The 144179-nt window shown below is 43.2% G+C and overlaps 2 protein-coding genes and 1 pseudogene across 8 annotated transcripts; 1 reads left to right on the top strand and 2 right to left on the bottom strand.

Moving 5' to 3' along the window:
• Positions 1-37226: 37226 nt before the first annotated feature.
• Positions 37227-80449, bottom strand: LOC123456079 (calcium-binding mitochondrial carrier protein SCaMC-1). Its single transcript, XM_045138752.1, has 10 exons — positions 80267-80449; positions 66445-66571; positions 63228-63315; positions 59186-59297; positions 57270-57428; positions 51328-51474; positions 47165-47272; positions 45359-45526; positions 42330-42480; positions 37227-37722 (listed from the first exon to the last, which is right to left on the bottom strand). The coding sequence occupies exons 1-10, from the start codon at positions 80447-80449 to the stop codon at positions 37538-37540; spliced, it is 1428 nt and encodes a 475-aa protein (XP_044994687.1). The 3' UTR covers positions 37227-37537.
• Positions 80450-80930: 481 nt separating this feature from the next.
• On the bottom strand, positions 80931-123972 carry LOC101611480 (calcium-binding mitochondrial carrier protein SCaMC-1). Of its 7 annotated transcripts, XM_045138779.1 has the most exons (11): positions 123784-123888; positions 120787-120879; positions 113799-113925; positions 111442-111529; positions 104997-105108; positions 101613-101771; positions 96061-96213; positions 95227-95334; positions 92222-92389; positions 90172-90322; positions 88621-88959 (listed from the first exon to the last, which is right to left on the bottom strand). In XM_045138779.1, exons 3-11 carry the CDS (start codon positions 113836-113838, stop codon positions 88787-88789), a joined length of 1152 nt encoding a protein of 383 aa, XP_044994714.1. In that variant the 5' UTR covers positions 113839-113925; positions 120787-120879; positions 123784-123888; the 3' UTR covers positions 88621-88786. The 7 variants fall into 7 exon arrangements, with proteins under 7 accessions (XP_044994710.1, XP_044994711.1, XP_044994712.1 ...); XM_045138775.1 differs by lacking the exons at positions 88621-88959; positions 120787-120879 and adding an exon at positions 80931-81579 and having other exon boundaries at positions 123784-123972; XM_045138776.1 differs by lacking the exons at positions 88621-88959; positions 120787-120879 and adding an exon at positions 86858-87370 and having other exon boundaries at positions 123784-123972.
• A 15555-nt stretch (positions 123973-139527) lies between these two features.
• Positions 139528-140006, top strand: LOC101611200 (annotated as a pseudogene).
• The last annotated feature ends 4173 nt before the right edge of the window (positions 140007-144179 follow it).

Below are 144179 nucleotides of genomic sequence, written 5' to 3'. Positions count from 1 at the left end.
AAACTTCATCCGGGGCCGGCAGCTTTCCTCAGCAGCCATCTCATGGTCCCGGCATCTCCATTGGGTCTCCACTGCATCCCATGGTTCATCCTCAGGGCTCCATGGGGTCTCCATGCAGGCATCCAGCAAACGTGCTTCACACTGCCCATGGCCATTTCCAAAACACAAGATGGTGTGGCAAACTCAATGACCCTCTTTTTTCCTGCACTTCTTATACTCCACAATACCAGGTAGGGTGCCAGTTTGTTAATCAAGGGGGTAATAAAGCAAATTTTGAAGAACAGGACACTCCTTGAGCACTCAGGCCCCTTCAAAAGAGTCCACATTCTTCCTGGTGCCCCAGTGCAGGTCAGCTGGCCCAATCTCAAATGTTGTAATCTTTCAATTGCAGCCAAACAGGCAGCAGTTTTGGCCTAAGCATTTCTTTCTGTGCCATATCCCTCTGCTCACACCGGTCCGTTTCTATGCAAAGCAACCCTGCCCAAGTTCTCAGGACATGACCATAACAGCAAGCTTCCCACACAAACTATTAGCCCAGTCCAGGCAAAGCAGTTTTTTACCCTCACAAGCCAAACCTCACAGTCCATAGTGCTTACTGCATGCAGGTCTTTCAACTCTGACCAGAACAGTCCATCAGACTGTACTTACAGCACTGCAAGCCAGCTCTTAAGCCAAGGTTTCAAGTCCTTCCACGTTCCTCCTGAAAATCAGCTCCAAAAGGCCAAAGCCACACAGTCAGGTGTCTAGCAGCAATTGGCACCACTCCTTGATACCAACAATACTTTTGCAGTCAGGTTCGCGTTGCTGGTAGAAATCACCCAACCAAGAGCAGGTTGTTGGGAAAAAGAGGTTTAATTTGGTTTTCAAACTCAAAGGGAAGTTCCATGATGGTGGAGAAAATGATGGCATGAGCAGAGGTTAGACATCACTTCCTGGCCAACATCAAGTAGAACACAGGAACAGGAGAGTGTGCCAAACACTGGCAAGGGGCACTGGCTGTAACACCCATTAGCCCACCACCCACAATACACTGCCGCCAGGAGGCGTTCATCCCAAATCTTCATCAGCTGGGAAAGCAGAATTCAGAACACCTAAGTTTATGGGGGACACCTAAATCAAACCACCACATATGGTAACCAAACATTTCAAAAACTCGAAATTTAAGAAGCCAGTGAAGGAAAGGTCCTGGCTGTTACATTGACTTGAAAACAAGTTAGGCTCCGTTGGCCGCTCTGGATGCTGGAGCAGCCACGTGTTCCCCCGGCCTCTGCCTCTACAGCCGCAGCCAATGGTGGAGGGCAGTGGTCTTCCTTACTCTGTAAGAAAGGCTTTGTTTCTGGAAAGACAGGATTTGTGGGGAAGATAGACGTAAAATTACATCATCCTACATGCTCATCCTTCGCCATACATTTCCTTTTATTAACACTAACTGGAGCCCATGGGTTACATTAAATTTTCATTCTCCCTGTTGTAGGTTTTGACAAATGCTTTGTGATATGTTCACCTTTTTTAGTTTCGTATGGAGTGGTTTTACCACTCTGAAATTCCTCTATGCTTACATCTATTTATTCCTGAGCAGGTTGGGCGCTGCCCAGGAATGCAAACACAAATATGCTAAGGAAGTAATAGAACCAGGAAAGGAAAATTAAACACGGGGGCTGGAGGGGTGGCTTAATGGTTAAGGCATTTGCCTGCAAAGCCAAAGGACCCTGGTTTGATTTCCCAGGACCCGTATACACCAGATACACAAGGTGGCACATGCATCTGGAGTCTGTTTGCAGTGGCTGGAGGCACTGACCACTCCCATGTTCTCTCTCTCTCTCTCTTTCTCTATCTCTCTCAAATAAGTAAAACTTAAAAAATAAAAAATAATAAAAACTATACACTGACTTATCTCAATGGACAGTCAATAAATATAAGGAAATTACTCAAAAATTTAATTATCCATCCATGATCTAAAAAGAAAACTCTTAACAAACTAGAAACAGAGAGGGTGCAGCTCATTAAAGTGCCCCCAAAATAAGCAATAGCAATAGTAAACTTATACCTAAAAGAAGTGGTTCCCAGGTTTCACCGTCAGGTACTGTTTTTGGTACCAAATGAAAGTATTCTATTAGCACTTCTTCTATTTACCATGCTATAGAGATTTTAGCCTGTACAGTAAGAAAGATAATCAAAAATAAAATGAGGTAAGGACTTGTAAAGGAGAAATATGCTAAATGATTTGAAAATTATTGCTATCTACTAAATAAAAAAGTTATAAATTCTTAGGGTTATTAATAGTTTAGTAATTGATATTTATGAAGTTCATATGAAAATGTTCTTTGCTCTCCAGCCTCAACAAGCCATCAGAAATAATCTTAAAATATATGATTAAGATACTTAAAAAAAATTACAAGTTGGGCATAGTGGTACATGCTTTTGATCCCAATATTCCTGGGGAGTTAGAGGTAGGAGGATCACTGTGAGTTTGAGGCCAGCCCGAGACTACACAGTGAATTCCAGGTCAGCCTGAGCTACAGCAAGACCCTACTTCAAAAAAAAAAAAAAAATTACAAAGCTAGGGGAAAACAACTAACAAAAGAAATTAATATGTTTGATAAACTATTGAATTAAAAGATTGAATATGTATACATTAAATAGCATCATATTGAGGATTCATTTATATATTTTTCAGATTTCAGAAATGCGCAAACATGCAAAAGGAAAACAACCATAGGAAAAGAATAATTGACATCAGTTCCTAAGGGGCTTCTAAGCTGTTACTTTTTTAAAAATATTTATTTATTTGAGAGAAAGATAGAGAGAATGGGCACTGCAAAGGAACTCCAAATGCATGTGCTACCCTGTGCATCTGGCTTACATAGGTACTGGGTAATCAAACCTGGATCCTCAGATTTCTCAGGCAAGGGCCTTAATGGCTAAACCATCTCTCCAGCCCAGTTGTTGCTTTGTTTTTTCTTTTGCAATGTGAGACACATATGTAAATATCTATTGTGGTAAAATACCAAAAATTGTAATTAGTGACACTTAGAATATTCATCATATCATGAACTAAATTTCAATAATGTTGCATTTCCAAAGCTGAAGCATGGTTACAGAGAAATTCATTTTATTATTTTTCCCATTAAACTTTCTATGTCTAGTTTTATAGACTTTTGACTATATACTTCAAATTTGCTACTAGATTATGGCTGTTTAGAAAATTCATGATCATGGGCTGGAGAGATGGTTTAGCCTTTAAAGTACTTTCCTGCAAAGCCAAAGGACCCCTGTTCAATTCCCCAGGACCCACGTAAGCCAGATGCACAAGGTGATGCATGGGTCTGGAGTTCATTTGCAGCAGCTGAGGGCCCTGATGCATCCCTTCTCTCTGCCCCATCTCTAATAAATAAATAAATAAATAATATTTTAAAAATAAATAGCCTGATAGAGCCATACATAGCCCTCTGGGGTTCATGCTTATGCATGACTCTCCATCTGCCTCTCTTTCTCAAATAAATAACTAAATAAAAATAACATTAAAAAAAGAAAGAAAGAAAACTTTTGCCGGGTGTGGTGGTGCATGCCTTTAATCTCAGCACTCAGGAAGCAGAGGTAGGAGGATCACTGTGAGTCCAAGGTCAGCCTGTGACTACAGAGTGAATTCCAGATCAGCCTGAACTACATTGAGACCCTACCTTGAAAAACAAAAATGAAAAGAAAAGAAAACTCCTGCACAACATTGTCTTTTACAGATGTAATTACCAGGAGGTTAGACCCTGTAGCTTGTACTTCATCCCTTTTCCATTGTCTTGAAGAAGTACCTGGTATAGAAAAATGGGTGAATAAGGGCTGGAAGGATGGCTTAGCTGTTAAGGCATTTGCCTACAAAGCCAAAGGACCCAGGTTCAATTCCCCAGGACCCACGTTAGCCAGATGCACAAGAGGGAGCAAGTGTCTGGAGTTAGTTTGCTAGTTTGCAATGCATGGAAGACCTGGCACGCCCATTCTTGCTCACTCTCTCTTTCTCTCTCCCTCTTTCTCTGTCAAATAAATAAAAATAAAATATTTTTTAAGAAAAAATAGGTGAATAAGCCATGCCCCATTAATTCTCTAAAATGCCATGCATCCAAGCCAATACCAGCTTCTCTCATCCTCAGAACTATGTCTTTCACATCCGTGTGTCTCTAAGTCCTGCTGGTTCCCGTCGCGTCCAGCCCACTCTCGACTGGATTTCCTTTCTGCTCCAAGCGTTGACTCACTTCCTCATATATGCTTAATGAAGTTGTCAGGAAAACCCTCTCCACCAGTCAGCCTGAGCTGTATTTCACTTAATGCCTTATTAGCATGCCTCATTCCGTTGGCAGAAAACAATTAAAATATGAAATCTGAGAGACCAGCCAAGCATTATTCTTGCCCTTTAGCTTGTATCAACACCAAGTAAAAGCGGAGCATCCAATCCTTTTCCTGGACTGGCGTAGCAAGAGGACTGGAGGTTTCTCGGGGGTCTAAGAAGAGGAAACAGACCCGGTCAGCGAAGCAAACGTGCGTCTATGGCCTGTGCAGCAAGAGTGACAGCTCACCCGCAGCAGCCCTGATGTACTGACACTTCCTGCGTCTGTGACAAAACACCTGGCAGAAGCAAGTGAAGGGAGGGGAGATCCATGGTGACCCACAGTTTCAGAGTCAAGCCCATCACGGTGGGGAAGTGGGGCGGCTGACGTGACTCCCTCCGTAGCCTCGGGGACAGGCGCAGAGCAGCTGGTCGCGTCTCAGCCAACTAGAAAACAGAATGATATGAGTGCAAAGTGGACTGTCACCCTTAAAGGTGGACCCCAAGTGACCCACTTCCACCAGCCAGGCCTCACCTCCTACGGGTTTCACAGCCTCCCAATACAGTGCCACCATCTGAGGGCCACATGTTTAGACGCATGAACCTATAGGGCATATTTCACGTTCAAGCCATGGCAAGCCCCTCATAAAACACTCAAGCTAGGGCTGGAGAGATGGCTTAGCGGTTAAGCGCTTGCCTGTGAAGCCTAAGGACCCCGGTTCGAGGCTCGGTTCCCCAGGTCCCACGTTAGCCAGATGCACAAGGGGGCGCACGCGTCTGGAGTTCCTTTGCAGTGGCTGGAAGCCCTGGCGCGCCCATTCTCTCTCTCTCCCTCTATCTGTCTTTCTCTCTGTGTCTGTCGCTCTCAAATAAATAAATAAATAAATAAAGTATTTAAAAATTAAAATAAAAAAACAGTCTGATAGTGGCACCCATTAGTGGCATCCATACCCCTCTGGGGCTCATGCATGACTGGGGTAATGTATCTCGTGATGATTCTGAGACTGTAACTGTTCCAGTCAGCTCCACATTGCTGAGACAAACACCCAACCAGACACAGCTTATGGGAGGAAGTGGGGTTATTTCAGGCTTACTGAGCCCAGGGGACACCATCAATACTAGAACAAGCTGGCTCCCTTTCCTAGCTCCAAGCACAGAGACATCGCCAATAGCCAGCACCACAAAACACAAGCAGCCAGAGCTCAAACTGCCTTGAACATACCCAGTAGGGCAGGACTGAAGATCCATCCCACTGACAAATCCCTCTAGTGTGTGGGGCCAAACATTCAAACCACCACATCCCACCCCTGGCCCCCAGGAATCTATATTCATGACCATCTCACAATGAAAATTGCATTCAGTCCAACTTCACAGGTCTTCCTAAGTGTCACCAGCTTTAAGACTATTCCAAGGTCCAAAGTCTCCTCTGAGATTCAAGACCATCTCCTAACTGTGAGTCCTATAAAAATCAAAGCAAGCCTGGCATGGTGGTGCACGCCTTTAATCCCAGCACTCAGGAGGTAGAGGTAGGAGGATCACTGTGGGTTCGAGGCCACACTGAGACGACATAGTGAATTCCAGGTCAGCTTGGGCTAGAGTGAGACCCTACCTTGAAAAACAAACAAACAAACAAACAAAAAATCAAAGCAAATTACATACTTCCAACACAGAATCAACACTTCTATTGCAATAAGGCACAGCAAGGAGAGACTGGGCCAATACAAAAATCAATAGCCAGTAGGCAAACGCCAAACATCTGTAGTTCAAGTCCAAGAACAATTATGTGTCCGACACTATTTTTCTTCCTCTATAGGTAGCACAGAGTAGATACCCAACAAACTGTAACTATCCATATAAGGTTATCCCTGCCCATGCCTCACGCTGATACTGATCATCCCCTCACCGGCATCTGCTTTCTCAGAGGTGCTCCACGAGGCTAAAGACTTTGGGATTAGAATGTCCTACATGTCAATCTACCAATTAATTATACAGCTTTAAGCAAGCCATGTACTGTCTCTAAACCCAGTGGATGGATATCAGCCAACTTAGTACTCGGTAGACATTATTGCTTCTTTGATTCCTTAACTCAAATTCCTAGTATCTCAGTATACATTATCTTCTGTAGAACTTGGAATCAGAGTGTCTTTCAAAAGCAGCAATTTATACTAAGGAGATGAGTTAATAACAGAGTAAACTCAAAGGTTAGGCGACATGTCAGCCAAATCTGTAATGAGTGGGAATGTTGGGCTGATGAATTTGTCCAGGGTAATTTCTCTAGTCGCTCTCCTCACACCCACATGCTACAGAACGGTTTGATAAGTAGCTGATCCTGGCGTGGAGGGATTCAACACCTGCTGTGCTCGCTAAGACACCAACAGGAGGGATGTTCTTGTTTGACTAGCCTTTATTCTTTATTGTAGAGAAAGGGAGAGAGAGAAGATTGATACACCAGGGCCTCAGCCACTGAAGTCAAACTCCAGACTCTGGGTTCATGCCACCTTGTGCTTGCCTCATCTCTGTACACCTCTTGTCCAGCCTTCATTCTAAGTCTTAAGGGAACAGAAAATTGCCGTGAGCCATCCAGAAATTATTTTGTGATTTAATTCTCTTTGATTTTTTTTTATGGCTGTTTTCTACTTGTTTCTTGACTTAACAAATTAACATCATCCTCTAGGGCTGGAGAGATGGCTCAGCTGTTAGGGAACTTGCCTGAAAAGCCTAAGGACCCATGTTCAACTCTCCAGATCCCACATAAGCCAGACTCACAAAAGTGCACAAGATTGCACATGTCCACTAAGTGGTGGAAGGAAGCATCTGGAGTTCGATCAAAGTGGCTGAGGCCCTGGCCCGCCAATTCTCTCTCTCTCTCCCACTCTCTTTCTAAAATAAATGTAAATAAATCATCCTCTAACCCAGAATCATGATGAGTTTAATTTGTGTACCTCCCCCACCCCCTCCCCCTGGCATATAAGGAAATAACTAGGACTCACTTTGCCTGAATACCTCTGTGGAAGATGGCATGTGGCAGATGTCTTTGAGGGAGGCTGTCTGAAAGCAAGTTGCTTTAGCTGAATAATAATTGACTCTCAACATTTGTCATAAATTAACTGGGAAACTATGTGTTACTGACATCACCACTGCCTTACTCACATGTGTGTGTATGAGTGCACGCATACACACACACACACACACACACACTAGTCTATTCTCTTCGTGATGCTGGAATTCAGTTACCACAGCAAACCTAGAGCTTAGCACCATATCATCCACTTAATATGCACTTAGCAAATGCTTTTCTAAATTAATTAAGCATTAATTAAATAATTGATTAAATATCAATAACTAATTAAATGCTTTTCTAAATTAGCATACTTAAAGTGTCCTATCAATGGGAATTTTTTAATTTATTTTATGTATTTGAGAGCAGGGGCAGATAGAGAAAATGGGCACACCAAGGCCTTCAGCCACTGCAAATGAACTCCAGAAGCATGCATAACCTTGTGCATCTGACCTACGTGGGTCCTGGAGAATCGAACCTGGGTTCTTTGACTTTGCAGGTAAACGCCTTAACCTCTAAGCCATCCTTCCAGACCTCAAAGGAACTTTTTATGTCCATCTTTTCTTGGGAACAAATTCCATTATTTGTGGTTTTAGAGCTCAGTAGTTCAAAAATATTGGGCAGGGGAGGAATCAAGCAACTTCGTGGCACATAATATTGGGCTGAGTCTTATAGCTAAAATGTGCAACTACAATGGATTTGATGAGTTAATTCCAGGTGAGATAAACTCAAAGGCATCTGCGGTGGTTTGATTCAGGTGCCCCCCATAAACTCAGATGTTCTGAATGCTAGGTTCCCAGCTGATGGAGATTTGGAAATTAAAACGCCTCCTAGAGGGAGTGTACTGTTGGGGGCGGACTTATGGGTGTCATAGCCAGTTTCCCCTTGCTAGTGTTTGGCACATGCTCCTGTTGCTATGGTCCACCTTATGTTGGCCAGGGGGTGATGTCCACCCTCTGCTCATGCCATCGTTTTCCCCTGCCATGGTGGAGCTTCCCCTCGAGCCTGTAAGCCAAAATAAATCTTTTTCCCAGAAGCTGCTCTTGGTTGGGTGATCTCTACCAGAGATGAGAACCTGACTGCAATAGTTCCCAAGCAGGCTCCTGCACTGGATTTGTTACCAGTCCCCGGGTTTAGGGATCCCAGCAACTACGCAGACCCTGGAAAGCTGGATATTTGGGGCCAAGGGTTTTGTGAGGCACTCATTGCTTTATCACTTTGCAGTTGAAAAGTCTGAAAAAAGAAAAGAGCAACTCTACCCTATGCGATTTTCAGTCTAAAATATAACTCAGTATTCACTTGGTAAGGGGAGCGGAGAAGCCTTTCACCAGCTTGAGGAATAGCCTGTGTCATCTTGTCTTGAAATGGGCAGGAAGAGGGACTGTCTTTGTGGTCAGATTACCTCTTTGCAAGTGACAGAGCAGCTATGGTCCTGGCATATCCATTTTAGTCTCTACCCCTTAACTCCCATTGTACTGCTCTATGCCAGCTATGGGCAGACCCTTCTCCCATACGCCTGGCATCATGTGTGACAGCTTGGTGGCTCCAGAAAGCCATAGGCCAGTTCCGTTTCCCACTCGACTTCCTCTTTCTGCTTCCGCCAGTTGAGCCAACAAGAGGTCCCATAGATGAGCTCCTTGAGTCCAGTCTGCCTCCTATAAATCCCAGGAGATCTTCCTGGTCTGTTGTCCTGAAGTTGAGCCACGACCTCTGGGATACATATGACCCCAGGGTCTTGGTACAACCTGGGCAAAGCTCCTTCCTTCATCCCCAGCCTGGTCCTCAAGGGGTCACCCACACACCAAGGAGCTGGGAGAGCTGCTAGAAAGTACTAACACACTGCGGGATAGTGGAACGGGAGTAGAATTTGAAATCCTGCAAAATCTGGGATTGAACAGCTACTCAAGTCATGTGTTTCCTGAAGGCTCTTCGAGAAAGTGTGGAATCATTTAGTCTTTGTTTATTCAGATTTAAAATGGAGTGGGGACCACCTCTTAGAGCTTTCAGGATTAAAAATGGAATATATTTCCCATGGCTGCGAAGTTCAGAGGTCCTAGGAGGAACCCGACTACTGCTGATATGCTGAATGGATGGTTGTCAGACTGCCTTCTAAATATTTACGCATCTTCCCATAGATTAATGCTGCTGTCGGCCTCCATCACAGAAGTGCCTTGCTGCAGTGGGCAGATGTTAAATGCATAGTTGGCAAAAGTGCAGAGAATAGTGAATACTGCATGTTCAACCTTACACAGGACATCTATAGCACCGCTCCCAAGGATCATCAGAAGAAAGGGACTGGGGGCTAGAGGGATGGCTCAGAGGTTAAGGCGTTCGCCTGCAAAGCCAAAGGGCCCAGGTTCGGTTCCCCAGGACCCAAGTTAACCATATGCACAAAGGGGTGCACGTGTCTGAAGTCTCTCTCTTTCTCTCTCTCTTTCTCTCTCTCTCTCTCCCCCTCTCCCCTCCCCCATCTTTCTTTGTCGAATAAATAAATGAGTAAAAATAAGATTTTTTTTCTTTTTTTAATTTTTTAATTTTTATTAACATTTTCCATGATTATAAAAAAATATCCCATGGTAATTCCCTCCCTCCCCCCCCACACTTTCCCCTTTGAAATTCCATTCTCCATCATATTACCTCCCCATCACAATCATTGTACTTACATATATACAATATCAACCTATTAAGTACCTCCTCCCTTCCTTTCTCTTCCCTTTAAAAATAAGATTTTTATTTTAAAAAAAAGAAGAGAGGGATTGGGAAAAATGTTCAGAGCCAGAAGATGGGAGGAGTTCCATTGAATGCTGTGTTCTGAAAACATTACAGCCATTTCATTCATGAACTCACAGAAGCTATGGTTTTTTGAACACAATTGAGCCCATTAGCATTCCAACATGAATGACCAGAGGAGGGTTCCTGAGAGCAGATCCCTTCAAGAGTACCTATTGGCAGTTAATGTCACTGGGGGCAGGAGGCAAGTTCTTCAATGGTGTAACCATTGGTAGTCACTGAGACTCGAAGAAATAACCGCTCACCTGTGCTCAGGCAAATAACCCAACTTAACACAATAGGTCACAAAAAATGTCACATGAAAGTAGAAAAGTAATTAGTTCAGAAGAAGGGGGGTTAACAGTAGGAGGAATATGACAGAGGTCAATGGAGATAAATATGGTCAAAATACAACAAAAGTAAAATAATAATTATTAAGCAAAGGAAAGATGGTGGGAAGGAACACCCTCCCCACATCAAAGCAGTGAGATATGTGAAGTGATCTAGAACAGGTTGTGAGCAGACTCCAAGAAGCTTCACTTGTTAAGCCCTGAATGTGCTTCTAGGTGCTGACTGCCCTGATCCTTCCAGCAGGGGATAAACTCAACGTCATTGGCCTCGTTTTATAGATTTAACAAACATTAGACAAATCCCTCTGTATCTTAAATATCTAGCCCCATGTTTTTCACTACTAGGCACTCAAGTATATGTTGAATAAATGAATGAGAGACTATACATGAAGTTAAAGACCCCTATAGAAGATTCCATTAGAATCAGTTGCATTTTAGAACAATTATGTTCGTCTCTCAGACAATGGAATGATCCTAAGCCTTGGCCTCATCAATAGCCAAGTTCTCATTAACATGCACAACTGCTCTGTTGTTGAGCAAAGTTTTCTCTCCTCAGTTCATCTTCTCAAAGGAATTTAGCACAGAGACCCAGACATAAGCATTAGTTTATTCAGCAATGCAAAATGTGGTCCAGAGAAAAGACTGGGGTGGGACTGACATCTCCCCACAAAGCAGGATAGCAGTCCATTAGGTTCTGCATTATGGATTGCTTAAATATTTTATTTATAATTTATTTGACAGAGAGAGGGAGGGAGAAAGAATGGGAGCAGCCGGGCCTCTATCCACTGCAAACATACTCCAGACAGATGTGCCACCTTGTGCATCTGGCTTACATGAGTACTGGGGAATCAAACTAGGGTCCTTAGGGTTTGCAGGCAAGTACCTTAACTGCTAAGCCAGCTCTCCAGCCCTGTACTGTGGATTTTAAGAAGTTCCTTATGGTTCCTCTCCCTCATGAGTATCAATGTTAAGTCCCTCCCCCTAGGCACCACCCCACCTCACACAAGTTCTGGGGTCAAGATGTTCCTGCAGTTTTCGCCCTTCCTTGTTTGTTAGCATATTCCTTGGTGGGCATGTATGCTCATTTAGGAAAGTGCCTCAATTTCTGACCCAGTGGGAAAATCTCCTGCTATAGTCTCAAGAATGCAGATCAGGGCTGGAGAGATGGCTTAGCGGTTAAGCGCTTGCCTGTGAAGCCTAAGGACCCCGGTTCGAGGCTCGGTTCCCCAGGTCCCACTTTAGCCAGATGCCCAAGGGGGCACACGCGTCTGGAGTTCGTTTGCAGAGGCTGGAAGCCCTGGCGCGTCCATTCTCTCTCTCCCTCTATCTGTCTTTCTCTCTGTGTCTGTTGCTCTCAAATAAATAAATAAAAAATTTAAAAAAAAAAGAATGCAGATCAGCAAAGGGACACTCTAGCCACCAGGAGACACGCTACAGTGTCCTTGGTTACCTTGAGTCTAGCCCCTGCCCACCTGGTCAAGTAGGCTAAATGGAAGACAAATGGAAGAGCCTTTCCTCCCTCCTGCTGGTGTCTGCTTAGCTTCCTACTCTGACAGGTTGAGTGCCTTGGTCATAAATTATTTAATCTCAAACACATTTTTTTAAAACTGCTTCAAAAAGTGTATATATTATTTTGCCTCCCTATGCCTAAGTTTCCTTATCTACAAATGAGGAGACAGCAAGACCTGACCATGTTTTATAAAACAGACTTGAAACTGGAAAACATTAAAAGGAACAAAGGAAAGTATTTCGTACTGTCAAAAATCAAAAAATATATGTGTACTCTTAAAGCTTATGAACAAAAACAAAGAATAATAATCTAAATAAATAATGGGGGCTGGAGAGATGGCTTAGCAGTTAAGCACTTGTCTATGAAGCCTAAGAACCCCAGTTCGAGGCTCAATTCCCCAGGACCCACGTTAGCCAGATGCACAAGGGGCACACACGTCTGGAGTTCGTTTGCAGTGGCTGGAGGCCCTGCAGCACCCATTAATTCTCTCTCTCTCATTCCCTCTCTCCCTCTCTCCCTCTCTCTCTCTCTCTCTCTCTCTCTCTCTCTCTGCCTCTTTCTCTCTGTCTGTTGCTCTCAAATAAATAAATAAAAATGAATGAAAATTTTTCAAAATACATATATATAATAAATAATGGGATATATGTGCTCAGAACTGGCATTTAAATAAGACAGAAATTTAGAAAAATAAATAACTAATACATCCACTAGATATTCTACATATGTGTAAGATTCTGCAGAGAATAACAGACCGTACCATGCACACATTAAACCTGTCTATGTTCTAACCCACAAAGAAACTCTCAAGGAATTCCAAGTGGTATTCAGTTCACTGCTTGGGATACAATGGAATTAGAAAATCAAAAAATAATATAGCTCCTTCATGTTTATTTGAAAATAAGAAAAATTAATGCCTAGTAAACTAGGCTTTCTTTTAAATAAAGCTGGAAAAAATAACAGTGAAACAAGTCCTTTTAAAGAATAATAAAGATAAGAGCCAAAATTAATGAAATGGAATGCAAGCACTAGAAGTATCTTTTTAAAGAAAATGTTTGTCTTTCTTTTTTTTAATTTTTTTCCAAATTTTTATTAATAACTTCCATGATTATAAAAAATACCCCATGGTAATACCCTATCCCCCCACTTTCCCCTTTAAAATTTAATATTTATTTTATAAGAGAGAATATTGCACTCAAAGTCCAGACACGTGCGCCGTCTTGTGAGCATGCGGCACCATGTGCATCGGGCTTACACGGGCTCTGGGGACTTGAACCTGGGTACAAAGCATAATAATAATAACCCTAGGCTAACATACTTGAAAGCCTATTGGGACAAACATTTTCTGAGAAGATATAATTTACCAGTTAAGCCAAGAAGAAGGAGAAAATCTGAGTATCAGCAGGCATCAAAGCCGAGACCTGCCCTTTCCTTCCTGAGGCTTTCTCACACTGCAACACAGCGAGTCCTTACTCATGAAGCTCGGTAGCAGGCCGGAATTAGGATGAGGGAAATGAGAGAAGTGGAACAGTGTAGGATTCAGTTCTTCTCTTCATTGAAAATGGGGTCATTTGGGTCATTATCAATTTGGGCATTTTTTTTAATCTTTTTTTTTATTGACAACTTCCATAATTGTAAATATCCCATGGTGATTCCCTCCCTCCCCCCACTTTCCCCTTTAAAATTCCACTCTCCATCATTTCCCCTCCCCCTTTCGATCAGTCTCTCTCTTTTATTTTGATGTCATCATCTTTTCCTCCTATTATGAGGGTCTTGTGTAGGAAGTGTCAGGCACTGTGAGGTCATGGATATGCAGGCCCATTTTGTGTCTGAAGGAGCACATTGAAAGGAGTCCTACCCTTCCTTTGGCTCTTACATTCTCTCTGCCACCTCTTCCACAATGGACCCTGAGCCTTGGAAGGTGTGATAGAGATATTTCAGTGCTGAGCACTCCTCTGTCACTTCTCAGCACCATGGGATTTGGGCATTTTTAAAATTGCATTAAATATTCATCATGATTGTTGTTTATTAGTAGCCTCATATATTTACACCCAAAGTGAGTCCCTCGTTCATCTCTACCTGACTTTGGTCCTGCTATTTTCAATTGCAAGGTTTCTTCCTTGCAGCCAAAGTCATCCTCAGGGTCAAGCACAAATCGTCACTTCAGTAAGTGTTTAGAGCCGAGCGTGGTGGCGCACACCTTTAATCCCAGCACTTGGGAGGCAGAAGTAGGAGGATCACCATGAGTTCAAGGCCACTCTGAGACTACAGAGTGGGCACTCCAGGGCCTCCAGCCACTACAAACGAACTCCAGACACATGTGCCACTTTGTGCATCTGGCTTACGTGGGTCCCGTAGAATCGAACCGAGGTACTTTGGCTTTGCAGGCAAATGCCTTAACCGCTAAGCAATCTCTCCAACCCCGGATTGGTAAATATTCTTATTAAATCCAATAGTATTAAGTAACAATGAGGAGATATGAAAAGAAGAATTTCAAATCCTGCTGGAAGTAATATAAATAAATTCAAATATCCAGTATGGAGAACAGTTTGAGCATATTTATTAGAATTCGAATTGCCTGAATCTCACCCATAGTGGTGTGCGCATCTCTAAGACCTGTCTCTTACCACACCAGGTGTGAGCTTCCCTGTGTGTTTCTGTCTTCCTGATGAGCCATGTTTGACCTAACTTCAACCATGTAGACAAGGCCAACGCAGAAGGGAGGTTACTGGCTGTACCTCTCCACTACTCATCTTGAGATGATCACACGAAAGAATTTAGCTTTCACTTTCTTTAATCATAACCTTATGTTACGGTGCGAATCTGAAATGTCCCCCAAAGGCTATGTGTTAATGGTTTGGTCCCCAGAGGCAGGGACTATCTAGAGGACAGAGATTATCAAAGTCATGTCCTCAGTCCTTCTGACACAGGAATTTGGGGGTTACCAATATATACCAATGCACCAATAATTTGGGGTGGTCCATGATCCTTGTCCTATGAATTTGAAGAATTCACAGCGGATAAGGTTTAGAAAGGCTTTATTACAGTTTCAAGCTACAGGAGGACAAAGAGAAGGGGGCTGAACCCTAGAACATAAAAGAAGGAAGCGAGGCGAAGCTCTTGCCCAGGGAGACAAGCAGGGTTTCCAAAGCCCACCTTGAGGCTCAGGTCAGGAATTTCTATGTGAGCCCTATGCATGGGCAGCTGGTTTAGCCAAGTGTCTGGAGTGAGGGTCCCTGGAAAAGGACAATCTTCTCAGAATCTTAATTTTCTAGGAAAGGCTTTCTCAGAAAAGAAAATGGGAGTGGAAGGACTCCCTGAAGGGGAGAGATAAGGAAAGGCCAGATCCTTGTGACGTTTCTGACCTGTAGTAAAGTGTAATGACCTAGGGCTGGAGAGATTGCTTAGTGGTTAAGTGCTTGCCTGTGAAGCCTAAGGACCCCAGTTCGAGGCTCGATTCCCCAGGACCCACGTTAGCCAGATGCACAAGGGGGCGCACACATCTGAAGTTTGTTTGCAGTAGCTGGAAGCCCTGGCGCACCCATTCTCTCTCTCTGCCTCTTTCTCTCAATGTCTGTTGCTCTCAAGTAAGTAAATAAAAATAAACCAAAAAAATTAAAAGTGTAATGACCTATATTTTCCCCTATAGGCCCAAGGACGATTCCCCTGCTTTAGTTAAGAGAAAGCTATTTATTCACTTTGGGGTTCTGTCCCTAAGCTCTCTAGGCAATTCATATCTCCTATCACTTCTCTCTCCTCTTTTCTTTCCTCCTTTCCCCTCTCCTACCCCACTTGGATGCTCCCTTCCCTCACCAATATCTATAAGCCACTTTTCTGTACCACTTATCCCCCACCATGCAAAAGCAATAGAGCCAAATAGCCCCAGACTGAGACCTCTGAAACCATGAGCCAAATTAGAACTTCTCTCCTTTAGGTTGGCTTTCTCAAGCATTTGACACAAGGACAGAAAGCTGGCACATTTTGAGGCCTCTTTGCTAAAGCCAATTCCTTCTGCACGTCTGGAGTTCGTTTGCAGTGACTGGAGGCCCTGGCACACCCATTCTCTCTCTCTTTATCTGTCTCTCTCTCTCTTTCTCTCTCTCTCTCTCTCTCTCTCTCTCTCTCTGTCACTCTCAAATAAATAAATAAAATTTAAAAAAAAAAAGATGCAGAGAATAATCAGGGAGCATACACAAAAACTCACGCTAACAACTTTTACCAGGCAGGGATAAACGCAGGTTTGGGATAAATGGTCAAAGAACTTCTGCTGTGATTCCTTGTAAATAAGAGAATGTGACAATATAGCTTTTAAAATTTTCTTTGAAAACAGCTGAGGTCGTGTCACGAAAGCACATTCAATGGAGGGTAGCTGCTGCAAGTAACAAGCCTACGCAGGGACCTAGAAGCACACGTTATGGGTGGCGCCAGCCCCACAAGCCCGTCCCTTCTCTTGCTGGGGGCCGGCTACCAAAGGGCAGGGTCTCTCTGTGGACGCTCGTTTGTCTGTACAATAAAGACACGAACACCTTCTTCACATGGCTAGTGTGAGTAAAGGGAATTCCACACATAAGGTTCTTAGAAATAGTGTCCGGTCTTTGAAAAGCACTCAATATATATAAACAACCATCTCTGAGATTAGAATATGGATACAAAAGTTTTCTATTCTACTAGAAATATGTGAAAGGGAAAGTGTTAGCTGGCAAAGAAAAGAAAAAAAAGAACATTGCAAGTCCGTTTAACATACATATATTGAAGACCTGCTATCTCTAGACAGTGAGATACAAGCATAAATAAGACCTAGCTTTTAAAAAGTAGATTTATACTTATTTGAGAGTGGGGGCTTGGGTAGGTCAGGGCCTACCCATAGCTTCAAACAAACCCCAGATGCGCGTGCCATTTTGTGCATCTGGCTTTAGGTGGGTCCTGGGGATTCAAACCCGGGGGGGGAGGGGCTTGCAAAGCACCTTTAACTGCTGGCCTATCTCCCCAGCCTCAGATCTCGATTCTTAAGCTGAATACAGCGTAGTTGGGAAGGCAGATGAGGAAAACCCTCTACACACGAGGCGGAACTTCTCAACCGTGTGTTGTGGCTGGAATATAAAGTGCCCCCCATAGACTCATGTGTGCTGGGGACACTGCTTGCGAGTTTGTAGAACCCTTAGGAGACAGAGCCTTAATGGAGGGAGAGTAGCACTGTGAACAGGCCTTGAGGTCTTAAAGGCAGCCCAGCACTGCTTCCCATCTGCAGATGCCCAAGAGCCAGCTTCCTGCGCCTGCTCTGCAGCCTTCCCTGTCCTGAGCTCCCTTGAGTCTGCAGGCCACAACAAACCCTTCCCTTCCTTCAGTTGCTTGTGGCTAGGCATTTGCTCATAGCAATGAGAAAGTAACTATTCCTCTAAGCAATGAGAAGAATCATGCAAGGAAATTACAGACTCCCTCTCAGGCTGCTGAGAGGGGTTGGTCTGGAAAAGCTTCAAAGGGAAGAGGGCATCCGTTCATGGGAGAGAGAATTTTAAAAAAGGCTGTGGACCAGACAACACAAGAGAGCACAAAGAGATGATGCAAGGAACTGCTTCATTGAGAATCTAGATGTAAAAGTGGGGGGGGACCCTAAAGGCAGCAGAGACGGGCCTGGAAGGGTCTCGGAGGCCATGATGTAGCAGAACGTCGCCCTAGTGTGGATATGAAGAGGTAAGCGGGAAGACAGAAAAGGAAGAAGTGGGGCTGGAGAGATGGTGTAGCAGTTAAGCGCTTGCCTGTGAAGCCTAAGGACCCCGGTTCGAGGCTCGATTCCCCAGGACCCACATTAGCCAGATGCACAGCACGCGTCTGGAGTTCCTATGCCGTGGCTGGAGGCCCTGGGGCACCCATTCTCCCTCTCTCTCTCTCTCTCTCTCTCTCTCTCTCTGTGTGTGTGTGTGTGTCGCTCTCAAACAAATAAATAAGTAAAAATAAATTAAAAAAAAATATTTTTAAAAAGGAGGAGGAGGAAGACAAAGGGGGGCTACCACTGTGGGTACAGCGATGAGCACAGCAAGGAAACACAGACCCAGAAGGAGGCAACGCTGGTGGCAAAAGTCCAAGTAACGTGTGACGCACAGAGCAGGAGACTCTGGGCAGTGGGGTTGTGAGTGTGTGACTGACGTTCAGGAGGAGGGGCTGTGACACGGGCTGAAGGGGACAACTGGGCAGCGGGCTGTCCACGAGGCCAGTGCAGTAACTAACTCGTGATTCCTGAGCTGCCGGGTCAGAGAGTGTGAACGCTGGGTGCGATCGCCAGGGCCTGGAGGGTAACAGCGATGGGCAGAGTTAAGATGCTAAGAGCAGAGAGGTTAACTGCTGGCCTCTGGTCTTTCTAGGAACCTCCACCTCAGATCAAGTCCTATAACGTGCCCCACAATGCCCAACCTCACACCCCAACACCCATCCAAAGCGCATGGGCTGCAAGTGCTGTGGACAGAAAAGATGGAGAAGCGTCATCCTATGTTGCATCTGCGTGCTTAATCTTCAACGTTTTCAATTAAATCATGAGGAAATAATCACACAGACCATAATTTCACCATCCACAGGGAAACGATCAGTTTATTATCCTTGAGAAGTTTATTCCAAGACACCTAAAAACCTCAGAGAAGGAGCTAGTTTAATTCTGGTTCTCTTCTGCTAAGATTTCCTACTGTAGGGTAATAAATTCAAAATATGGAAAACATGTGTGGCTTTTATTAGGCCAGGAACATTAGCATGACTATTAATAAGTTGAAATGTGGCGTTCGAGTTACTTTATTTCTTATCTCTCCAACATCCTTTCTCAGATACGAAGCTCCTTTATCCTTAGATGTAATAGAAATGGAGCAAATATTTCAAAATAAAGTAGCTGAGTTTTACTCACAGCAAGCTGCATCTTGGGAAATTTCATTTTTGTATGCTCATGTTGGCCAACTTCCAACGCGTCAAATCATAGAATTTTACCGCTGAAGTAAGTCCTCTTGTGGAAGGAACCTCACCTGGTTGAGAGGCGAAGGGATGAAGGGTCAGAGCAGATCAGTGGCTGGTCACATAGTTGACAGCAGCAGTGTTTAAGACTCGTTAGTCTCTCCTCCATCTCACACATTCTTACTGTCAACTAGCCATCCTTTTAATCACCTGTGAATTTTAACTGTCCACACTCAAGGTCATCTCTGTTACTCTGTATGGTTTTAATTGCTTTTTTTTTAATTAGGTTTTCTCAACTTCATAGATCTGTCCACCCACACACACACACACACTCACCTTTGATCATATCTTTGTCAAGCTACCTCTTCCCCCTCTTCCGTTCATAGCCAAAATTTTTGAAAGCATCTCTCTTCTTACCATCCCTTCTTCCTTCCCTCCCTTTAAAAAAAAAAAATTGTTCTTTTTTTTTTTAACTTATTTATGTGAGAGTGACAGAGAGAGAGAGAGAGAATGGGTGCACCAGGGCTTCCAGGCACTGTAAACAAACTTCAGGCACTTGCGCCCCCTTGTGCATCTGGCTAACATGGATCCTGGGGAATCGAGCCTCGAACCAGGGTCCTTGGTCTTCACAGGCAAGCGCTTAACCACTAAGCCATCTCTCCAGCCCACTCTTCCCTCCCTTTATTCCTCAACCCACTGCCATCTGTAGTGTGCAGCCGCCTCTCCAATAAACTCTTCGTATGGAAGAATTAGCCTGGGCAAGCTGAAGGACCTGGTGTTTCATGTAGCTCTCTGCTAACACTCACACACTGAGTGAGACCAGCTCCTGAGTGTGTCTTTCCCTCTCAGCATCCCTTCCTGGTGCCTTGTGTTAATGAGCCAGCAAGGGCCTCAGCCATGGGTTGGCTAGTCTGGTGCCTAACTAAAGTGACATATAGTTCACAGGCATCCACACAACTTTTGTTGAGTTAATTACTTAAATTTTTTCAACTTATTTTTTTGAGAGCGTGAGCAAGAGAGAGAGGAAGAGAGAACTGGTGTGCCAGGGCCTCTATCCACTGCAATCGAATTTCAGACACGTGCACCACCTACTGTGCACATGTGACCCTGGGATCTGGGGAGTCAAACATGGGTCCTTAGGCTTCCCAGGCAAGTGCCTCAATCGCTAAGCCATCTCTCCAGCCTAAATTACTTTTGTTGGAACCTTGAACACGTGATGCAACTGTGTGTCCCCAATCAGCACTGAGGGCTTTCTGGGTTGACTTTGTTACAACCGTCCGCGCCTCTCACTTCTTCCTGTTCTATTTAAGTACTTCAAGCGGAAAAGATAAAAACCCGGCCTCATTTCTCATCCCTCAGGCTCCTCTTTATTAAGTTGAAACCAAAAATACTAAACCACAGAAAGGCGTTTGGGTTAGACCCCCTCCTCTCCTGCACAGTAAAGAGTCTAGACTTCTTTTCACTAGATTTGATTTATTCCTTCAGAATGGAATAAAAAGTAACTTTAGGGAAACAGTGCCTACAACCAGAGGTAATTCAGTGACTAATGAATGAGGTATTACATCACAGCTTAATTGGTTATTCTTGACTTAAAAAGCACAGCCTGTGTGTTCTACAATGTTGAATTTCCTTTCATTTTTTTTTTTCTCCAGTCTTGACATTGTACAGTAATTACTGCTACACGGCGCGCTTTGAAAACTGTGCCTTCCGCTCACCCTATTCCTGCCACTTACAAAAGCCATGCCCGCCCACCCTCGGCTTCCCCGGGTCATCACTCTGCCTCCGGGCACTGCCCGGCCCCAGATGCTTACCTGTCCCACTGTCTCCCACCTGGGTTTTCAGATCCCTCCACACTCTCATGTTTGGGGTAATATGCGGCCCCTATTATTGCTCAGTAATGTGAACTGATGATTCCCTTGGGACTGCTGGGCAGCTGAGCTCGGAGCTTCTCCAGGACAGAACTTCCAGAGCTGCGTTCTTACTGCTCACCCAGAGGCCGGCAGTGCCCTGCCTCAGGCCACAGAGCCCCACCCCTGGGAGTCCAACCTCAAGAAGCCCACCCTGGCAGAAGAGGGGGCTGGTGGGGTGTGGATGTCACCTCTTGTTCCCTTTTTAACTGGTCCTCCACACCTTCCAAACTCTCCCTCATCAGCTTTCCCAACCCTTTGCTTCATAGAGTTCTGGGCTCTGTGCCTACCCTTTTCTTTCGTTTATCTCTTAAAAAGAGGCCACTTGCCCCCAATAAGTGACAGATAGGCTATGTGCACCCCACCCCTGCCGTGCCTTCCCTCCTTCTAGACCACTCAGCCGACAGACTTGCGCTTATAAAAATCCCTGACTACATGTTGCCTCCATTATCGACATGTGTCCTTCAACGTTTTAGTGACTTCCTCTCCTCCATTAAAGATATGAGGTAGCTAGATCAACAGAAATTATCATTACTAGGGCTGAAGTTGTATCTCAGTAGTACAGTGCTGGACTGTAAATAAAGCCCTAGGCTCCCCATTGCCAGGCCTGTCCCCTCAACAAAGAAGACTCTCTCAGGCTGGAGAGATGGCTTAGCCATTAAAGTGTTTGCCTGCAAAGCCAAAGGACCCAGGTTCTAGTCCCCAGGACCCACGTTAGCCAGATACACAAAGTGGTGCATGCATCTGGAGTTCATTTGCAATGGCTAGAGGCCCTGGTGCACACATTCTCTCTCCCTCTTTGTCTCTGTCAAATAAATAGGTAAAAATAAAAAATATTTTAAAAAAAGACTCTCATCAGGGCTGGAGAGATGGCTTGGTGGTTAAAGGCACTTGCTTGCAAAGCCTGACTACCCAGGTTCGAATCCCCAGTACCCACATAAAGACAGACACACAAAGTGATACATGTGTCTGGAGTTTGTTTGAAGTGGCAAAAAAAAAAAGTCCTGTTGCACACCTATTCTCTCTCTGTCTCTTTCTGATCACAAATAAATAAATAAAAGTATTTAAATTTTTAAAAAGACAAGCATCACCCCCAAAATATGTCTCTGTCAGATTTATAACTGAAAAACTCTGCCTAGCCTAGTTCATCCCTCTAATTTACCTCCCTATCATTCCTAGCATCTGTGTTCTTCAAATGCTTTGGGACCGCGGGTCCATTGTCCACACAGTTCTATTGTGTCAGCCCCCTTGTGGACCCTTCTCGACCCCAGAGTTCCAATGCCCTTCCCCCTCTGCGCCTCCCCCAGCCTGGCCCGGGGTAAATTCTGGGCTGCTCTGCCTGGCTCCTGTTCTTGCTTCCCCCTGGGACAGTACCAGCAAGTGAGCTGCAGTACAAGGTCTCCCCGACTTCGTCTCTTCATTCCTCCTCCATGGAGTGAAACCAAGGGTCTCCCTCCATCCTCACCCCACCTGAGGGAGCTCCACTCCCCAGCCAGCCACTCGCTGTTGCCTGAGCTGCTCCCTCCTCCTCTCTCCAGCGCCATCTCCATCCTTCCCGTCTTTATTATGTCTACTTCTCAGGTGATCATCCGACCCTACACCTTTACATACCATCTGCATGCTGATGCCTGCCAAATGGAAGCTTTAGCCTGGGCCTCTCTCTGGATTTCCCCAACTGCCTACTTGAATTGATGACCTGAATACCTCATGCATATCTCATAATGTTATAAATCCAAAACTCGGTTCTCCAGGTCCCCCTGGTCTACCTACCTTGTTAGACTTGCCATCTCACCATTTTGATTAAAGGAAACTCGTTCATTCTTTCTCGGGTCTAACACTTAGAGCCATCCTTGACTCCTAATCGGGAGAGCACAAGAAAAAAAACCATTTTTGTTTTGTGCACAGTTCCTCCGTCCAAACCATGATGAAAGCACTTTGCAGTAGCTACACGTTGGAGTCACCTGGGAAGACTCTAAAATGTGCAGATGGCCAGTCCTACCCCTGGAGATCCTAACCCACTGGTCTGGATGGTGAACAGAGAGTCTTAACTCGTCTAGCGATGGACAAAGTGCTTACTGCGCATGCTTGGGCTCCTGAGTTAGGATCCCCAGGACCTATGCAAAAGCCAGACACCGCGGCAGGCATCAGCAATCCCAACACAGCTATGAAGGGAGGTGAAGACGAGGTAATCACCAGGAAGTGTGGGCAGCCAGCCTGGCAAATGCAGCACCAACGACGAAGTGAGAGACCCTGCTGCAAACAAGGAGGAAGGCGAGGACTGACATCCGAGGTTGTCCTTTGACCTCCACACATGTAGCATGCGCATGCTCAACAATGAATACACACACATGAGAGAGAGAGAGAGAGAGAGAGAGAGAAAGGGGGCTGGGGAGATGGCTCAGTGGTTAAGGTGCTTGCTTGCAAAGCCTAAGGACCCAAGTTCAATTCCCCAGTAAAGCCAGATGCACGAGTTGGCGCATGCATCTGAAGTTCATTTGCAGTGGCTAGAGGCCCTGTTGTGCCCATTTTCTCTCCTGTATCTGCCTCCCCCCCCCCTCTCTTTGATGAATAAATGAAAATAAAATGTTTTTTAAATGTATTCCAGGTTAATTTCCAAATACAGACTGAGTTGTCTAATTTTCCTACTAAATTCTTTCTTATATGCTTATTAGTTAGTAATGCTCATTGTTCTAGTAATGTCACAAGCAAATTTGTGTTCATCTGAACCCTAGTTTTTCTCTTTTTTGCTTGTGTGTATGCGTGTGGGTGTGGGGGTACGCACGTGTAATCACAGACGAGTGGGCCTCATACATATGCATGGGGAGGCCAGAGAACATGGGGTGTTCTCCTCATTGCTCTCTGGCCTATTTCCTTGAGACAAGGGCTCTTACCACACCTGGTACTGGAACCATTTTTTGGTTAGACTGGAAGACCAGGGAGTCACAGCAATCCTGTCTCGGCCGCTCGGAGCTGGGTTATGGACATACTGAGCCACAGCTTGCTTTTTACATGGCTGCCAAGGACTGGACTCAGGTCTCCATGCTTGTCCAAGTGCCATCTTCCTGGCTGGAATTTTCATTTTTTTATTATTATCATTATTATTATTATTATTAAAGGTAGGGTCTCACTCTAGGCCAGGCTATCCTGAAATTCACTATGTAGTCTCAGGGTTACCTCGAACGCATGGTGATTCTCCTACCTCTGCCTCCTGAGTGCTGGGATTAAAGGCTTGGGCCACCACATTCGGCTTTCATTTCTTTTAAAACATAACTAGAGGGCTGGAGAGATAGCTTAGAGGTTAAGGAATTTGCTTGTGAAGCCTAAGAACACAGGTTCAATTCCCAGAACCCACGTAAGCCAGATGCGCAAAGGTGATTCATGTTTCTAGAGTTCATTTCCAGTGGCTAGAGGCCCTGGTACTCCCGCCCACCCCACTTCACTGCCTCCCTCCCTCCCTCTCTTTCTCAAATAAATAAATATTTTAAAATATTTTTTGAAAGATATAACCAGAGCATCCCAGAAATCAATGAAAACAACTCAAAAAAATCTACCTTAAAAACCAGGAAGAGGATCGCTGTGAGTTCCAGGCCACCCTGAGACTACATAGTGAATTTCAGGTCAACCTGAGCTAGAGTGAGACCCTACCTCGAAAAACCAAAATTAAAAAAACTAAATTTTTTGGTGCATTTTATTTTTGCTTTTATTCGCTGTGCTTGTATAAGGAACATGAATCACCATGTCACCGTGACACTTCTAGATTATTTCCAGCAAATGAAAAAGTCAACGCCCCACACAAATATCCCAAAATATTTTCAAAGGTGAGCATTTACCTGTGACTAAATGAGCAGTCATTGCTAATTTGACTTTTTAAAATAAGGACATTTTCTGGTTTTGAAAAAAATGTCTTTGAAAGGGAGAACAAGCCCTTCTCTTCAGTGCTACACATAAAGGGCCTTCTTTGTCACCTCCTGTCCTGGAATGGTAACAGCTTGACCCTAATTTCACTCCTCTAAATGGAGTAACGGTGGTTTGGGCAGGAAATCTAAATCTGGACTCAGGGGTAGCCCAGTGATTTTCCAGGTCAAGGCAGAGGGAGAAAACGAAGTTGTGAAGCTTTTCTATTTCTCTCCCAGGTACCTCCTTCCCGGCGCTAGCTGGGAGAAGTCTGCCACCTAGTGGCGAATGGAGGCCGCCGGCGTTACTTGCAATGGTGGTTTGAGGCATCAAGAAATCCATCAACTGAAGCAGACTTAAAAGTCACTCACCATGATTGATGGTAGCTTGATATTGGAGAGTGGGCTACACCTATTAAACTATTTTTTTTAAAGAGTAAGGGCTATCTCATTTGTCCTGGTGCTAACTTACTCTCAGTTGGAGAATCTGCTTCTCTTTTTCAGATAGATGCAGATACTAAGGAGAGAGCCACCCCATCATAGCTCAAAAGGGCCCAGGCTGAAACTAAGGAAAATTGGTGAGACAAGCAAGGGTGCTGTTTTCCTGATGAACCGGATACCAGCACAAGGGGGGAAGGAGACCAACACAGAGAAAAATCAACTCCTACCAAATCAGAGAGCCAGAGACCCAGAGGCCCCCAACACCTCATCACTGAAGCAGACCAAAAATGAACCCAACATGGCTCAGGGAAACTGCAGAAGAGGGGGTGGAAAGAATGTCAGAGTCACATGTTGGGTCAGGATATACAGAGACATTTAGCGTACCAATAACTGTGGGCTAACTCCACAATGCACGACCCTTATACCTCAACAAGGAGGGGACAATGGGGAGGGGGTAGGTCACAGATGAGCCTAATTATGGTACCAAACTGACTGTACTTGCAGAATAGAAAACTAATAAAAAAAATTAATTAATTTAAAAAAAAAGTCACCCACTATGGCTCAAGGAGTGTTGCAGAAGAGGAGACAGAAAGATTGTAAGAGCCACAGGTTGCGCCATCATGCCCAGCGGCATCCCCCCCCAAAAAAATGACTACTGCTCCCACAACGTAACCCACAACCCCATGGGGAATACCTGCAACCCCACTGAGGAGGATCCCCAATGGAATAAAGGCAGGGACAAGGGAAAAAATATAATAATAAATAATAATAATAAATGCAACAAATTTAAAAAATAAAAAATCACATTGTGCAGCATAAATGTGTACAATTACTGTGTGTCAGCTAAAGTAAGAAAATTTAAAATTTAAAAATTAAAAAAAAAAATAGATCGTTCTACCAACAAAATGTTTCTGGTCATGGCCAAAGCCTCTGCTGATGTCAGGATAGACTAGAATATTAACCACCTCCCTACTCAAAGCCAAGGCACAAGTGTTCCTATTAATGACCATTAATAAGGTGCCACTTCTTAAAGTGTGTCCTGAGAGTGTTATTTAGCAGATCCTTATCAACAGTGATCACCAGGGTGTTTTGCGACCTGTTCCCACTATGCTGAGGAAACCTGAAGTCACACAGCGCTGTTGTAAATTTCCATGCAGGAAGCCATTCCCATCATTCACACCCGGGCAATAATTCACCTTAGTTTATGGCTGTCTGCTAAAAATGACTGACTTAGGTAAAATTGAGGAGGTAGGACCAAGAGCTCAAGGCCTGATTTCTTCTTTTTTATTTCATCTATCACATTATTCTGGTTTGTATTGTTTTAGATGATTATCAACTCATATTAAATTAGCACAGTTTTGGAATATTTGATTTATTTACTAGACAGAAAGAGGTAGATTGAGAGAGCCCAAACTAGCACATGTGGGTTTTTTTTTTCTTATCTAGTGCCACCCTTAACCCCGCTTTTTTTTTTTTTTTTTTTTTTTTTTTGAGGTAGGGTCTTGCTCTAGCTCAGGCTGACCTGGAATTTACTATGGAGTCTCAGGGTGGCCTTGAACTCAGGCCATCCTCCTTCCTCTGCCTCCTGAGTGCTGGGATTAAAGGCGTGTAAGACCATGCCAGGCTCCTACCCTCCTATTTATTTATTCATTTACAAACAGAGAGACTGGGACTGCCACGGTCTCTGCAAAATTACTCCAGATGCATGCGTCATTTTGTGAATCTAGCTTAACGCAGGTACTGGAGAACCAAACTCAGATCCAGACCTTGAAGGCAAGCGCCTTACCCGCTGAACCATCTCTCCAAACCCCTCCCCTGTTTTTGGAGCTATGGTCTCACTCTAGGCCAGGCTGATCTGCCGTTCGTTCTGTAGCTCAGGCTGGCTTTAAACTCAATGATCATTTCCCTGCCTCAGTCTCCCTTGTTCTGTATTCTAAGCGTGAACCATGGCTGGCACCTGTGGCTTCTTACATTTTTCTTTTTCTTAGAGACCGGATTTCATATAGCCCAGGTTGTCCTCGAGCTCGAAGCATTCCTGCCTAAACTCCCTGAATGACAGATTGCAGACTTGCTTCCAGCTCAACCCCTGCCAACTCTGGTTCCTGGCCCTTTAAAGAAGCCTGCGAACCAGGAGCAAGCAAGAGTGGAGATCAAAGAATATGTAAATGAGGACCCAGTGAAAGCTGGAGTCCTGGAGTCCTCTTGGGCTTGTACACTGGCCTCTCCCAGCAGCTTGAATGGTAGCACATATTTTGAAAGTAGTCCAGGGCTGGAGAGATGATGGCTTAGTGGTTAAGGCACTTGCCTGCAAAGCCTAAGGACCCAGGTGCAATTCTCCAGGACCCATGTAAGCCAGATACATAAGGTTGCTCATGCGTCTGGAGTTTGTTTGCAGTTACTACAGGCCCTGGTGCACCCATTCTATGTAAGGTCCAGGAGTGACCAAGGACCGTGGAGACCACTCTGAGGCAAAGATGAAAGTTTTTATTGGGGGAGGGGGCAACACAAGCTGCCAGGACTGACTCTCAAGAGCTGAGCAGTCAGTCTGGGGTTACAGATCGCGGGCTTTATAGGATTTTTCAATTGGGGGAAGGTGAGAAAGGGGAAGGAATTTTCTTGCCAGGGCAGCAAATCTCAGTTCTTTTACATTAGCCATATGGAGAGACCAGGAGTGACCTGGTGAGAAACAGGGAGACAGTAAATCCCTGATCTCAGGGTGAAACCAGAAGTGACCTGGTGAGAGATAAAGGGACAGTAAATCTATGATCTCACTAGAAGTGACCTGGTGAGAGATAAGGAGGCAGTAAATCTCTGACCTCAGGGTGAGACCAGAAGTGACCTGGTGAGAGATAAGTGCAGTAAATCCTGTTCTTGGGGCATCGTTCTTGAGGAATGTGGATGATCCATTTCTTCTATCTCCCTGTAGCCATCCTGTTTTTCTTTTGGTGTCTCCCTTTTGGGAAACCCATTTCAACCGAACATTCCAGCCTTTTGTTAGTGACAAGGGGCCCTGGTCTTTTCTTCTGTATCATCTTCACACAGACCGTAGGGGACGATGAGCTCTTATGGGAGAGGCTGGGTGATGCGGTCAATGGGTCTCCCCTGGGGGCAGGTGATGAGGAGTTGGCTCTTAGGTGGCCAGAGGCTGGTAAGAGATAGAGGAGGGAGAGGGAATTACGGATGGACATCCAGGGGGTGGTGGAGAAGGTTAGATCACACAGATCTTCCTGGAGCTTGCCATGAGCCTGTTTGATGCCCACAACTGTCTTGAGATGGGCATTTAGGGCAGTCGCTGGCAGACACCTGGTATAGAGAAGGTGAGGAAGATGGGCTCCGTGCACCCCGTGAGAAGACAGAAGGGAGAATAAAGAAGCTTGTTACTCTTGTCAAAACATCAAGTGTAAAGGGAGGATGAGCATTCAGAGGTGAGAGATAGAGGGCTTGGAGCAAGAGGGAGGAGGCACAGGGGCATTTTGGGATCAGGGGAAGAGTAGGAAAACAAGAGATTTTAAGTTTGAGAGTGTCCATTGGGGTGGCAGTGTCCTTATCCCTGGATGAACTAGGGTGAGGGCTAAGGAAGGAGGGGGCCTGAGGAATAGCAAGTGGGAGGGGCTGGGGCCAGGGTAGTGAAGCTAATCAGGGACAGGCAGGGGCAGAAGGCAAGAGTTAATGTTAGAGTCTAGTATTGTAAGTCAGCATCAGACAGGGGAATCCGTTAGTCTGACTCATTGCTTATATTGTACTTATATTTTTCTCCTTGGATGATTAAGACCATGTAGGCTATCAGAATAACTGTATACTTTGGAGGTCAATAATGGCTCTGTAGGAGAGACTTTAGGGACCGGTGAGGGGCTTTATGACTCTCAGCATTGTCATCTGCTAGGGTAAGTCAAGCCCGTGCTGACCAGGTGGCCCTCCCTCTTTTGGAAAGCCTGGAGGACTGATTTTCCTCTGATGTGACTCTCCTGTTGCAGATACACTGACCTGGAATTTATCTCTGGGTCTCTACATCCTCTCTGGTCAAGAGGACAGGTAACTTACCAGAAGCTAGAAGTCAGGACTGTCCCATCATCTCCTGTGGCCTTCTGACCTGGGAGCAGGAGCCAAAATATTGGTTATCCTTTTAACTCCAATGTTTCCAATTGATTTTGGCTTCTATATATGGTTATTAATCACTAGAGAGACTATACATATCTTATTAGCGAAGCAGATTAGTTTTAAAGGTTGCAGAGTAGATCTGGTTAGCGAATGGCACAATAGTTCAAAATCATTCTGATTAATATTTAAGTTAAGTTGTCAGGTGACAGTGTAAGCTATATCTGGGACATAGAAAGCATACACATTTTATTTTTTAAGTATTTCTCAGTTATAAGTATAGGTAGAACATTTTTTAAAATTTTGTTTATTTATTTGAGAGCAACAGACACAGAGAGAGAAAGAGACAGATAGAGAGAAAGAATGGGTGCGGCAGGGCCTCCAGCCACTGCAAACGAACTGCAGACGCGTGCGCCCCCTTGTGCATCTGGCTAATGTGGGTCCTGGGGAATCAAGCCTCTAACTGCGATCCTTAGGCTTCACAGGCAAGCGCTTAACCATCTAACTTAACTAAGCCATCTCTCCAGCCCCTAGGTAGAACATTTTAGTAGTCCTGAAAACAATATTTTTATCGATAATTATAAGGCAATTGATTTAATCTAGAAATTGCATGTCAGGAAGAAGACAAGACAGTATAAAAACTTAGCATCTGTGTTTGAAAACAACTTTGGTTAGTCTGTATACCAAAGTAAATATCAATTACCCCCCAAACTGGAAGTAAAACAGCGATTTAAGACTATTTTTCTAGGGCAGGAAACATGTTTTAAGTATTAATATCTCTATAAGCAATGAACTTAAGCTACCAGAAATGAGACAATTAACTCAGTGAAACCTTGACTGAGACTGATTAAACATAACTCAAGAGTAAAATAAAACTTGGTCACTGTTGAGTTACATTAGGGACAGTATGATGGACACAAAGTAATTTCTTTCTTTTTTTTCTTTTTCTTTTTTTGAGGTAGGGTCTCACTCTTGCCCAGGCTGACCTGGAATTCACTACGGAGTCTCAGGGTGGCCTCAAACTCACGGCGATCCTCCTACCTCTGCCTCCCGAGTGCTGGGATTAAAGGTGTGTGCCACCACGCCCAGCCTACAAAGTAATTTCTTAAATAAGTACTTTTTACCATTGAACAATTTTAAGGCTTAACTAAAGAAATATTTATGACTGTTACATGAGGCCTAGACAAACTATATTAACATTGTTTGTATACAGTGGAGTTTTCAAGACATGGAGAGCTTTTTCAGCTTTTCTAAGAACAAAATTACAATAAGTCACTTTTTAAAAGATTTAGATTATAATCCCAGTGATAATCTAGCAAAGCCAACATGAACAAGACAAGAACCATATTAAAATTACAGAGTTTTAGCCAGGCATGGTGATGCATGCTTATTGATTTAACATACCCAAAAGAATACAGGAACTGGATTAAACTGCCATAGTCTAATAAAAAAAGGAGACAAGTCCCATGGGAAAAAAAAAAAAACAGACGGAATAAGCATGCCAGGGCTACTTGCCACTGCAAATGATTTTCAAAACAATTTTCAAATGTATGTTCCACTATATGTATTTGGCTTTGCAAATAAGCATCTTTAAGTTAAAATTAAAGTATTAAGACTGATTGTTGGATAAATTAAGGAATTATATCTTCAACCACAACATAACTTTGTTTAGAAAAAAAAATTTTTTAACTGTTCACCATGAGGTAAATAGTTTTCAAGTGTGTGACAGAAAAATACTGTTTAATGTTTCAAATGTGGTCTATTTACCTTATAAAATAGGGGGGAAAAGAGCAAATAGTTCCTCTGAGACTTTTTTTTTTTTTGAGGCAGGGTTTTAGATATAATAACCTTAGGAAATAATTAAATATTAAGTCAATTTTAGCCTTAAGGTTTAGTTAAAAGGTTGACAAATAGAGGGACCTAGTTAACTTTGTTAGGTTCTCTAAATTCAGCCTTTTATAGTCATTATTATGACCAGGTTAACATCAATGAGTTAAAGTTAAGTTTACAACCTCAAAACCATTAGCATCCTGCTACCAGCCAGGGTCACACTTCCTTAGTCTGATGTAAACCCTAGGCTAATAGTCATTTTACATCTCAAAAAGTCTGTAATCTGATTAAGAACTTTGTCTAGCCAGCTGTGGTGGGGCACACCTTTAATCCCAGCCCTTGGAAGGCAGAGGTAGGAAGATTGCCATGAGTTCAAGGCCACCCTGAGACTGTATAGTGAGTTCCAGGTCAGCCTGGACTAGAGTGAGACCCTACCTTGAAAAAAAAAAAAAAAAAGAATTTTGTCTTTAACTTGTTTAAGCTTACTCATACCTTCATCTATGTACTTTTACCTTACAATCCTTGCAACCACTCTGGAACAATCTTTTTCATCAAACATTTAACATCCAACCTATAAAGTTTCTCTCCAGCTTATCTTTTTCAGGCACGTCCATCTCATAACTATCAACAAAAACTTTTATTGTCCTTACCGTGAGACTTTTAATATGGCCCAGAGCGCCAAGACACAGGCAGTGGTTAGAGAACTCATAGCAAGGTCGATTAGTGCAATGCTGATTTGTCCCTAGTGCCCTCAAACTCTCCCTGGCCTCTCTTTTCAGGCAAAAGGAGTCAAGCTCTTGCACTCCCTTCCCTCCACGATTTTCAACAGCAGGGAGCAGAAGCCGCAGCTCTCCATGAAAGGCTCTCTGTCTTTTGAAACCCCTGGGCTGCCTGCAGAGCGGGCGCCAGGGTTTTCTGGAGAGAGAGGAGCAGAGGGGGCTGTCAACGTCAAGGTGGAAAGGGGAAGGAGACGATGTCTACCCCACCCCTCACCTTTTCCGGATGGCAAGGCCAGGCGCCAGGCACAGATGCTCCACATCAGCCCATAATCATATGCCAAGCAAGGGAAAGGTTGCTGGAATCGGGGACCACGCAGGCTTGGACAAAGGGCCTCTTGGCAGTGACTGGTAGGGACCATGACTGCTGTCCAGAGAGGCTCAAAACAAAGTCACTGGCTCTTTCGGGGAGTGATATAGGAGTTTCCCAGGGCATTCAAGTTGATGGAAAGAAAGTGTCATGGAACACCTGCGGGTGACAGAGAGCTGGTGAGGGACACGACTCTGCATGGGACACTGATTATAGATGGTGTGGTTCAGACTAATCCAACCCAAGCCATGGCCAAGACAGCACCGCAGACTCTGTGTAAAAGGTGAGCATAGGGCTGGAGGGATAGCTCAGCAGTTAAGACTTTTGCCGACATAACCAAAGGACCCAGGTTCGATTCCCCAGGACCCACGTAAGCCAGATGCACAAGGTGGCGCATTCATCTGGAGTTCGTTTACAGTAGCTGGAGGCCCTAGCATGCCCATTCTCTCTCTCCCCCCTTCCCTCCTTCTCTCTGTCAAATAAATAAATAAAAATAAAATATTAAGAGGTGAACATAAACTCTTGAAAGACAAGGATGACTAGGGAATACCAGGCCAGTCTAGCCCCTCCTTCAAGAGTAAGAAAATACACATCACCCGCTTGTTACCATTATCTAACTCTAAGGAAGTGAATTCAAAACAAGGCCAAAACAAAAAAACACCCAAGGGATTGCTTTCAACATTGCAAACTTTGTGTGAAGAAAGATGGACCATGGGTGATCTTTCAAGGTAATCAGAAAGGGAAATGTGGACAGCTATAGCCTTGTTAGTTTCTAAAGTGTAAAGGCCTATATGACTCTTGGGGAAATACCTAGACTTGAGGGTGTAAGTTAATTAAAAAAAAAAAATAGGGGCAGGAGAGAAGTCTTAGCGGTTAAGGCGCTTGCCGGCAAAGCCAAATGACCCAGGTTCGATTTCCCAGTAGCCACGTAAGCCAGATGCACAAGGTGATACATGCGTCAGGAGTTCATTTGCAGCGGTTGGAGGCCCTGGCGTACCCATTCTATCTGCCTTTTCCTCCCTCTCTCTCTTTCTCAAATAAATTAATAAAAAATATTTTTAAAAATTAAAAATTCTCCTTGAAAGGGAAAGGCTCCCCACGGAATGAGCAGATGAGTTGGGAGTGATCCTGCCTACCATGGAAATGGCCAAGGGAAGTGGGCTGTTTCTCACAGTTTCCGACAATGGACCTGCAGAGGAGAGATGTGTGACCCTGCTTAGGGCGCATCACCAAGGACCCGCTATCACAGAACCAGAACGTGGGCACACGCGTGTGGCTAACCTGCCCTCCTGGAGCCTGTCTGGGTCCTCGCTGACTACGCTCCTCAGAGCTTACTCCCTGCCGGTCACCAGCACCCACCTGGCCTGCCCATCTTCCTTCCACCTGAGGTCACTGCACCTGTCTGGATGTTCATCCCAATACTGGAGAGTACCGTCCCACCATTCGGCCACATTGCAGCCCCCGTATCAGAACCCTGTATATTTTAACTGGCAGCCCTAACCCCACTATGGGCTTTACACACTTGGGATCATCTAACATAATGTTTTCGTTGTTGTTGTTTCTTTTTTTTTTTTTTTTTTTTTTTTTGAGAGAAAGAATGAGGCAGAGAGAGAGAATGGGCATGCCAGGGTCTCCAGCCACTGCAAAGGAACTCCAGACGCATGCACCACCTTGTGCATCTGGCTTACGTGGGTCCTGGGGAATTGAATGTGGGATCCTTTGGCTTTGCAGGAATAATGCCTTAGCTGCTAAGCCATCCCTCCCGCCCCAACATAATCTTTTAGTTTATGTCCTGTCTCTTCCCCAGTAAATAATCTTCACAACCAGAAGCATGGAGTCTTCTGCTCAATAGCATCTGGCACAGACTAGGTGCTTAATAAACACTCACTGAAAGAGCAAATGAGCGAGTGAGAGAATGCTGAAGGGTAAAGGACGCACAGCCTGAGCACAAGGTACTTCAGTCCCAGCAGGTGGCACTGTGAAGGCCGTGGCCCAGTGTCAGGGGCCCATGGACACCCTAGAACAGGACTCTCTGGGGTACTTCCGGCCACTCCACCTTCTCCTCACGCTTCCACACCTGGGACACCCATATGCATGAGGATCTCTGGATGCAGAGACAAGACGGTCAGCAAGAGCAAAGGCAAGGTGCTTTTCAAAACATCACAGACTGCTAATGGCCTCTGCAGTGGGGGTCCTACCAATGCTGGAACCCAATCTCTCTACAGTCATACTTTATATTTTTATTTCTATTTTTTTTTTAATTTTAGCAAGAGAGAATTGGTGCACCAGGACCTCAGCCACTGAAATCAAACTCCAGACGCTTGCACCACCTAGTGGGTACGTGTGACCTTGCGCTTGCCTCACCTTTGTGCATCTGGCTTGCATAGGATCTGGAGCATCGAACATGGGTCCTTAAGTCTTTGCAGGTAAGTGCCCTAAGGGCTAAGCCATCTCTCCAGCCCTATATTTCTAAACCAAATCTCAAACTTGTGTGTTACCTACATTATGAAATTTTTCTCAGTTCACAGTTAAGGTTGTGTTTTGTTTCTTGCAATTTCAAGGTAAGAACACTCCAAGATGTGTCAAGCACATCCTGCAGCCTTGGATTCTTGGCTCTGCAAAGTCCTGCAGGCTGTAACCCTGGCTGGTTAAGTATGGAGCGTCAACAGCAGACAGAGCAGCATCAAAAGCCAGAACACACGAGGCAGACACGCCCCACTGTTGTTCAATCCACTGCCGGTGCTTAAGCTTCATGACACAAGCACTTTTGCATTAATCATCTCTTTTCAAATTAGTAAGTCAATTTAAAAACAAACAGATCTTTAATCTAGATGAAAAGTAAATGTGCAGTAATATCAGAAATAAGCCAGCTTCAGTGTGGGGCTTTATTCCAAATGATTTTTTGCAAAAGATACAAGACACACAGACAAATCCCATTCATACCTTATAAATGTGCACAATTTGAATTCATAATGAACTATGAATATTTTCATTTTAACCAGCTTAAAATTCTAAAATGTAGCAAAATTACTCATTTCTATGATTTTTATAAGTAAAAAATAGAATGAATCATGTACCTGTAAGCAGTCATCTTATGTATTACTCCAAAGTACAAATGCCCATGAAGATAAGTTAGAATCCCTCATTTTCCTTATGAAGTATAAAAACACTGAATATCAGGCGTCAGTAACATCAACAAAACATTTCAGAATATATTTCATAAACCCACACCCATCTTCTTTCTTTACTTCACATAAAAGAGGTAGATCCCAAGAAAATAAATGCTTGACATATCACTAGATTCTCATGAAAATTTAGCAATTTTTAACAGAAATTATTAGAAATCCAGTGAGTTTAGCGACTTAAAAATGTTAATGTCAGCTAATACATTTTTCTAAATTCTAACAAAACAAATCAGAAAAGAGAATTGAGTACAAAAATGGCTCTAGTGAATTTTAAATGTTATCAATAATATGAATTATGTTTTCTATCATATTCCTAAAACTTGAGGCAAATGAAAATGTGGATATATATGTTTATAACTTGGGCCTTTCATTTAAATACTTAGGATTAATATATACTAGTACTAAAGTGAGCTGTTCGCTTAGCTTTGTGCTGTCAAGTTAAGCATGGCAGTTTCAACACATTCAACAGTGCGGGGGGCGAGGGACGAGCATATCATTCAGCCACGATGGACACTCGTGTCATGAGAAGAGAATTTTCAAGTTACTAAAAGGTCTCAAGAAGCCTTTCTGATGAAAACAGGCTCTGATGCACAAAGCAGGACACGAACAAAACTGAGATGCTCTGCAGAAAATGACACAAGCCAAAGTTTCCCCTGCTGCTTCTCAAAGCAATGCTAGAATAGAATCTTTCAAATAAGTGTTCTGGCATTGACAACAATATATGATGATCAGTCTCGGTGTCCACCGAAATAAATCTCTCATTGCTGCCCCATGCACATTTCGCTACTGTATCCATCCCGTCTCTACTTAAACAAAGATGAGGACAGAAACCCTATACTTACTTAGCAGTAAAGTGTATTTTGAATACAATCATTCTTCTATTAACAACTCATTAAAGGATTTTTTCCCCAATTTTTATTAACATTTTCCATGATTATAAAAATAACCCAGGGTAATAGCCTCCCCCCCCTTTCCCCTTTGAAATTCCATTCTCCGTCATATCCCCTCCCCATCTCAATCAGTCTCTCTTTTATTTTGATGCCATTATCTTTTCCTCCTCTTATGATGGTCTTGTGTAGGTAGTGTTAGGCACTGTGAGGTCATAGATATCCAGGCCATTTTATGTCTGGAGAAGCATGTTGTAAAGAGTCCTACCCTTCCTGTGGCTCTTACATTCTTTCAGCCACCTCTTCTGCATTAGACCCTGAGCCTTGGAAGGTGTGATTGAGATGTTACTCAGTACTCCAGTCACTTCTTTTCATTAAGGGATTTTTTAACATGCCTATACATACATTCAAATATATAAACTTTTTTTCTTTTCTTTCTTTCTTTCTTTTTTTTTTTTTTAAGTAGGGTCTCACTCTAGCCCAGGCTGACCTGGAATTCACTATGTAGTCTCAGGGTGGCCTCGAACTTATGGCGATCCTCCTACCTCTGCCTCCCAAGTGCTGGGATTAAAGGTGTGCACCATCACGTCTGGCTTAGATAAAACTATTTAAGTCTCGGGGTTTGTCAATGATCTTTGGATTTTTAAAAATATTTTTATTTATTTCCACACAGAAAAGAGTATGGGCACACCAAAGCCTCTTGCTACTGCAAATCAACTCCAGATGCATGTGCCACTTTGTACATCTGGCTTGATATGGGTGCTGGGGAACTGCACCGAGGCTGACAGGCTTTGCAAACAAGTGCCTTTAACCACTGAGCCATCTCCCCAGCCCCATTCTGATTTTTCAAAAAGACATTTAGGTCTGCGTTGGCGGTGTAGTGGTGAGCGTAGCTGCCTTCCAAAAAGACATTTAGGTATACAAGAATTGGTATAAACTTGAAGCAACCAGAATAAAGATTAGTGACTTATAATACTAACACACAAAACAAATTTAATTCAAGCAAGTACATTTTCAGGTTTAGAACTGAAGGGCCCAGACCTGCAGAAGGACTGATCAGTACAATTTTGTAGCCTCTTATAAACTTATTAAAACTGTGATTTTTTTTTAACATTGCAGATAAAACTGAGCCCGGATATTTAAAATGATCACTGGTGTGCTCTTCCTGTTTGGGGGAGGGGGGAAATGCAGCTTCTTTTGCCATAGACTTATTGCAGTTCTAGAAGTCACTGCAGAAGACGCTGAAATGCTCAATCATCATGCTAAATCAAGGAGGTCAACGTGTCATTTCTGGGTTACCCCTAATGTCTGTTTCATATGTTCATACACCACGTAACTGATGCCGACGGCAGGAAGCACCTTCATAAAGTTCGGAGTGATGCCTCTGTAAAGTCCTGATATCCCTTCTTTGGAAACTATGCGTTGAAAAAGGCCAACCATGTTCAGCTGTGGGGCTCCTTCTACCATGGCTAGAAAATTAAAAAACATTAAATTAAAATTAACGAAACCAGGTCAAGTAGTCAAGCATATGTCATTACTATTATGATAAACTACTGGGATTCAGGATGGTGTCTAGAATACAATGAAAACATAACATAAGGGCTGGAGAGATGGCTTAGCAGTTAAGAAGCTTGCCTGCAAAGCCAAAGGATCCCACATTCAATTCCCCAGGACCCACATAAGCCAGATGCACAAGGGGGCACATGTGTCTGGAATTTGTTTGCAGTGACTGGAGGCCCTGGTGTACCCATTCTCTGTCTCTGTCTCTCTTTCTCTTTCCCTCTCTGCCTCTTTCTCCCCTTCTCTATAAAATAAATAAATAAAAATTTTAAATGGGCTGGAGGGATGGCTAAATGGTTAAGGCATTTGCCTGGAAATCCAAAGGACCCAGGTTTGATTCCCCAAGACCCATGTTAGCCAGATGCACAAAGGGGTGCATGTATCTGGAGTTTGTTAGCAGTGGCTGGAGGTCCTGGCACACCTATTCTCTCACTCTCTTTCTCCCTCTTTCTCTGTTAAATAAATAAATATAGTTTTAAAAGAACAAAAAAATTAAAAGGATGAGTTCCAAGAGGCCCAAGAAAATATCTTCTCTGTGAAGCACTTACTAGTGAGTCCCTTGACCTGAATAATGACCGATCATTACTGAGGAATTGCTATGTGCTAGACTCTGAGTTAATTATTTTCCATGCTAGCCCTACAGGGGAAGTAGATCCATTTTATCCTGCATGAATGTCTGTGTGTTTGTGTGTGTGTGTGTGTGTGTGTGTGTCATACTCTGACATGGGTCCTCAACTTTTACCATGTTTTAAGCAGGTTCTCATACTGTTCAACACTGGTAAGGCCAGGCTGGTTGACCAGCAGGCCAGTGGGCCAAGTGGGCTTCTGGGGATTCTTTGTATCCCACTGTCTGCGCCTCCTATCTCACTGCAGGAGCCACTGCCTTTGGATTCCCCTGTCTGCAATTCTCATCTCACTGCAGGAGGGCAGGAACCACTGCCTTTGCTTTTATTTGGGTTGTGGGGACCTGAACTCCAGTCATCATGTGTGCACAGGGAGCTTGTTTATTCACGGAGTCACCTCCTGAACCCAATTTATCCATTTCATAAATGAAGAACAGAAGCTTGGAAAGATGGAGAAACTTGTCCTATAACCTTTAGCTAGCAAGCAGTAAAGCTAAGAAGCACTCATCTGCTGACATGCAAGCCTCACACCTTCTACCTCCTCTCTCGGCCACCACATCCTCCCTCCTTCCCCAGCACTGACGAGAGAGAGCAATGACAGTTTAGAGAATAAGGCAGGAGAGATGCGGAGAAGCTTAGAACGAGCATAGGGGACCAGGGCCTTGAAAATTATCTCAGTAGCTTCTAACATAAAATCAACTGGGAAAACCATTTTTAAAATTATGTCTTGCCGGGTGTGGCGGCATATGCCTTTAATCCTGGCACTTGGGAAGATCGCTGTATTTTGAGGCCAGCCTGAGACTACACAGTGAATTCTAGGTCAGCCTAGGCTAGAGCAAGAACCTGCCTCAAAAAAAAGGAGGGGGTAGCTACAGAGATTAAGGCAGTGGTTAAGGCACTTGCCTATGAAGCCTATGGACCTAGGTTCAATTTCCCAGTACCCTGTAAGACAGATGCACATGATGGCACATGCATCTGGAGATCGTTTGTAGTGGCTAGAGGCCCTGGTGTGCCTCGAACTCATGGCAATCCTCCTACCTCTGCCTCCTGAGTGCTGGGAATTAAAGGCGTGCACCAGCACATCCAGCTTTTCTTTCTCTCTCAGATATCTATCTATCTATCTATCTGTCTGTTTGTCTGTCTGTCTATCTATCTATCTACATACATACATACACATACACACAATTGGGGGACTGGAGAGATGGCTTAGCATTTAGGGCGTTTGCCTGCAAAGCCAAAGGATCCCGGTTCGACTCTCCAGGACCCACATAAGCCAGATGCACAAGCGGGCGCATGTGTCTGGAGTTCGTTTCAGTGGCTGGAGGCCCTGGCGTGCCCATTCTCTCTCTCTCTCTCTCTCTCTCAAGTAAATAAATAAAATATATTGTTTAAAAGTTATTTTAAGAAATATACAATGGGGAAAGAAACCCCTGCTTTGTTATCACAAAGACAAGGGCAGAAGCGCACACGGGGAGGGAGGACTGAGGGCTGAGAGGCGTGGTCCTCATACACCGGGTACTGGACATCAGCTCAGTGAAGGGGGTCGAGGGGGGGCTATCAATGAAATATGGTCAGATTACTAAAAGGCTTTGGCATTCCCACGGAGGACTACAGAATTTACTCCAGAGACACTGAAAGCTACAAAGGCGTCTGAACAGATATAAAATGATTGGGTCTTGGCTTGACAAATGACAGACCTGGCAACTGTGCCAACGTCTGGGCCGGAGCTGGCAGACGGGGGGTGTGGGGGCTCATTAAGAAACAGCGTCAGTCGGACTGGGTGGGCTGTGGAGTCTAGCTCCCCTGTCCACTAAATGCACAACCTTATGGACATTCTCGAGCCTGCTGTCGCCTCAGTAACTCATCTGCAAAAAGCAATTTATTTACATATTAGCATCATGCTCGCAGAATGGCTGTGGGAGCGAAGTGAGAGGACACACATCAGTGTTTATTTTACCACCAACTTAGCATGCCTCTCCACAGCCCTGTGGCTGCCTCTCGGCTCCTTGGATGTGCCACTCTACAGGCCTGCGCCCAGCTGGCTCCCTCCTGCTCCCCAGGCCCCCGCGGAGTTGGCTTAGAGCCGCTGTCCACGCTCCCGGATGGAGGGAGGGAGAGGTTCGATGAATGACGCTGTTTACTTGCTGGATGTAAGTCTTCCTTATCGGACTTGCTGAATATTCTAGCATCCAGCAGTCTGGTGCCCAGTGATGGCTCAAGAAGTATCTGTCAGTCAGCGACTACCTGTCTGCTCGGGTGAAGAAGGGATGTCTGCACTGGAGGAGAGGCTGAGGTGGAGCAACAGTTGTCCATGTGTATGATTAAAAGAAATGACAGCAGGGCTGGAGAGATGGCTTAGCGGTTAAGGCACTTATCTGCGAAGCCTAAAGACCCAGGTTCAACTCCCCAGAACCCACGTAAGCCAGATGCACATGGTAGCACATGCATCTGGAGTTTGTTTGCAGTGGCTAGAGGCCCTGGTGTGACCACTCTCCTCTCCTCTCCCCAATAAATAAATAAATTGTTTTAATTTTTGTTTTATTTATGAGAAAGAGAGAGAGAGAATGCGCACCAGGGCATTCAGCCACACTGCTAACGAACTCCAGAAGCATGTGCCACCTTGTGCATCTGGCTTATGTGGGTCCTGGAGAATCGAACCTGGGCCCTTTGGCTTTGCACGCAAGCACTTTATCTGCTAAGTCATCCCTCCAGCCCAAACAAAATATTTCTTTTAAAAAAGGATAGCAGATGACCAGGGCAGAAAGAAGAAAGAAAGATTGCATGCTTTAGTAGAGCAGGTAGCACGATGAAAGCCAGACAGCAGCAAGAACAGAATAGTTAAGGAGCTGGAGGAAGCACCAGACAGTACTGTGCAATCAAAGCCAGGGAAGGAGAGAGACCCAGAGAGGGGGATCAGCTCTGAGCTGTGGGGGTGCTAGCAGCAGTCATAAATAATCTAGTCACCACACACCTTCAAGATCTTAACAAATGCAACGGTCTTCACATATATTGCTGAAAATTCTTGTATTCCTATTCACAGAAGAAAACTGAAAACCTAAGAGATGTGGGGCAAATATCTGAACCCAGATCTGCGTAGATACCAAACCTGATATACTTACCACAGGTCCCGTGGGGCTGGAAAGGGGAGCGCCAAGGCTAAGAGCACTTCCTGTGCAAGCACTGAGGGCTGAGGAACTCAAGTTCTGTCACCAGGACTCACATAAGCAGTGGGCATGGCCCCGGGAATCTGTAAGCCCAGTCTGACAGGGGGAGCAGAGACCCAAGAATCACTACAGCTGGAGGGAGGAGGGATAGCAAACTCCATGGTCAATAAGCGACTCTGGTTCAGGAATGAGTGGAAGAGCTGGATGTAGTGGCCCACGCCTTTGTCCCCAACACTTGGGAGGCTGAAGTAGGAGGATCTCTGTGAGTTCGAGGCCAGCCTGAGACTACACAGTGAATTCCAGGTCAGCCTGAGCTACAGTGAAACCCTGCTCACAACAACAAAAGTAAAGAGAGTGATGGAGCAGGACGTTTAGGATTCTGTTCCAGGCACCATATGCAAGTACACCCCCACTGCAGACGAGCACATGGGGTCCCACATGGGCACATATGTGTGTACACACACACCCCAAACACATTCCACACATTCTAGAACTGTCTTCCTCTGTATATAAATCACACACAGACACGTAGGTGTCTGTGGGATTCAACTAACCCTAACCGCAGCCCACGAAAAGGAATTTCTGAAAAGGAATGCCAGGAGAGCAATCAGGAATAGAAAGAAATCTGCCGTCAAACCCTCCACAACCATTCCGGCAGAAATCGCAGTTCCAACAGCCCATGACCAGGGCAGTGTCTTCCCGAGTGCCAGCCTTGAACCCGAACCTCACCCTGAGCCTGCATGCGCGTCCTCACCAACGCCAGCGGGTAGCTGGCCAGCTGCCCACAGGTGCTGGATAAGGCACCACAGCCCAGCAGCACCATGACGCCGGGGTTGGCAGAGTCTTTTGCAAAATTATCCAGCCAGTAGGTCTTCAGGAGCTGAAGGACAGACAAAAGAAGGACAATGCATAAGTAAAACACGGGGCCCCTGTTTTCCCTGGAAGTAAGCATCCGTCTGCTGCGAGGTGAGGTTTCTCATTCTCCTCTAAGCAAACATTAAAGTCACTATTATATTAAAATGCTGTGGTACCTAGAGAACATCTCTTTTTAAATTTTTTAATTTATTTGAAACAAGGCAGACAGAAAGAAGCAGAGAGAGAGAGAGAATGGGCACACCAGGGCCTTTAGCTGCTACAAATAAACTCCAGAAGCATCGCCACCTTGTACATCTGACTTACGTGGGTCCTGGAGAATCGAACCCCGGTCCTTTGGCTTTGCAGGCAAGTGCCTTAACCGCTAAGCCATCCCTCCAGCCCCTAAAGAATATTTCTTATAGTGAATTTAAATTTTAAAAACAAATTTTTTGTTTTTGGCTTTTCGAGGTAGGGGTCTCACTCTAGCTCAGGTTGACCTGGAATTCACTATGTAGTCTCAGGGTGGCCTTGAATTCATAGTGATCCTCCTAATTAAAAAAAAAAAAAAAATCTGGGCTGGAGAGATGGCTTAGCAGTTAAACGCTTGCCTGTGAAGCTTAAGGAGCCCGGTTCGAGGCTCCATTCCCCAGGACCCACGTTGGCCAGATGCACAAGGGGACGCACGCGTCTGGAGTTCGTTTGTAGCGGCTGGAGGCCCTGGCGTGCCTATCCTCCTTCCCTCCCTCCCTCCCTCCCTCTCTGTCTGTCTCTCTCTCTCTCTCTCTCTCTCTCTCTGCCTTTCTCTCTCCATCTGTCACTCTCAAATAAAATAAACAAAAATTTTTAAAAAATAAAATAATAAAAAAAATCTTAAAATAAATGTAAAAATAAATTTGAGGGCTGGAGAGATGGCTTAGCAGTTAAGGCGCATGCCTGCGAAGCCTAAGGACCTAGGTTCGATTCTCCAGGTCCCACATAAAGCAGATGCACATGGTGGCGCATGCATCTGGAGTTCCTCTGCAATGGCTAGAAGCCCTGGTGCACCCATTCTCCCTCTCTCCCTCTCTCTCTGACTGTAATAAATAAAATAAAATATCTTTAAAAAAAAATTGAAAGGTACAATGCTAATTGTATCATGTTTTACATCCCTTACACATACATTATGTCATTTAGCCCTTATGTCAAGTCTGACAGGAAGGATTCTGACTGTACAGGGGGGGAGGATTCGTCTCACTGAGCTTCTCCACAAGCCCAGAGTCAGCTGGGTTGAGTGCCAGCCACAGCCACCTGGCACTCCCCGTCCTGGCATCTCATTAGAAGGTGAGGCCTGGCTGAGCTGTGCTGTTTGTGCCCAGCAACTCTTTGAGCATAACTTAGGTATAAAAATATATGCTACTGTGTAAAAATAATAACCTAGTTTAGTTTTTTTTAACTTTTTAGTTCTATAAAAGTATATTTCTCACAACTGGCCGGTTAGCTCGGTCGGTTAGAGCATGGTGCTAATAAAAGTATATTTCTCAATGGCTGGAATATATTCAAAGTGCCAAAATGCTTTCTAAAATTCCAAACCAAAAACACTATATTGGCAAAACTGTCCTTCAAATATAAAAGAAAATTGAGAGCTTCCCAGGTAAGCAAAGCTGAAAGCACTAGATAGTCCTCCAAGAAATGCTAAGAGATAAGCCGGGTATGGTGGCGCACGCCTTTAATCCCAGCACTCGGGAGGCAGAGGTAGGAGAATTGCCGTGAGTTCAAGGCCACCCTGAGACCCAATAGTGAATTCCAGGTCACCTTGGGCTAGAGCGAGAGCCTACCTTGAAAAAACAAAACAAAACAAAAATGCTAAAGGTATTCTTCAAATGAAAACAAAGATCAATAAGCAGCATTGGAAAGCCACACCTGAAATGGCTGAAAGATAAAGTCTAGGCTCTTTTACCATAACTAAAAATTAATAATGTGATATCCCAAAAGTCTTTAAATTGTATGCCTTAAGTGGGTGAAATGCATCATCTATGAATTGTATCTCAATAAATCTATTTCAAAAAGAAGGCAGTAAGAAAGTTCTCTAGAAAAGCTCTCCCTGCACATCCCACCCTCCCTTGAGCTGCTGCTGTTTGGGCCCCACCTGCCATGGGCCCTGGTTTACATCCGTCAGGGCACAAGGAACCACACGCTTCCCTTACACACTTGTCTATCTTCCCCAGACAACCTGGCTGCTAAAGGCCAGCCGTGAGATCCAACATCAAATGGTTTGTGTGTAGTGTGCTTCACAAATGTTTGTCAGGTTCAAAACTTAAATATGTTGGGCTGGAGAGATGGCTTAGCGGTTAAACGCTTGCCTGTGAAGCCTAAGGACCCTAGTTCGAGGCTCAATTCCCCAGGACCCACATTAGTCACATGCACAAGGGGATGCACGCATCTGGAATTTATTTGCAGTGGCTGGAAGCCCTGGCGCATCCATTCTCTCTCTCTCTCTCTCTGTCTCTCTCTCACACACACACACACACACACACACACACACACACACTCTTTCTCTCTCTGTCACTCTCAAATAAGAATAAACAACAAAAAAAATTTCAAATATGTTTCATAATGATCCAAAAAAGGGGACATTTTTGCTTATTTTTCTCTCCCTTCCCCAAGTTTCTTATGCTGTTTTCTCAGCTGTACAACTACCCTGAATTTGAGTCCCCTAGCTTCACTAACAAAGGTAATTCGCAAGGAAACCTATAACAGAAATGGCTTCCTGCATATGGGGTCCCTTACTCAAACTACTTTAGAGATCAAAGATAAACACTCTGTTCACAAACCGTCCTCTACTTACCCGCTACTTGACAGAAGGTCAGTTTCTGTTCATACCACAGCAGTCTGGGTAATATCAAAAACACACACTACAAGCTCACCTCATACACAGCAAGATCTATGCCTGCGTAAGGTATGATGCCCAATAAGTTAGGCACGTAGCCTTTGTAAAAAGCTCCAAAGCCTTCATGCTTTAAAATCTTCTTAGCACAGCCATATATTCCTGAGTATTGACCAGTTTTGGCTACAGCCAGTCTGGTTTTCAAAACCTGGGAATGACAGAATGCAACAAAACATGGCTCATATTTAACATTATAGAATTCAAAAGAATTAATTTCATGAAGCAAAAAATAAAAAAATAAAAAACACCTAGCAACTACTGCACTCAAGTGAATGTCCCAATACGTCGTCAGGTTCTCTCTCGTGTGTTACTTCCACTGAGGGGGTAAGACCCAAGTCAGGAAGGCGCAGCTATTGCAAAGGGGACCTGAAGGATGACAGTGACAACGGAAATTGGAACAAGATAGTACACTGATGTCGCAATAAAACTGACTTATGTGGAAGGTGAGAGAAATGTTGGCAGAAAAGATAATTCCAGTGTCACCAGCTTGGAGCATAGGAAGGAGGCAGCAGAGAGGTGATGTCATTAATCAAAGGGAAGAATAGAAAAAAAAGAATGGGTGCTGAGTTTGGATCCTCATTTGAGGGGTGTGTGGAGTAATAAAAGTAATAGGCACACTTACCACAAAGCAATGCAGGCTAAAGGTATATTTTGCTTATTTATTTTATTAGTTTATTTATTTATTTATTTATTTTTTATTTTTTATTTTTTTTTTGGTTTTGTGAGGTAGGGTCTCACTCTGGTCCAGGCTGACCTGGAATTAACTCTGTAGTCTCAGGGTGGCCTTGAACTCACGGCGATCCTCCTACCTCTGCCTCCCGAGTGCTGGGATTAAAGGCGAGTGCTGGGATTAAAGGCGTGCACCACCACGCCCGGCTAGTTTATTTTTATTTTTTGGCTTTTCAAGGTAGTGTCTCAATCTAGCCCAAGCTGACCTGGAATTCACTATGGAGTCTCAGGGTGGCCTTGAACTCACAGTGATCTTCTAACCTCTGCCTCCCAAGTGCTGGGATTAAAGGTGTGTGCCACCACGCCCAGTTTACTTTGCTTATTTTTATCTTATCTTGGAAACTCCCTATATCCATAAGGCTATCACAACTGTAAGATTTTTTTTTTTTTTTATTGCTTCGGCTCTAAAGCAGAAGTAGGCAAGCAGTTTCTACAAAGGCCAGGCAGGAAATATTTCAGTCTTCTAGAACTAAAATATTGGGTCTCTGTTGCATATTCTTTGCTTCTCTTTTGTTTTGTCTTCTACCTCTTTTCTTACCTTTTTTTTAAAATATAAAAGCCATTCTTGTCTAGGGGCTGTACAAAACGGACACAGGTACCAACCCGTGCTCTTACAGAGGAATGTCAGGTTGGCGTTTCCATGCCACAATGAAACCCTGGGCTTCCACCGTGGCATTCATGGTCCAGAAACTCTCTTGAGAAATGGGAGCTGTAATTCTCATCAGCACTATGACAGCCAGTCTGTCAGATGACCGCCAATGGCCCGTCTTCAGATAGGTTCATCTCTGTGTGGTCCCTCCCACACAGTTCCAGGTTTAGTGTGTGTGGCCAACAGACACATGGAAGGTGACAAAAGAGCAGTTCTCATCTCTTCCCATCTCTTCCTCTCCCTCACATCCCCCGGCCAACACTAGAGAATAGACGGCATGGATCCCTGAGCCACGAACATCCAGCTATGCTAATCCACAAAACCCAAGTCATGAATGATCGTCTGCAGCTGTTGATCCGAGAGTAACTCCTCACACAATCAGGCAGTCACACTGCGCACAGCACTCACCTCCATGGGGTAAATAAAGGTCTGTGCAGTTGCTCCAGCCATAGAACCAGAAAGAAATCTCTCAAAGGTTCCTATTTTTTGTCCTTCCTCAGTAAGCAACTTCTTGTACTGTATGAATAAGTTTTGAAATGCACATTAATAACTGCTATACACTGAGCTGTACCCCATTCCCAAATTCATCTGTTGAGCCCTTGCCACCTTACCACGGTATTGGGAGATGGAGCCTTTGGGCAATTATGGTTAGATGTGGTTGTGAAAGAGGAGCCCTCGTAACCAAAATGACATCTCTATAAGAGGAGACATAAAAGGGGCTACCCTCCACTGAACCATGCACCAAGGCCATCTGACTGCATAGGGGAAAGCCAAGAAGAGAGCCTCAAGAGAAACCAGATTGGCTGGCCTCTTGATCTTGAACTTCTCAGTATTCAGAATTGTGAAAAACACCTTTCTATTCTTTAAGCCACACAGCCAGTGGCATTTTGTCATGGCAGCCAGAGGAATGCTTTGGGACACTCTTCAGGACATGAAATGGCTGATGCATTCATAACTTCATAGCAGGTGCCACTACCCCATATGACCTACAATATTTTTTAAAACTTTTTTGTTTATTTTTATTTATTTGAGAGCGACAGAGAGAAAAAGAGGCAGACAGAGAGAGAGAGAGAGAGAATGGGCGTGCCAGGGCTTCCAGCCTCTGCAAACGAACTCCAGATGCGTGCGGCCCCTTGTGCATCTGGCTAACGTGGGTCCGGGGGAACTGAGCCTCGAACCGGGGTCCTTAGGCTTCACAGGCCAGCGCTTAACTGCTAAGCCATCTCTCCAGCCCATGACCTACAATATTAAGCCCATCAACATTTTTACATAGAAGTTGGAGGAAGACTAGAGACATCAAAATGGGAGAAGGGCTACTTGGAAAGAGGAGAGGCCCACTGGAATGGGGTAGGGGAGGAGGTAAAAAGAGGGTAATGGGGGGGGATTGTGATCACATTGCAGTGTGCTTATGTATTAAAATTCTCAATAAAATTTTAAAAGGGGATGGAGAGATGGCTTAGTGGTTTAGGCACCTGCCTGCGTGGAGCCTAAGAACCCAGGTTCAATTCCCCAGTACCTACGTAAGCCAGATGTACAAGGTGGCACATGCATCTGGACTTTGTTTGCAGTGGCTGGAGACACTGGCATCCTCATTCTCTACCTGCCTTTCTTTTTTTCTCTTTCTCTCTCTCTCTCCCTCTGTCAAATAAATAATTTTTTAAGTTCCAAAATGATAAAAATTTAAAAATGAGGTTCACACCTATTTTTAAAAATATAGAGAGAGGGCTGGGAAGATGGCTTAGCCATTAAGGTTCAATTTCCCTGGAACCATGTAAGCCAGATACACAAGGTGGTGCATGCATCTGGAGTTCGTTTGCAGCAACTGGAGGCCCTGGCATGCCCATTCTCTCTCTGTGTGTCTTTCACTCCCTCTGCTTCTGTCTCTCTCTCTCAAATAAAAATTTAAATATATATATAATACATCTATCAGCCTGCAGAAATCAAATTGCTAAATCCAGGGCTGGCTGGAGGGAAGCAGAGAAGGCCTGCTGGAAGCAGGCAGGGAAAGAACCTGGCAAACAGCAAACACTGTAAGGTATGCATTTGTTTGCAATAAACACAGACTTTCAAATATATCAAGCTTCCTCCAATTCAAACAACAGCACTGTTTTTGAATATATATCTCAATTCTTGACTTACCTATCCTAAACTCAAAGTATACAGTTCAGAAGAAAACTTTTTTTGTTGTTGTTTTTTTTAATATTTTTTATTTATTTATTTGAGAGCGACAGACACAGAGAGAAAGACAGATAGAGGGAGAGAGAGAATGGGCATGCCAGGGCTTCCAGCCTCTGCAAACGAACTCCAGACGCGTGTGCCCCCTTGTGCATCTGGCTAACGTGGGACCTGGGGAACTGAGCCTCGAACCGGGGTCCTTAGGCTTCACAGGCAAGCACTTAACGGCTAAGCCATCTCTCCAGCCCAAAGAAAACGTTTTTTTAAGTCATGATCTGAGTATTCAAACAGTCACATCAGGAAAACATCTTTCTCTAAAATGGTGCTCAACTAAAGTCCCATGGTTCAGCGGCCATTCGCTTTCTTTGTGTCTCTATTCCCCAAGCCAAGGAATGGACGCCATTAGACTTGGCCATTTCAAAGGTTCTTTGAGTCAGGCATGGCGGCGCAGGTCATTAATCCCAGCACTCGGGAGGCAGAGGTAGGAGGATCGCCAGGAGTTCGAGGACACCCCAAGACTACAGAGTGAATTCCAGGTCAGCCTAGGCTAGAGTGAGACCCTACCTCAAAAAAAAAAAAGAAAGAAAGAAAGAGAAAAAGAAAAAGAAAAAGAAAGAAAGAAAAAAAGAAATTCTGTTGTTCAAGGGCAAACAACCTCTAGAATAACCTAAAAATCTATTTAAGATGAAGCAAAAAGATGAAGGTAAATTTCAAGGCTATCATAGTCCATTATAAATGACAGATAAAAGTAACTTTGTAGGGCTGGAACGATGGCTTAGCAGTTAAGCACTTGCCTGTGAAGTCTAAGGACTCCAGTTAGAGGCTCGATTCCCCAGGACCCACATCAGCCAGATGCACAAGGGGGCGCACACATCTGGAGTTTGTTTGCAGTGGCTGGAGGCCCTGGCGCGCCCATTCTCATTCTCTCTCTCTATCTGCCTCTTTCTCTCTGTCGCTCTCAAATACATAAATAAAAATGAACAAAACATTAAAAAAAAATAATAACTTTGTGGATGCTCAGCCATCGTCCTGCTGATGAGTTAAGGAGAAGCCAGACTCAGAAGCCCGCTCCTGCATTTCCAGTCAGCACCGCCTTAGCAGAAGCGCTACCTCAGTCTAGTCAACAAGTCAACAGGGAATCTCAGCGGTCAATGCATTCGTTCACTGCCTCGTCCACCCGCACAACGCACACTTACTTAACTTAGCATTCAGCAATGTGAGGCTCTGCCTGGGTGCTGGAGGGCATGGAGAAGAAGCCAGACCCCGGCCTTTCCAGAGCTCCTGTTGTACTGTCAAATACCACAATGGCATTCAACTTCAGGTGTTCATTCCAGAGGTTATTAGACTGGGATGCATCCATAACATTTACGTGAACATATTGCTTTTAAAATTTTTTTTTTGTTCATTTTCATTTATTTATTTGAGAGTGACAGACATAGAGAGAAAGACAGATGGAGTGAGAGAGAGAGAATGGGCGCGCCAGGGCTTCCAGCCACCGCAAACGAACTCCAGACACGTGCGCCCCCTTGTGCATCTGGCTAACGTGGGACCTGGGGAACCGAGCCTCGAACTGGGGTCCTTAGGCTTCACAGGCAAGCGCTTAACCGCTAAGCCATCTCTCCAGCCCAACATATTGCTTTTATTAGGAATTCAAACTGAATAAGCTAAAAACCATACTTTTAAAAGCTACTAAGAAAAGAATAAAAAGTCTCTCTGTTTTTGTTTACATGTATTTTATTTATATGTATTCATGTGTCTGTGGAGGCCAGAGGACAGCCTCAGGTGTCATTTGTCGGGAAGTCTTCCAAATTTTAAAAAAAAATTTTTTTTGGTTTTATTTATTTATGACTGAGAGAAAGAAAGAATGAAGCAGAAAGAGAGGGAGAGAGAGAGAGAATGGGCATGCCAAGACCACCAGCTGTTGCAAACTAACTCCAAACGCACGCACCACCTTGCGCATTTGGAGTATGTGGGTCCTGGGGATTCGAACCTGGGTGCTTCAGCTTTGCAAGCAAGCACCTTAACCGCCAAGCCAGCCCGCCAGTCCTTCCAACTGGAGACAGGGTCTCTCATTGGTTTGGAGCTCACCAAGCAGGCTAGCCTGGCTGGCCAGCAAGCCCCAGGGATGTGTCAGTCTCCACCTCCACAGCACAGGGACTACGGCGCACCCCACCGTGCCTGGCATTTACACTTCCTCTTTGAAAATAATATTATGAAAGTTAAAATCCCAGAAGTTAATCAGGAGGAATCACTGAGTCCAATCTAGTCCCATCTCCTATAAGAAATTCCTCATGGAGTATATGCAAAAGAACCCCAAAGGCATTGTATGTTAAAATTTATTGAATCAGTTTGCTAATGTCTCTTGGTTAATAATTTCCATAGATAATAGCAATTACCTGTTCATATGACCAGAACTTAACAGCTGTCTCAGGAGCGATTTTAATAACATTTGTACCATTTCCTCTCCAAAGGGAACAGATGCCGCCTTCTCTTATCATCTGCTGAAAGCCCCCAAATAAGTTCATTGACTTTGAACCATGAACCTAAAGACAAAAGCAAAATGATATAAAATTATTGATATTATTCACAAATAAACTATATAGTCTCTTTTCTTTTTAATAATTTATTTCTTTGAGAGAGAGTCAGACACAGAAAGAGAATGGACATACCAGGGCCTCCAGCCACTGCAGACAACTCCAGACCCTACCTGGTGCCTCTAGCTTTACATGGGTCCTGGGGAATGAAACCTGGGTGCTTTGGCTTTGCAGGCAAGCACCTTAACTGTTAAGCCATCTTTCTAACCCTATAGTCTCTTTTCAATATTGACTTTGTAACTACAAGGAGATGTATTTAAAAGTAAAATATAGGGCTGAAGAGATGGCTCAGCTTTAGGCACTTGCCTACAAAGCATAACAACCCAGCTTCAATTCCCAGGCCCACATAAAGCCAGATTCACAAAGTCAAATATGCTACTGGAGTTTGTTTACAGTGGCTGGAGGCCCTGGCATACCCATTCTCATTCTCTCCCTCTCTTTCTCTCTCTCTCTCTCTCCCTCTCTCTCTCTCTAATCTCCCTTCTCTTTGCACTTGAAAATAAATAAAAAAATATTTTTTTAAAAAAGTAAAATAGGCTGGGCATAGTGGCACATGCCTTTAATCCCAGCACTCGGGAGGCCGAGGTAAGAGGATCATTGTGAGTTCAAGGCCACCCTGAGACTACATAGTGAATTCCAGGTCAGCCTGGACTAGAGTGAAACCCTACCTCAGGGAAAAAAAAAAAAAGTAAAATAGGCATGGAAAGATGGCTTAGCTGTTAAGGTAGTTGTCTGTGAAGTCAAAGAACCTAGATTCGAGTCCCCAGAACCCATGTAAGCCAAATGCACAAGATAGCACATGCATCTGGAGTTTGTTTGCAGTGGCTAGAGGCCCTGATATACCTGATATTCTCTCTTTCTCTATCCGCCTCTCCCCCCCTCAAATAAATAAATAAAATATTTTAAAAGTAAAATATGGAACGTTGAGAAAATTTATAGTGGTAGGAAGGACTGAGAGAGAAAGAAAGAAGAACGAAAGGAGAGTTAGAGGGAAGAAGGGAAAGAAGAGAGATAAAATAAAAATAAAAATTATTATACATAAGATAACATAAACCAGGTTCTGTATGAGGCTATGGAACCCCCTATGAGACACGAAAAAAATATATACTCCCAGCAGCAATATACTAATCCTCCCCACCAAGAAGTACAGACATGAACTATAAATGGATCTGAAGATGATAAGAGGCCATGTATAACAGAACCACAGATACTACAACACATATAACAGAGAACCAAAATTTAAAATCGTACTTTCTGTGGCATAACTCAAGGTCGTTCTAGACAATAATTCATGACATGTGTCACAATGAGCATGGATGAACTATTTGGCCTATACTACATACATGATAGCCATCTAAACATACCAGAACTTATGCCTAACTACATATAAAAATTGATTAGATCTAATAAGCCAAAAATAATTTGAAAAGATAAGCTATTATTTTGGTTGTCTTAAGTTACTTCAAACTAGTGACTACTGTGGTAACCAAAATGGAAGAGACTGTAAAAAAAAATAAAAAATAAATAATAAATAATAAAAAAAAAATGGAAGACACTGAAGAGTGAAGACCAGCCATCTGATGCCAGTAAAAATGTGAGGCACTAGAGGATGGGGTGGTCTGCAGAGCTCTGCTCACAGTCACCGGTCACCACCACGAGAGAGGCACATGAAGACGGCACAGCGCCTGGGCAGGAGAAGCTCTGGGCTCAGCTCTCCGCACTTCGTTGCTTTGCTGATCTAATCTTTACCTTTTCACTGTAATGAACTATGACCTTGAGCACATTTTTTAGTGTGTCTGTTGAGTTCCCTTTAATAGCATCAAATCTGGAGGTCACTTTAGAAGCTCAATTCAAATCCCCAGAAACCAAAGGAAAGAATGAATTTCATTAAGTAAGCTTCAGCTGGGCGTGGTGGCACACGCCTTTAATCCCACTACTCGGGAGGCAGAGGTTGGAGGATCATCGTGGGTTCGAGGCCAGCCAGAGACGACATAGTGAATTCCAGGTCACCCTGGGCTAGCATGAGATCCTACCTCGAAAAAACAAGAAATAAAATAAAATAAGTAAGCTTCACAATAAAATATGATAATGGTGAGTGCTTATTCAGGATTTCTCAAAATTAATTTGTTTTTGTTTCTAAAGGGAAAAAAAAGCACATACCAATTCCCTCCCCTTTCTCTATGAAGCATTTAGATCTCTAAATAAATTTTTGGATTGGATACATTCTGAATGAATGAATGATAGCTAAAAAAATATTGCCAGAAATATTTTTGTTCAAAATTTACCAAAAAAAAGGTCCTGGGGAGATGGCTTAGCAGCTAAAGGCACTTGTTTACAAAGCCTGTTTGGCCTGGGTTTGATTCCCCAGTACCCATGTAAAGGCAGGCTCACAAAGTAGTATATATGTCTGACGTTTGTTTATAGCAGCAAGAGACCCTGATCCACTCATTCAGTTTCATATTCACTCTCCCTCTTTCTCACTAATAAGGAAAAAGTTTAATGTAGAGTAAGTCCGGGCATGGTGGTTCACTCCTTTAATCCCAGCATTTGGGAGGCAGAGGCAGGAGGATTGCCCTGAGTTTGAGGCCACCCTGAGACTCCACAGTGAATGTCAGGTCAGCCTGGGCTAGAGTGAGACCCTACCTCAAAAAAAAAAGTTTTTTAAAATATAAAACAAAAAGAAGAACAAGGCAAACCAAAAATCAGTAGATGGGAAGAAATAATAAAGATTAGGGCAGAAATTAATGAAATAGAAACAAAAAAAAAAAATCCAAAGAGTTGGTTCTTTGAAAGGATAAACAAGATTGATAAACACTTAGCAAATCTGACCAAAAGAGAGAAGAGACACAATTTAATAAAGTCAGAGATGAAAAAGGAATATCACAACAGATTCCAGAGAAATTCAAAAAATCATAGGGACATACTATAAAAGCATATACTCCACAAAGTATGAAAATCTGAAAGAAATGGATGATTTCCTTGATTTATATGACTTGCCTAAATTAAATCAAGATGAGATTAATCACTTAAATAGACCTATAACAAGCATGGAGATCCGAACAGTTATCAATAATCTCCCAACTAAAAAAAGCCCAGGCCCAGATGGATTCACTGCTGAATTTTACCAGACCTTCAAGGAAGAGCTAACACCATTGCTTCTTAAGCTTTTCCAGGAAATAGAAAAAGAAGGAATTCTACCAAACTCCTTCTATGAAGCCAGCATCACCCTGATACCAAAACCAGGCAAAGATAGAACAAAAAAAGAAAATTACAGACCAATCTCCCTCATGAACACAGATGCAAAAATTCTCAACAAAATTTTGGCAAACAGAATACAAGAATATATCAAAAAGATCATTCACCCTGACCAAGTAGGCTTTACCCCAGAGATGCAGGGATGGTTCAATATACACAAATCTATAAATGTAATGCATTATGTAAATGGGTTGAAGGACAAAAATCACACAATCATCTCATTAGACACAGAGAAAGCGTTCAACAAAATCCAACATCCCTTCATGATAAAAGTCCTACAGATACTGGAAACAGAAGGAACATATCTCAATATAATAAAAGCTATTTATGCTGGGTGTGGTGGCGCATGCCTTTAATCCCAGCACTTGGGAGGCAGAGGTAGGAGGATTGCTATGAGTTTGAGGCCACCCTGAGACTCCATAGTGAATTTTAGGTCAGCCTGGGCTAGAGTGAGACCCTACCTCGAAAACCAAAAAAAAAAAAAAGCTATTTATGACAAGCCTACAGCCAACATATTACTAAATGGGGAAAAACTGGAAGCTTTTCCACTAAAATCAGGAACAAGACAAGGGTGTCCTCGGTCCCCACTTTTATTTAATATAGTTTTGGAAGTCTTAGCCATAGCAATAAGGCAAGAGGCACACATAAAAGGGATACAAATTGGAAAGGAAGAGATCAAGTTATCATTATTTGCAGATGACATGATTCTATACATAAAGGACCCTAAAAACTCTACCAGCAAACTGTTAGAGCTGATCAAAACCTATAGCCATGTAGCAGGATACAAAATAAATACACAAAAATCAGTATCATTCATATATGCTAACAACAAACACACAGAGGATGAAATCAGAGAATCACTCCCATTCACAATTGCATCAAAAAAAAAAGTACCTTGGAATAAACCTAACCAAGGAAGTAAAGAATCTCTACAATGAGAACTTTAAAACACTCAAGTGAGAAATTGCAGAAGACACTAGAAAGTGGAGAAACATCCCTTGTTCCTGCTCCTGGATTGGAAGAATCAATATTGTGAAAATGGCAATCTTACCAAAAGCAATCTACACATTTAATACAATCCCTATCAAAATTCCAAAGGCATTCTTCATGGAAATAGAAAAATCAATCCAAAAATTCATTTGAAATCACAAAAAAACTCAAATATCTAAAACAATACTGAGCAACAAAAATAAGGCTGGTGGTATCACCATAACTGATTTTAACCTATACTACAGAGCCATAGTAACAAAAACAGCATGGTACTGGCACAAAAACAGACATGTAGATCAGTGGAACAGAATAGAGGACCCAGATGTAAGTCCAGGTAGCTATAGCCACCTGATATTTGATAAAAGTGCCAAAAATACTCATTGGAGAAAAGACAGCCTCTTCAGCAAATGGTGTTGGGAAAACTGGATATATATATCTGTAGAAGGATGAAAATAGATTCTTCTCTCTCTCCATGCACAAGAATTAAATCCAGCCGTGTGTGGTGGTGCACGCCTTTAATCCCAGCACTCGGGAGGCAGAGGTAGGAGGATCGCCTTGAGTTCAAGGCCACCCTGAGACTACAGAGTTAATTCCAGGTCAGCCTGGACCAGAGTGAGACCCTACCTCGAAAAACAAAAAAAAAAGAATTAAGTCCAAATGGATTAAAGACCTTAACATCAGACCTGAAACTCTGAAACTGCTAGAGGAAAAAGTAGGGAAAACCCTCCAACATATTGGTTTTGGCAAAGACTTTCTGATTACAACCCCAGTTGCTCAGGCAATAAAACCACAGACTAATCACTGGGACCTCATGAAACTACAAAGATTTTGTACTGCAAAGGACACAGTGAAAAAAAGCAAAGAGGCAACCTACAGAATAGGAAAAAAATCTTTGCCAGCTATATATCTGATAGAGGATTAATATCTAGGATATACAAAGAACTCAAAAAGTTAAATAATAAGGAATCAAACAAGCCAATCAAAAAATGGGACTATGGACCATCTAAAACTGTAAAGCAAGTCTGACAATTGACATCTAAATTAGATGGGTACCTTGAAACGCAGTGACATAAGCCCTGGCATACTCATTCTCCCTCCCTCTTTCTTTTTTTTTCTTCTCTCTCCCTCCATATAAATATACATGTGTGTGTATTTGTATCTGCCTCTTTGTGTCTCAAATAAATAAATAAAAATACTTTAAAGAAATAATAAAAAGAAAAAAAACCGGGGCTATCGAGCTCAGCCTCATCCTTCCCTGACAGGGCCTCTCCCTCAACCCAAGTCTATCATAAAGCCCAAAGAAGAAAACGGATCTTAACAGTCATGCAGCCCACATTAGGTTTAATGCCACCTGACCTGACTTACATGGACTGAAAAATAAAAGATAATATTTAAGGTACAAAAACCTATGACTAAGAAACTTCAAAACTTGTTTCCCAACATTCCATATTTGCCATTGTTGTAATATTCTTACCACAAAGGGTCCCGGGGGAGCTTACCTGCATCATGACCTTCAGGCGGTCCAAAGGGGCCGTGCTGGTTCTGGAAACCGCACCAGCAACACCTCCTGCCAAAAGCTGCCTCCACCACTGGCCTGACCTTTTCTCATCTTCTGTGAATTCATCCGGAATGGTTAAACTATCCCCTATGTCAATACCCTGTAAAATGGAAAAAAAGAAAAGACTGTTATGTTTCTTCATTGGAAAGTGATAATCCCAAAAGTTCGGGAGGGAGATTATTTTCTTTTGTTTTTTTTAAGAGATGAATCTTGTTATATATGAATGCTAAGATCAACTTTCTTCCTTAGGATTTACAATGGACTGTTGAGGGTACCTTCACGTTGCTGGCACGAAGGCCCTGACCAAAAGCAGCTTGTGGGAGGAAAGGAGTTATTTTGGCTTACAGACTCAAAGGGAAGTTCCATGATGGCAGGTGAACATGTGGAATGGGCAGAGGGTGGACATCACCTCCTGGCAAACATCAGGTGGTCAACAGCAGCAGGAGAGTGTGCCAAACACTTGCAAGAGGAATGTGGCTAAAACACCCATAAATCAGCCCCCAACAACTCACATCCAACAAGGTTTTAATTCCCAAATTGCCATCAGCTTGGGATCAAGCATTTAGAACACACATAAGTTTATGGGGAACTAAATCAAACCACATTCCATCCCTGGCCCCAATAAACTGATAACCATACATGATGTAAAATGCAATGCATTCAGTTGAACTTAAAAAGTCTCCATAGTTTTTTTATCAATATTTTTAGAACTTTATCATTTAAATTATTTGTAGGCTATAGCTCAGTGGCAGAGCCTTGCTTATCATACATGATGCTCTGGGTTCAATTTGTCAGACCACAAAAAATGACTGTGACATCAAAAAAAATCGTATAGGGCTGAAGAGATGGCTTAGTGGTTAAGCGCTTGCCTGTGAAGCCTAAGGACCCCGGTTCGAGGCTCGGTTCCCCAGGTCCCACGTTAGCCAGATGCACAAGGGGGCACACGCATCTGGAGTTCGTTTGCAGAGGCTGGAAGCCCTGGCGCGCCCATTCTCTCTCTCTCCCTCTACCTGTCTTTCTCTCTGTGTCTGTCGCTCTCAAATAAATAAATAAATAATTTTTTAAAAATACTTTAAAAAAAAATCATATAGGCAAGCACCTAATGGGAAAGAGCCCACTGTGGTCGGTGGCAACATTCCTGGCTGTCAGTGTCCTGTTACCGGTGAACACGACTGTAATCCCACCTGTTATCAACCACCCCCAAGACTGCAGGATGTACATTGTACCTAGACAACGGAACTTGGCTTAGACTGGCGTTCTATATTCTTAGTTGAAAATTGGCACTTTTGTGTGTGTAACGTATGCATAGTGTGATATATGCATATGTGTGTGTGCAGATGTGTGTAGACTAAGTGCAGTATTGTGTGACATACGAACATATGTGTGCAGGCATGTAGGTGTAGAGTTTGTGCACTGTAGTGTGACATATGTACATGTGTGCAGAGTGGTGTGGTCTGTTATATGCACACGTGTGTGCGGATGTGTGTAGAGTATTGTAGTGTGCTGTGTTACATGTATGTGTGTGTGCTTACAGAGATGTAGTGTGGTATGCTGTATGTACATTTGTGTGCAGGTGTGTGTGGACTGGATGTGGTGTGGTGTGTCATAGGTACATGTGTGTGCAGATGCGCCTTACACGTTTTGAGAAGGGCTGTGTTTATGCCATCATGGATCCTGTAAGGCTTCTCTTTGGGTCTACACTTCATAGAGCAAACAGGAGTCGACAGGTTCAAGAGCTACTTGATGTTACTGTAACTGGGGCGCCCTTCCCCAGAAGTGTTACCGTGCTCCTGGGGGGCAGCCATACTGGCTTACAAAAAAGCTCCAAAGAAGTTCAAGTATGTAGGGCACACTCACCGTAGAATGCTTCCAGAAACGGACAATTTCCTCGATGTCTGTCACGGGATTGAATAAGAAGTAGTCCCTCCACTCATTCCAGTCCACTGTCATTGTCCCATCAGCATCGATGCTGGAAGTTTAGAAAAAACATTTTTTTTAATTGAAAGAATAAAATAAAACTGATGATGAATAAAGCCAACATCACTAGCCATTTTATGGATTTACAATTTCCTTTCTAACTTAACACTCTTATTAAATTAATAGTCACCATTCACAGCTGGGGGGGGGGCGGGTAGTTCAAGCGTATGTGAGGGCCTGGATTCCATCTCTAGCACCAACACAAATGCAAAAAAAGTCCTATTTACAGGCTAGAGATATAGCTCAGCTTAAAGGTTAAAGGTGCTTGCTTCTTGAGCCTGATGACCAGGGTTCAATTCCCCAACACCCATGTAAAGCCAGATGCACGAAGAAGTACATGTGTCTGGAGTTCATAAGCAGTGGCAAGAGGCCCTGGCATGCCCATTCATATTCATTCATTCATTCTCATCTCTCTCGTCTTATAAATAAATTAAAATATATAGTTTTTAAATCCTATTTAAAAGTACTGGTTGCTGCCGGGCGTGGCGGTGCACGCCTTTAATCCCAGCACTCGGGAGGCAGAGGTAGGAGGATCACCATGAGTTCAAGGCCACCCTGAGATGACAGAGTTGATTCCAGGTCAGCCTGGACCAGAGTGAGACCCTACCTCGAAAAACCAAAAAAAAAAAAAAAAAGTACTGGTTGCTGAAAATAGTATCAAACAGTTTATGGTCCTTATAGATCACTTTGTCTACAGAAAAATGGTTCCAAAAATTATAGACAGCCCATCAGAGACGGTCTTCAGCACTCTGTCAAACTCTAAGTCAATTAAACACAAAACCTGGACAATGAAATATTGCAAACTAAATTCAAAACACCTTTCTAAGATTATATACCATTATCAAGTTGGTTTATTCCAGAGATACAATGATGGTTTAACATATACAAGTTAATAAAGTAATGTAGCATATAAAGTCACATGATCATCTCAATAGATGCTGAAGAAGTCTTTGACAAAATGCAATATCCCTTCATGATAAAAGTTCTGAAAGAACTAGAAACAGAAGGATCATAGCTCAACATAATAAAGACCATGTACTACAAAGCCAGCATTATACTGAATGTGGGAAAACTGAAAGGATTTCCTCTAAATATCAGAAATAAGACAAGGTATCCAAGTATCCCAATCTTACACAATAGTACTTGAAGACTCGGCTAGAGCAGTAAGACAAGATAAGGAAATAAGAGGGATATAAACAGCCAGGGAAGAAGTCAAAGTAGCCCGTTTTCAGACTATATGACCCTACATTTAGAGGGCCCTGAATGCTCCACCAGAAACTCTTAGATCTGGAGGGATGGCTTAGCAGTTAAGACACTTACTTGCCTGCAAATCCAAAGCATCCAGGTTCAATTCCCCAGTACCTAACATAAGCCAGATGTACAAGGGGCGCATACATCTGCAGTTCGTTTGCAGTGGCTAGAGGCCCTAGCATGCCCATTCTCTCTCTCTCTCTCTCTCTCTCTCTCTCTCTCTCTCTCTCTCTCTCTGTCTCTGTCTCTGTCTCCTTACAAATAAATTATTAAATTAAAATTTAAAACGTCAAGCATAGCCAGGTATGGTGGCGCACGCCTTTAATCCCAGCACTCAGGAGGCAGAGGTAAGAGGATTACCGTAAATTCGAGGCCACCCTGAGACTCCACAGTGAATTTCAGGTCAGCATGGGCTAGAGTGAGACCCTACCTCGAAAAACCAAAAAGAAAAGAAAAACTTCAAACTGGATGTGGTGGCACACGCCTTTAATCCCAGTACTCGAGAGGCAGAGGTAGGAGGATTGCCATGAGTTTCGAGGCCACCCTGAGCCTACAGAGTGAATTCCAGGTCAGCCTGATCTAGAGTGAGACCTTACCTCAAAAGACAAAAACAAAAACAAAACAAAACAAAAACTTCAGGAAATTAGTAAGATACAAAATCAATAAAAACCAGAAGTTTGTCTATAGACCAATAACCAACATGCTAAGATAGAAACCATAAAAACTATCCCATTCACAATAGCACAGGGTAGGAGAGAGAAGAATACTGGAATATTCCTAAGTGACATACCACCACAATGAAAACCTTACTTGGGCTGGAGAGATGGCTTAGCAGTTAACACACTTGCCTGCAAAACCAAAGAACCCAGGTTCAATTCCCCAGGCCCCACGTAAGCCAGCTGTGCAAGGTGGTGCATGGGTCTGGAGTTCATTTGCAACAGCTGGAGGCCATGGTGCGCCCATTCTCTCTCTCCCTCCCTCTCTCTCCCTCCCTCTCTCTCTCTCTCTCTCTTCCTCTCAAATAAATAAATAAAAATTAAAACTAAAAAAAAAAAAAAACTTACTTAAAAGCCAGGTGTGGTGGCGCTCACCTTTAATCCCAGCACTTGGGAGGCAGAGGGAGGAGGATCACCATGAGTTCAAGGCCATCCTGAGACTCCATAGTGAAATCCAGGTAAGCCTGAGCTAACGTGAGACCCTACCTCAAAAAAAAAAAAAAAAAAACCCAAAAAAATAAAAAATAAAGCCTTACTTAAAATGCTGAAGAAATACATTGAAAAAGACACTAGAAAATGGAAAGGCCTCAGTCCTAATGCCTGTGGTTAAGAAAACAAATAATAAATATGGTTGGGAAAGAAAGCCTTATGGACTTCAGTAGAATGTAAACTAGTTCAGCCACTATGGAAATCAGTAAGGTGGTTCCCCTATGAGCTAAAAGTAGAACCAGCACGCAAGCCTCCTATGCCACGCCTGGGAAAATCTTCAAGGTAAATGAAGCCAGCATGCCACAGGAAGACCTGCACATCATATTTTTGTAGCTCTCTTCCCAAGAACCAAGACATGGAATCAGTTTAGATGCCCACCAGGAGATAAATGGGGCAATGAAGTATGCCCTCACACACACACACACAATGAAGAATGGAGTTAAAAGCCAGGCGTGATGGCGCACGCCTTTAATCCCAGCACTCAGGAGGCAGAGGTAGGGAGATCACCAAGAGTTCGAGGCCACCCTGAGACTCCAGAATGAATTCCCAGTCAGTCTGAGCTACAGTGAGACCCTATCTCAAAAAGACCAAAAGAAAAAGAAAAAAAAAAAGTGAATGAAATTGTCATATGCAGAAAAATGGAGATCATCATGTTAAGAAGAAATAAACCAGACTCAGAAAGGTTAATATCACCTGTTTTCTCTCTGTATGAATAATCTATATATTTTAAGCCAACAAAGTAGAAGAATGAATATTTGGGTACCATGGGATTTTTTTTTTATAATCATGGAAAATGTTAATAAAAATTTAAAAATTAAAAAAAAAGAAAATTAAAAAAATAAAAAATAAAATATTAAAAAAAAAAAAAGAATACTTGGGTAGTGGAGACCAGAAGGAAGACCATGAGGGGAGACTGAAGTATGTTGTATACATAGAGGAAAATAAAATAATGGAACTCATCTTATATAATTAACATATGCATATGTGTATGTGTGTGTTATATATATATATAACACACACACACACATATATATATAACACACACACATATATATACACACATACATATACATATATATATATATGTATATATATATATATATATATATATATATATAATTATTTAATTAACATTGCTTTTAATAAAAAGACAAGAAAGAACCCAGATGGGAAAAGGACTTATACTTGACTCCTACCTCTCGATGGAACACCCCGCCACTGTCCCAGTGCCCCTGTGGGCACGCAACAACAAACTAACCCAGTTTGTGCTTCCCTCTCCCAGTCCCACACTGTAGATTCTACAGGTCACGTACAAGAGAAGTGGGGCAAAGGAAAGAAAGAAATGTCAGGGTATGTAATGAGGAAGGCTGAGGCGCAGGGAGGGGCTTTAAATCCACACTTAGGTAAACACGGTTCTCCAACGCGGGACATGAAATTGAACTACCTGACAGCAGGGTGAACCTTACCTTTGTAGAATCAGCTCTGCTTGCTTTTCAGAAATAGTAAGCCCCAGCATCTCCAGAGACTGGACGATCTCTGCAGGCTCGATTTTTCCTGTAAATAAGTGAAAAGAGCACAGATTCAAGACTCAGGATTTAAGAAAGCTTTGAAATGATGAGGAGAAAATCATGCATTTAGATAAGCCATAGATTTGCTTACATGCGTATTACAGCAACAATATTAAAAACTGAACAAATACATTTAACAAGTAGGGGCTGGAGAGATGGCTCAGCTGCCAAGGCACTTGCCTGCAAAAACCTAACAACCCAGATTTGATTCCCCAGTACCCACATAAAGCCAGGTGCACAAAGGGGTGCGTGTATGTGGAGTCTGTTTACAGCAACTAGAGGCCCTGGCATGCCCACCTAGATTCTCTCTTTCTCTCTCTCTCTTGCAAATAAATAATTAAATTAAATTAAAAGTATACACACATTATTTGAATAGTCATAATATTCTTGTAGATAAATTCTTTCTGAAGAAGAGGCCAAGAGCTCAAGTGGGCTTAATAAGTGATGTAATTAAGAAATAAGAGGACTGGGCTAGAGAGGGGCAGAGGCCTTGGCATGCCAATTCTCTAAATAAATAAATAAAATAAAATAAAAAGGTTGCAGGGAGGAAGGACAGTTGACTGCAAGAACTAAATTTTGCTTGAGTACTGACTTAGGCTAGACTTGAGGGCATGTGATGCAGTTTGTTAGAGGTCACAAATGTTCTGATAGTACCAGCTTCCGTCACAAGCTCAGCTCTTCACTGTTGAGAACTGTACTGTTGAACCTCTCAAAGGACTCAGTTCTTCGTTTGAAGGAACTCGCTTTGTTAATATTCAGTACGAAACGGTCTACCAAACTATAGCTCTCAGGCCAAATGAGACCCGTTGGCTTGCTTTATAAACAAAGTGGTATTGCGACATAGCCATGCCCATTTGTGTGTATATTGACCGTAGCTAAGCAGATACAGCTAGCTCAGACTACATGGCCCACAAGACTGTTTACTATGTAGGTTTTTACCAAATATTGCCAAGCCCTGGAATGAATCATATTTTCTCTAACTTCTTTCTTGAATAACAAGTCTGTGAGCGGCCCTGATTATTCATAAGTAGAGAGGACCTTGGAGTGGGTTCTAATCTGAATAAATCTCCTCTTTCAACTTATGGTGGCCTCTGGACATGGGACCTTTGTAACTCCTCCCTCTCTCCTACCATAGCCTTTGCTCCTTACCATTCATAACCAGGACTCTGCCTCCAAGCTACCACTCCTAGACAGGACAAAAGTCCCAACCAGAAAGTGTGCATGTACATGTCTTTATGCTATGCTCTTCTCATTTTTAGGATCAGAGAATATCTTCTCTAAATTAATCTTTCAGGGTGGACAGATGGCTTAGCAGTTAGGATGCTTGCCGGGTCTAAGAACTCATGTTCAAATCTCCAGGTCCCTTGTAAGCCAGATACCCAGTGATACAAGTGCGCCATATCATACATGTGCACAAGGGGGCGCATGTCTGGAGTTCACGCACAGCAGCTAAAGGCCCTGGCACCCAATTCTCTCTCTCTCTCTCTGCCTCTTTCTCTCTCTCCCTCTCTGTTAAAGTATATGAAAAAGACAAAAAAACTAATCTTTCAAGAGTACTATCAAAAGATAATCTGAAGGCTTTTTTCATAATATACAATATTCTTATCTATATATAAATAAAAATAACCATATAAGAGGACAAATAAACATAATTATCTTTTTTTTTTTTTTGGCTTTTCAAAGAAGGTTCTCACTCTAGTTCAGGCTGACCTGGAATTCACTATGTAGTCTCAGGGTGGCCTCAAACTCTCAGCGGTCCACCTGCCTCTGCCTCCTGAGGGCTGGGATTAAAGGCGTGCGCCACCACGCCCGGCTCATACTTATCATTTTTAACCTATACCTTTTTCACTTGTGTTTGTGTGTGCTGTGTACATACATGTGTGAATTTATACTCTGTTGTGCAGGATATATGTGGAGGGATAAGTGTGCACATGTGTATGGATGCATGTTGAAGCAAGAAGTTAATATTGGGCTGGAGAGATGGCTTAGCAGTTAAGGCGCTTGCCTGAAAAGCCTAAGGACCCAGGTTCAATTCCCCAGTACCCTTGTAAGCCAGATGTACAAGGTGGCACATGTGTCTGCAGTTCATTTGTAGTGGCTAGATGCCCAGATGTGCCCATTCTCTCTCTACTTGCCTCTTTCTCTTTCTCTAATAAAATAAAAGATGTTTAGAAAAGAAAAAAAGTTAGCACCATGCATCTTCTTCAATCAGCATCTTATTTTATTTTTTATTTTTATTTATTTATTTATTTGACAGAGAAAGAGGGAGGGAGAGAGAAAGAGAGAGAATGGGTGCGCCAGGGCCTCCAGCCACTGCAAACAAACTCCAGATGCGTGCGCCCCTTGTGCATCTGGCTAATGTGGGTTCTGGGAAATCGAACCTGGGTCCTTTGGCTTTGCAGGCAAACACCTCAACTGCTAAGCCACCCCTTCAGCCCAGCATCTTATTTCTTAATATTTTATTTTTGTTTATTTATTTGAGAGCGAGAGGAAGAGGGAGGGAGAGAGGTAGGGAAAGGAACAGAGACAGAATGGGTGCACCAGGGCCTCCAGCCTGCACCGCCTTGTGCATCTGGCTTATGTGGGTTCTGGGAAATCAAACCTGGTCCCTTGGCTTTGCAAGCCAGTGCCTTAACCGCTAATCCATCTATCCAGCCTGAACATCTTATTTTTTTAAGACAAGGACGCTTGCTGAACTGGGAGCTCATGCATTGATCTACTTAGATCAGCAGCAGGCTCCAGGGATCCACCAATCCAGAGATTACAGGCACTCATTCTCATACCTGGCTCAGGTGCTGCGGACATATGTTCAGCTCCTCTTGCACAGCAAGCGCTTTACTGGCGGAGCCATCTCCCCCGATCTAACCTAGCATTAAGTTAAATCAGCAAACTATTTCATACGCATCATTTTATGGCAGTTTTAACTCAGTAAACAAAGCTGCAAGTTTTCTCTCCATTGAAAATGTGAACTATAAATAAAAATCACATTAATATAAGTATCAACACAAATAAAAAGTATTATCCAGAACAGATTAAATATATACTGTTTAGGCTAGAAAGCATGAAAGGTGATTTTTTTTTCAAAGAAGGCAATGAGTAGAAGAAAATGATGTACCGTCATTATTTTTGTCCAGACTCTTAAATGCCAACTTCATTTTCTTTTCATGGTCTTTAAGGTATTTCATAAATTCCTCAAAATCCAGCTTTCCATCTTTGTTGGTATCTCCAGTAGTAAAAATTTTCTACAAAAAAAATGGTCAGTATGGGTTAAAGTGCTATATTAGTTGTATATATACCTCAAACATATTGGCTATTTTCCTTTAAGACAATTTATGACTATCAACTATGATATAGACCTGTCATGAATGTAACTTTTATGCTGCAAAAAGATTACAGAGTGTGTTAAATCTTCAATTAGAAAAATGATATATTTCTTTCCCTAAAACATACCACCCTAAAACTTAGTGCAATCACATCCTAAGTTTATCTTTTGACTGTTCATAGTCATTTTATTCATAATAGTTGAGTTTCAAACCAACTAGATTGAACTAACATGTTTTTTAAAAGTTACAATTTACTTCATTATTAACAAATGAAAAAGGTCTTTCATCTTAATAAGCACTTAATGCATTCAACATAATTTATGATTAAAAACTTAAAAAACTAAAAATAGAGATGTACTTCCTTAGTCTTATTGGATAAAGGTTATCTATGAAGGACTCGAACCTCTTTTTAAATTTTTTATTGTTTATTTTTATTTATTTGAGAGCAACAGACACAGAGAGAAAAAGGCAGATAGAGACAGAGAATGGGTGCGCCAGGGCCTCCAGCCCTTGCAAACTAACTCCAGATGTGTGCGCCCCCTTGTGCATCTGGCTAATGTGGGTCCTGGGGAATTGAGCCTCGAACCAGGGTCCTTAGGCTTCTCAGGCAAGCTCTTAACCGCTAAGCCATCTCTCCAGCCCGACTTAAACCTTTTTCCTTATGTTAATTTGAGTGGAAGTGTCTTATACAGGTCTCAAATGAGCTTAATTAGAATACCATTTATTACTATTGACAGTCTAAAAAGAACTAATATATTTGTATTGTGCCACTGGAAAAAAACAGTTGCTATTTAATTTCTTTGTTAAATTAGATTGAGGAAAATATTAATCTGGAATTTCCTGATTAGTCAAAACATAAACAGAGATTTGTAATACAAGAGAAAATGTCAAAATGTTCTAGGATCCCATTAATATGATGAAGTTTTATCTAAAAGTTTATATTTGGGCCAATGGCAGAGGTACCAGTGAATAGCTATCACTTTGGTTTTCTAGGTTTTTATGAGTGTGACTGTACAGTGGCTTTTATAATCAATGATGGGTTTTATAATGACATTTTGGTTCAAGGGCATCATGTCCTTTGACCATATTCTCTCTTACCCTCTCCTGATCCCCTTCCCCTCCTGCTAATCCCCTTCCTTTTCCCAAATGATTCCCCCTTCTCTCTTCATGGGGTGTGGGTGTGTGTGTGTACACGTCATTCAGGTTGTACAAGTGAGAGAAAACATATGACGGTGATGCTTCAGGGTCTGGTTTATCTCACCTAATATGATGGAGATTATATATTTTCCCCCTTATTTCTGCAACCTTCCCTATGGTAAATAAGCAGACTTCTGGAGTGACAATCAGCTAATGATGGCAATTTAATAGTAATATGAGCGACGAAGGCTTCTCTTTTGAAGTGTCTTGCATATTCCCTCTGTGAAAATAAAGACCAACCACGATGAAAATAAAGGCTGTTTGTGCTGAGCTTGCCATAGCGAAGGACTCACCTACCTTTGTCTAGGTCTTGGCAGAAACCCAGAGGTGGGCAGAGAACAGGAATCTATGTAATGATTAAGTAAATGTACGTGTCATATTTTGAAAGAAGAAAGGCAAGGGGCCCAACATTCCCTTCAAGTGCCACCCCCACATGACTGGAATATTTAGAACTCGTTTTTAATATTTTTATTTTGTTAGTTGCAAGTAGAGAGAGAGAAGAGAGACAGACATAATGGGCGTGCCAGGGCCTCCCGCCACTGCAAATGAACTCCAGATGCATGTGCCACTTTGTGTATCTGGCTTTATGTGGGTACTGGGGAATGGAACTCGGGTCATTAGGCTTTGCAAGCAAGAGCCTTAACCACTGGGAAATCTCTCCAACCCGGACTTAGAACTCATTTTCCACCTTTAAGGTTCCACCTTTTAAAGTTTCCACTGCTATACAATAGTCCCATTGGCTGAATACAAAGCCTCTAACAAGTTCACTTTTGAGGAACATCTACACGAACTATAGCAAAAGATTAAGACATCACCATGCACTGCTTGGCTTACAGAATGAATTCAAAATACAACTGATAACAACTGGAAGTGAATGTCCAAGTTCAGCCTTGATAATCATGGTCTGATCATTAAGACACAATATGATGATGTCTCAGCACTCCAGGAAAGAAAGGCCACTCAGCTGTCCCATTTAGGAACAGAAACCAAACATAAGAATTCCCCAACCACCACCACCAAGCTCCCAAACACACTGTCCAATTAAGTTTCCCAAGGGAGCACTTCTGGCCCAGATACCCACGTAGGCTATAGGTGAGGTTATATAGGCTATAGGTGAACAGGCTGACCACCAAGATTAAAATTATAACCAGTACAAGAAGAATCCAAAATTGAGGGGAAAAAGCTGAGAAATATGCTGGAGAGCACTGGCTGTGCCGTGTTCTTTAAACGGAAGATGAACCACAGAAGGCCTTCAGAGGACCTGGGTCAACTCTGTCCCTCTCCAAAGCCACCAGATCCTGCATCCATCTGATCAGAGCTCCAGTGATGCACATGTGGTCCTCCTCCGGGCCCCCAGGTCCTGAAGTTCAAGGAGGTTCAAAGCTTCCTCTTCATCACAGTCCAGGCACCCAAAGGGACCTTCCCAGAGAGCTCTTCCATCTGCCGTGTCTCTCGCAGCCAGGGTGACCCACGCTGCAGCCCTGTGAATCCCCAAGGGGTGGAAGTTTCCTGGCGGTCAAGGGGATGGACCTAACTCTGCTCACTGCGAGGGGAGGAGACCCAAGACAAAGGGTTACAGCCAGAAGGACAAGGCACATCCTAACAGCCACAGAGGCCAGGGCAGGGCTGTGAGGACTCCTGGCAGCAGGAGGGAATGAAGCCACAAGTTCCACACACACCGACAGGTCAGCGGCCAGATGGCTGCATCGAGGCTCAAGAAGAACCAAGATAGGTCAAGTCTCACTCTATTCCCGGAAACTCCAGCACAAGCTTGTCTTAAAAGTTGTTTTGGGGCTGGAGAGATGGCTTAGCAGTTAAGCACTTGCCTGTGAAGCCTAAGGACCCCGGTTCAAGGCTCAGTTCCCCAGGTCCCACGTTAGCCAGATGCACAAGGGGGCGCACGCATCTGGAGTTCGTTTGCAGAGGCTAGAAGCCCTGGCGCACCCATTCTCTCTCTCTCCCTCTATCTGTCTTTTTCTCTGTGTCTGTCACTCTCAAATAAATAAATAAATAAATTTTTTTTAAAAAGTTGTTGTTTTAAGGACTGGAGAGATGGTGTAGCAGTTAAGGCACATGCCTGCAAAGCCTAAGGACCCACGTTTGAATCTCCACATCCCATGTAAGCCAGATGCACAAAGTGGTGCATGCCTCTGGAGTTCGTTTGCAGTGGCTGGAGGCCCTGGCACACCCATTCTCTCCTCTCTCTCTCTCTCTCTCTCCTCTTTCTCTCTGTCAAATAAATCAATAAAATATTTAAAAAAAAAAAAAAGCATTGTTGTTTTGAGCTGGGTGTGGTGGTGCATCCACCTTTAATCCCAGCACTCAGGAGGCAGAGGTTAGCGGATCGCCGTTGAGTTCGAGGCTAGCCTGGGCTAGAACAAGACTCTACCTCGAAAAACCAAAAGTCGTTGGTTTGCCTCCTTTTGCCTGATTGTTTTAGAAAGTGCTTAGGTGTGGGGCTGTTACACTACCAATAGCTGCCCTAGAGGTCCTCCAACCATTTTTGGAAGTTGATTTTTTTGGTTTTTTTTAATGGTGCTGGGGATGGAGCCCAGGCCCTAGCACATACTAGGCACCACCGATCCATGGATCCAGCCTACGGCAGCCATGTTTAGAACTCACAGGTCCTCCACAGCCATCCAGGGTTCCTTCTTCTGAGGCTGAAGCCCAGAGGCACACTGTCAGAAATGCTGAAAACTGAAAGCAAGCCTGCCCACGGGGACCTTTCCTTCTGTACTCCAGATTTTTATCTTGTCACTTCACTCAGTATCCCCCGTGACTCCTGGCAAAGCTCCTCTAACCCTGCACCTGTTAGAGGCAATCTAGGAGGCTAGCAGCAAGATGCACGGACCTAAAGCAGCTGGAGGTTTACAACAAACAAGACAGGAGAGACTCAAAAATAGCACTGTTCTTTTTAATCCCCACTTTCCAGAACTACAGATGGCCTGAATTCTTAACCGTGTATCTGTGGCCCCCATCCTGCCTCAACTTCACTGTGGGGGTGGTGCAGTTTCACAGCAAAACTTCCCACTTTTTATGTGACTTGGTTTTTTTTTTGTTATTTTTGTTTATTTATTTGAGAGAGACAGAGAGGGACAGAAAGAGGCAGATAGAGAGAGGGAGACAGAATGGGCACACCAGGGCCTCCAGCCACTGCAAACGAACTCCAGAAGCATGCGCCCCCTTGTGCATCTGGCTAATGTGGGTCCTGGGGAATCGAGCCTCGAACCGGGGTCCTTAGGCTTCTCCTTCGGCTTCACAGGCAAGCACTTATTATCCGCTAAGCCATCTCTCCAGCCCTGACTTGTTTTTAATAAATGGAATATTTGAAAACAGTAGGTGACAAAACACATTATAACATGTTTAAATTTGTCAAAAAATAAAAGTAAATTTTAAAAAGAAAGAGCGGGGAATGGTAGCATATGCCTTTAATCCCAGCACTCAGGAGACAGAGATAGGAGGATCACTGTGAGCTCAAGGCCACCCTGAGAATACAGAGTGAATTCCAGGTCAGCCTGGGCTAGGGTGATCAGAAAAAAAAAAAAAAAAAAAAAAAAAAGGAGGAGGAGGAAGAGGAAGAGGAGGAGAAAACAAAGAGAGAGGGAAAAAAAGAAAAGTTGAATGTTGCCCAACATGTTGGCACACACCTGTAATCCCAGCACTCAAGGAGGATCACAAATTCCAGGCCAACCTGGGCTACACAGTGTGATCTTATCTCAAAAATTAATAACAGGAGCTGGAGAGATGGCTCAGCGGTTCAGGCATTTGCCTGTGAAGCCTAAGGACTCAGGTTCAACTCCCCAGTACCTACATAAGCCAGACGCACAAGGTGGCACAGGTGTCTGAAGTTCATTTACAGCTGCTAGAGGCCTGGCACACCCATTCTCTCTGCCTCCTTCTCTCCCTCAAATAAATAATAAATAAACAAATAAATGTGGATATTAAAATTCATGAAGAGAATTTAAGGATGCCATTCTCCATCTGCCGTGGCTCTATTCCTCTCACTGTGTCAATCACTGGAAGCATGAGGAAGGCCATCACGTGTCCTGGACACACTCCCTTGATGAGGAGGTTGCACCATAACCATGGGTCACAGGGTACCATCACAGGCTGTGCAATCAACACTTCCCCTCAGAGCTGTTGAGCAGGAGAAGACGTCTAAGGTTGTTTCACAAGATGCGCTCTGACCCAGTTGAGAATGAATTTTTCCATGGCAGAAAATTGCATCACCCACAAAGGACAGGCTTCAGCGCACAGGTCTGGAGTTCATTTGCAGCAGCTGAAGGCCCTGGTATGTCCATTCTCTCCCTCCCCCCCCCCCCCTCTCTCTCTCTCTAAATAATTTTTAAAAAACTTTAGAAGTCTAGAGAAATAAACACAAATTTTCTCTCCTCCTAAATTCTGAATTTATTACAAAGCTTACAAATATGAGGAGGAGATCAAATTACATGGGAATCTATTAAGGATTTCCCCTCTGGTTAAATATTTGTCATAGATATAAGTTGTTATCTTCGAGCTTTCTATGAGAAGTCATCCTGTAGTTATTACTTATATACACTGAGGTAGTAAATAGTTTCTGTGGTTCTTGAGGCTATACAAGCCTCTAGCCCAGGCCTTAGAAATTTCCTCCCATAAATACAGACTGGGTCATCAACTGAAGCATCTTATTGGCTAGTTTCGCAGATATGATAGTTAACTTCATGTGCTATACTGGCTTGCCTGTATAAAGGATGTCCACAGATGGGCTGCAGAGATGGCTTAGCAGCTAAGCACTTGCCTGTGAAGCCTAAGGAACCCAGTTGGAGGCGCAATTCCCCAGGACCCACGTTAGCCAGATGCACAAGGAGGCGCACACATCTGGAGTTTGTTTGCAGTGGCTGGAAGCCCTGGCGCGCCCATTCTCTGTCTCTCTCTATCTGCCTCTTTCTTTCTCTGTCTGTTGCTCTTAAATAAATAAATAAAAATGAACAAAAAAATTTAAAAAAAAATAGACAGCATGAAATTATATACTAAAAAATTGATTCTTTAACCAGTATATCCACTTGGGAAACAGGCAATGTAAGATCTCAGTTAAAACCAGGCTTAAGCATAAATAAAAAAGGATGTCCACAGAGCTGATTAACTACCTCTAGGTGTGTCTATGAGGGTGTCTATGGAAGTAGAATTGGAACCAGCAGACTTTGAAAATGGCCATCCATTGACTAGAACAAAAAGGTGAAGGAGGTTAAGGAATTTCTTTTTCAGAAGAGGAGTGTTTATGAAGATTGAGATCTGGAATGGATGGAGAGATGGAAGAGTAGAGACCAAGAGTACAGTGAGGGCAAGGAGGCTATGCGGCAGAATTATCTCAGTCCACAGTAAGTGTAACATCAGAGCTCTGCCATTTCTACTCCACAAAATGTGCGCTATGAAGATAAACAGCAAAATGAAAATAGCAATTCTGATTTTTTGTTTGTTTGTTTTTTGCTTTTTGAGATAGGGCCTCACTCTAGCCCAGGCTGACCTGGAATTCACTATGTAGTCTCAGGGTGGCCTTGAACTCATGGCGATCCTCCGACCTCTGCCTCCCCAGTGCTGTGATTAAAGGCGTGCGCCACCACGGCCGGCTCTATTCTGACTTTACTTAGCATCTTTTTAAAAAATATTTTTACTTAGGGCTGGAGAGGTGGCTTAGCAATTAAGGTGCTTGCCTGCTAAACCTAAGGACCCAGGTTGGATTCCACAGGACTCACGCAAGCCAGATGCACAAGGGGGCACATGCATCTGGAGTTTGTTTGCAGTGGCTGGAGGCCCTGATGTGCTCTCCCTCATAAGTAAATAAAATAAAAATATTCTTTAAAAAATTATTTATTTGAGAGACAGAGAGAGAGAGTAAGTATGGGTGTGCCAGGGTCTCTTGCCACTGCAAATGAACTACAGATACATGTGCCACTTTGTGCATCTGGCCTTACATGGGTACTGGGGAATCAAACCCAGGTCGCCAGGCTTTGCAAGCAAGAGCCTTTAACTACCGAGCCACCTCTCCAGCCCTAGCATTATCTTGAAACTATCAATAAACTAAATAGCAATCAATAGAGAATTGAGAACATACACTAAAACCTGAAGCGGAATATCATACAGTGATCAAACATTATGCAAGCCGGGCGTGGTGGCGCACTCGGGAGGTAGAGGTAGGAGGACCACTGTGAGTTCGAGGCCACCCTGAGACTACATAGTGAATTCCAGGTCAGCCTGGACCAGAGTGAGACCCTACCATGAAAAACAAAAAACAAACAAACAAAATCATGCAAAGCAGTAAGTCCCACAGACCATTGATGGGGGAGGGAGTGTCTCCTTTAGAGGGATCCTAAACGAGGAGCACAGCTGATGGGCATCTCAGAGGCTCAGTCATAGTACCTTAGATGAACTGCATCCTTCCCGAGGCTGCTCCAGGCTCAGGAAACTCAAGATGGGCCACTTGCACCCACTACAGGACTCCCCTGGTTGGTGAAGTCAGGCTAATTCCTTATCAGCCTGGCCCAGAAGTTCCTGGTCCAAGAACTTCACTGTTGCCTGAAGCTTTTTCTATCCCATCCTTTCTTACTCCCTCCATGAATGAGGAGCAGCTGGAGTGTGGAGAACAGAGAGTACACTGAGTATGTGGGCGCAAAACCAAAACCGACAATTGTAATTGTTACAGCAACATCTAGAAGCAGCCTCGAGGAATCACAGGGAAGGAAAGCCTTGCCAGAGGGAGGAGTCACTCGCTGAGTATGAAAGAAATGGCCTGAAGTGAGAATGCTGCATAAGGGAAGGCATATGTCCTGTCCAGTTCCCATGGCCAAGAAAGCCCCTCATCATTTCATATATCATATGTCTCAGTCCATTTTCTGTAGCTATAACAAAACACCTGAGACAAGGTAATATGTAAAGAATAGAAGTTTATTTGGCTCAGGATTCTGGAAGTCCAAAAGCATGGAGTTGGCATCTGTTGGAGGCTTGCTTACTGTATCAGACAGTGAACCTACATGACAGCCGGAATCACAATGCAAGGGAGAGTCAGCATGGTACCTTAGGTCTCTCTTCCTCTTCTTATAAAGCCACTGATGCTGTTATGGGGGCCCCAACATCATGCCCATGTTCTGGTAAATAAGCCCATGCTCATGCAAGCAACTCTAATTAAACTCAGAGGATTAAAAATAAAATCAAAGCCGGCATGGTGGCACACACCTTTAATCCCAGCACTCAGGAGGCAGAGAGAGGTAGGAGGATCACTGAGAGTTTGAGGCTACCCTGAGATTACAAAGTGAATTCCAGGTCAGCCTGAGCTAGAGTGAGACCCTACCTCAGAAAACCAAAATAAAAATAAAATCAAAAAAGGGCTGCAGAGATTGCTCAGTGGTTAAGGAGCTTGCCTGAAAAACTTAATGATCAGAGTTTGATTCCCCAGATACATAAAGTGGCGCATGCATCTGGAGTTCGTTTGCAATGGTTAAAGGCCCTGGCATGCCCATTCTCTCTGTCTCTCTGTCTCTCCGTCTCTCCCTCCCCCCCACTTTCTGCTTGCAAATAAAAAAAATTTAAAAATCACAAGAAATTAGACAACAGGAGGAGGACACATGAGAAGGTAATGGAAGAATGAACATAATTCAAACAGATACATGTATAAAAACTGTCAAAAGTTGAGAGAGGCCAGGCGTGGTGGCACACACCTTTAATCCCAGCACTCCGCAAGGCAGAGGTAAGAGGGTCACCGTGAATTTGAGGCCACCATGAGCCTACATAGTGAATTCCAGGTCAGTCTGAGCTAGAGTGAGACCCTACCTAGAAAAACCAAAAGAGAAAAGTGGTCAGGACAGGAAACAGTGAGTCCTGATTGTGACCACCTGAAGCCACGGGGTAGATGGTCCCATTGTTTGTCCCACTGGCCTCCTTCAGAGTGAGAGGCCATGTTCTAAAGTTAACAAAGAAGTAACTATGCCTGGCAGGAGGAGAGGTCACTGGATGCCTGGGAAATGAGTATCTCAGCTGGAGAAGCAGGGATGATGGACAGGCTGCCCCGGCCACACCTTAGGCTGGCCCCCAGAAGCACTCAGGCCCAGGACACGCTTACCCTGGGCTGTTCCAACCAGTAACTAGATAGCCCTTGGAAACTAGTACTGGGCAGCCAATGTAGGCCTTTCCTAACAGAGACCATCTCCGTAGTGACTCCCCATCTCCTTTAGACCAAGAACTACACATTCTTCAGTCCGCAGTTCCTTCTAAACTAATCCTTCCATTTCACATGCTTCTTAAACTTGTCTCACGGGCTAAAGCCCCTTGACTTAGCACTGGTCTCTTCCCTGGTCCTTCACGGACATGTCTCTCAATAGACAGTTTTCACACCAATACCATCTCAGTTCCTGTCCTTCATGGGACCATAACTAGGGCAGTTGTACCAGGAGTGGTCCAAGACAAGAGGTAGGAACGTAAGGTTTCGGGACAGGTTCACTGAGGTTAAAGAGCACCTTAACCCTGAGTAGAGTATGAGGTGCCCAGTGGAAGCCCAAGTGCTGAAGATTTTACCAGGAGTGAGCCAGGAAACCCACCTGGCCGAGAGGAGGCTTGGGCTCACACAGGGAGCCAGGCATATGGAAAACATGGGGAGGAATGAGGCTAGAAAGTAGGCAAAACGATTTAATACTGGAAGGAATAAATCACCAGGAAATTCTAAAATGCTAAATTTGGGGCTGGACCGATGGCTTAGTGGATAAGGTGCTTGCCTGCGAAGCCTGTGGATCCATGTTTGACTCTCCAGGTCCCACGTAAGCCAGACACACAGGGATGCAAGCATTCAAGGTTGGCCATGTGCATAAGGTGGCACATGCATCTGGAGTTTGACTGCAGTGGCTGGAGGCCCTGGCATGCCCATACTCTATATATATCTGCCTCTTTCTCTCTTCTCTCTCTCTAATAAATAAATAAATAAATAAAATTTAAAATACTTTTTAGACACCTGAGAAGTAAGTGTGCTGGTATGTGAGATAGTGAACTTGCAAAGAATCACATGTGATCAACTCTTCTTTGGAAGGTGGTCCAGAAAGGCAAACCATAGAGGAGATAACATTTATCCAAAATTACAATGACTTTTTCTCTAATCTTAAAAACAATTTACAGCCTAGTGTGGTGGCACACGCCTTTAATCCCAGCACTCAGGAGGCCAAAGTAAGAAGATTGCCATGAGTTCAAGGCCACCCTGAGACTACAGAGTAAATTCCAGGTCAGCCTGGGCTAGAGTGAGACCCTACCTTGAAAAACAAAAAAAAAAAAAAAAACAATTTACATTCCTTTTCTAAATTTAAATAATACATAAGTGTAAAGAAGAAAGGAAAAGTCAATTCTTATCATGTAGAAATAACCTTTTCTGGAAGGGTGTACCAATTTTAAATAAAGAACAGTGGGGGGTGGGGAGGGAGGGAATTACCATGGGATTTTTTTTATAATCATGGAAAATGTTAATAAAAATTAAAAAAAAAAAAAAAGAACAGTGGTAGTGGGGGCTGGAGAGATGGTTCAGAAAAGCCTAAGGACCCAGTTTGATTGATTGTAAAGCCAGATGCACAAAGTGGTGCCTGCCTCGGGGGTTCATCTGCAGTGGCTGGAGGCCCTGCTGTGCCCATTCTCTATCTCTCTGTCTCTTGGTTTCACTCTGCTTGCAAATAAATTTTAAAAAAGAAAAAAGATGAGCTGGAGATATGGCTTAGCAGTTAAGGCGCTTGCCTGCAAAGCGTGAGAGCTCATGTTCAAAACTCCAGGTCCCACGCAGCCAGATGCACAGGGCACAAGCACGCAACATCACACATGCACGCAGGGGGCACGCGTGTCTGGAGTTCATCCGAGCAGGCTGAAGATCCTGGCATGCCCATTCTCTCTCTCTCCCTCTTTCTCTCAAAATAAATCAATAATAATAATAATAAAATAAACTTAAAAAAAAGAACAGTGAGAATCACTAGTAATGCTAGAAATAAATATATACTGTGATATTACATGTACAAACAAATGCACTGTGTAGATATACAAAATATGTGCATCTGTTAGTGACTGATACCAGTGTGTTTGTATACACACTGTTTTACACAATTTATTTTATGAAATAAAGTTTAGCAAATTAGACTTAGTCTCAAGTTTGGACTCTGTTGTTGGATTGTTTGTTTTATTGTGTTGTAGGGGTTTTTTGTTTGTTTGTTTGTTTTAGTTAAGATCTTGATACACAGCTCAGGCTAGCCTGGAATTCATAACAATCCTTCTACCTCAGTTTCCCAACTGTGCCACCACATTGACTATTCTCCTTTTTGTAGCTTAATCTTGCCAAGTATTTTTCTATTTTATTCATAACTTCAAGAGACAACCAAAAATATAAAACATAGCCAGACATGGTGGCACACGCCTTTAATCCCAGCACTTGGGGAGCAGAGGTAGGTGGATCACCAGAGTTCTAGGCCACCCTGAGATTACATAGTGAATTCCAGGTCAGCCTAGGCTAGAGTGAGACCCTACCTCGAAAAATACAAATAAATAAATAAAACGTGTTTGGGGAAGTAAAACACACTTAAATGACTCCTAAGTCAATGATGAAATCATGTTGGAAATTAGAAAATACTTGGAACTAAATAATAAAAATAAATAGCCCTAAAATACCTGTGAGATACAGCTACGAATGTGAAAAAAGAACTACTACACCTAAAAGTTAGAAAGTAGGGCATCTGATTCAGAAACAGCTACAGAAATGATACAGGGATTACTATATCTCAAAATTAGTAAGTCACGCATCTGATTCAGTAAGTTACAGGAAATGAGTCAACCCACGGAAAGAAACGGAAATTGATCAAAGAAAATACAGGACAGGGACAATCAGCAAGAAGTACCAAACGCTGATTCTTTCCTTAAAGTGTAAAACTGAGGCAAGAATGAAGAAGGGGAAAGGATGGAAAGCCAGTATGAAATACAGAACCTAACTATAGATATGAAAGTTGTATAAAATAGTAAATAAATCACATGAACCTTGGGCAGAATGGGTAGTTTGAAAAAGAAAAAAAATGCTGTAACTCACAGCGCAGAAAACTTAGGACCGCCCTTGAAAGAGGAGTTTAAAAATACAACCACACAACAGTTGGCCCGCAGTAACCCAATCACCATCCCTCTCAGAATAGGAAAAGCCACTCTGTCCTCTTGCATTTTAGCAGGGCTGGAGAAGTTCCAAATTCCATCTCCACCCTGCCTGGGGCTCAAGGGGCTCAAACGTCAGGCGCACAATTAAAATGACTCAGAGGGTAAGATTGCTGGGCGACAGGTCAGCGCTTCTGAGGATCAATGTGTGGACTTAGGGCCGTGGCTGCGAATGTCACAAACCATGGAATGTCGCCCACTTCCCCTCCTCAACAAGAAGTTGGGAGTTTGGCCGGTTCTTGAAATAACAAGCTCTCTTTGGGGTAACAAGGCCGCTTCGAATGGGGGATACAGAGAATTTGGGACCCACACAAGCCTGAGAGCTAAAACGACCGACTCTCTGCAAAGGTGCGCGGCAGGTGGAGGAGGAGCGGAGACGCTTTCTGCATGGAAAAAGCAGGGGAGGACTTGGGTTCCAAAGTTAGCAGTGCGCATAAGCCACAGAGAGTCCCCAACACTAAATGTATCTGGAAAAATGAATTTATCAGGCTGGAGGAGATGACTTAGCGGTTAAGGAGCTTGCCTGCAAGCCTAAGGACCCAGGTTCCATTCCCCAGGACCCACGAAAGCCAGATGCACAAGGTGGAGCATGCGTCTGGAGTTCATCTGCAGTGACTAGAGGTCCTGGCGTGCCCATTCTCTTTCCGTGTGTGTGTGTGTGTGTGTGTGTGTGTAATAAATATAAATAAATAAGACTAAATAAATAGGGCCGGGCATGGTGGCGCAAGCCTTCAATCCCAGCACTCTGCAGGCAGAGGTGGAGGGATCGCTGAGAGTTCGAAGCCACCCTGGACAGAATGAATTCCAAGTCAGCCTGAACTAGAGCAAAACCCTACCTCGAAAAATCAAAAATAAATAAATTTGCCGGGCGTGGTGGCGCACGCCTTTAATCCCAGCACTCAGGAGGCAGAGAGGTAGGAGGATCGCCGTGAGTTCGAGGCCACCCTGAGTTCCAGGTCAGCCTGGGCTAGAGTGAGACCCTACCTCGAAAACAAACCAGAAAAAAGTTGTAAAAATAAATAAATTTACCTGGAAAAAAAATTATATATATATATATATATATATATATATATATATATATATATATATATATATATATATCTCCACCTCCTTTGGGATCTAGACCCGGGATGGGGGCTGGGAAGCACAGTTTGCACCTCCTTCCTGGACCAGCCTTGGGGGCACCGCCCTCCTGGCCCCGGGCCGTGCCAGCGCGGGCAGCGAGGGACCCACCTCCTCGGCGTCGGGGCCCAGGGGGAGGCCCAGGCTCGCGAGGCCCTGCTGCAGCTCGCCGATGTCCACCACGCCGTCCCCGTTGCGGTCCAGCGTCCGGAAGAGCGTCTCGTAGCACGCGGGCGGCTCGGCGTCCCCGCAGGCCGCCTCGGACAGCACGAAGCCCCGCAGCCGGCGCAGCATGGTCACCGACGGGCGGCCCGGGCGGTCGAGCGCGGCTGGCGGCGGCCGGGACAGCGCGGAGACCCGGAGCCTTCGGGGCGGCGGCGGCGGCGGGGAGAGCGGGGGCCGGGGCTCCGGCGGGGGAGTGGCTCGGGGCGGAGCTGCCGGCCGCCGGGAGCCCGCGACAAAGCGAGGGCGCGGCCGGGTGGGGTGCTTGGGGAACTGGAGCGGGGGCGCTGCGGGGAGACCCGGGGAAACTGGGGACGGGCTCTGCGGGGACACCCGGGGTCGGGTGGGGGCGCTCTGCGGGGAGACCTGGGGGACCGGGCGGGGCGCTCTGCGGGGAGACCCGGGGAACCGGGCGGGGCGCTCTGCGGGGAGACCCGGGGAACCGGGCGGGGCTCTCTGCGGGGAGACCCGGGGAACCGGGCGGGGCGCTCTGCGGGGACACCCGGGGTCGGGTGGGGGCGCTCTGCGGGGAGACCCGGGGTCGGGTGGGGGCTCTGCGGGGAGACCCGGGGTCGGGTGGGGGCGCTCTGCGGGGAGACCTGGGCCTAGGATGGCTTGAGTTGCGGGGTGCTAAGCCTGGCGCCCCGAAGGCCTCGGGGGACGGGCACACACTACGCTACCCGTCCCTGGGGCTGTTTCTGCGCTCGCGAACCGAGTGAGTCCGGGATGGGACGGGAGGAGCTAAATCCGAAAACGTAGCAGAGAGAGGAAGGGAAGAGGGGAGGGCCTCGGTCGTCCGCGCATCTGGGAGGGCGGCGTGGGAAGGAGGGCGGGACTCCTGGGGACTGCGGACGGTCCCCTGCCGGGAAGTACCGCCCTCCGCGCCGAGCAGAAGAACCTCAGGCTCCTTCCTCTCCAGGTGGGTGTGGTTCTGAGATTTGGCCTTTGTGGCCAGGTAGGACAGAACTTCTGCCTAACGTCGGGCAGACTCCGGAGCTGCGGAGAACAGACCCGGGTCCTGGTGGCTCGTCTGTGCAGGTGTAGGTGGCTTCTTGGTAGCCGCTCCCCAGTGAACAAGAACACGAGCCGCCGCTCGTACTGTACGTGAAGGTCTCAGCTGCTGGACGGAGACTATGGTGTTTTTCTTGCACGCAGGAGTGAAGACGCCGCATTCCTGGAGGTTTCCATTCTGCTCAGAGATTCTGAAGCAAAATTAAACCCCTAGTTGTTCCAACAAAACCTGGGCTCTCAGAACCTTAATTTACCTCTTGTACCATTTTATATATTTAAAACCTATTGCAGGGCTGGAGAGATGGCTTAGCGCTTAAGGTGCTTTGTCTGCGAAGCCTAGGGACCCAGGTTCGATACCTCAGTACCCACAAAAGCCAGATGCACAAGATGGCACATGTGTTTGGAGTTCGTGTTGCAGTGGCTGGAGGCCCTGGCACACTTATTCTTTCTCTTTGTAAAAATAAGACACAATTCTCCCAAACGAGGGAGAGAGCAGATTCGATTATGGGGGTGGGGAGGTTAATGCACATCATTTTGAGAGGCATTTTGATGAAAATACCCACTCAACTAGTCTAGAGAACAATGGGGGCTTCTGTCTGGGGATTGTGAATTCAAATAAGTCAAATATTATTTCAAATAAATAATTTTTTTTGTTTTTCAAGGTAGGGTCTCGCTCTAGCCCAGGCTGATCTGAAATTCACTATGCAGTCTCAGGGTGGCCTTGAACTCATGGCGATCCTCCTACCTCTGCCTCCCAAAAGTGCTAGGATTAAAGGCATGCGTCACCACGCCCGGCAGGTAAAATATTTTTTAAAAACAAGCACTGCATACATTTGCAGCCAATGACTACCTATTTGTAGCAGTTGCTTTCTCACGGCTGGACAGACTACCCAACCAGGGCAACTTAAGGAAGGAATTAAAATCATCCTAAAATCATTTTATATGCTTGTATTATTTCCCACATCAAGTCTAGTTAAGAATTAGCCCCTTCCTGAAACCCTATTGCTCAAGACACACAGGCTGCCATCCCAGGTCACCCACCGTCACTGAGAGCCCACACAGGTACGGAGAGGAAGGCCAGGCCTCTCCAGGCAAACCCTCAAGGCCCTGGAAAGTGCTGTGGAAGCTACTGCGTGACAATGGCCACCACGATAAACAGGAGACCCTGCAAGCTAGCGTGCGCACGCGCACACACACACACGCACACACACACGTGCACGCGCGGATGCAAAAAAACACACTTGTGTAATAGTAGCACACAGCCTTGGTGGGTAAACAACTGCCCCCAATGGGAAACAAGGCCTGCTCAGTGGGAGAGAAATAACTGGCACGGCCTCTAGGCAGAAAACTCACAATCCCCAGACACAAGTCCCCGTGGTTCTCTAGACTAGTTGAGTGGATATCTTCATCAAAATGCCTCTCAAAGTGATGTGCATCCCGCTCCCCCCAGGAATCAAATCTGCTCTCTCCCTCAGTTGGGAGAATCTGTCTTATTTTTACAGATGGCAGGGAATACTCAGAGATCCAAGATCCATCAATTTGACAAGAAAAGAAAACCAACTGTTCATCACAATATTTACCGGGATCCAGAAAGAAACAGCTGCCTCCAGGAACATAGCAACAAACACTGAGGTCAACTGAAACACGTCGAAACAGAAATACAGAGGCTACAGAGATCTCAACACTAAAAACTAACTGCTAACACATCCAAGGGAAAAGGGGCAGAGAAGACTGGAAGAGCCCCTGGGTGGGTAGAAGTGCCCTGAGGCACAGCTTTCACCCCTGGAAACTACCAGAGGCCCTAATTACCCCATAGTGAACACCAAGGACCCTCCAGAGGAAGGCCCTCAGGGAAATGGGGACTGGGTGGTGAGGAGATACAAGACTATAATCTATGTAAAAAATTATATATACATATAGAATTTATTTTTAAATTCTAAAGAAAGAATTGAGAGCTCCTTCCTTTGGGACAGACTTCAAATTTCATCAACATTTATCCATCCTTGAAAGTTTCTTTTAACCTCCTGCTGTGTCTGTTTACTTGAAACTGCTTATCAATGCAGAAACAACTGATACATACGTCCTTGGATGGGTGAATTCCTAAACAACCTATACTTCATACATATACTGTACTTCATACAGTGAGACACTTCTCAGCAGTAAAGAGAGTTGCTGGCACAGTATGTGTCCTCTGGTAAACAAACTGTAGGGAAAGAAAGACCAGTGATTGAGTTCAGGGGACTTGGCTACAGAAGGGGAAGAGAGAGCTTAGTGGACAGAGATACTGGAACTGCCCTATACCTTGATTAGAGATGACTCACGGGTCCATTTTGTTCTACATAAAGCATTGCAGCTAAACATGAGAAAACGGAATGCAAAAGAATTCTTGTCTCAAAAGATCTTTGTAAAAGTCAGCATAACAATTTAGTTAGTTTTTAAACTCTAAGCTTTGCTGTGAACGGCGTGGATTAGCTGCCAGCAGCAGCCAGGACCCTTAGGAGGGTCTCTGAAACGCAAACTACAGATGCACCCAGGCCTGCTAAATAGGAACTGCGCCTAAACAAGAGCCCTGGATGGTCACTGCGGAAATTCATGTCTGAGAGACAGAAATGGTCAAAGGGTGGCTTGCACACTGGGACCCATCTGCAAGGATTTAGCAAAGCTTGGGGCTTTTACTTAAAAAAAAAAAAAGTTACATTCTTTGCTTGAGAAGAGGAACATTGGTGGCACACGCCTTTAATCCCAGCACTCGGGAGGCAGAGGTAGGAGGATCACCGTGAGTTCGAGGCCACCCTGAGACTCTGTAATGAATTCCAGGTCAGCCTGGGCTAGAGTGAGACCCTACCTCAAAATAAAATAAATTACAGTGCAATACAGGATTGTTTAAATGGAGAGAAACTATGACAATATTAATTATTTTAAATTAACTACTTTCCCACAGCTGTATCAGATGCATGAAGTACTATGAGAAGCAAAGAGGCATGGGCATTGAAGAGTGAGGCACGTAAGCCCGATGCACGAGGTGGCTCATGTTCTGGAGTTTGTTTGCAGGGGTTGGAGGCCCTGGTGCTCCTGCAGAGAAATTTCCAGTGAATCTTAGTTTTTAAGTGTTTTTTTACTTATGAGGGAGAGGGGCGTGCCAGGGCTGCGAACTGCAGGCGAGTGCGCCACTGCGTGCGTCGAGTACTGGGGAATTAAACCTGTGCTGCCACACTTTGCAAGCACAAGCCTTTAACCACTGAGCAATCTCTCCAGCCCCAATGTACAATTCTTTTTTAAAATGACCTTCATTTTTATTTTATTTTTGAGAGAGAGACAGAGGTCTAGAGAGGGAGGGAGAGAGGGACAAAGACAGAGAGAGAATGAATGTGCCAGGGCCTTACACCACTGCGAACGAATTCCAGACGCATTTGCATAAGCACCCAATGTAGATTTCGTATTTCAAAGTGTTTATCATTCGTTTTTTAAAATGGAATGTTTTCTCTCTTATTTCCCCTTGTCTTCTTGCTGCTACAATATTCAAAATCTGAATGTCCTTTGAAGTTTGCATATATTTTTGTAGTGTCTTCAAACTCCTGACCACTTGTATCTCTGCAGCAGGTGGCTGGTTTTGTATATTAGTAATAAGTTTCGAATTGAAAGTAGCAAATTTGTGGAGAATCCATCACTTAGGGCCATTATTTTCAAAGTATTTAATTTCTGAAGGAAAGGCAGCCGCTAACAGAAACCGTACAGTGTGGCATTGCCAGCATGTCGGCAGAGGGAGCTGTAACTCAGGCATGATGAATGGCTTTGGGACAAATGTAAAAGTTGAGATGAGAGTGAACGCAAGCCATATAAAAGGAAGATAGGTGGATCTTTATATTTTAGTCATCCATTGAGTTAAAGTTCATTAAAAATAAAATAAACTAGTGGGCTGGAGAGATGGCTTAGCAGTTAAGGTACTTGGCCTGAAAAGCCAAAGGACCCAGGTTCGATTCCCCAGGACCCATGTAAGCCAGATGCACAAGGTGGCACATGTATCTAGAGTTGTTTGCAATAGCTAGAGACCCCGGGTGCACCCATTCTTTCTCTCTATATATATCTCTCAAATAAATTAAAACAATATTTAATTTATATTCAATTTAAAACTAGCAAATGATAAAGAGCTAACTATAGCACTAATTCTGGGTATTACACAATTTTTCTGTTTTTGAAAACACTTATCCACATTCCCTTGCTATGTACCCCAACATAAAGTGGGTCAATGTAAGAAATATAATGCATTTCTAATTGTTTTATATATTTCAAAACTATTGCATCAGCTGAGCGTAGTGGCGCACGCCTTTAATCCTAGCACTCAAGAGGCAGAGGTAGGAGGATCACTGTTAGAGGCCACCCAGAGACTACATAGTGAGTTCCAGGTCAGCCTGAGACCCTACCTCAGAAAAAAAAAAAAAAAACTTACATCAGCCTTCTTCACCAACAACAAAGTCACAGTCACATTGAGTGTGGACCTTCACAGTCTCTCGGAATAGCCAACTAACTCAATCATATGTTTAAGTCATGAACTATATAGGTGACTGTCTACTGAACATAAGTTTTAAAATTTTGGGGGGGAAGGGGCTTTCGAGGTAGGGTTTCACTCTAGCCCAGGCTGACCTGGAATACACTATGGAGTCTCAGGGTGGCCTCAAACTCATGGCAATCCTCCTACCTCTGCCTCCCCGGTGCTGGGATTAAAGGCGTGCGCCACCACGCCGGGCTTAAAATTTATTTTTAAATGTGTCAAATGTAAATATTCTGAAAATCATCACTTAGCCAATTTATTTACTTACTTACTTACTTAGTTAAGGGGGGAGGAAAAGGCAGATAGACACAGATAGAGAGAATGGGCATGCCAAGGCCTCATGCCACTGTAAACGAATTGCAGGTGCATGCACCACCCTGGGCATCTGGCTTACATGAGTACTGGAGAATCCACCCTGGGTCCGTAAGCTTCACAGGCAAGGGCCTTAAACACTATGTCATCTCTCCAGCCCACTCTTTGCCGTTTTACGTGGTGACATTTGGTACATTTACATAATGGTACAACCATTCTCCAAAACTCTTCATTTGCAAAACTAAAACTCTGCACCCATTAAGTGCTAACTCCCCACTGCTAACCCCCACTCTGAGCCCCCTGGAAGCCACCCTTCGACTCTGTCTCTGAATCTGAATACTGTAAGTGACACATGTAAGTGAATCATATAGCAGTTGTCCTTCTGCAACAAGTTTATTTCATTTAGCATAATCATCTCAAGTTTCATCCACACCATAACATGTCTCAAAATTGCTTTCCTGGGGCTGGAGAGATGGCTTAGCGGTTAAGCGCTTGCCTGTGAAGCCTAAGGACCCCGGTTCGAGGCTCGGTTCCCCAGGTCCCACGTTAGCCAGATGCACAAGGGGGCGCACGCGTCTGGAGTTCGTTTGCAGAGGCTGGAAGCCCTGGCGCGCCCATTCTCTCTCTCTCCCTCTACCTGTCTTTCTCTCTGTGTCTGACGCTCTCAAATAAATAAATAAAAAATTTAAAAAAAAAATTGCTTTCCTAAGGAGGAATGAGTTTCCCTTGTACACATATACCACAGTTTATCTATTTGTTTGTGAGTAGACATTTGGATAGCTCCCACATTTTGGCTACGGTGAGTGATGCTGATAGGATATAAATGAGCAAGGAGCTACTGAGACCCGGCCTTGAAGTTCTTTTGGGAAACAGACCCGTACGTGCAACTGCCTACTGCTCATTTTGTAAGGGAATGCTAAGGAAGTGTTTTCCCCAGCTGTTGGGCCACACTCCAACAATACACAGGGTTCCAGTTTCCCCATATCCTCTTCAACCATTGGCATCTTCTGGGGTTGTCTTACCAGCAGCTATTAAGGTGGGTTTATTTTATTTAGGCTTTTATCTGCACTCCCCTTAGGATCCGTGATGTCGGCAGCTTTTCATGTTTATTTGTACATCTTCTGTGAATAAATGTTTACATAAGTCCTCTGCTTTTCTCTTTGGATAATATTCAAGTCCTTTGCTCATTTTATATCATACTCTATTATTTAATATAATCAAAATACATAGAACAATGAATGAAAATGTCATAATCAACTTCATTATTTTGTACACTTAATATCTGCTAATAAAGAAAATAAAGCCGGGCCTTTAATCCCAGTACCAGGGAGGCAGAGGTAGGAGGATTGCCATGAGTTTGAGGCCACCCTGAGACTCCATAGTGAATTCCAGGTCAGCCTGGGCTAGAGTGAGACCCTACCTCGAAAAACCAAAAAAAGAAAAAAAGAAAGAAAATAAATACAGAACTGGCAGTTAACAGAGTTTAGACAGTAAATATCTCATTTAAAAATTGAGATAGGACCATGGGGCAATATTTTCAAAGGTGACTGAAAGTCAATTTTATGACTCGAAATTTTCACCCACAATGCAAGTAAAAAAACATTATTGTATAAGAAAAGAGTTTTTGGAGACCACGGCTGTTCTGAGTCCCACATTGAGCGCTCCCCAGCTCCTCCCACTAGGAAGGGTTGCCAGCGTGCCTTCAGCCTGAAGCAGAAAGTTTCTGTGAGAGTACCTGGAAAGCTTAAGGCAGTGCCAAGGCTTTGGAGCAATGGATATAATTAAGAAGTGTTAGGTAACTTTTCTCTCAATGAATAGAGAAAGCAACACTGCAGCCTTGGGCAAATCATGCTCCCAGCTTGTAGAAGCAAAACACAGCACATACATGAGCTTCTCTTGGCCAAATAAGAGAGAAGCAGTGCAGAGTTGACTTGCACCTTTCCTACTAAAAAATGTCTGGAGGGATAAACAGTCTTCAGCTGCTGAAGAAGATGGAGGTGATCAGATATCTAGGAAATGAAAGAAATGTAAGAGACCAACCAGGGGAGTGAAAAAAAAAAAATGTCATTCAATCTACACTATGATAGAAGGAATTTTGAAACTGCCCATTTTGCTTAAATATGAGTCCCTAATGATTAACTGTGACATTTATTTTAAATACATTGATTTTTACTTTAGTATATAAAACATTTTCACCAGCTTCAAAAGGGGTTTTAGACAAAAGCCAGCATAAACTCCTATAACTGACCAAATTTACGTTTTATAATGTTACTCTATGATATATTTGAATCCAATCAAAAGCTAGTTTTAGGATTAAAGAGAGAATATAAGTAAATATAAAAAAGAATTCTGTGGATGTGGAGAATCTAAAACTATTAAAGAACTTTACCAAAATTATCATTTAATTTCTATATTTTATAATAAATAAAATACTTTTACAATTAGTTGACACTTCTTTCTTTTTAGGAAAAGGTAAGATCATCCTAAAGCCCAGATAGTATCTTATAATTAAGTGATTACAGTCTGATATTCCACTTCTACGTTAATCCAAAAAGTGGTTTCACTAGTTCATAAGCCACACAGCCGACACCTACTGCAGGAAGCACCTTTATGATGTTAGGAGTGATGCCCCGAAAAAATCCCCTTTTTCCTTCTTTTCTATATATTTCTTTCATGAGCTGAATCATATGTACTGTCTGTTCTTCCATGGCTATAAATTTAAAAAACAGTATAATTCAATATTTAACATGTACACATTAAGATAGCCCAATGATAATGAGAATTTATAGAGACTAAAGTAATTTGAGTATTCCCCACATATAGAATTATCCTGTGTTGTTCAATGTGGTGGCTATTATACATATGGCTATTTAAATTTAATTAAAGTTAAGGAAAACTAGAATTCCAACCCTTTAGTCACATTAGTATATTTCAAATGCCTGACAGCAATATAATATAATGTCTCTGATAATGAACAGCACAGCTATAAAATATTTGCACGTTGCAGAAAGTTCCATTGAACCATTCTGAAGTCCTTCACTTGGACAGACGAATGGATGGGGATATAATGAAAAGAGAAATTCTCTATCTCAACTGAATATAAATCAAACCCAAAACCTAACTAAAAAAGAGAGGGAAAGAGGATATAAAAGAATATAACTTAGCCAGGCGTGGTGGCACACGCCTTTAATCCTAGCACTCGGGAGGCAGAGGTAAAAGGATTGCCATGAGTTCAAGGCCACCCTGAGACTCCACAGTGAATTCCAGGTCAGTCTGGGCTAGAGTGAGACCCTACCTCAAAAAAAAAAAAAAAAAAAAAAATATATATATATATATATGTATATATATATATATATACAACCTAGCACATGACCCTTAGATCACTCAAGAAGTTAACAACAGGGCCGTGTGATATTTTTTTTTCTTCTTGAAAGTGATATACAGTATTTTCTTAAAATACAAATCCCTAATATTTCACACTCATAAACATATACCTTCCCTTCTGTTTAGTATCTCCTCCTAAGCAGACTGAAATTCAAAAGAACTGAGCTCAGTTCTACAAAATACTGATTTTCTGACACAGACTTTGACAATGACAGCAAAACCAAGGAGATCCTTGTGCTTCAATGGTGTATGATTGATCGAATTGGAAGAGAGCAAAACGTTTTAGTGTTCTTCCTCAAAGAGATCTCAGTAGTGGAGGGAAAGATAGAGTGCTCCAAACAGAACCTTGGAGATGAAACAAAATCTAAAACTCAAAAAAGGTTCTAGTCAATAACATACTAAACTTAAGTCTTGTGAGTTACCTTTTCATTTATATATCAATGTTACGTTTTTATGGTTTTTTAATCGTAAATCTATACTTATTCAAAGCATACTTTTGTCTTAGTTATAACTTCATATTAAAAAAAAAAAAACTCACCTTCAGCCTGCATGCGTGTTCTAACGAGGTTCAAGGGGAAACTGGCAAGCTGGCCACAGGAATGGGACACTGTACTACAGGCCAGCAAAATCAGTATCCCAGGGTTCACAGAGTTCCCTGAAAAATGTTCTAGCCAGTAATTCTTCAAGATCTGATAGAGAAGAGAATAAGAGCATCTGTGAACTTTAGTGCAGAGGGGCCGTACAAGCTGTCCTGTCAGGACAGGATGCGCAGATCTTCTCACATAAACAACTTGAGCTGTTTCACTCTTGGGTGGTTGTAGCCTTCTGTGTGTTTTATTTGGAGTTTTTGTTTACTTGTTTTTGTTTTTGTTTTCCTTTGTTTGTTTTTTATTTATCTGAGAGAGACAGACAGAGATGATGAGCATGGGCACACCACAGCCTCTTGTTGCTGCTGGAAATGAACTCCAGGCGTGTGGGCCACTGTGCATGTGGCTTTACGTGGGGACCACGTGGGAATTGAATCCTGACTGTCAGACTTTGCAAGCAAGCACTGTTACCCACTGAGCCATCGCCCTAGCCCTTATTTTTGGTTTTAAAGATTATAGCAGAAATTTTAGATATTCCCACCAAGGGGATTACCAAAATATTGTAGAGATGAAGACTACAATCTGCTGCAAATTAGCAAACCCACACGTTCTCAACATTTAAGACTCATCTTTCCAAATTTGCTTTTCCTTGAATAAAACTGGCTGGGAGAAATTACAGAGAGGTAGTGGGTTTAAAATATCACTACATGTTTTTAGAATTGTTCATTTATTATAGAACACAGCATTAGCAGACTCATTTTCCTTGATAAGATCACAGAAGCATACCAACTTCAGCAGAACATCTACTGAAAAAGGACCATACTGAGATTAACAAGGCTCCTATACAAGGATGTCACATATATTCACAAAGTGTTCTATTTTTTCTTAAGAGAGAGAGAAATCTCGTAAGTAAAAAAATTGAAAAGAAATAAATGCTACAATAGTCAATACTTTAGGGGCTGGAGATACGGTTAAAGGTGCTTACTTGCAACAGTTAATACTTTAGACAAAATTTATGCACAAGAGATATAACTATGTGTTAAAATGCTAAATGAAGGCTAGAGAGATGGGTCAGGTGTTTGCCTGCAAAGCCAAAGAACCGAGGCTTGATTCCCCAGGACCCATGTAAACCAGATGTACAAGAGGGAGCTTGTTTGCAGTGGCTGGAAGCCCTGGTGCACGCTCTCTCTCTCTCTCTCTCGCTCTCTCACTGTCTCCCTTTCTCTCAAATAAATCACATAAAATAATTTTTTTAAAAAGTAAAATGAAATTAGCTATCTTTCATATGACAGTGGTACTGTTTGCCGACATACTAGTGGGCCAGTGCCCAGAGAGCTGTCCTTCTCACATGGAGGATGTGTTTAAGTTATTCTAATCATATGCTCCAGGCTGGCTCTTAGGACATGGTGAAAACTGCTAAGGAGGTCTTCCTGAGAAAGGTAACACTGAAATGACTGCGGCTTTGCGTGATGAGCATCACCACTGCCTTACCACCAAGCAGGCTCCACCCGGCCCTAAGTATTCTCTCCTCCATTCTAGTTTTCACAACATGCAGGAATCTTTGCATTTTCTCAATCTTATCTGTATATCAGATTCTTCCAGACAGTTAGAAAATATGAATCACAGGCCTTTCCTGAGATAATTAAATCAGAATATCTCGGGATATAGCCAAATTATTCTATTTTCAAAAGATCCTCATGTAAATGATTCTGATATGCATCCAGAGTTTTAAAAAAAGTACTTTATTGTAGTTTAGGTCTATAAAATTATTATTATAAGAACTAACTTACACAAAAAGAAATCCAACAAAGATAACTAAAAGACTAGATTTCTAACAAAAATGACTAAAAGATTAAATGTCTAACCAAATGGCAAATTAGAGCATTGGATTTGCTTCTTAGAATCTATTTCATGTAAAGTATTTGTAACCATATTTTTAGGATAAAAATTTGGCATGTTATATCTTCAAATATAACACATAACATTTGAGAACAAACTCACCTCATAAACAGCAAGATCTATGCCTGCATAGGGTACGATGCCCAGCAAGTTAGGAACATAACCTTTGAAAAAGGTTCGGATGCCCTCTTGTTTCAGAAGCTTCCTGGCACAATCAACAACCCCAGAATACTCTCCGGTTGTACCTACAGCCAATCTGGTTTTTATTACCTATTTGTGAAAGATTATAGTCATATGTATTGATCGATTCACCTCCCACTGTGTGATCTTGTGATGCGTATTATATGATAATGCTTACCGATTTTTATAGAAATAAAAAAGAGCCAAGCCAGGCATGGTGGCACACGCCTTTAATCCCAGCACTCGGGAGGCAGAGGTAGGAGGATTGCCATGAGTTCATGGCCACACTGAGACTACACAGTGAACTCCAGGTCAGCCTGGGCTATAGTGAGACCCTACCTCACAAAAAAGGGGGGCAGCCAACACTCAGAAGGCTGGGGCTGGAGGATTGCTGTAAGTGTGAGGCCAGCCTGAGCTACATATTCAGTTTGAGCTACAGAGTAAGATCTTGTCTGAAAACAATTGCAATAAAGAAAAACTAATACATCACAGAGGAGTCTCAAAATATCACAAAATAAAATTCATCACTGTGCTTTTGATATATCCACTAAACTCCTTTAATGTGTTATAAAGCAAATAAAGGGAGGGAGAGATGGCTTAGAAGTTGATGCTTGTCTACAAGGCTAAGGACCCAGCTTCAATTCCCCAAGACCCACATAAGCCAGATACACAAGATGTGTGTATGTATCAGGAGTTCATTTGCAGTGCCTAAAGGCCTGGGTGTGCCCATTCCCTCTTTCTCTCCCTATCTGCCTCTTCTCTCTCTCTCCCTTCCTCTCAAATAAATAAATAACAAAAATTTTTTTAAGCAAATAAGGGCTGGGGGGGGGATGGCTTAGTGGCTAAGGCATTTGCCTGCAAAGCCAAAGGACCCAGGTTCGATTCCCCAGAACCCACGTTAGCCAGATGCACAAGGAGACACACACATCTGGAGTTCATCTGCAGTGGATGGAGGCCCTGGCACGCCCATTCTCTCTCCCTCTCCCTTTCTTTGTCAAATAAATTAATTAAATTAAAATAAATTAATTTAAAAAAAAAAAACTGTCCTGTCCACGGTACTGCACTCTCCTCTTACCCTGTCATCTTCTCTGCCTGCCTCACCAGCATGTGCATTTCTCCTTACTCCCTGAATTAAGACCTTGTAAAAAGTTTTCTCAGCATTAAAATAAAACAAACACAAACACTACCTCCTTAGACATCTTCAGGGTTTCAACTCACTCCTCTCAGCAGGAAACCCACCAAAACTGGAGATCTCAAGTCTCAATATCACATTTCAATACCCTGATGGAAAGCATAAATTATTTGTTCCAAAACAGCTAAAACTAATTGCAAATCTAAGCTCATTTCATCTCACAGTCTGGGTTCCTTCCTGTCCTCTTAACTCTGGTACCAACTACCTCAGACAATTCTAATCCTCAGGCACAGAACTCAGCCAGGGCTGCTTCTGCTTGCCTTCCTGTTTCCTATCCATTCTCACAACTCTTTAACAGGAAGTAATTTCCAAGAGTCACAGTCATATTTAAAACTCTGGTCATTTTCATGTCTGACAATATCTTGTCTTCCCACCTTCCCAGTTTTTCTTCCTCTAAAAAATAATTGCTGCGGGGCGTGGTGGCGCGTGCCTTTAATCCCAGCACTGAGAGGCAGAAGTAGGAGGATCACTGGAGTTCGAGGCCACGCTGAGACTCCACAGTGAATTCCAGGTCAGCCTGGGCTAGAGTGAGACCCTACCTCAAAAAACCAAAGAAAAGAAAAATAATTGCCATTGGAGAGATGACAACCATTAAGGCACTTGCCTGCAAAGCCAAAGGACTCAGGTTTGATTCCCCCAATACCCATGTAAAACCAGATGCACAAGGTGGCGCGTGCGTCTGGAGTTCATTTGTAGTGGTTGGAGACCCTGGTGTGCCCATTCTCTCTGTATATATCTGCCTCTGTCTTTATGTCTCTCTAAAATAAAATAAACAAATAAATGCCAAGATCATATCTCGGGCTTCCAAATCTTTAATGGCTTATTTTTGTAATAAATTAAATTCAAAAGCTTTCCTGATTAGACTCCAACCCTTTCCCTGCACTTTTCAAGCTTCTATTCCTCTTTCTCAAGCTGCTGAACCACTCAAAACGCACTTCTAGGACCCTGCTTGCCACGCTCTATGACAAGCTTACACCTTCCATTCACGTCTTTCATGAATTCCCCAGCTAGAAACAATCTCTCTCCTTTGGCTTTCTACATGACACTATATATATTGAGCTGTTGCCTAGAATTTATTTTTTTATACTGTGGGCCATCATTTTTATGTACTTGATTTATTTCCCCTTCTAGGATACAAGCTCTATGATCAAAATCTCCACCTGCCTCCCCCTTGGATCCTACATGGCACCCAGCAAAGTGCTTTAAACTTAGTGTGGATACAATCTGTACTTGCCTGATTAATAAGTGAGTGACTAAGTGAATCAGTGAATTTATCTTCTTGCTCTATCTATGATGTTACTATCCTTTTTCTAAACAAACAAAACCAACCTGTCCACTGAGACTGACACTTGATAGATGACTGAATCCTGCCCTTACAAAGCTAGTATAACAATCTAGAATTCGTTCATAAGAAGTAATAATTGGCATGAAAAGCATGCTGTTAGTTAAGCTTTCATAATAACACATACCTTAGGCTGGAGAGATGACTTAGTGGTTAAGGCTCTTGCCTATGAAGCCTCAGGCCATGTTCGACTCCCCAGATTCCACATAAGCCAGATGCACAAGGCAATGTATGTGCAAAGCCGCACGTGAGCACACGGTGGCACGTGTAACTGGAGTTTGATTGCAGTGGCTAAAGGCCCCAGTGTGCCAATTTCTCTCCCTCTCTCTCCCTCTCTCTCCCTCTATCTCTCCCTCTCTCTCTAATAAAAAATAAATAAAAAATAATACATACCTCTATAGGGTAAATACAGGTTTGGGCAGTTGCACCAGCCAATGATCCAGCTATAAATCTTTGAAGAACTCCTATTTGAGCACCATCAAAACTAAGTGATTTCTTATACTATATAAATAAAAATATGGAAATACAGTGTTACTGAGATACATGCTGTTTCTGAATTTATGACATTAATAGCATAAAATATATTAAAAAGCTGGGCGTGGTGGCGCACGCCTTTAATCCCAGCACTCGAGAGGCAGACATAGGAGGATCGCTGTGAGTTCTAGGCCACCCTGAGACTACATAGTGAATTCCAGGTCAGCCTGGGCTAGAGTGAGACCCTATGTCAAATAACAAAACAAAACAAAACAAAAACAAAGTCTAAACTCTTTTTTTCCATTTTTCAAGGTGAGACCTATGTCAAATATCAAAACAAAACAAAAACAAAGTCTAAACTTTTTTTTTTTTTGGTTTTTCAAGGTTAGGTCTCACTCTAGCTCAGGCTGACCTGGAATTCACTATGTAGTCTCAGGGTGGCATCAAACTCACAGCAATCCTCCTACCTCTGCCTCACGAGTTCTGGGATTAAAGGTGTGTGCCACCACACCCGGCTAAAAGTCTAAACTCTCAAGAATCAAATTTAGGGCCCAGGTTCAATTCCTCAGACCCACATAAAGCCAAATGCAGAGTGGCATTGCATCTAGAGTTCAGCTGCACTGACAGAAGGCCTTGGAATGCCTCTCTCTCTCTCTCTCTCTCCTTTTCTACCTTGCAAATAAATAAAAGATATGTTTAATTAAATTTAAAATGTGACCTTCATTTAAAATTCTATGGCCAATAACATTTTACCTGTTCATAGGCCCCAATCTTCAGTGATGTTTCTGGTGCAATTTTAAAAACATTGACACCATTTCCTCGCCAAAGAGAAAAAATTCCTCCTTCTTTGACCATCAGCTTAAACCCAGTATTCAAACTCATTTTCCTGGTCTTTAAACTATGAACCTATAAGCGAACAGAAAATGTATTTATTTTTATTTTGCTGGTAATGCAAAATCATTTCATTGCTAATGAAAAAAATATATAATATGATTTTTCAACACCAATTTCATTTCCCTTTATTCCTATAACATTGATATATTAGTACTTTTCTTGTCCCCAAATACATATAATAATCACAGTAGTCCCCCTTTTCCCATGCTTTTGCATTTCACATGGTCCAAATAAAATAAATTCATATCAAATCTCTGCCATTGCAAATAAATAACTAAAAACATTCAAACTTTTAACAAAGAGTCACAGCCACCTGAAGTGAACATTTTATGCATTTTAAGTTGCATGCTAATTCTAAGTAGCATATTAGCCACAGTCTAACTCTACCTTGCCCCCAGCACCATGAGACCCCTCTGTCCAGTGCCTCACATCACATCATATCATATATCATATATCTAATGCATGCTAGGCTAAGCTACACTCCTAGCCAAAATCTATTCCCTCAGCTAGAAAACATGCGTCTGCTGAGATCAGGCTGCAGTCTTTCAGAATGAACCTTGCCCTGAGAGACTTCATTTAATGAGCAGCACTTGACTCAGTTCTGACAATGAAGGATGCTCTGCACTTGATAGACACACATACAACACCATCTGTCCAGCACTACCCACAAGGCACAGACTAATTAAAACTTACTCCTAGAGTAAAAAAAGAACCGGGCGTAGTGGCACACACCTTTAATCCCAGCACTTGGGAGACAGAGGTAGGAGGATCGTCGTGAGTTCAAGGCCTCCCTGAGACTACGTAGTGAATTCCAGGTCAGCCTGGGCTAGAGTGAGACCCTACCTCGAAAAAACCAAAAACAATAAGTAGAAAAAGTATCACCCTATAAATTTATCAAAATAACCTGGGATGGGAGTGGTGGTGCACACCTTTAATCCCAGCACTCGGAAGGCAGAGGAAGGAGGATCGCTGTGAGTTCGCGGCCACCCTGAGCCTACATAGTGAATTCCAGGTCAGCCTGGGCTAGAGTGAGACCCTGCCTCAAAAAAACAAAGAAATATTTAAAAATTGAGAAAAAATGAAATAAGATTTAAAAAATAAATAATAAATAAAATAAAGTAAACTAGGATATGTGATGGTTTGAATTAGGTGCCCCCATGAACTCATGTGTTTTGAACGATTGGTTCCCAGCTAATGGCAAGTTTGGAATCAGGCCTTGCTGGGGGAGGTGTGCTGTTGGGGGCAGACTTATGAGTGTTCTATGCAGCTCCCCTTGCCAGTGCTGGGCTCATTCTCCTGCTGCTGTCTCCAAGTGCTGCGGCAGAAGTGATGTCAAGCCTCCACTCACGCCATGTTTTCCCCTTTGGAAATGGATTTGTCTCCTCCAGACTGTAAGCCAAAATCAACAACTTTCCTCCCATCAAGCTGCTTTTGGTCAGGTGCTTTGAGTCCGTAACGGGAAGGTAACTGCAACAGGACTATTGGGCACGTGCGCATATTGATGTCCTCTCAGGAAAATCAGGCCTGAAAACTTGCTGGACACACCACACTGAGGAAAGGCTGCGACTCCCTCACCTGGACCCCTTACAGAGGAGGACACCCATCACTGTGATGGGGAAGGCCCCACGGACCTCTCACCTGACCACGGGATGTGGGCATCAAGGGATCAGCAGGTGAGAACTCCTGACTGTTCCAGGGGCTTCCTTGAGGCTTGGCTCAATCGTTAATGTGGACAGAGCAGTCTGCCTGGACCCAACCCAGTCCTGCCCTTCACCTCTATAGCCTCCTCTAATCCAGACAAAAAATAAAACAAGAAGGCGTTTTCCCTTTCCTCCTCTTCTCTCCTCCTTCTCTCCCTTCCTTCTTACCTCTCCTTCTTTCCCCGTGTCTGACTCATTTCTGTTTTGCAGTACCGGGGATCCAACCCAGGGCATGCAGGGGCAACGACACTGAGCCACATCCTTATCCCTTTTGTCATCTTTGTTTTGAGACAGGCTCTCAAAGCACTGTCCGGACGGACCTTGAATTCAGTGTAACTCAAGCAAACCTTACACTTGCGCTCTTCCTGCCTCTCCCTCCCAAGTAACAGGGACCGCAGACACGCACCACCACCCGTCTCTAACTCATTTTCATCTGTCATGGTCTCTCCTTTGGCCCATCCTCTTCCTGCCTCTCTATTCAGCACCCTTCTTACTCTCCATTTCTCATTCTTTCTATGACCCTGTATTTGCTACACACTTTTGTTCCTTGGCCTAAATTCAGTGATTCATTTTTCTTTCCTTGGAGAACTGGTCATCCATGCCCCATGTTCCAACAATATCTTTTTCCATTTGTATAGAGTAAAACCCCAAAGTGGCAGTTGCCATTTTCAATACCATCATATCACCATTATCACAGATGTTTTTATATGTCTGAAAGGTTCTGGAATAATAAAAAACATTCTCTTGTCTTCGCATTTCTAGCACTTGGGCACACCACAAAAACACCTTTCTTTACTTTCCCTCTTGGCTCCATTCCCAACTGTCTCACCTCCCAAGTATGTCTCCATCTCTGTAACACTGTACTCTATCTTTTCCCTTTACAGACTGCTTTATATTTTCTGACAGGCCCAGTTTCTGAGGAAACTGGTTTCCTCACGTGGGCCATAAAATTAAAAGGTTTTATTTCTACTGGCTGTATTAACCAAAATATGGTAATTGCATACTTATATGAACAATAATAAGCAGAGGAAAAACGATATTAAGAAACCAGGATATCATTTTATATTTTCATGAGAAATACTAAGCAGAGGGAAATGATATTTATTTCCCCTTGGAATTCCCTTAGTACTATGCATGTCTCCTGTCTAGTAAATAATGGCACTTATACAACATTTTGTTATTACTTGTCTGATTCTCTATAATCTCTGATAGACTGGAAATCCTCTAATAGCAAAAAACTAAGTCTTACTATTACAGCCCCTAATGAATATTAAAATACCTAGCATATAATAGGCTCTAACAAATATGTATGGAATGAAAAAGTGAAGCTCATTTCCAAACCCCCAAAGCTATATTCTAACACACTGTGTTTTCATTGTTGTTGGTAGTTTTGGTTTTGGTTTTTTGAGGCAGGGTCTCGCTCTAGCCCAGACTGACCTGGAATTCACTATGGAGTCTCAGGATGGCCTTGAACTCACTGCGATCCTCCTACCTCTGCCTCCCGAGTGCTGGGATTAAAGGTGTATGTCACCATGCCCTGCTACTAACACACTGTATTTTCTAAAAATGACGTATAAATTGAGTTCCTAAGACATGTCTAAGGGTTTTTTTTGGAATGATAAGTTACAGAGTTTTTTCAGTCAGCAGCAGATCTACTGATCACCTGAGCCACAGACACAGGCTGCAGAGTTCCTGTTATGAAATTACAGTTTTACACAATTACCAATCCATTACCAAATGTTACTAATGTTGCCAAAAGAACAAGGGACAATAAAACATCCAAGTGCTTAAGCCAAGCATGGTGGCACACACCTTTAATCCCAGCACTCAGGAGGCATAGGTAAGAGGATCACCGTGAGTTCGAGGCCACCCTGAGACTATATAATGAATTTCAGGTCAACCTGAGCTAGAGTGAGACCCTACATCAAAAAATAAATAAATAAATAAGTAAAAAAAAATCCAGGTGCATAATTTCAATTACAAATTTAAGTTTGCTCTATTGTATACTGGTTTTTATATTCTTGCATAAAAATAATTTAGCAAATATTAAGTTTAATTATGATTATTAACATGTTAAGTCATGTACTATAACTACTGTTAATAATACACTACTCACTGAAAAATAAAAGTAATGAGGTAGTATATAGCAGTAGTTTATAATTCTTAGAAATAGTACTAAGGGGCTGGGGAGACAGCTTAGCAGTTAAAGGCACTTGCTTGCAAAACCTTCAGGCTGGGGTTTGATTTCCTAGAACCCACATAAAGCCAGATGCAAAAAGTGATGCAAAGATCTGGAGTTCACTGCAGTGCCAAGAGGTCCTGGCACGCCCTTCTTATTCTCTCTCTCTCCTTGCAAATAAAATATGTTAAAAAACAGAAATAGGGGCTGGAGAGATGGCGTAGTGGTTAAGTGCTTGCCTGTGAAGCCTAAGGACCCCGGTTCGAGGCTCGATTCCCCAGGACCCATGTTAGCCAGATGCACAAGGTGGCGCACGCATCTGGAGTTCCTTTGCAGTGGCTGGTAGCCCTGGAGCGCCCATTCTCTCTCTCACTCTCTATCTGCCTCTTTCTCTCTCTCTCACTCTCAAATAAATCAATAAAAATCTTTAAAAAAAAAAAAAAAAACAGAAATAGTACTAGAAAGTCAGAGTAGGTATCATACTATTCTGTTGATACTGGGCTTAGACTAACAACAGTGGCACTTTCCATAGATTTAGCTATGTCTCTGAAAAAAGCAGAGGTGTGGTAGATAAACAAACGTAAGAAATAAAAATAAAACAGTTTTAGCCAGGAGTGGTGGCGCACGCCTTTAATCCCAGCACTTCGGAAGCATAGGTAGGACTGCTGTGAGTTCAAGGCCAGCCTGAGGCTACAGAGTGAATTCCAGGTCAGCCTAGGCTAGACTGAGACCCTACCTCAAAATAAAATAAAATAAAACGGTTTTGTAGACTTTAATCTAGGATTAACTTGAATACTGCATGAGCCGGCTTTTCCTCTGCTGTGAGGGAAAGACCTGAGGGCCAGGGGAAGCCTGGCGGGCTGAGCCTCGCTGCGTCTGCCTCCCGCCCAGTAGGACAGCACCATACACCCTGTGCCAGGAAGCAGAGGGAGCCCGGGCCGCCCATCTGCTTTTCTCTCCTGATGCCGCCCAGAGCTGCCACATTCAGGGAAGGTCTTCCCCTTCCTTTGTCCTTTCTGAACAAGCTCACCTAGAACTCCCAGAGGCTTGCTTAACTCATCTACCTCCATGTGCTTCTCAATCCAATAACGTTGATATTGAAGATTAATCATCACAAATACAATAGGAACATTTTTTATTTTATTTTATTTTATTTATTTGAGGAAGAGAGAGGAAGGAAGAGAGAGGTGGAGAATGGGCACACCAAGGCCTCCAGCCACTGCAAACTCCAGACGCATGTGTCACCCTGTGCATCTGGCTTACGTGGGTCCTAGAGAATCGAACTGGGATCCTTCTGGCTTCGCAGGCAAACGCCTTAACTGCTAAGCCATCTCTCCAGCCCAAGAGGAACATTTTTAAGGAAATTGAGAAACCTCTTAATATTAAAGGGAAGAGAATTTACATTACAGAAAACAAAAAAAATACTTTAATGAAAAGTGATGTGAAAAGTGCCAAACACTTCAAATGTGTCAGTCTTTTAACCGGCAAGGACGCTTCAAGACAACATCTAAGGGCACCAGAGGCCCAAGTACCTGCATCATGATTTTCAGGCGGTCCAGGGGCGCTGTGCACGTGCGAGCAACCGCGCTAGCTATTCCCGCGGCCACCAGCCGCTTCCACCAGTCTCCAGACTTCTTCTCTTCTTCCGTAAACTCATCTGGAATAGCTATACTCTCTCCTATGTCGACTACCTGAGAAGTGAAAGCAGAATTAGACAGTGCAGGAAAGTGTAAACACCTGAGAAACACAGGGGTAAACTTTCTACAGAGGTCCAGAATAACTTCGCCAGGACCAAAAACTTCAGGGTTTTGTTTTTGTAAATCACTCCTAGTACTGAAGATTGGCAACCTGCTAGTACTTAGAGTCAACCAAATGATTCTAAATACCACTTTAAAACACAGAGTTCAGCCGGGCGTGGTGGCGCATGCCTTTAATCCCAGCAATCCGGAGGCAGAGGTAGGAGGATCGCCATGAGTTCGAGGCCATCCTGAGAGTACATAGTGACTTCCAGGTCAGCCTGAGCTACAGTGAGACCCTACCTCAAAACGCCAAAAGAAACAAATAAATAAATAAAATAAAATGCAGAGTTCATGTAAAATTATTTTCATCCACTTAATTATTAATTTCAAATTCCCAAATCATTTGGATAATCTCTGCCATGGGGAAAAAAAATGTAAACTCCGAGAGCAAGGATCATGTCCTAGTCATTCACTACGGCATCCAGCACATAGTAAAAATGCCAACTATTGTAGTAACAATAATTGATCTTACTGATTATTTTCTCTAAAAGTCAAAGCACTGCGTTTCTCTCAGTGGAGAGTGCCAAATTGGACTCCGAGGGTTGGCAGTGTACTTTGTCATCTGTGGCAGGCAAGTGACTTCTCCTCTCAGCCCCCTATGTCCGTGCACCCCTCTGAACGGTGCCCTTCTTTACCAGTGCCTTCCCAGACTGCCCTGGGCCTTCCCTCTGTCCACAGTATTTCTGGGCTCTGCCACTTCTCTCTAATGTGTAGCCAGTCTGGACTGATTACTTCCTTTCCTTGTGACCAAGACTAGGCAAGAACTTCGTAAATAAAACTCAAGAGGTGCAAACTACTACACTCTTTTTTTTTTGTTGTTAAGTGGTAGTGTATGTGGTGTTACATGTGATCATGTGTGTATGTGTGGCGTATGTGTGATATATGTGCCTTTGTAGTGCCCAGTGTACACGCCTGCAGTAGCTGGAGCAGAATGTGGGGTGTCCTGCTCCATCCCACTGCTCTTCAGTCTGAGCTTATATTGGCTGGAATTTCTTAGTGATGCTGGAGTTCATTGTGGTTTTTTTTTTTAATTTTTTTAAATTATTTATTTATTTGAGAGCAACAGACACAGAGAGAAAGACAGGTAGAGGGAAAGAGAGAGAATGGGCACACCAGGGCTTCCAGCCTCTGCAAACGAACTCCAGACGCGTGCGCCCCCTTGTGCATCTGGCTAACGTGGGACCTGGGGAACCGAGCCTCGAACCGGGGTCCTTAGGCTTCACAGGCAAGCGCTTAACTGCTACGCCATCTGTCCAGCCCTCATTGTGGTTTTTAGAAAACTTTTTGGTTATTTTTATTTATTTGAGAGCAACAGACAGAGAGAAAAAAGGCAGAGGAGAGAGGGGGAGTGGGGAGAATGGGCGCACTGGGGCCTCCAGCCACTGAAAGTGAACTCCAGATGCATGCGCCACCTTGTGCATCTGGCTTAAGTGGGTTTTTGGGAAATCGAGCCTCGAACCAGGGTCCTTCAGCTTAAAAGGCAAGTGCTCAACGGCTAAACCATCTCTCCAGCCCCAAACTACTATATTCTTGATGAGTTTATTTACCAAATATAAGGATTTCTGTTCAACTAAGAACATCATGGACAAAAGAAACAAATAGGTAAATGGTGTAACAGAAAAGATACTGGCAAGTCTTAAGTTCAGTAAGGTAATATCTGCAATAAACATGTAACTCTTATGAAATAATAGGGAGAAGATAGGAAGGAAATGCATCGAAAAATAAAAAAGAATAGAAATGGGCAACTCATTAAATACTCAATGAGTAGAAAATGGAGAATTCCAAGCAACATTTCTTTACAACATGTAAAGAAAGAAAACGGGACCTTTATTTGTTGCTTCTGGGGGCATTCATTGGTATAGCCATTATTGGAAAACAATATGGCAATAGTTAGACTAGATGCCTTAGTAAAATGTGCAAACATATACTCCCTATGACTCAGCAATCAACATAGAATTCTCTAAGCATTACTTTTGAGTGGAGGGTTGGAGAAAACCTAGATGAATCATCATTGTGAGAATGCATAAAAGAAATATAGCAAACGCACACTATGTAGTAATTAGAGGCAATAAATTTAATAAACATCAAAGGAAAAATCATAAAATAAAGCAGATGTGGTCACTAGCATAATATTACCAGTATAAATAAAAATGAAGATGTGAAAGAATAAATATGTCCTCATATATAAATACTTAAGAACAGAGATGAAACAGAATAACAATATTTATTGGAAACTTATGGTCTTGGCTTGTTTTAAATACATTAGCTAATGTGTTAATTTAATTGATAATATCCACCTTGTTATCTCCACTCTATAAATGAAGAAACAGGCACAAAGAGGCTCTACAGCTGGTGGGCATCAGGCGGAGTATTCTGAATTCCTACTCTACCCTATGTCAGGACAAAAGGCAGAAATACACACGTGGAGATGAGGATGAGGCACCATGAATGTATTTTCATTAAACTCCCTACACCTTAGATATAAAAAATGAAGTCTCGTTTGCAAGTTTTCCATTACTCCTGACAACTTCATGTCAAGTGCTTATAAAAATAAAATGAGGGCTGGAGAGATGGCTTAGCGGTTAAGCGCTTGCCTGTGAAGCCTAAGGACCCTGGTTCGAGGCTCGGTTCCCCAGGTCCCACGTTAGCCAGATGCACAAGGGGGCGCACGCGTCTGGAGTTCGTTTGCAGAGGCTGGAAGCCCTGGCGGGCCCATTCTCTCTCTCTCCCTCTATCTGTCTTTCTCTCTGTGTCTGTCGCTCTCAAATAAATAAATAAATAAATAAAATTTAAAAAAATGTATTTTAAAAAATAAAATGAGCAGGTGCATTGTGAAATATTAATATATTTGATCTTACATTTCCAATGATACTTTTCTAGGGCAGTCTAGCTATATCATAATAATTAATACTTGACACAAAGCAGGTCTTTTTAGGGGGCACCTGTTTTAAATGTAAGTATATAGTGACTCCCCTTGAGAAATGAGTGAAATACTATTAGGAGGGAACACCATAGCTTTGGCCACTGAGGCTACAAGGATTACAGGGATTATGTCATGATACTACAACTATAGCACTTATCTAAAAATAAAAACAGTCAAATGCAGAATTATCTTACAGTTGAACGCTTCCAGAAACGAACAATTTCATTGATATTTTTTGCAGGATGGAGGAAGAAATAGTCTCTCCATTCATCCCAGTCTATTGTCATTGACCCATCACTATCAATGCTGAAAAAGAGTTTTAAAAAATAGTGTTTGTAACATGCATATAATGGCACCATTGTACACATTAATCAATATTCTTACATAGTTATTACTGAAGCCACTCCTTTGAACTTCATGAATATCACTACGTTTTCATGTTGGCTTTTTAAAACATAGACTATCTTCCAGGACAATTTTTGCTGTTAAAAAGACATTGAAGTCGGGCATGGTGGCACACGCCTTTAATCCCAGCACTCAGGAGGCACAGGTAGGAGGAGTGACATGAGTGTGAAGCCAGCCTGAGAAGACTACATAGTGAATTCCAGGTCAGCCTGGGCTAGAGCGAGACCCTGCCTCAAAAATAACAAAATAAGTAAAATAAAAAGAGAGTGAGGGGACGGCGTATCCTCACAGCTACGTCCTCCCACCAGTAACATCTTACATTATAAAGGTATACTTGTTACATTTAATGGACCAATGACTAATGCATTATTAACTAAATTCCAGACTTAAGATTTACTTGAGTTTTTAACTACTGTCCTTTTTTGTCTCAGGAACCCATTTGAGACACTACATTCTGTTTAACTGTCATGACTCCTTAAGCTCTTCTTGACTATGATAGTGTTTAGATTTCTTTTAATAATCTCAATAGTTTTGGGGAGTACTAACCAGGGCTGAGGAGATAGTTTGGTCAGTGACACAAAAGTCTGAGTCCAATACTCAGCACCCACATTAAAAAAAAAAAAAAAAAAAGCTAGGGCTGGAGAGATGGCTTAGCAGTTAAGGCACTTGCCTGCAAAACCAAAGGACTCAGGTTTGATTCCTCAGGAGCCATGTAAGCAGCTGCACAAGGTGGCTCATGCGTCTGGAATTTATTTGCAGTGGCTAGAGGCCCTGGCATGCCCATTCTTTCTATCTGTCTCTTTCTCTCTCAAAATAAATAAATAAATAAAAATAAGAAGAATAAAAATAAAAGCCAGTAGTGATGGCATGCACTTGTAATGCCATCAGAGATCACTGGGTTCACTGAACAGTCAGCCTAACCTATTTGACAAGTTTCAGGGCAGTAAGAGACCCCCATCTCAAAACAAACTACAGGGCTAGAGAGATGGCTCAGCAGTTAAGGCAACTGCCAGTAAAGCCTAACGACCGGAGTTGGACTCCCAGTACCCACATAAAGCCAGATACACAAGGTGGTGCATACGGCTGGAGTTCATTTGCAGCAGTTCAAGGCTCTGGTGCACCCATTCTCTCCCTCTCCCTGCTGGGCATGGTGGCACATGCCTTTAATCCCAGGAGGCAAAGGTAGACAGATTGCTGTGAGTTTGAGGCCACCCTGAGCCTACATAGTGAATTCCAGGTCAGCCTGGGCTAGAACAAGACCCTACCTTGAAAAAGATGGACAGCGCTTAAGCAACAACAAAACTTGAGATGTCCTCTGCATGTATGTGCACGCACACACACACACACACACGGGCACCAGCACACACACAATATGTGAGTACACACATACACACACAAGGATACTGAGGAGACGTTTTAGAATGTCTCTCCACTAGAATTCATTACATATTCCTTTTACTTATTAATCTGTATTTGTTTTTTCTTATTTTCCTGTTCTGGCTTGAAAATACATTTTTTTTTAAAATTACCTGTATGTCTCTAGCACTAGGCAGCCATTCAATTATTGAAAAAAAGAATGAATGAATAACTAAATAAAACTCACTGAAGAGTAACCTTGTATCTTTTGGCTCTTCTAGTATTATTTTCTAAAAATACTTATTACAAGAAGAGCAAGAGAGAGGATGGGCACACCAAACCCTCTTGCTGCATATGACCTCGAGACACATGCGCCACCCTGTGCATCTGGCTTTATGTGGGTACTGGGGACTAGAGCCCAGGCCAACAGGCTTTGCAAACAGGTGCCTTTGACTACTGAGCCATCTCCCCAGACCTGCTTCTAGTATTATTTTTACCTTTGACTCTCTTTTGCCTATGTATACATTTTTCATCTACTTTAATCTTTTACTCTTAATGACTCAGTTTTTACCAAACGAAATTGAAGATTAACCAACCTTGAAATATCTGTTTGTGTCTGAGCCAAAGGTGGTATTAAGCAAAATTTTTTTTTTTTTTTTTTTTTTTTTGGTTTTTCGAGGTAAGGTCTCACTCTGGTCCAGGCTGACCTGGAATTAACTCTGTAGTCTCAGGGTGGCCTTGAACTCATGGCGATCCTCCTACCTCTGCCTCCCGAGTGCTGGGATTAAAGGCGTGCGCCACCACGCCCGGCTAAGCAAAATTTTTTAAACTTCATTTTATTCTATTTGTATGAGAGAAAGAGGCAGATAGAGAGAGTAGATGTGCCAGGGCAAACAAACTCCAGCTGCATGTGCCACCCCATGCATCTGGCTTATGTGTGTGCTGGAGAGTCAAACATGGGTCCTTTGGCTTTGCAGACAAGAGCCTTATAACCACTAAGCCAGCTCTCCAGTCCAAGTGAGTTTTGTTTTTGTTTTTGTTGTTGTTGTTGTTTTTGGTTGGTTTGGTTTTTCTCTCTAGCTCAGGCTGACGTAGAATTCACTATGCAGTCTCAGAGTGGCCTCAAACTCGTGCTGACCCTCCTACCTCTGCTTCCTGAGGCAGGGATTAAGGGTGTGCACCACCTCGACTGACCCCCAAGTGAAATTTTCTATAGTGTTTTTCTCAGTGGAAATAGTATAAAACAAAATTCATCCTACTAACAAAAAGTTTAGTACGATTTCTGGTGCCAGCTAAGTTAGCCATACATTTGTAAACTGGACATAGGAAACCACAGCTTTCAGGCACTGTAAGAACAGGACAGGGCTGGTGTGTCTGGAGAAGGAAGACATGTGAGGTTAGCTCCCCATTCGCTGGTTCCTGCCTGACGATAGTATCTAAACAGTAGCGTGGAGAAAGAGGAGCCTAAAAACAGACACTAGAGTTCAGGGGTCCCCAGGGGGCAAAAATTTACAGGGCAAACTTCTTTTTATATAGATAGCCCCTTGATTCACTAGTTACAAGCTAATTTACATATGACTCCACTGGCCTGACAAAAAATTAGCAACCGGAGCTAATTTGGTTGTTCGTGCCTATTATCCTAGCATTCCAGAGGCTGAGACAGGAGCATCTTTGTGAGTTCAGGGCCAGCCTGGACTACACAGTAAATTTTAGGCAAGCCAGGCTACACAGAGAGATTCTGTCTAAAAGGAAAAAATGGAGGGCTGAAGAGATAGCTTAGCGGTTAAGTGCTTGCCTGTCAAGCCTAAGGACTTGGGTTCGAGGCTCGATTCTCCAGGACCCACGTTAGCCAGATGCACAAGGGGCGCATGCATCTGGAATTCCTTTGCAGTGGCTACAGGCCCTGGCGTGCCCATTCTCTATCTATCTGCCTCTTTCTCTGTCTGTCGCTCTCAAATAAATAAATAAATAAAATGGTAGCTGCTTGCAAATCTTCACTGCTAAGCTTGCCTGCTTTCTTGAGTTCTGAGTGCTAACAAAAAATGTAACCTGGGGCTGAAGAGATGGCTCAGTAGTTAAGGCACATGTTTGCAAAGCCAGATTGGCTCAGGTCACAGATGTAAAGCCAGATGCACAAGGTGGCGCATGCACCTGGAGTTCATTTGCAGTGGCAGGAGGCCCTGTCACTCCCAATCTTTCTTTCTTCTTTCTCTCCTGTCTTTCTCCTTACAAATAATATATATTTAAATGTGTAGCCCTTCCTTTCCCCATTTCTCTTCTTTGGATACCAGCCACAATTCTAAGAATGCTTGCCCTGATACTCTGGGTTTTCTCAATAAAATCTCCTTTGCTTTATTAAAAAAAAAAAAAAAAAAAACCCTCCTGGAGGGCTATGTGTTTAATGGAAATTCTGCAGCTAAGCACTGGAATGGAGGGAAGGAAAGAGAAGATGGGGAGAAGAGAGGAAATAAGAAAAAGGAAGGAAGGGAAGCTGAGCATGGTGGTGCACACCTTTAATCCCACCACTTGGAAGACAGAGGTAGGAGGATCACCATGAGTTCAAGGCCACCCTGAGACTAGATAGTGAATTCCAGGTCAGCCTGAGCTGCAGTAAAACCCTAGCCCCACCCACCCACAAAAAAAAAGGAAGAAGAAAATGCCAAATTACATCACAACATATCAACTCTTGTCAAATGCATCAGGTTATAGTTCAGTGGTAGGGTTTGCCTAGCATGTGTGTGAGGTTGTGGGCTCAATCCCCAGCCACACACACACACATACACACATTTCAGTGCTGCCCTGCTTGTACGAAAATAAAATCTGAAAATTAGTGAACTAATTATCCAATTTTGCAAACTTGTAGTAATAATAATAGCAATTGCAGTAAGCACAAAACAAAGGATACATACAGTATTTTCAGCCCAGTTTTACAATAGTAAACAAAAGGATACCTGCACTACGTTTGGCTATATATGACAACTTCACAGATACAACAGAAAGATGCAATTGAGAGAATGAATAAAAAGGCAAAAGTTGATTAGTTGGAAGGATCAAAAATAAAACTGGGCAAGTTTAAATAAACTTGATCTTTTTACTCAACAGTGGACACTGCAAGCCTTATATTTGGCCAGCCAGGCCAAATGAGCCAACAAGTGCAATAGTGGCATGTCTGTCACGGTGGAAACCAACTTTCCTCTAATTAGACTGGAGGCCCACTCCATGGGAGGGAATATATCCCTGATACTGAAAACCTACAAGAGGGGTAGTCATGAGCCCTAGGGTGTAACATCTGCTGCTGTCTGGCTAAATGTATAAACTATGCTTATCAAACTGCCCAGTAAGCACCTCTCTTAATGTTCATACCCCTATATTAATGCTACTCTCATTTTTGGTAGAGAACCTTCTCTTTTCAGATGGCAGTGACCTTGGGATGACTCAGAAGGCATCATGGTGCTGAGAAGAAGTGACAGAAGTGCTCAGCACTGCAATATCTCTATCACACCTTCCAAGGCTCAGGGTCTATTGCAGAAGAGGTGGCAGAAAGAATGTAAGAGCCAAAGGAAGGGTAGGACTCCTTACAACGTGCTCCTCCAGATACAAAGTGGCCTTGATATCCATGACCTCACAGTGCCTGACACCACCTACACAAGACCATCATAATAGGAGGAAAAGATCTTGACATCAAAATTAAAGGACCGATTGAGAGGAGGAGACATGATGGAGAATGGAGTTTCAAAGGGGAAAGTGGGGAGAGGGAGGGTATTACCATGAGATATTGTTTATAATCATGGAAGTTGTTAATGAAAACAAATATTTAAAAAATTAACTTTTTCTTCTCCAAAAAAAAAAGAAAAAAAAATCTTTTAAAAAGGTACACATGATGTAGGAAAATGGTTCCATGGGGACCAGTACTTGGTTCTGCAAGTGACAGGCCCTGAGTTTAGATCCCCAGACCCCATGTAAAACCCAGATAAGGTGGTGCAAGTGCCTGTAATTCCAACACTACTGGAGATGGGAGGTAGAGAAAGGAGAATCCCCAGCTAGCTTGGAGTACACAGTACTGAACAACAAGAGACTCTGCCTCAAACAAGGTGGAAAGCAAGGACCAATACCCGAGGCTATCCTCTGACCTCCACACATGCATGGGGCAGACACACCCACTCATAGGCCTGAACGTGTGCACACACATGGCAAATCAACCTTAGGGGTTCAAAGGGGCATAACTCCTAATTTGGAGGAGAGCAGACAGATAACAAAATAATGATAAGCAATAGCATGTTAATACATTTGAAAATTTAGATGAACTCACTAAATTTCTTGGGAGGGAAACTACAGCTTTTTAAAACTGGCTTAAGGATAGAAGTATTAATGATTCTATAACAGCTAATGAAAATGAATACGTTGTTTTAAATCTTCCCACATAGGAAACATAAGACTCAGTATTTTTATAAGTTCTTTTAAGTCTTTGAGAATTTTATTCAATTTTATTTATAGTAATTTTATTCAATCTCTTACAAAATATACACATGCATATTTATTCCAGGAGGCCAAGCATCAGGTCTAGATAAGAGACACGCTGTCTGGTTCAAGCAGTCGTGGACGCCCACTGCCTCCCCTCCCTCCTCCCGCACATACGCACAGGGCCCTTTCAGCACAGTCTCCACGACTACACTGCTTTCTCCTGCTTAGTCACCTACAGGAATTCCTTTGCAAGTTGTTTGCAGATAGATGAATTCAAAATGAGACATAATTATACAAATATGAGCAAGCTTGCTCACAGAGTTACAGAATAAGAGGTAAAATGCCACATTAAAGGAGCTGGTTTCTAGCACAGATGACAAAACACAGAAGCTATTAAAAATGAGTTCAAGGGCTGACCTTTTCAGAATGCTATTTGCCTGAGACTCAGAAATATGTATTCCCAATGATTTCACAGCAGCAACGACTTCCGAAGCATCTATTACTCCTTTAAAGAGTGAAAAAATACCAAGTTAAAGTATCTGAAAAGACAACAAGCAAGATATACTTAGAGCGCAACAGTCTTTAAAGGTTCACATGTTTCATGTCTTTAATCCCAAATTTATAACTCAAAGCCTTAAAACCCCTAAAGGATGAAAGACTTTTTGTAAACTTGGCTCAAAGGTTCACTCTGTGTAAAAGTTTACTTAAATTAAGATGAGCCGGGCGTGGTGGTGCACGCCTTTAATCCCAGCACTCGGGAGGCAGAGGTAGGAGGATCGCCATGAGTTCGAGGCCACCCTGAGACTACATGGTGAATTCCAGGTCAGCCTGAGCCAGAGTGAGACCCTACCTCAAAAAACCAAAAAAAAACAAAAAAAAACAAAAAAAAAATAAGATGAGATCAGTTTTGGTGGGTTACTTATTTCACTCAGTATGAGCATTTACATTTCAGGATACTCATGAATATATAGCACAACAGTGCCCCAGACACCACTTAGATAGACTGTTACAGAACATATCATTTGTATGCTGTATTACTTTTCTAAAATCCAAATTCTGAATTTCAGAACACAGTCAGGCTCCAAGAGCTATAGATCTACCACATGCTTGTACCTATTCGGAAAGAAATGGGGAAAAGCGCTGATGCTTGTAGACCTGATTCAGAGGCATGAAAATAAGGGACTCCGAGTTTATAAGGTAAGCTTTAAAAGATACAACATTCTTAAATATGAAATCAGATCCTTTTAACATAACCTTATCCATCCCATGCTAAATAACTCATTTGTGTGTGCACATATCCTATTGTGAAGGCTACCCTCATATTTCTAGAAACTTATTCTAAAACTCTAAACACTCTCTCTCAAATAAATAAATAAATTATTTTTAAAAAGAACAGAAAAAAATGGCTCAGGGAGTGGACGGTGACTAGAAGGTAACAGGAGAGACGAGCGTGATCAAACTATATTACATGCATGTCAAAAAATAATTTAATTAATTAATTAAGAAGACTGTCATCAACCCTCCCAGGATGGCTACATGGCCAGAATATTTCACAGCCACTAAAAATTATACTTGTAAAGGATATTAAACAAAATGAAAATATGTGCAATGTAGCATTAAAAGAAATGGGGGACATCAGGGCTGGAGAGATGGCTTAGCAGTTAAGATGCTTTCCTGCAAAGCCTAAGGACCCAGGTTTGATTTCCCAGGACTCACGTAAGCCAGATGCACAAAGTGACACATGTGTCTGGAGTTCATTTGCAGTGGCTGAAGACCCCAGTGCTCCCATTCTCTATTGGCCTCTTTCTCTCTCTCATAAATAAACAAATAAAACATTTTTTAAAGAAGAAATAAAGACATGAAACTGTACATAGTTTGACTGCAATTTCATTTAAAGAAAGGGAAGCAGGGCTGGGAGATGCTAGTTAAGTGCACTTGCTTGCAAGACCACCAACCCAGACTCAGCTCCCCAGCACTCACGTCAAGCCAGGCGCTCACAACGGCGCATGGGTCTGGGCTTGGTTATGGTGGCAAGAGGCCCTGGTGCAGGCTCGCTTTCTATCTATCTCTATCCTTACCACTCTCTCAAATAAATAAAATAAACTATCTTAAAAGGAAAATAAAATACAATAAAGAGAAGCAGAAAGAGAAACTAAAAAGGAAACAAAATGTTAAATGTAATCTCTAACAGGATTTTAAGTAAGTTTTTATTTTCTTTCAGGAGCTTGCCTGCATTATCTAAACTTCCTGAAACCAATATATCTTTATAATTAGCAAGAAAACAATAAAAGCCATTTTTAAACTCCCCTACTCTCAGCTCATTTATTGCAAATTATAAGTCTCTTCAATAAACAAGATAGCTTTAAACTCAGAAGATACTTTCTATAAAAATAAAATAAGAAAAGATACCTTCTATAAAAATTATTTTATTAGCTGGGCATGGTGGAACACACCTTTAATTCCAGCACTTGAGAGGCAGAGGTAGGAGGATCACCGTGAGTTTGAGGCCAGCCTGAGACGACAGAGTGAACTGCAGGTCAGCCTTGCCTAGAGTGAGAACTTACCTTGAAAACCAAATATATGTATGGGATAAAAACTCAGATAAATTATTACACCTATAAATATAATTTTGTAATATTTTTTAAATGACTGTTAGATAACCAGTAGAAATGACAAATCTTTGACAGTAGAAGGAAGTTAAAAGTAAAAGTACATGTTAGTACTAGCCTTTGTTCACATGAAGCTAACTGTGGATAAGCCATACATACACACACCATCACTATTTTTGTCCAGATTATTAAAAGCCAATTTCATTTTTTTCTCATGGTCCTGAAGGTACTGCACAAATTCTTCAAAGTCCAATTTTGAATCAGCATTGGCATCTGCAGCCTCAAAAATTTCCTACAAAAAAAAAAAAAAAAGAAACTCACTGCATCGTATCATACATAAAACCATTATGTCATACTAATATTTATATATTTCACTCATATGAATTCTGGTTGCCAAAAGTGTCTGTTACCTAGTTTTTCAATCATTAGTACAAGGCTAAACAAATAGTAATTGTTATGTTTGTACACTAAATCAATTTGCAATCCATGCAACATCATGGTCAACAGCCACCATGCCATCTCAAATTATTATGAACCTATAAATATTTACCACAGTAAACAATGAATGCCAAGTTCCTTAAGGGAATAAAAATACTAAGACGGCTAGAGAGATGGCTTAGCAGTTAAGGCACTTGTCTGCAAAGCCTAAGGAGCCATGGTTCTACTCTCCAGAGCCCATGTAAGCCAAACACACAAAAAGTGAGGTAAGCACAAGGTCGCACACACCCATTAGGTTGCATGAGCATCTGGAGCTCGATTGCAGTGGCTGGGTCCCTGGCATGCCAATTCTCTCTCTCTATCTAAATATATATATATATGAAAAAATTATATTACATATATACTTATTTATTTATTTATTTAGATAGCCAGGCATGGTGGTGCACACCTTTAATCCCAGCACTTGGGAGGCAGAGACAAAAGGATCGCTGTGAGTTCAAGGTCACCCTGAGGCTACATAGTGATTTCCAGGTCAGCCTGAACTAGAGAGATGCCCTACCTGGAAAAACAAAAAAATAAAAATAAAAAATACTAAGACACACAGCCTTTGCCATAGGAACATATGTTAACTAAGTGTGATAAACGTGAAATCCCAGCACGTCCCCCAGCTTCGTGCACGACACCTGTAAAGTAAGCATGCACATTCAAACCTCACTGGGTAGATCAGATTTTTAATTAAAAAGTTATTGGGCTGGAGAGATGGCTTAGCGGTTAAGCGCTTGCCTGTGAAGCCTAAGGACCCCGGTTCGAGGCTCGGTTCCCCAGGTCCCACGTTAGCCAGATGCACAAGGGGGCACACGCGTCTGGAGTTCGTTTGCAGAGGCTGGAAGCACTGGCGCACCCATTCTCTCTCTCTCCCTCTATCTGTCTTTCTCTCTGTGTCTGTCGCTCTCAAATAAAAAAAAAAGCCATTTAAAAAGTTATTAATGTTTTAAAATGCACATCATATATATTTCCAGCACACTCCTACTTCGCTGGCCATGTCTCATCCATCTTTGGACCATTAATGTCTAACATAGATCTCTCATACAGTAAGTATTTATTGAGTTTCAAAGTAAGTGCTGTGGGGCTGGCATGCCCCTCCTGTTTAGGGGCTGGAGAGATGGCTTAGCAGTTAAGATGCTTGCCTGCAAAAACAAAACAGAACTAAGAGTCTCATGTCATACTGTGCCCACTCCCCAAAGTCAGCATAATATCAGACAGAATTTCCTACAAGGACCCAAGAGAACCAGACACAGCTATCCCTACATGACTTCCAGGAAGCCCAGTCAAGTCTCACTCCTCAGTGACAACTTGAGTATTCTATGTCCTATGGCTAGACGGCTTGCACTCAGAGGAAAAGACCATAGTGACCAGTGTATGAATCTTGATGTGACCACTCTGTTCCCCCACCAGGTCTGGGTGCTTTCTTTTTTTAGCTTCCATTATAAACAGCCAACCCGGGTTCAATTTCCCAGTACCCACGTAAGGCCAGATGCACAAACTGGCACATATGTGTCTGGAGTTTGTTTACAGTGACAAAGGCCTTGCTATGCCCATTCTCTCTCTCCGTCTCAAATAAATAAATAATTTAAAAAAAAGACATTCCAAGAAATATACAGTGCCTCCTTTTTCAATTATGAGCCCAGTTAGAAAGTGGTCAGCCACCTGTTTTCAGTATGTAGCGTCTCATCACTGATAGGAAAAGACTATTTTGTGATGGAGGTGGAGGGAATAGTAAAACAAAAATCAGCAACAAAAACATGTACCAGTAGTTAGTCCCTGGTACTAAAATATGAGAGCCATCCCCCTCCCCCATGATGGTCAGAAAACAGGGTGGGAAGGATTCTTCCTCAGAGTTTTACATAGGGATGACTATGCTTCCACAGTACATAATAGTCTTTAAAGGTCATATTATTTTCAGTCGTGTCTTTTGATTCAGCTCTGTTGTTGCATAATTTGGTGACTTTCTTTCTACTGTTTTATCCTTCCTCCTGTTCTATCACATAGAGCATTTACTTATATTTGCCTGTAAAATTATAATCGTATATATTGGAAATATATGTCTATGGAAATATATATGTCTATGTCCAAACATTTGTGTGTAGTTAATCCTATCAGATTTTTAATGGCTGAGGAATTCAGCTTCTACTGTAAATCCTTATATGCTCCACACATTGTAAATATGCAATAAAAATGTTAAATACAATGGCAGCAGATTTTGATATGTGTTTCTTTGATACATTGTCACTGGACAAATTTGATTCCTGTTAATAAAGATTGTTCATAAAATCCAAAAAAAAAAAGAAAGTGGTCAGTTTTTCCCCACTTAATATAATGTTGTCTGCAAGTTTGTTATATATACATACACACACATACACACACACACACACACACACACACACACACATATCCTTTATTTTGTTGAGACATGTTCCCTTTAGTCCTTGTGTCTTCAAAGATTTATTTTTTTTAAGATTGTAATGATCTGATTTTATTTTACACTAGCTGGGACAACAAAGCAATCCTCTTAAAGAAGTTGACAATTAGCTTCACTCAGAACATTTTAAATAATACATATTTTAAAATTTTTTCAAGGGCTGAAGGGATGGCTTAGCAGTTAAGGTATTTGCCTGCAAAGCCAAAGGACCCAAGTTCGATTCCCCAGGACCCATTTAGCCAGCTGCACAAGAGGGTACATGCATCTGGAGTTCATTTGCAGTGGCTGGAGGCCCTGGCATGCCCATTCTCATTCTCTCTCTCCCTCTCTCAAATAAATAAATAAGCAATATTTTAAAAATTTTCTAAAAGTAGGGCATGATGGCACATGTCTTTAATCCCAGCACTCAGGAGGCAGAGGTAGGAGGATCACCATGAGTTCAAGGCCACCCTGAGACTCCATAGTGAATTCCAGGTCAGGCTGGCCTAGAGTGAGACCCTACCTTTAAAAACCAAAAAAAAAAAGAAAAAATGTATATGAGAGGGCGGGGGGGGGGGAACATGAGGAACAGAAAGTGAGTAAAAAAGAGAAAAAAGAAAGAAAGAAAGGAAAAGATAAAAGTACCCAGCAATGGAAAAAATAATTTTTTTTAAAGGTCGGGCATGGTGGCACATGCCTTTAATCCTAGCACTCAGCACTCGGGATGTAGAGACAGGAGGATCACTATGAGTTCAAGGCCACCCTGAGACAACATAGTGAATTCTAGGTCAGCTTCAGCTAGAGCAAGACACTACCCCCCGCCCCCCGCAAAAAAAAAATCTTGGGCTGGGGAGATGGCTGAGCAGTTAAGACATTTGCATATGAAGCCTAAGGACCCTGGTTTGATTCCCCAGGACCCATGTAAGCCAGATGCACAAGGGGACTCATGTGTCTGGAGTTCATTTGCAGTGACTAGAGGCCCTGGAATGCCCATTTTCTCTATCTGCCCCTTTCTCTCTCTCAAACAAACAAAGAAAGAAAATATTTTTAAAAATAAGTTTAAAATAAAAAGTGGCACACATCAATCACGGGGTATAAGAGGGCCTACACCTATCAAACTGTCTATCAAAAAAGTAAGTGTTATCTCAATTTTCCGGGTGCTAACTTACTCTCCGTTGGAGAATCTGCTTCTCTTTTCCAGATAGATGCAGATCCTAAGAAGAGAGCTGCCCCAACATACCTCAAAAGGGGCCCGACTGAAACTAAGGACAACTGGCGAAATAAGCAAGGGTGATGTTTTCCTGTGAACCGGATACCAGCACAAAGGGGAAGGAGATCAACGCAGAGAAAAATCAACTCCTACCAAATCAGAGAGCCAGAGCCTCAGAGGCCCCCAACACCTCAGCACTGAAGCAGACCAAAAATGAACCCAACATGGCTCAGGGAAATCTTGCAGAAGAGGGGGCGGAAAGAATGTCAGAGTTACATGTTGGGTCATGATTTGCAGAGACATTTATCATACTAATAACTGGGGGCTAACTCCACAATGCACGACCCATTTTCAATAACAAGGAGGGTCTAATGGGAGGGGGTAGATCACAGATGAGCCTAAATAATGGTACCAAACTGCCTGTATTCACTGAAATGAAAACTAATAAATTAAATTAAAAAAAAAAAAGTGGCACACAGACACCCCAAAGTTGTCCTTTGACCGCCACATGAGTGATGTAGCACATCTGCCCATAAACACTCACAAATAAAAATATTTTTTTTTAAATCTTACCCAGTAGTGGACCCTATGAATTACAGGGTTAACCAGCCAGGAAAGGTGTGATAGTGGCATGAATGTTGTTAGGGTAAACAACTGCCCTCTGTTTGGACTTGGGGCTCATTCTACAGGAAGGAATTAATGCCCAGCACTGAAAACCTAATCAGAAGCCTATGACTGGGGAGAAAGGGATCACATGAGAGAAGTTACTATTGTTTGACAAAAAGGGTACTTTGTACCCATCAGATTTATGGTTATGCCCATGGATTAGAGCTGCTCTCGCTTTTAGTTAAAAAGGTGTCTTTCTGCAGTTTGCAGTGACTACCTGAAGTAGGCTGTGAAGTGCTCTGCACTAGATGAGACATTTATATCACCCCTCCACGGCTCAGGGAACATTGTGGAAGAGCGGCGGAAAGCATGGAGGAGCCGGAAGACAGAAAGGAATGCTGTGGGCGGCTGTCTTCTGGACAAGACGTGATCGTTACTGCGTTCGAGATCTCACAGAAATTGTCATTACCTGCACAAGGCATACACACTATCGAGCCCATCAGCATGCCAGGGTGTTGTGCACCCCGCCATTTTGCAATCTGGACTTCTTGTTGACCCCACAGCTTGTATCCATGGAATACTGTGTTGATGATATTTCCTAAGATTAATATAGTTCAGAGAATATTTAATACAAAAGTGGGAAACGGATGGAATAAAGAGTGGTATCCACTTAAAAAAAAAAAAAAATACTGGGCTAGAGAGATGGGTTAGTGGTTCAGTGCTTGCCTATGAAGCCTAAGGACCCCGGTTCAAGGCTCGATTCCCCAAGACCCACGTTAGCCAGATGCACAAGAGGGCGCACGCGTCTGAAGTTCATTAGCAATGGTTGGAAGCCCTGGGGCGCCCATTCTCTCTCTCTCTCCCTCTGCCTCTTTCTCTCTCTGTCTGTCACTCTCAAATAAATAAAGAAAAAAATTTTTAAAAAACAATACTACTACTAATAATAATAGAAATAAAAGTGTTCAACTTCCCTAACCATCCAGGAAATGTAAATCAAACCAACTTTGAGACACCATCTTACCTGTGAGAATGGCTATAGGATGTGGGGAAAGAGGAGCCTTCATCCACTGCTGGCCGGAGTGCAAACTAGTGCACCCATTATGGAAATCAGTATGGAAGTACCTCAAACAAAAATAGAACCAGACCTCCCGTATGACCCAGCTAAACCACTCTTGGCAGACACCCAAAAACCTCCGCACTCTACTGCAGAGACCCCTGCACTTCCATGTTTATTGCAGCTTTATTTACAGTAGCTAAGAATTGACATCAGCCTAGATGCGCATCAACAGGTGAATGGACAATGAAGATGTGGAGCACATATACAAGGGCACTCTATTCAGCAGTACAGACAAACATTATGAAGTTTGCAGGAAAAAAAAAAAAAAGGTGGATTCAGGAATTTGGTGGGGAGGAGGGGGCAGGGGCTAGAAAGGGGGACAGGAATCAACAAAAATAAATTATAGGCCGGGCATGGTGGCACACACCTTTAATCCCAGCACTCAGGAGGCAGAGGTAGGAGGATCACCGTGAGTTTGAGGCCACCCTGGGACGACACAGAGAATTCCAGGTCAGCCTGAGCTAAAGTGAGACCCTACCTTGAAAAACCAAAAGATAAATAAATTGTATTTGAAAATGCCAGGATAAATGATTCCTAAACTTCTGTATGACAACTAAAAGTAAAAAAGGTAATATGCTTATAAACAAATAGACAACTCATAAAATCTTTTAAATTATTTTTCTTATTTTTGAGAGAGAGAGAGAAAGGGTGCACCAGGGCCTTTCAGCCACTGTGAATGAACTCCAGATGTGTGCACCCCTTGTGCACATGTGCGACATTTCACACCTGTGTCACTGTGCATCTGGCTATATGGGACCTGGAGATTCGAACATGTGTTCTTGGTGCCTCAACTGCCAAGCCATCTCTCCAGTCTTTAAAAAAAGAAAGAAAGGGAGGGGGGGGAATTACCATGGGATATATTTTATAATCATGGAAAATGTTAATAAAAATTAAAAAAAAGAAGAAAGAAGCTGAATGTGGTGATGCACACCTTTCATCCCAGCACTTGAGAGGCAGAGGTAGGAGGATCACCATGAGTTCAAGGCCACCCTGAGACTATATAGTGAATTCCAGGTCAGCCTGAGCTAGAGTAAAACCCTACCTCAAAAAAATAATAAAAATTTAAAAGAAATAAAAGGAATACTAAGTGAGTTGTTGCACACCTGTAATACCACTACTTGAGAGACTAAGGAAGGAAGATCAGAAGTTCAAGGTCAACCTGAGCCACACAGTGAGACTCTAAAGGAGAAAAGGAATAAGAGAATGGGAAGGAGGAAAGGAAGTAGAGGGCAAGAAAGAGGAGAAGAGGATGAGGAAAAAGAGGGGGAAGAAACAAAGTATACACAAAACAGCCACAAAGCAATTAACATGGTATTAGTCTTACCTATAAATGTCACATAATAAACTTCCAACTCTGCTTCATACTGGTTCACTCTGAAATTCTTTTCTTCATGGAAGCTATAAATCCTGGTTTTGCCTAAATGAAGGTCCCAAAGGGGAAAGGTAACTCTTTAAGCTATGGAGTGGGATGGAATCGAATTGTGCCTCTGTCCCTATCACTGGTAACAGCAGGGTATAAGTAAGCCTTAGCAAATCTAAGAATGAAATAATCATATCAAATAGCTTTTTCCAACCATAATGGTATGAAGCTAGAATTAGTAACAGAAGGAATTTCATAAAAAAAAATATGAAGAGTTACACAAAATCAACAAATATTTAACTAGACTAAGACTCAAATCAGACATGAAAGAGATACCACAGAAATACAACTGATCATGAGACTATGAACAGCTATATATCAATAAACCAGATAACCAAGATAAAAATGGGTAAATTCTTACACAGATATAGTAAGTTGTCAAGGGGATACACATTATAAAGTGATACAAATGTTAGCATCAAACACATAAATGTGGACAATGGAGTAAAAGTGTGATTTATGGGGCTGGGAAAATGAGCCAGTGGTTAAAGGTGCTTGTTACCAAAACCTTCAGTCCTGGGTTCAATTCCCCATGATCCATATAAAGTAAATGTGAAGGGACACATGCATCTGTGGTCCGAACACGCCTATAACAATGGTAGGTGGAGGCAGGAGAATCCAAAGCTCAGGGAGCAGCTAGTCTGGCAGTTTTCAGCAGCAAGAGACCGTGTCTCAAAGGGGGACAGAGGGCAAGAGAGAGATGGATTCGCTGTTAAGGCATTTGCTTGCAAAGCCAAAGGACCCAGGTTCAATTTCCCAGGACCCCCATAAGCCAGATGCACAAGGTGGCTCATGCATCTGCATCTGGAGTTCGTTTGCAGAGGCTAGAAGCCCTGGTGCACCCATTCCACCCCCTCTCCTGTCTCTCAAATAAATAAATTAAAATTAAAATGTTGGGTCAGGGGTTGCGCAAATAATGACGCAGGGACTGCTCAAGCTCAAAAACCAGAAGAAGTTTATTACAGCCAAGGAATGACACAGCTGATCAATCGGGCCAGACTCAGGAGCTGGAACTGTGACCACGAAGGAGTGGCTCATAGGCTTTTTAAAGAAAAATCATGCCGGGCATGGTGGCGCACGCCTTTAATCCCAGCACTTGGGAGGCAGAGGTAGGAGGATCACCGTGAGTTCGAGGCCACCCTGAGACTACATAGTGAATTCCAGGTCAGCCTGAGCTACAGTGAGACCCTACCCTGGATCAGAGTTTTTATTGGTTGGCTCAGCTACAGGGAAATACCTTCAACGAAAGTACATGAACAATATGGAGAATGTTTAACAAAATGGAGTTCCTATGGTCAGCTTACAAAATGGAGTTTTTATGGTTATCTTAGTCCTTTAAAAAAATAAATTTAAAAACAAATGAAATCCCAACCAAGCGTGATGGTGCACGCCTTTAATCCCAGCACTTGGGAGGCAGTGGTAGGAGGATGGCTATGAGTTCGAGGCCACCCTGAGACTACATAGTGAATTCCAGGTCAGCCTGACTTAGAGTGAGACTCTACCTCAGGAAAAAAAAAAAAAAAAAGGTAAAGAAATCCTAGCTCTCCACTTAAAGATTAAAAAACAAAACAAAAAAACAGGTGGATGGAGCAGGAGCAGACACCACAAAGTTGTTGTCCCATGGGACTGGAGAAGGAGAGAGAGCTTAGTGGTTAAAGTGCTTGCCCGCAGAACCTAAAGATCCAGGTTCTGTTCCCCAGTTCCCATGTAAGCCAGTTGCAGAACATGGTACAAGCATATGGAGTTTGCTTGCAGTGATTAGAGACCCTGGGCCCATTCTCTCTCTCCCTCCCTCTTTCTCTTTTGAATAAATAAACAAGTAATAAAATATCAAAAGTAAGCTATGGACCTACACCAGAACCTTTCAAACTGTAGTCACGAGACTGGCCTTCAAAATCAAAACTATTTTTATAATAATAGTCTTAAAAGAAAACAGGAAGAGCCCAGTGTAGTGGCCCATGCCTTTAATCCTGGAACTTGGAAGGCTGAGATAGGATTATCACTGTGAGTTTGAGGCCACCCTGAGACAACATAGTGAATTCCAGGTCAGCCTGGACTAGAGTGAGACCCTACCTCAAAAAAAAGAAAGGAAGGAAACAGGAAGAAAGTTTTCTGATGTTGTATTTGACAATTTCTTTGATATAGTACAAAGGTACAAGGAACAACAACAAAAAAAAAAAAGCACAAATATAGTGTTAGGTCAGGACAGGCTCCCAAAATGGAGTCACCAAGGACAGCGGACAACAGACATAAGGAAGTGGATTATCCACATTCCTCAAGAAAGGGCCCAGCCATTATCCCTTCCTTACCTAACAATGCCCCAGGTCATGATTTCCTGCCCCCTTATCTGCCATCAGTTCTGGTGTCACGCCCTGGCTATCTTACATTTCCCCTAAAGAAATCTCTTCTGTTCAACTTTTCCCTTCCTCATCCTCCCCTCAACCGAGAAGCCCTGTGAAGCCCTCTATCTGGAACCTCAGGTGAGCTGAGCTCCGCTCTTGAGACTCAGTCCTGGCAGCATCTTTTTTTTTTTTTAACCTCCCCATGAATAAAAGCTTTCATCTTTGCCTCAGAGTGGTCTGCGTGGTCTTGGTCACTCCCGAACCTTACATGTACCTCATAAAATGTAAACATATTACTTAAAAACCCAGTATATCATATTGCACGTGAAGGCATGTAACTCATAAAAATCAGTAACAGCAACCAAAAAAAAAAATAAATAAATAAATAAAAATAGCATTTCTTCAAAGAAGACAGACCAATGACGCTCAACACACAGAAGGGAATGCCCTTCCCTCCATGGGCCTCTGGAAGAAGCTGGGCACAGGGCGGCTAGCTAGGCCCAACGTCCGTCCGTGCGGCCCGCCGCCGCCCGCGCCACCCCCTGCGCTGGTCGCCCACCTTCTCGGTGTCGCCGCCGAAGGAGGAGCTCCAGTTCCTCAGCCCGTCCCTGAGCTCCAAAATGTCCACCACGCCGTCCCCATTGTGGTCCAGGTCTTCGAAGAGGATCTCGTAGGCCAGCTGGTCGTAGTCACTCTGGCACGCCGCCCAGGGCAGCAGGAAACCCCGCAGCCAGCACAGCATGGCTTGTCGCCGCCGCCGCCGCCGCCGGGGCCTCGCCTCGGCCACGGAGCCAGGCCCCCCGGGCCGCCGGCCAGCACCGCCTCCACCCTAAGCCTAACTGCCTCCCTCGCAAGAGCGCGGCTCCCCGGCGGAACCTGCGGAAGCGGAACCTTGGAAGGCCGGGGAGCGGGGAGCGCCGCCTGGGGGGGGACAGCCCTGGCCGAGGCGCCACGGGAGCCGCTCCTCACCGGAAGTTGGGAGCTGTGGTGACCTGTATCCAGAGACCCCCCCGGGAGAGAGGATGGAATTCCGGGAGGCTCAGCTAAGGAGGGCGAGTTCCTGAGTAAGCGTCGGGGAAAAGGGCACGCTGGGCGTCAAGAATCTCCTCACTTTCTCTCAAGACTTGAGTAGAGTGACCGCGCAGCTGAGGATGAGGCCTAGAGGGGTGACTAGGTCCTCCCCACCTTCTTCTCCCCTTGCTGTTTGGGAGGAGAACACAAAAGTTACAGGTCTGAGTTCAGTGACAGGCCCTGTCTGAAATCTTACACACACACACACAGTTTTAAAAACTGAGGCTGAAAAGATGGCTTAAAGTTAAGGCGCTTGCCAGCAAAGCCAAAGGACCCAGGTTCAATTCCCCAGGACCCACTTAAGCCAGATTGCAAAAGGTGGCGCATGTGTCTGGAGTTTGTTTGCAGCAACTGGAGACCCTGGTGCACCCATTTTCTCTCTCTCTCTTCCTCTCCCTCTGTCATTCACACTCAAATAAAAAGATATTTTTTAAAAAAGAAATGATTTGGGCTGGAAAGATGGCTTAGCGGTTAAGCGCTTGTCTGTGAAGTCTAAGGAACCCGATTCCAGGCTCGATTCCCCAGGACCCACGTAAACCAGATGCACAAGGGCGCATGGATCTGGAGTTCATTTGCAGTGGCTGGAGGCCCTGGCATGCCTATTCTCTCTATCTGCCTCCCTCTCTCCCTCTCTCTCTCTCTCTCTCTCTCTCTCTCTCTCTCTCTCTCTCTGTCACTCTCAAATAAATAAATAAAAATGAACAGAAAAATTGTTTTAAAAAGAAATGATTTAACAGACCTAATCTTTGAAGATCAAGGAAATCAACTGACAGAATTCAAGACAGACATCAATGATTTTGTAGTTGTAGCAGTCTATGTACCAATCAAACAGGTATCCCATGTTTTTTTCCCCTTTTTTAAATTTGTTGTGCATTCTTTTCCCTTTGTTTGAAAGTTGTTCCCTGCATCTTTTTAACCCACTTCATCAGTACCCAGTAAAAGCATTGTTTCCCCTAAGAAAAGCCTCCCACTGTATAGCCCATAGAAAACTCTGTTTTTCCTTCTTAGCACTTACCACAACTTACAAGTATGTATTTACAAAAATATTTAATCAATATTTATTTTCCCTGCTAGACTTGTCAATTCCATGAAAGCAGGAACCAAAATCTGTTTGTTCACCCGAATGTTGTATGTCTGCCACATTACGCTATACCTCATATTATCAAATGCTTAAACTCTTTACCTAGCATTTTATCTCTGATCTTGGTATCATGTTCCCAAAGTCATAGTTAAATAAAAAGGATGACAGAAAATTTTAAGTATGCCTCTCACTATTTGTTTTAATCTAAATATCCTTTTTTTCCCCACCTCCCACCCCATTGAATAATTCCTCTAAAATCTAAATCATTTCCCTTGAGATTTTAGAAAATATTTACTTGCCATGGAACTTCTTATAGAATGCTCTATTATTATAAGCATTTTTAATCAGAAGCTTAATATTCTCTTTAATTTCTATAATTTTGTAAGGGAATATTGCACATGTTTACTTTTTTCTAATGCTGAGCTTATTTTCTACTTTATTTCCCCCCAGTTTACTGTGAAAATGGTAACTGCCACAGAGAATAGTACAGTGAAGTTTTCTTTTGGCCTGCGGTGGCCCCACTTGACATCACAATATCCTACAGGGACATAACCACACCCCACTGTGAAATCGTAATACCCACATTGTGACATCAAATTACCATACTTTGAAATCACATGCCCACTGTAACATCACAATGTCCCATTGTGGTGTAACAATGCTTGAAGGTAGAATGCCCACTCTGACATTATAAGACCCAACTGTGATATAACAGGACCCCAATGTGACATCAAAATAACCGACTTAGAAATAACAATGCTCACTCTGACATCGCAATGGACCGTTAATGACACAGTATCTTTCTTTGAAATGACAATGCCCCACTATGATCACAATTCACTATTGCTATCACAATTACCCAAGGTGACCTCACTATGCCTTCTGATTTTTAAATTGTTAATTGACCATTTTCATACATATATATATATTTTTTATCATAATCCTCTCCCATTACCTTATTTTGTCTCCCCATCCCCTTTCCAAATGAACCCTTTCTTTCTAACTAGTCCCTTGTCTTTTGTTTTGTTTTGTTTTATTTTTCGAGGTAGGGTCTTACTCTAGCCCAGGCTGACCTGGAATTCACTATGGAGTCTCAAGGTGGCCTTGAACTCACGGCAATCCTCCTACCTCTGCCTCCCGAGTGTGGGATTAAAGGCGTGCGCCACTATGCCCAACCCTTGTCTATCTTTTACAAGTACATAATTTATTTTGATCCTAATCTCTTCCCATTACTTCCGTTTTCCCCCTTCGTATCCCATTTCCACTGAGCTCCTTCTTTCCAACCAGTCCCTCCTCTATCTTGGTGTCTTTTTTTCTTGACCCTCCTACATCCTTCAGGACAACACATTGGCGGGTTCCATATTGTGCAACTCGTGTGCAGGTAATGACAGCTTCTGTAAAGTCCTGAATGCAAGAGCCACTACGTGTCCAAAAGGCAGCAAATTCTAAAGCACGCCTTTTCCATCCTTTGGCTCTAACCTTCTTTTTTTTTATTTTTATTTATTTATTTATTTATTTGAGAGTGACAGACACAGAAAGACAGATAGAGGAGAGAGAGAGAATGGGCGCGCCAGGGCTTCCAGCCTCTGCAAACGAACTCCAGACACATGCACCCCCTTGTGCATCTGGCTAATGTGGGACCTGGGGAACCAAGCCTCGAACCAGGGTCCTTAGGCTTCACAGGCAAGTGCTTAACCACTAAGCCATCTCTCCAGCCCTAACCTTCTTTTTGTCACCTCGTTTGCGACGTCCTCAGTGCTTTGGAGGGTGATACAGATGTCACATTTAGTGCTAAGCAAGTGTCACTCTCAGCACCTTCACCAGTTTTGAAACCCTTCAGTAGTTGCCACCACCTACAAAAAGAAACTCCTCTGACCATAGGGGAGAGCAGCACTAATCTATGGGCATAAATATAAGTATTTAGATGGGCCAGGCGCGGTGGCGCGCGCCTTTAATCCCAGCACTCAGGAGGCAGAGGTAGGAGGATTGCAGTGAGTTCGAGACCACCCTGAGACTCCATAGTGAATTCCAGGTCAGCCTGGGCTAGAGTAAGATCCTACCTTGAAAAACCAAAAAAGAAAAAATTTAAAGAAATAAATATTTAGATGGGTACAACTTAGCCAGTTAGCCAAACAGCAGTAGTAGCCTCCCCCACCTTGGGCCTATGACTTCCCAAGCTGCAGGCCTTTGACTATGCTTTTTTAGTGCCAGGCATGAATTCCCTCCTATGGTGCAGGCTTCAAATCCAATCAGAGAACCCTATAGTCATCATGTCACTATTACACTAGTGGGCACATCTTGCCTGGCAGGCCCCCTGCTCGTTAAGACCACCAGTAAGTTTTCTCCCCCAGCAAGCCATACTGTACTTTCTAGCACTATGGCCACTAGCAACAGGGAAGAGGTTCCCAACTTAGCTGCAGCTTGATTTCTCAGTGACCTACAACAAAATCATGTGCTGTCTTCCCCAATAGGGTCTTACATATAGTTGTGGTGGGTAACCAAGAAGCAGTGGAAATAGTCTATACTGATTTAGGGGTCTCGGGGGCCTCCCTGGCCAACAAGTGATTGGGAGGTATACATCCCTGGCACTTAAATTTTATTGTTACAATCTATGGCTTCTGGGTGCAGCATGATCCTTCCCCACAATGTACTTCTGCCCATACTCTCTCCTTTTTGTTAACTTACATTTTTTTAAATTACCTAACAAAGACATTGGTTTCCCATATGCCTTATTCATAACATCTTTTAAAAAATATATTTTATTTATTTATTTGAGAGAGAAAGAGGGGAGAATGGGTGTGCCAAGGCCTCTACCAACTGCAAACAAACTCCAGCTGCATGTGCCACTTTGTGCATCTGGCTTACATGTGTCCTTTGGAATCGAACAGGGATCCTTTGGCTTTGCAGGCAAGCATCTTAACCGTCAAGCCATCTCAAGACCCTCATAACATCTTTAATTTTCATTAACCCCTCCATCCCCTTCCCCTGAACCTACTTAGACCATTCCACCCCCAGCATACCGCTCCCCCCATATCTCCTATCCCCTACCATTAAGCCCTGCCCTCTCCTTCCTCCATCTTGGCTCCTTTCTGGCTTCATGGCCTCTACTACTGTCTCTCACCCCAAGTCACTACAAATCTAAAAATTTGAATCTAGATCTGCATTAGAAAGAGAACATTGGCATTTGACTTTCTGAGTCTCTACTCTTTTCCAGATCCATCCATTTTCCTGAAATTTTTATTTTTCTTTATAGCTGAAAAAAACTCCATTTCATATATGTACCACATCTCCATTATCCATTCATCAGTTAATGGGCAGCTAAGTTGGTTCCATTTCCTAGCTGTTGTGAACAGAGCAGTGATATGCATTGATGAGCAAGTATCTCTATAATAAAGTGTAGAATCCTTAAGATATATGCCCATGGGGCTGGAGAGATGGCTTAGCAGTTAAACACTTGCTTGTGAAGCCTAAGGACCCTGGTTTGAAGCTCAATTCCCCAGTACCCATGTAAGCTAGATGCATAAGGTGACTCATGCATCTGGAGTTTGCTTGCAGTGGCTGGAGGCCCTGGCATGCCCATTCTCTCTCTCTCTCCTCCCCCCACCCCCCACCGTCTTTCTCTCTCTGTTGCTCTCAAATAAATATTTTTTTTCAGTTCCTCTTAAAGATATATGGCCAGGAGTGGTATAACTGGGTCATATAGTAAGTCTGCTTTTAGCTGTCTCAAACAATTGTCAAAGATGACACTTTGGACTGGAGATATGGCTTAGTGGTTAAGGTGCTTGCCTGTGAAGCTTAAGCACCCATACTTGACTCCCCAGTACCCATGTAAGCAGATACACAAGGTGGCACATGCATTTGGAGTTCGTTTGCATAGCTGGAGGCCTTGGTGTGCCCAACTCTCTCCCTCTATCTTTGCTCACAAATAAATAAATATTTTTTTTTTAAAAAAAGAGCTGATGCTGGATATGGTGATGCACACCTTTAATCCCAGCACTTGGGAGGCAGAGGTAAAAGGATCTCTGTGAGTTCATAGGCCATCCTGAGACTACATCATGAATTCCAGGTCATCTTGGTTTGTGCAAGACCCTACCTTGAAAAAAAAAAAGGAGAGAGAGAGAAAAAAAAAAAAAACTTTGTGAAGAATCAGATGAAATGGGGACAAATAATTGTGAGGTTTCTGGTATATGACAGTACTTAGATGAGTTGCCAATGTCTGAAACTGGAGATAAGGTCAAGATTTTAACTTTAGATATGTTAAGTTTGAGAAGCCCATGAGTCATACAAGTGGCAAAACTGCACACGCAGCTCAGGAAACAGGCCTGTGGTGGTAATACAAATGTGCAGACCCTTGGTATGTGGATAGTTTCTGGAGTTGCAGGCAAGAAGAGGGCCTTAGATCCAGATACTAGACTGAGACCATAGCACCGGCCTCGTCTCATGGCTAAGAGCTCACGCCTCAAGATGCCTAGACTTGAACAGTCCTGGCAAGTTACATAAATGCTCTCAGTCTTAGTTTCCTATCAGTACCATTTCTGACTGAGCAATCAAATTGCTCTCTAAATATTTATGTTAATGCCCATAAATTAGTGCTGCACTCACTTTTTTAAAAAATATTTTATTTTTATTTATTTATTTATTTGAGAGAGGGAAAGAGACAGAATGAGAGAGAAAGAAAATGGGTGCATTAATTAGGGCCTCCAGCCACTGCAAACGAACTCCAGATGCGCCCACCATCTTGTGCATCTGGCTTACGTGGGTGCTGGGGAACTGAACCGAGGTCCTTTGCCTTTGCAGGCAAGCACCTTAACCGCTAAGCCATCTCTCCAGCCCCTGCACTCACTTTTGATCAGAGAAGCTTCTTTTTGCAGGTGGCAGTAACTACTATTGGGGTGACTCATCAAAGTGCTGAGAAGAAGTGATAGTTGAGTGCTCAGCACTGAGTAAGACGTCTGTGTCACACACACCCCCACCAAGCTCGCAGAACATTGTAGAAAAACTGGCAGAAAGGATGTAAGAGCCACAGGGTCCATTGCGGAAGAGGTGGCGGGAAGAATATAAGAGCCAAAGGAAGGATAGGATTCCTTACAATGCACTCTTCCAGACACAAAATGGCCTGGATATCCATGACCTCACAGTGCCTTATAATACCTTCACAAGATCATCATAATAGAAGGAAAAGATGATGATGTCAAAATAAAAGAGAGACTGATTGAGAGGGGGAGGGGATATGATGGAGAGTGGAGTTTCAAAGGGGAACATGAGGAGTGAGGGAATTATCATGGCTTATTGTCTATAATTATGGAAGTTGTCAATAATTAAAAAAAAAAATTTAAGCAGGACGTTGTGGCACATGCTTTTAATCCTAGCACTCAGAAGGCAGAGGTAGGAGGACGTGAGTTTGAGGCTGTTATGCCCAGTTCTCAGTGCCCCCAGTGACCACCAAGGAGAACCAAACACGTATGCAAAGGCAAGGAGCTTTGTTTCGGGCTTAAGCTAGGTCTCTTGACTTCACCAATGCAGTGAATCCATACAAGAGCCCTGAGCAGCAGGGGGGCAGGTTTTTCATAGGGATTTGAACAAAGAAGTAAGGAGAAGTAGGGGAATGGTTACATGATTGGTTGATTTAAGCAGTAACTGCACTTGTACTTTTCTGATAGGCTTAGGATACTGATGGGCAAAGCTGGTGGCCAGGGGGCTAGGGGGATTCCAAGCAGATTAGGTAACCTTTATTGTAATTGGCTATGTGTATTTGAGGAACTTTAAACAAACTTATTTTAAGCAAACTTTATCTATGACCACAGGAACGCATGGTGCAGGCAGTCTATTCCCCCTTATCAGGAAACTGACCTTGCTGGGAAGCAGAAACTTAGGCCTATTGGTGATTCTGAGGCTTATTGTGGCTTCCTGAGTCCTTCAGAGGCCACCCTGACACTACATAGTGAATTCCAGGTCAGCCTAGGCCAGAGTGAGACCCTACCTCAAAAAACTATTCAAAAAAAGAGGGGGGCCTGGAGAGATGGCTTAGCAGTTAAGGTGTGTGCCTGCAAAGCCAAAGGATCCCGGTTCAATTTTCCAGGACCCACATAAGCCAGATGCACAAGGAGGCGCACATGGCTGGAGTTCATTTGCAGTGGCTGGAGGCCCTGGCACGCCCATTCTCCATCTCTCTCTCAAATAAATAAATAAAATATATTTTTGTAAAAAGAAGAAAAACAAAAACAAAAACTTAAAAAGAATGCAAGAGCCTAAGGATGGGAGAGGAATGTCTTGGAGTGTTGTCTTCCAAATGTGAAGTGCTTTCATAATCTCACAGCATGGGTTGTTACCTGCACAATATTGGACCCACCAACATTTCATCAAGGGTGACAAAAGAGGCACAAAATGACATGAAAATAGAAGAGGGGCTATTTGGAAAAAAGGGGTTCAGTGAAATAAGACTAGGAAAATCTGGGGGAGGACACAAGAGGGTAATGGGAGGAAAGCATGATCAAAGTACATTAAGATGCCAGGTGTGGCGGCGGACACCTTTAATCCTAGCACTTGGGAGGTGGAGGTAGGAGGATTGCTGTGAGCTCGGGGCCAGCCTGAGACTACATTGAGAATTCTCGGTCAGTCTGGGCTAGAATGAGACCCTACCTCAAAAAAAAAAAAAAAAAAAATATATATATATATATATATATATATATATATATATATATATATATATAATGTATGTATGTATATAGTTTTTTTCACACACACACACAGAAGTTAAGATTTTGGGGCACTATGAATACTAATTAGTGGCCATGGGTTTATAGGCTATCATCTTATAGAACTTACACACTTAGGGTACTTGGGCACAGTGATCTTAGAAGCTTGCTATGGACCACTGCATCAGGACCATCTGTCACAAGTACGAGCGTGCCAATCTTCACTCTGCTGAAAGACGCAGTCACTCTACTGTACTCTCTCACAGGCTCTGGACCTCTTTATTCCACTTACTGTCAGCATACATGATGGAACAATAACACAGGTTTTGGGGTCTTGATAACCATGGAAACTTCAGGTCAGCGCTGAACTACACAGCTTTATGTGTGGCAGAGATAAACTCAGAACATGAGCTTTTAGCTCGGGGCTTTATGCCTCCCACAGATCATTCTAATTCTAACCAATGAAAATCTCCAATTAATAATGTAAATAAATACCGGGCGTGGTAGCACACGCCTTTAATCGCAGCACTTGGGAGGCCCCAACATAGGAGGAGTGCTGTGAGTTCAAGGCCACCCTGAGATTACATAGTGAATTCCAGGTCAGCCTGGGCTAGAGTGAAACCCTACCTCAAAAAAACAACAACAAAAAAATAATGTAATAAATAATAATAGAAAAGCATAAAAGTGTCCATGAAAATTATAATCAAACTGACTATGAATAAAAGCTTTGAAGCTTAATTATGTTAAAGTTAAAAGTAATTTTATTGCATTCAGAAGCAATATGTTAGAAATATCTTTTACTAACTTTTATTAATATGTTTTATAATTTCATTCATGAAATAAAAGGTTTTATAAAAATAATAAATTAAGACACTGTTGAGTGGGCAAATTGCCTGAACATTTCATTCATCTAGTATTTTTTTTAAATATTATTTTTATTTATTTGACAGGAAAAGAGGGAAAGACAGGGAGAGAGAATGGGCACACCAGGGCCTCCATCCACTGCAACCAAACTCCAGACACATGTACCACCTTGTGCATCTGGCTAACGTGGGTCCTGGGGAATTGAACCTGCATCCTTTGGCTTTGCAGGCAAGCACCTTAACTGCTAAACCATCCCTCCAGCCCCCATCCAGTATTTTTTGGATATATACTTTAAACCAAGCAATATGTTGGCTGCCGGGATTATGAAGATAAAACAAAAGGGCCTCTGACTTCTGTTGAGGAGCTGACATAGACATAAGCACATCATTGTATGCATGCTTATTTTAAGTATTATTTATGAACAGATTTTTTTGTAGAGTTAGCAAGTGAACAATCTACTCTAGTCTACTCCATTGCCCTTTAGAAATCAGCTCAGGGGAAAGGCTGACTGTAATTTTGCTCTCTGGGCAGTAGAGGGCAATAAAACATCAGAATGACAGTTTAAGAATACCATTTTGGACCATGCTTCAGGCATTTTTCTATAAATATTTATTCATTCAGTGAATATTTCCCACCAGACCCTGTAACATATAAAGTATTCATATAAATATTCAAATAAATTATGGATAAATTTATATACTCATGATTTGACCAAGTACATTTAAATAATTTCTATTTATTACTATTGTATTTATCATTCTTCCCCCTCCATATTTTATTAATCAACTAAGGAAATATGTTACATCCATTTTTCTCATAAGTATTGTAACCAAATTTTGTCTGTTTTATTGGTATCTTTAAAATTAATGACCTTCTACGGCCATATCACCCTGAACACGCCTGATCTTGTCTCAAATATGTGAGGTATACACCCGGCCAGCTTTGCTGTTGATAGAAGAAGAAAATCTATATGTCATCTGTGAATAGAATGTCTTTATAACATGAAACCTGAGAACCCTTACTTATGCTAGCTCCTTTGGCTATGTTTAATAGAAGCAATACACATGTGATCAGAACTTTTCACAATGCAACTATAAGCAAGGGGTGGTGATGCACACCTTTAATCCCAGCTCTGGGAAGGCAGAAGTAGGAGGATCACCATGAGTTCGCGGCCAGCCTGAGACTACATAGAGAATTCCAGGTCAGCCTGGAGTAGAGCAAGACCTTACCTCAAAAAACCAAAAAGAGGGGGCTGGAGAGATGGTTTAGCAGTTAAGGCATTTGCCTGCAAAGCCAAAGGACCTTGGTTTGATCCCCCAGGACCCACCTAAGCCAGATGCACAAGGGGGCACATGTGTGTGGAGTTCATTTGCAGTGGCTGGAGGCCCTGGTTTGCCCGTTCTCTCTCTCTCTCTCTCTCGCTCGCTCGCTCGCTCGCTTTCTGTTTGACTCTTTCCCTCTCTCACTCTCTGAAATAAATAATTTTTTTAAAAATTTTTGTTTATTTTTATTTATTTATTTGAGAGCAACAGACAGAGAGAGAAAGAGAGAATGGACGCGCCAGGGCCTCCAGCCACTGCAAATGAACTCTAGACGCGTGTGCCCCCTTGTGCATCTGGCTAACGTGGGTCCTGGGGAATCAAGCCTCGAACTGGGGCCCTTAGGCTTCACAGGCAAGCACTTAACTGCTAAGCCATCTCTCCAGCCCTCAAATAAATAAATAATTTTTTTTAAAGACTGAAAAATGCAACTATACCAAAACATGGCATATTAAACCAATTGTTTTTGAGAGATGAAAAAATTATTATTAAAATTTGTACCATATACTGAATAATCAATAAGCCCTAAATAATCAGAAAGGGATCAGTTATTGACTCTTCATGATACAGAAGACACTTTTAGCCAGTCCCTCTTTGAGAATTGTGTCCAAGCAAAGTATGGGAGCCTATTGCTAATTGAGTTCTGATTCACATTAACACATTTTCAGATAGAATAGAGTCAAGACCAGAGAAGATGAAAAGGCACATGATAAAAGAAAATACAGCCATGAGTCACTTAAAGATGCATTCTGAGCCGGGCGTGGAGGTGTAGCACTTGGGAGACAGAGGTGGGAGGATTGCTTTGAGTTCAAGGATAGTATGGGACTAAATTAAAGAGTGGGTGCCAGGTCACCCTGGGTTCGAGTGAGACCTTACCTTGAAAATAAAAAAGATGCATTCTGAGAAGTGCATCACTAGGTGAGGTCATTACGTGAGCATCGCTGAGCTCTGACACAGCCCAGGCGTGGTAGCATGCTGTAATCCCTGTCATCCAGCCACTGTAATGACACCTGCTGTTGACTAAACTCTACGGAGCGTATGATTCTATAAGCAGTTGTACAATTCTCATGATCAGAAAAGAAACACATCAGCTCCATTAGAGAAGCCAAGGGTTTTTTTTTTTTAATAGTGATTTGTTTTTAAATGTCTCACTGAGAGAGATGAAGATAGAAGATAGTGTCTTTTTTAAATTCCTAAAATAATTGTAATAACACTAATATTTTGCTGTGCTTTTAGGACGATCTTAATGCAAGGCAGTTACCAGTGTTGGAGGAGTCTAAACCAATATTCCAGCTTATTCCAACCATGGGTATTAAAGGAACTGAGCCATCAGTCGTGTGCACACCCGTGATCCTCGCTACTCAGGTGGCTTTGGTAGAAGAATCATGAGTTCAAAGACAGCTCCATAAGGACATCCTGTCAAAAACAAAGGAGGGAAGGGCCGGAGAGATGGCTCAGTGGTTAAGGCACTTGTCTGCAAAGCCTACAGACCTGGCTTCAATTCCCTAGGACTCACATAAAGCCAGATGTACAAAGTGGCACATGCAGCTGTAGGTCATTTGCAGTGACTAGAAACCCTGGCATGCCCATTTTCTCTCTCCCCCATTACAAATAAATAAATAACACTTAAAAAAAAAAAAAGGAGGGAGAACAGGCTGAAAAGACAGCTCAGCAGTTAAGGCACTTGCCTACAAACCCTAAGAACTAGAGTTAGTGTCCCCAGTCCCCACGTAAAGCCGCATGCGCATATGTCTGCAGTTCATTTGCAGTAGCAGGAGCCCTGGAACACCCATTCTCTCTCTCTGTCTCTCAATTTCGCCCCCAAATAAATAAAATACTTAAAAAAAAAAAAAAGGAAGCAGTGGGCTGGAGAGATGGCTTAGTGGTTAAGATGCTTTCCTGCAAAGCCCCAAGCACCCTGGTTCAATTTCCCAGGCCCCACATAAGCCAGATGCACAAGGTGACGCGGGCCTCTGGAGTTCGTTTGCAGTCACCTAACTACATGGAATGTGCGCCCCCTTGTGCATCTGGCTAACATGGATCCTGGGGAATGGAGCCTTGAACTGGGGTCCTTAGGCTTCACAGGCAAGTGCTTAACCGCTAAGCCATCTCTCCAGCACCCCCCCTCCACTGTTTATTTTTTTGAAACAGAGTCTCACGTAGCTCAAGCAGCCTGATCTTGAATTCTGAGTCCTCCCACCTCTCCCTCCCAAGTGCTAAGATTACAGGCCTACACCACCACACCCAGCAAGTTTTGTAGTCAACCTTTATTACTTTACTATTGTGGTTAAAAATAGCTAACACGGGCTAGAGAGATGACTTAGCAGTTAAAGGCATTTGCCTGTGAAGCATAATGACCCAGGTTCGAATCCTCAGATCCCACGTGGGCCAGATGCACGTGGTGATACAGGTGTCTGGGCTTTGCAGCGGCTAAAGGGCCTGCTGGCACACACCTCTCTCTCTCTCTCTCTCTCTCTCTCTCTCTCTCTCTCTCTCTCTCTCTCTCTCTCTCTCTCTCATATGCTCTCTCACGCTATTGCAAATAAATAAATAAAATATAAGCCGGGTGGGGTGGCTCACACCTTTAAAAATATATACCTAACATGTGGAGCCAGGCGTGGTGGCACATGCTTTTACTACCAGCACTCAGGCGGCAGAGGTAGGAGGATCTCTGTGAGTTCAAAGCCACCCTGAGACTACATAGTGAATTCCAGGTGAGCCTGGACTAAAGTAAAACCTTACCTCAAAAAAAAAAAAAAACAAAAACAAAACATAACATTGGCCTGGCATGGTGGCGCACATCTTTAATCCCAACACTCAGGAAACAGAAGTAAGAGATCATTGGGAGTTTAAGGCCAGCCTGAGACTACATAGTGAATTCCAGGTCCTCCTGGGCTAGAATAAATAATGCACCAACCGGGGCAATAGTGGCATCTATTATGGAGGAAATCAATTGTCCTCTGACTGGACTTCAAACTTAATGAAAAGCATATGGCTTGGGAATTCATAAGCCCTGTGGAAGGACTACTACCGTAGTCTGGATAAATGAATATATTATATCCACCAAGTTGTTCCCTAAATATTTAGCTTTTTGACCATATAGTAATGCTACTCTCACTTTTGGTTAGAGGAGCTTCACTTCTGAGGCAGCAGTGATCCCTGGGGAGACTCAAAACTCACCAAAGTGCTGAGAAGAAATGATGGGCTGTGTTTAGAACTAAGTGAGACATCTCCATCACACCCTCCAAGGCTAGGGACCATTGCACAAGAGGTGACAGAAAGAACAGCTATAGCATTTACGACTTCACAATAATGAAGTTGACCTACACAAGATCTGCACAATCAGGGTGAAAAAATGATGACATCGAAATAGAAGAGAGCCGGGCATGGTGGCACACGCCTTTAATCTTGGCACTTGGGGGACAGAGGTAGAAGGATCACCATGAGTTCAAGGCCACCTTGAGACTACATAGTGAATTCCAGGTCATCCTGAGCAAAAACAAAAATAATAATAATAATAATAAATAGACTAGTTGGAAAGAAAGGATTCAATGGAGGAAAGATTCTGGAGTGAGGGAAAGGAGGGAAGTAGGAGGTGATTATGATCATAGCATATTGCTGCATATAAGGAGGTTGTCAATAAAATGTTTTTAAAAATCTTCAGGGCCATTTTATTTTAACCATGTACCTTATATGACTTTGATGAAGAAAATTAAGGGCTGGAGAGATGACTTAACAGTTAAGGCATTTGCCTGCAAAGCCAAAAGACCCTGGTTCAATTCTCCAGGACCCACATCAGCGAGATGCACAAGGGGGCACATACATCTGGAGTTCATTTACGGTAGCTGGAGGCCCTGGCATGCCCATTCTCTCTCTCTCTCTCAAATAAATAAATAAAAGCTTTAAAATATTTATAAAGAAGAAAATTAAGTTTAATAAAACACAAGTATGGTGTAATACAAGCACTTGGGAGCCTGAACAGGAGGATCATGAGTTTGAGGTCAGCTTGGGTGACCTCTCTCAGAGAGAGATTGATTTTTCTCTACCACACACACAAAATATCTAATAGATTCCTTCTCTCCATATAGGGTGATGTGAATCATATGTCCCCCATAAACTGTGTTCTGAATGCTTGGTCTCCAGCTAATGGCAATTTGGGAGGTGAAGACGTCCTAGCGTGTTGTTGTGGGAGAGGTTAGGGATATTATAGCCAGATACACCTTGCTAGAGTTCAGCTCAACTCACCTGATGTCTGTTTTCCACCTTCTGTAGCACAGGCAATTAATGTCTCAGATAATGTTCATGCCATGCCGTCCTCTGCCATCACGGAGCTTCCACTCCAGACTGCAAACCAAAGTAAGTATTTTCCTCCCATTAGGTGCTTTTTGGGGTCTGGTACTTTATCCCAGCAACCATATCATCATGACTACGGAGATGTTAGCCTTGAAATTTTTCAATCAGTGGTACATTGTTGTTCACCGTGTGTATCTGATACTTTTCTTGTAGTTGTGACACAGTATCTTACAAAAACAATTTTAGAGAGCAGAGGTTTATTTTGGCTCGTGGTTTCAGAGGGTACAATTTCTCATGGCAAGGAAGACAGGGCAGCGGGAGTGGCTTAGTCCATGGTTGTGGAAGCAGGAGGCAGGGCTCTTCACATGACAGCATCTCAGGAAGCTGAGAGTGAGACAGGAAACAGCCAGGAACACCATATCCCCCAAGGCCCAACTTGAGTGACTTACTTCCTCCTGCTAGTTCCCACCTCCTAAAGGTCTCACAAATTCCCAAAATAGTACCACCAGCTGGGGACCAAGCATTCAAACACATGAGCCGATGGAGGATATTTTACATTCAGACCATCACACCATGCCTATTTAAATACTTACTACTACTACTGATGATGATGATGATGATGATGAGTTTCAGTGGAGGCAGTCATCTTGCTCTTGCTGCCTGCCAGTGTTGAAGGACCCTTCCCCCTTTCCCCTGCTTCAGATTTAACAACAGCATGAATCGAGAAAAGTTAGCCAATGGGCTGGAGAGATAGCTTAGCAGTTAAGTGCTTGCCTGAGGACCCCAGTTTGAGGTTCGATTCCCCAGGACCCAAGTTAGCTGGATGCACAAGGGGGCGCACGTATCTGGAGTTCGTTTACAGTGGCTGGAGACCCTGGGGCGCCCATTCCCTCTCTCTCTCTCTCTCTCTCTCTTTCTCTCTCTGTGTTTGTCACTCTCAAATAAATAAATAAAAATAAACAATTTTTAAAAATAAAAATAAAGAAAAATTAGCCAAACTTCAGGCTCAGATCCGGATAGGGGGCAAGGGTACAGCTCTCAGCAAGAAGAAGGGCATAGGACAGCAACAACTGCCGACAAAAAGGAACTCTGGAGTTCTGTAAAAACAATAAAACTGGCTGCAAACAACATAGCTGGTATCAAAGAGGTGGCCACAATTAAAGATGATGGGACAGTTACACATTTCAACAATCCCAAGTCCAAGCTTCCTTCTCCGCTAAGACCTTTGCAATTACTTACTGGTCACGCGGAAGCCAAACCAATTACAGAAATGCTTCCTGGAATATTAAGTCAGCTTGGGGCTGACAGCTCAACAAGCCTTAGACAGTTAGCTGAGCAGTTCCCAGGGCAAGGGTTGGATAGCAAAGCTCCAAAACCAGAAGGCGTTGATGAAGACGATGATGACGTTCCAGGGCTTGTAGAGACTTTTTGTGAAGCATAGAAGAACGAGGCTAACTAAAATCTTTTTTGTGGTTTTGGAAGCTGGCATGGACTAGATTTAACGATCGGCTCTGTGGCCCCAAGGTTTGACAGACGCAGAGAACATCCGCTGTTATTAGTTCAGTGATGTAAATATTTTGTACATTAATAATGCTGTTTGTTCAGCATTTTCCTGGTGATTTGACTATGCATTTTGCACTTCCCCCCAGGGTCTTTACTTTTGGTCAGAATATGAAGTGTTGGTGCAGCTTGAGGGTATTTCAGTTTCTGATTCTTTTTTGTTGTTGTTTCGGGGGGGGGGGGTATCCTTGGTGTATGTTTGTATTTACCAGTGAGTATGTGTGCGTATGGTGGACTGCGAATTGGACAACAGCTCTATTTTCTCCCTTCCCCCAGTAGAAATAAAACAAATCTTTACCACAAAAAACACATAATAATAATGATAATGTTGGGGGTATGGCTCACTAGTTAAAGATGCTTGCTTGAGGGCTGGAGAGATGGCTTAGCGGTTAAGCGCTTGCCTGTGAAGCCTAAGGACCCCGGTTCAAGGCTCAGTTCCCCAGGTCCCACGTTACCCAGATGCACAAGGGGGCCCACGCATCTGGAGTTCGTTTGCAGTGGCTGGAAGCCCTGGCACGCCCATTCTCTCTCTCTCCCTCTATCTGTCTTTCTCCCTGTGTCTGTCGCTCTCAAATAAATAAATAAAAAATGAACAAAAAATATTTAAAAAAAAAAAAAAAAGATGCTTGCTTGAAAAGCCTTGTTGGCCTAGGTTCAGTTCCCCAGAACCCAGAACCCAGGCACAACAAGTTGGCAATGCATCTGACAATCATGTGCAGCAGCAAGAAATCACGGCATGCCCATATGCACACATGCATGCACACACCAACACGCACACACATGCAAATTATTTATTATTTATTTATTTAAGAGAGAGAATGGGCATGCCAGGGCCTTTGCCACTGCAAACAAACTTCAAATGCATGTGCTACTTTGTACATCTGGCTTTACATGGGTACTGTGAATCAAACCTGGGTCTGCAGGCTTTCTAAGCAAGTGCCTTTAGCCACTGAGCCATTTCCCCTGCCCTGCAAATAAATCTTTTTTTTTTTCTTAAAGAAAAGAAGATAAAATAGCACTAAATATTTGGTTCTAAGCACTTTAACAAAACTATACTTTTAGGTCCATTTTTATAGTTCGTTAAGCACTTTAACTTCCTGACGTATGCCTGTTGCATGACAAAGTCCCCAAGGAAAAAAAGAAAAATCAAACAAACTATTTCTGTCTTTATCCAAAGCAAGGGTGCCTGCCCAGAAGAGACTTTCCAGATTGAGCCCTATAGAAGGAGAGGGTGGGGAAGGGAGATCAGACACTCACCTAAGATCTAGCGGTTTCTGTATTTGCAGTGATACACAAGTTCTTATGGCCTCGGGAGGAGATAGGATATATAGACGGGGAATATATAGAATATGCAGAATAAACATCAAGGGACAGGAAGCTCCACCTATGCAGCGATGGGGAGGTTATTGTATCCATATCGGGACGAGACCTCTCAACGCAGCTGCTTTGCCGACCCTTTGCTCCTGTAAGTAATCTAGCTCATCTTCTGTCCAAAAGCCTGGTAAACTCATTGATTCACCCAGGTAAGCTTTGGTGGAATCAGCCTTTTAGCCTGTCAGGGCGCCCTGCCTTGGGGCGCAAGTGTTCATAGGCTTTCCCCCCAGAAAAGAATCCATGCAAGGACACCTTTGTGGATTTCATACCGATTCTCTATTGGCCAAAAGAATCACTATTTGAATAACAGAGCCACCTTCAGTGCCCACCTGTCAGCTGCTTGGAGAATTCACCCAGCATTTCACCACGTGAGGACATTTTCTCCCTCCTGGATCATGCGGGTTGGCTTGGCTTCCTTGTGAGATTGCCAAAATCCAGTGCAACGTGCCAAACCAAACATCTACCACCAGGCAGCAGATTTCTTCCTCTCATCTAAAACAATGCTTCCTGCCCCAGGAATGCGGCCCCAGAACAGCTGGGCAGTGTAGCCAAACGTCAAGGTCACAGAGAACACCTGTTTCTCCCCCTCACGGAGCCCTAAAGGAGCACACCTCTTGTAGAGTGGTGTCAAGAAAGAGAACTGGGGGGCTGGAGAGATGGCTTAGCGGTTAAGCGCTTGCCTGTGAAGCCTAAGGACCCCGGTTCAAGGCTCAGTTCCCCAGGTCCCTCGTTACCCAGATGCACAAGGGGGCGCACGCGTCTGGAGTTCGTTTGCAGTGGCTGGAGGCCCTGGCGCGCCCATTCTCTCTCTCTCCCTCTATCTGTCTTTCTCTCTGTGTCTGTCGCTCTCAAATAAATAAAAATTTAAAAAAAAAAAAAAGAGAACTGGGGCTGGGGAGATGGCTTAGTGGTTAAGCTCTTGCCTGTGAAGCCTAAGGACCCCGGTTAAAGGCTCGATTACCCAGGACCCACATTAGCCAGATGCATAAGGGGGCGCACTCATCTGGAGTTCGTTTGCAGTGGCTGGAAGCCCTGGCGCGCCCATTCTCTCTCTCTCCCTCTCTCTCTCTCTCTCTCTCTCTCTCTCTCTGCCTTTCTCTCTCTGTCACTCTCAAATAAATAAATAAAAATGAACAAAAGAGAGAGAGAGAGAGAACTGAGGGGCTGGAGGGATGACTCAGTGGTTAAAGGTGCTTGCTTGCAAATCCTAAAGGCCTGGGTTGAATTCCCCAGTGCCCATGTGAAGCCAGATGAGCAAAGTGACACATGTATCTAGAGTTCATTTGTAATGGCAAGAGGCCCTGGCATGCCCATTCTCATATTCTCTTTCTCTGTCTCTCAAATAAATATATATTTAAAGAAGAAGAAGGAGGAGGAGGAGGAGGAGGAGGAGGAGAGGGAGGGGGAGGGGGAGAGGAAGGGGGAGGGGAGGGGGAGGAGGAGGAGGAGAAGCAGGGGCTGGAGAGATGGCTTAGCGGTTAAGCGCTTGCCTGTGAAGCCTAAGAACCCTGGTTCGAGGCTCGATTCCCCAGGACCCACGTTAGCCAGATGCACAAGGGGGCGCACTCATCTGGAGTTCGTTTGCAGTGGCTGGAGACCCTGGCTCACCCATTCTCTCTCTCTCTCTCTCTCTCTCTCTCTCTCTCTCTCTCTCTCTCTGCCTTTCTCTCTCTGTCACTCTCAAATAAATAAATAAAAATGAACAAAATTTAAAAAAAAAAAAAAAAAAGCAGCAGCAGCAGCAGCAGCAGCAGCAGGGCATGGTGGCACATGCCTTTAATCCCAGCACTCGGGAGGCAGAGGTAGGAGGATCGCCATGAATTGAAGGTCAGCCTAAGACTACAGAGTGAATTCCAGGTCAGCCTGGACTAGTTCAAGACCCTACCTTGAAACCTGCCCCCCCACACACAAAAAAAAAATGAACTGGAAAGAACTTCTGATGCTGAGGGAGTAGGCAGACACAGAAGAGTCTTTGAGACACTTTTATAGTCTCCTCAAGACTCAGGGGCCAAGACTGAAACTGGCCCTCAGCCATTAATTCATTGTCCAGCTGGGGCGTCTCATAGGAATGCTCTCACCGCCCCTCCCAAGCCAGGCAGAGTTATAAAGACAGCTTCTGTCAAGACTGGGGCAAAGGAGAACGTCTGTCTCCTTCTCAACACCGATTCAACCCCAAAGGACAGGGAAGAAAACAGACCTAATGACAAAGAACAAAGTCTGTTTGTCTCTCACATCACAGTGGCAGGGTGGGAATCAGGCTGTTGCCCTGACAACCAGGTCAGTTTACTGCAAAAGGGTAAGTGACAAGCCCTTCAAGGTGTTTAAAACAGAAAAAGATGGAGCTGAGGAGATGGCTTAGCCATTAAGGAACTTGCCTGCAAAGCCTAAGGACCTAGGTTCAATTCTCCAGAACCCACGTAAGCCAGATGCATATGATGATGCATTCATCTGGAGTTCATTTGCAGTGGCTAGAGGCTCTGGCACACACAGTCTCTCTCTCTCTCTCTCCACCCCACCTCCCTCTCATCAAGAAATAAAAACAAAATATTAAAGAAAAGAACCAAAAAATTTTTTTTATTTTTTTCATTTATTTTTATTTATTTATTTGAGAGCAACAGACAGAGAGAGAAAGAGGCAGATAGAGAGAGAGAGAATAAGCACGCCAGGGCCTCCAGCCATTGCAAATGAACTCCAGATG

This window comes from Jaculus jaculus, chromosome 19 (assembly GCF_020740685.1).
Source record: "Jaculus jaculus isolate mJacJac1 chromosome 19, mJacJac1.mat.Y.cur, whole genome shotgun sequence".
Lineage (NCBI taxonomy): Eukaryota > Metazoa > Chordata > Mammalia > Rodentia > Dipodidae > Jaculus > Jaculus jaculus.
The sequence above is the reverse complement of the archived record's forward strand: the minus strand, read 5'-3'. Positions and strand labels throughout refer to the sequence as shown.

Excerpts from the sequence above, each read along its gene's own strand:
- LOC123456079 (XM_045138752.1), bottom strand. The coding sequence starts at position 80,449 with ATGCTGCGCCGGCTGCGGGGCTTCGTGCTGTCCGAGGCGGCCTGCGGG. Across the intron at positions 45,527-47,164 it reads CCTTTATTTACCCCATGGAG|GTTTTGAAAACCAGACTGGC; the intron begins GTGAGTGCTGTG and ends TGTCATTCCCAG. Across the intron at positions 37,723-42,329 it reads GACGCGCATGCAGGCTCAGG|CCATGGTAGAAGGAGCCCCA; the intron begins GTGAGGTTCGGG and ends TTAATTTTCTAG.
- LOC101611480 (XM_045138774.1), bottom strand. The coding sequence starts at position 123,966 with ATGCTGTGCTGGCTGCGGGGTTTCCTGCTGCCCTGGGCGGCGTGCCAG. Across the intron at positions 111,530-113,798 it reads TCTGGACAAAAATAGTGATG|GAGTAATAGATGCTTCGGAA; the intron begins GTGTGTGTATGT and ends CACTCTTTAAAG. Across the intron at positions 105,109-111,441 it reads GCAAATAGCATTCTGAAAAG|CATTGATAGTGATGGGTCAA; the intron begins GTCAGCCCTTGA and ends ACTCTTTTTCAG.